Here is a 132,590-nt window from a genome sequence, read left to right as displayed (position 1 = left end):
TGGTTTCCAACCATGTTCAAGTAAAAGAGAGGATTCACCATGAATTTCCAGGCCCTGAGAGAATTTAAGTGTTTCAAATCAATGATACAGCTCAAACGTTTTGAGGAATGGATGTTGGGACAGTCCCTGTCCAAAAAGTGTCCCTGTACATAGGCTTCAGATGGAGCCTATGAAGCAGGTTATAAGCAGAAAAGTGACCAAAGCTCCATTTATTTCAATGGTCTTACAACAGCTTGATTGGCAGAGAATACTGTGTCTTCTCAAGGACTACAAAAAGCACCCCAGTGTCACTCATGTAAAAAAAACCTGAAAGAGGTTTCTATTGTCCTGATTGTTCATATTGCAGAGCCAGAGCATAAACGGGAAGCTTGGGTTTATGATTCCACAGATATGAATGAACATGTTCTGGAACAAGATGGATTTACTTTAAAAACCAGCTATTAAAGCTCATAAAATACAAACATTGAGTATACATGGAAATATACTTTAAAAGTCCGTGCATTTTCTGCTGCAACCACAGGAAAGTTTTGAGATTGTGACAAAGACAACTTGGTAGGACAACAGGCAATCCATAGCTTATGATTTACAGAAGTCTCACATAAAGCTTATTAAAAAAAAATACACACTTGATCATTTCTCAGCAACTACCAACTGACCTCAGTAACAGATTCAGTCTGAAGAAAGACAGGACAGTCTGGTGAAACCTAGTGCCTTGTTCTGCTAACACGAGGCAACCAACACAGAGAGCTTGTAACAGAAGCATCTCTGACAGTTAAATTTCATTTACAAAAGAAAGAGTATGCACAGTGAGATAAACCAGAACATATTAATTAACTCTTCCAATAGCTCACTTTCCCTCCTTTTTGACTAAGACATCTATGGCTAAGTCTTAACCTCTCCAGAAGACAGAGCTGCTTAGAGTTTCCAACTTTCTGGCTAAACAGAGGCTTTGAAAAAAGTCTGAAATAAGGGTGAAAAAAAAACCTTACAGGTGAGAAAGCAAAAGCTTACTTCACAAAAGTTATTTTGCAACAGTTGCCCCCAGCAGAGCCTACAGAAGTGACTGCATAACTTGCTTCTGCACTCAGAAAATCAGGAAGACCAGCACAATAATTACATCTGCCGGTCGCATGGGCAGCGGTAATAAAAACTTCAGTATCAGTGCCTGCTTAGCTGTAACTTACTGCCAAGTTCCTGTCAAGAAAGTTGAAATGGAATGATTAACACATCCTGAGCCCTCATTATAGAGCATTCAATTATCCCAGGATACTCTGTGGCAAACAGATCATTTTCAGTACAACACTGCACCACACGCTCTGCACGGCACATCCTGTAAAAGCTTGGCCCTTGCTTTTCTGCACCTGATCCTGGGGTGTTGTTTGATTTTCTTGTCTTCAAACTCACCTGGAAGGGAATTTTAGTACAGGCAGTGCTATAATACACATTTTTTTATTTTTTAAACTGATCTAGAACAATTATTTTAAGGTGATATTTAGGTTTCAGTCTTTATCAGGGCAGAAAGCAGGCAAGCCAAACATTCCCAGCCAGGAAGGGTGAGAATTGTGATGGGAGCTTGACTTTTTCACCTTTGCCAGGTAAGATGAGCTGAGCTCCCAAAAGTGGGTTCCCAACACCTCTAGCAGAGACTAGCAGAAAACCAAAGAATTAAAAGACAGCTTTGTAAATCACACCTAACAGCCAGGCTAACACTTTTCTAGAAAGCTGCTCCCTGCTGTTCATGTTGCCAGAGTCAGGCATTTGGCCTCCAGGCATCAAATTCTGCTTAACCCAAATCAATCTGTAACCCTATTTCTAAAGCTGGATTTTTAAAAATAAATTAAATCAAAGTGATTTATGGTGTGAATTTCTAACCTAGGCAAAACCATCTATGAACAGACCAAAGGTCCAAAAAGCTGACAGACTGAAGCACATAGCCAGGGAATAAACTGCCACATGAGGGTCTCTGCAGCAAAGACTAGACAAAAATATTAATATTGTGAAATAAAAATTCAATTAGGCCCTTAACAAAAGAAATCAAGTCCCACAAAGGGTACAGCACAGAACCCAAAAGTTAACACAGCCACGTAGCACCTGAAGAGTACCAACTCCTGCAAAGCAGAGAGCAGAGTTTCAGTCACCAGTTCAACTGAACAGATAGAAGCAACCATTTATAGAACTCCAGGAGAAAAAAAAGGTTGTGGAGACACTTGAGAACTGGATCACTCTTAATCTGTTCACCCTGAGCCAGGGTGAGCAAGCACGGACATAGAAAAACTACAAATATTACAAGTAACAACCTGCCCCTAACCCACTTGATTTTTGGTATTCCAATCATCTTGGGGATCTAAGTAGTAGAGTAACTCGAAAATCCTTGGTACAGCTTGCAAGGGATTGTCAACATAACTCAGTTTAGCTAGAGGAGGTTTTCCACTTGAAAATTAATTGTGGTAAAGGCAACTGCAAGCAGGTTGATGGGCTCTGTAAATTGTGCAGGCTGTTCTCTAGTTGACAGCCCACAGCAGACAGCCAAAATAAATCTGGCCTCTCTCTGCAAGTGTTCTTCCTCAAATACCTTCCTGTGGAGTAATCTTTTATTTTAAGCAAAATACATAAACAAAAGAAAATATTGTATTTTACTATTGTACAGATGAATCCAAAATACCTGCTATAATCACTACCAAAATAAGTTATTGTACCTGTTTGAAATGCTGGGAAACTTCAGTTTTCCTTTTGTTCAAAGAGGTTTATAATAAGACATTCCTCTGGAACACTACACATTTTCATGGATTCAGACAGAAGTTATCATATATCTTTTCATTTCAAGGGTACATACATTAAATGTAACACTGTGGGAAACAAAAAGAATCTGATGAGAATCTTAAATGATCAATTTTATGCAAGAGAAATGAACAATGTCATTTCAAAGGGCTCTTGCAAGAGCCTCTTTAAAACAACAGATTTCCAAAAACTCCTGAAAACAAAATAGCAGGTACTCATGCAAAGAATCTGTTTTCATATTTGAATGACCATAGGCTGAGTAACTCTGTGCAGCATTTTTTCAGTAAGCAGTTTACAGCTGAACTGTAAGAAGACAGAGAGCCCAGCTAAAAAACACTCTTCTGTCCCCCTTTTTCCTCCTTTTCTTTTCTTTAAAACCACAGAGCAAAGAAAAAGAAGTTTTGTTTAACAGACTGGAGTGATCTGAAAAATCAGAGCTCAGGTTGCAGACATGTCAGCTTTTCCATCGCTGACACCGTTTCTTTCAGCTATTCTGTATTTATTTTTAAAAGGTCATTAAGCAAGATACAAAAGGTGAAGTGCAATGTTACAGATTTATAACCTGCCTGAGCACTCCTTAGACAAAGGGTCAATGCTGCCTTGAACACAAAAGCCTACCTAAAGGCATCTGCTTTCTACCCTGCAACATCAAAACCCAGCAAAGGAAGCAAGACCAAACCCAGCTAGAGAGTGAAATACATTAGGAGGGGTTATTCACATCTGTGCTCTATCCCCTACTTTCCTCTAATTAATTCTTATTTATTTAAACTCTAACCTTCTTCACACTCAACCTGTCTTCTGCTATAGTAAGCTGCCTGCCTCTCACATCAATGTGAAGGGAACTTCAAAACACAGCCAGCATTTTTGTCCCATGTAAATCAAAAGGGTTGAACAACTGTCCAAGCTTCTTAGCCCTACAGATTTTGTAGTAAAAGCTAATTATTTTTCAGATCACTCTTAAATCTTACTACTTTGATCCGCTGCTAGTTTGCCTTGTGTCTCATTAAGCAATCAAATCCCTGAGTTATGCTAAAAGCAAAATTTAGTGACTTCTTTAATTGAGTCAGTATTTGAAAATATCATCTACACTGAAGGCAATCATATTCTTGCTTGTATTTCATTCATAACCATTTAAATAACTGTCATTAGAGGGAAGGGTAAGAAGTTTAAACACCCAGTGTGACATTTTTGTTCACATCTCCTGGCCAAACTGGTCCTCTGATATGCTGCCAGGTTTTTATCAAAAAGTCCCCACTAAAATTCTCTTTGTTACAAGTTAAGTACTGGGGCTGCCTGTGCTCAAAGAGATCGTGGGCCCAACGATTTATTCCCTTGTGTATGCCTTTTAAACAGGAACATTTTTATAATCAAAACTGAAGATAAAAAGGCAAGACCACATGGCCAGCAAATATTTACAATTCACTTGCTCGTGAGCAAGGTCATAAACAGGAGCGTGTGCTGACGGCCAACGCGCATCGTTTGGGTCTTCCTGTGTGGAATCCTTTCCTGCCCCTTGAAGAAGCAGGCTGATACCATGGGAATGGTTTTGATTGAAAACTATCCAAAGGGGGTTTATTCCATATCAAAAAAAACCCAAAGCTAAGCTAACTTTATGTTCTGATTGCTGGTAAATCACAGAAGAAAGCACCCGGCATCTAGATCAGCACTGAGCCACGATTTGAGTTGCTATGTGAACACCTGAGCTTAAAAATTCAGCCAGTTCTACCCTTGTAAGTTGGAATCCTAGTTGAGATACTAAGAGGATGCAGCCTGGAACAGCCCTCAGAGGTCTCTAGCCTGGTGTCCTGCTCAGAGGAGGGGTCAGTGTGCAGTTTGACCAGGCAGATGAGGGTTTTATCCAGAGACAGGAATTCACAGCTGCCATGCCAGCCTCTCCTGTTGCTGCTCTGCCCTACATGGGGAGCAAACTCTCCTTGTATCAGGCCAGGACCACTCTCAAATTTATGTCTGTGGTCTCTATCCTCCTGCCTTGTGCTAGCAGTATCTTTGTAACTATCTCCTTGTCTTTCTTGCCTTGAAGGAGGCTGGGGGAAGCACTGGCTATATTCTAGCTGTGTCCTGCTGAGTGCTGAGCAGGAGGGAAAATCACTTCCCTCAGTCTCCTGCTAACAAGGCTCTGGGTGCCCTTCACCTTCCTGGCTGGCAGGACATGCTGCTGACTCCTACCAACCTTGCTGTCCTCACCAGGAGTTTACTCTGAGGCTGAAGGTTCATCCCATCCCCAGTGCTGAGCTCTTCCTCCCCAGCTGGGGGGAAAGCCTTCACACACAAATCCTCTAGGCTTTGTTCTCCCCATGGGATGCTCCCGAGTGGCACATGGGGACAATCATCAAAATGTCAATGGAGTGGCCTGGAGGAGGGTTGTGCCTAACAATGGAAGGGCCAGGGCTCTGTAATCACATTGTTCCTTGCATTGTCCTGGTACTCCAAACATCGAAATACAAACATCATTTGTAAGGCTTTCTTAATTTGTCACTGGTGGTGTTGGATCCTGTTTCTGGCTCTGAGGCAGCAGCTGTCCTTTGTTGTTATCCAGTTTTTAACTAATGGGCACTCACCAGTTTTCCTGCAGCTTCTCATTGGGAGGCCAAGGTTTATTTAAAAGAAATATAAATATTTTCTCCATCAAAATGCTAAGTGAAGGGACAATTTGCAAACCATCTCAGCCACGCCATGCTAAATATAAAGAAATGATATTATAGATGAATATTGTGCTTTCTGTATCATATTGCAGCAATTTTAAATAAAAGTATCCATGTAGCCAGAGCTACTGAAATCCTGGCCAAACGTTTTGCAGATTGAATTAGGCCTCTTGCCTCAAACTATTTCTTAGCCTCCAAACATAGCCAGCACATAATCCACCACCTTTCCAATTTATTTGTTAGGCTTAGTTTCTTTTCTTCTACCTCAGTTTGACCAAAGAATCCTCAAATGGATGGTGGAAAGACAATACAGGTTGCCTGATAATTTGAGGAAATAAAAAGCCACAGAAGAGTAAGAAGATAAATATCTGACTGAAAGCTCTGAAAGCCTAAATAAGATGACCTGTTATAGAATACTGACAAACCAAAGTGAAAAGAATGCATTTCAGTAAAGAAAATATTTTAATTTAACTTTTACATTATTTTAAATGTTATTTTGTTAGAACTAACTGTACCTGCAAGCACTGGGGCATACCCAATCCATGACAGCAGCGATTTGTGCAGGAGGCTGAACTGGATCAGCTCTTGAAGTTCCTTCCAATTGGAATTACTTTGGGATCGAACAGCTCTATGCAAAATGAAACACCATGCTTCTATTTAATTTATATTAATTTTGTGTTAACACTCTCAAAAAGGCAGATGGTATAAAACAAGTCTTCTGTTTGAACAAAAGGAAAATGCATCTGGTTCTCTCTTGAGAGAACAAGGACTCCACCTTGGTAAGGCCCCCAAGAGCTCCCCCTGCTTCACACTTTCTGGAAAAGGGAGAAGCACATTATTTTACACAGAAACAAGAGCAGTGTGAATATACTATTTCCAAAATCCAGAAAGCAGAGTCACACACAAGAGCAGTCTGAGCTAATTTGTACTTTACAGCCAATAAAAAACCTAATGCTGAAAAAAAATGTCATTGGTACTTAAGATAAATAATATTGCTTCACCGAGTACAAGGAGTCCTGTATTTTCAGAGCTCAGACAAACACTTGAGCAAAGGCTGTGAAGCATCTGCTGCTGTATTTATTTTTTTTGCAGGGGATGGAACTACATGAACTCTGATAAACAAAAGCAGCATGCGACCCACCTAGGGACATCTGCTTGCTCTGTAGTCATGATTTTTAAATAGTGTTCAAAGTTAGAAGGCAAGGATGAGCAAGTCAGGTAATGTGGGGCAGGTTCAGCTGCCAGCTTTTTATTGACAGTGATGCTGGAACAAACCCTGGGGTGATGTCTTACAGCTAACAACTAAGGAGAACATCAGACTCTGAGAGTTTTAAGAGATGCTGATTGGTATCAGCTACTAACCAGAAAAAAACCACACACCTCTCCTTGAAACCTTGTGATCCCTTCGTCTGGCCCCAAATGCTGACAGGAAAGTCAGTAATGACTTCATCTGGAGCCCACGTGGTGGTGAGCAGGCTGGAAACAGTGCAGAAGGATGCAGTTCCACCATCATCCAAAGGAAGCACTGAGAGATCTGTCTGGAATGATCCTAAATAAAAATGAAAGTGGGATTTCACCATTATTTTTCCTTGTTCATTTTCTATGCAGAGAGCACCTGCTAGGTGTGCATCTGTACAAATGGATGTTATTTTCACACTTAGCTTTTTTTAATCTTGAGTACCCATTCATGCTTTTGTTGTTCTGTCACTTCTCACAGGCTTGAGTCAGCACAGGAAAGCACCTTGGGTTGTGTTCAGCCCTGATGCCTGTTTTGGGGGCACCACAAGATACAAATGCTGCCAGCAGTTCCATAAAAGACTTGATTTTCCAGTATCTTCCAACTATGCCTTTAGATGAGCAATTACTTGAGCATACAAGATGTTCTAGGGACTTCCTGAGGTCCTGCTCACATAAGTTTAACATAAGTTTAACCAGACAAAAGGACTAAATTGCAACACCTAGGAAAGGTGATGTAGTCTGTCTCAATCATAAGTGTTATTTAATCCTCAAACTACTCGAGTTTGTCTGGCTATATGATAAAATAACCAGGGCATCACCCCTCTTAGTTTTTGTGAACAACCAAGACTCATGAGAAACCCACCAGTGAGGGCAGCATTTCTAGATTCTACAGATTTTATAGGTTCTTAGAAAATTTTGGTTTCTATTAAATCCAGGAGCATCCTTAGCATAACCACTGTAATTTCTAGTTTGTGCCTGATTTTGCTAAAGAAACCTTATCAAACATTGCTTTTAATTTTCACAAACAGGAAATCTTCTACACATGAAGAAGGAAGCTGGAGGCTTGTCCCAAACAAAAGGCACAATCTTCCAAGCTTCTGTCACCTTTTTATTTTCCTGAAACGATAAATCAGCAAGCATGGGTGACTGCATCTTACTAACTTCTTGCTTCAATTTACTGGAGCTAAGGGAAAAAAGTGTAACAAAAGCTGAAATTAATACACATGCTGATCCTCTGGGCCCTCAGCCAGCCAGGGCAGCTCTGCCTGCAGTCCCTGTGCTTTCTCAGGATACTTAATGGCCCTGATCTGTAGATAATGGATAAATCCATGATACAGAGAAAAGCAGGGCCATCAGCTTCTCTGGCACCAGCCTTAGTGATAGGGATGCATGCTACTCCTTGGTTAAATAGCCATTTAATACCTTCAAAGGCCATAAAATAGGAACAATAGTTGATTTCCAGCTAACCATCACCACACTGGTTCTGGAAACATTAAAAAAAACAAACAACCCCAAGTGATACGTGGCTCCTGATAGATCAGCAGCTTGGACTTCGGTCCAGTTGCCAACTTAACCAGATTTATTTCCTTTCTGGAGAAAAGCATGATTCTAATTGCAGTAAGTCTCTCATGGTCAGTGTCTGATCTGAGGAAATGTCTCACCACCTTATACAATGGGAAGAAAATACGTGAGCACTCAGAGATGTCCAAGTGGCAGCAGGAACAAACCATTACACTGAGACTGCACATCAAGTACCTCCAGGTCCTTGTTTCAAAGGCACTCCTTCCAAGAGCAAAATCTTCGTGTACATAAGGGACCATTTCACTCACTGTTGAAATGGATTGCTACCTAAGAATACTTGTCATTATTATTATCAACAGCACTACTGAACAAGGGATTCAACTGAGAAAATATGAAACTTACCTTTTGTGAACAATAGAAGAGTTTCAGATGAAAACACAGTTCAGGTACAGTCCTCTTATCAGTTACTGAAGTCAGAAAATCCATGAACTGGATTCACCTTCTCAAGTTTTATTTTACTTCTTGCCTGCAATCCATTTGCAAGTGCACACATGAAAGCAATAGCACCATCAGTTTTGATCTCTTACTCCTGTATGTTTCTCTCAGAGCTGTTACTCCTCCAGAGATTCTTGCCTTTGACTTTCCACCTCATTAGCATTATGTCTTGCACCAACTAACACCTAGCAGAAGGATACATCTAAAATACACTGGCATACATTAGTATCAACATCTTGAATGGAAAACATTCTAGAAGAAATATATTAAACTTTGAGTAAAATGCCCAAATACATTCTCAAATTGCATATTTTCTTTCTTCTGTCCTTTTCAAACCCCAATGTTAAGATGTGATACATGCAGGGAGTGCTTCCTCTAGCAGCAACATACCCAACGTGCCAGATCTCCAGTAGAATTTACCCTGTCTACCACACTCAGTCTGTGTCCTGTGCCAAATTCTCCCAAGGCCTCTTTGCCATGAGCATGAACCTCACACTTCATCATGAATCAAAATAATTGGATCTTCTTAAAAAGCCACTCTTAATCTCCCTTCACATAAAACCCCATTTCATTTCTGCAGGTAGTACCTAAAAATGGGATTTATGATGGCTTCAGGTTTTTCTCCCTGCTTAAATAAATGGCTTGGAAAAGAAAGGAATCTAGAGGGGGGGTTTCTTTAGAAAAATAATGTTTAACTGAACACATCACCCTCTGTATTAAGCAGCCACAATGCAGGGAACTGTTACAATATGTGAACACAGGCGTCCTTTCAACAGTTAGATGGAGCTGATGACCTCCTTTTTTCCAGCCCATTTGGTGATTTTACAGACTTAACAGGTTGCAAAACAACATCAGAGGAAATGATGACTGCCTGTGCTCCAGCGCGTGACTCTTCCTTTAGCTACAGGACAGAATTTCCTCTGCTGGCCCATGGAGCAGTTTCATTCTCCACTTATGCAGGCTGCTCTCTGGAGACAACCAGCCAGCAACCCTGAAGCCATGCAGACACCTTCTGTCTTGGCCTCTTCTTAAGACCTACAGTTATTTTTTTAATTTGCATTTTGCCTTTTGCTTCTGTGTCTTTATGAATCATCTATGTTGAGTTTAAGAGGTTTTAACTCATGAGAACACAGATTCTGCTTGACTTAAAATGCCTGTTGAATTACACAAGCACAATTAAATGCTCACATGCAGAACTACTCAATGCCATTCCCTCCATATTCTACCAGAATATGAAAAATCTGGACTTCAGAAATTGTTCCCCTGTGAAGCCAACCCCTGTGCTAATAAGCAGTCATCAGAAGATGCCCACTGCAGTTCAACTTTGTTGTATTTTCTCATTCTGACAGGTTTAAAGGAAGTTTTTTTCCATGAGTGCATTATGAAAGGGGAACTGGGGCTCCTGCTGGCAGAGTGGAGGAGGGCAGCAGCGCTGCCGTGTGGTTGCTGAGAGCAAGAATCCAACACATGCCAGTAAAAGATTTGCCTCCTGGCTTCCCAGCAAGCCCCTCAGTGGCAGAAATCACTGCACGTTCTTTATAATCCCATTCTTTACAGAAAATTCTGAAGCAAAACTTTCCTTTACTTACTTTTCTGTTAAACTCAACCTTAAACTAAACGAAGCTAAACCTTATTTACCACACAAATGGAATAAAATTAAAATTCCAATTTTAATTCTGCAAGTATACATGAAAAAAATGAAGCAATTAAAGTATTTCAAAAGACATTTCTTTTTCTTACTTTAATAACCTGCAGAAGGACTCTCAAGGGTGGGTAAGCAGGGATCTCATGTGCAGCCACACTCTGCTTCTAAGTCATCACTGATCTTGCTTCAGATCTATTAAAATTACAGCACAGAAAAATGTGAGAAAGGCTGAATTGATGCTGCTCAGTGCACTTCAGATTTACTTGTAAGGTCTCACTCTCACTCATGTATACAGGCACACGTTTTAAATAGGGACAAATGGACTAATTGTGGAAAACAGAACATCATGTTCTAAAAAGGAAAACTAAAATAACTTAAAAATAAAACTTGGACAAGCTGAAATATTTTGGTATTTAGAACTAAGTGCTATGCTGGATAAACTGCAATGAACTGCTCTGTGCTTACTCACACATTCCAATAGTACAGACTGACAAACTGATTTAAGCTCAGTGAACACAGTGCAGAAACTTGAAACAGGAAAATCCCTGCTAAAAATCATCTGACAAGAAGTGACACTTTATCTGCATCCACAGTATTTAATTTGTTTGAATAATATAGTTACAGATAAACAGGTTCACTCCATATACAATTACTGATACCTTTTTTTAATACAGCTCATATTCCAGTACATCAACACTATTTTATTTACAAGGTATTTATGTACATTAACATCTTTCTAAAGTCAGTGCATTGTCAATAAGTTTTATACAATAATTTACAAAGTGAATGTAGTTAATAGTTAACTTAATAAATTTACTACTAGGTCATGAATTAATTTAATTTAAAAAAAAAATTAATTACAACCAACATAACAAACACAGAAGATCAAATAACATTAGTAGATTGTGCTACCTGCTTAAATAAAACATTTTAAAGTAAATCAGTCGAAAATCGTTCACTTTTCATGGAGTTTGTGCAGGGAGGAGTAGACAAATAGGTATTGAAAAAAGCCTCTAACCTAGAAATTCACAAGCCATGTTTGCTTTTCTTCAGTCTCAATGTTTAGACCACTTTAAAGATAGCAGACCATATAGGATAGGGAGCAACACTTCACAAGTAAGACAATACTTATTTTGGAACCAATTTGCTGTCCTCAAGGGGCACGACCTCCAGCAAAGCCAGGGAGGTTTTTGCCTGAGTCAAGACAGCAAGACCAGCTGATGTCATTTCTTCAATGGATACAACTCAGATTTTCCTGGAAATTATCAAGTTATGGTAGGTTTGGCATTTTTGTAAAAGACATTAAAATGAATCCAAACATTTCTTTCGGAGATCAACTGTGTAAGTATTGATTTTGTCAGTGAAGATACAAAATCTAAAGAATCTGGAAGATGACACATGACAAAATCAGTAAGCTCCTTAGACTCAGCTGAAGAACAAAAGGCCAAGAGTGAAACTTTCATCTTCATTCAGATATGCAAACAATTTAACACTGAAAATCTTTAAAGAAATGCCTGCTCAAAAATAACCATCTGTTTTCCAGTCTCTCCTAAGACTCAGTCATGCTTTCCTTCATTCAATAAGCCCCTTGACTTCAAGAGAGAATGTTGCAAGGGCATGGAAAGCAATTCTGGTTTAATTGAAAGTATATGCATTATCTCTTGCAAAAAAAGGAAAATTCCAAAGGCAACCAAATTTTGAAAAACAAACTCCAATAAATTATGAAACCAGTAAAAAAAAACAACCCAATCCATCCATGAATGCTACGACAGTTACCCAACAGCACAGCTTCCTATTTGTTTGAAATACACAGTGGATAATTCACAACCACTCACTCCAGAGCCCTTAAAACAACAAAAACAAAGTATGTTTTTGAATTGAATTATACGAATTTTTCAAAGTGCAAATTTAAAAGCAACACCAGTCATGAAACATAAGCTCAAGCATCTTTCCTTCCAAAAGCTGGGAACAACTTGTGCAATGTGCACGTTTTAAGACACCGTGCGTGTAATCACATCTACTCTCTTCAGCCTGAAGCTTCTTCTGGAGGCATCTCCTAAGTTTGAGACAGCACTCTTCAGGCAGAAAAGCCATTCCTGAAACACACTGATGAGCACAGCCAACACGTGGAGAAAACACAATTATAATAAACCATTCAAGTGTAGAAATTAATCTCTTCTCAGATTATGGTTTGGTTGTGCTCCAAACATACAGAAAGAAAGCAACTGACACACACTAGTGGTGGCAAAACTGGAAGCATCTCTTACTCTTGATGTTCATCCTTTCAATTTGTGCACTTTTCATTCTCTTGCTTTCCCTGTTTTGCCAATAAAATGCAATAAAACTGCAGGAAAAAGGAGGTAGCAATATCATGCTGTCCAGAGACAACACTACATTTTTTTTTTCCCCGTTATCTTAAACTTAAAGAGAGCCTTAGGGGTTTGTCAGAACAGTTGGTAAACTCTCCACTACTTTGTTTAGCTCTTATTTGGACTGTTTAATTTAGCTCTTATTTGGTCCTAGTTGGCTTTTCTCAAACCATTTTATTTAAAGGCCAATGGCAGTCTCAGCCTGATGTCTTAACATCAGAAATGTTTAGAGCATGTAGTGAGATAACAGAACAAAACAATACTATCTTTACATTAACTGCTATTTAATTAGGGTTTTCTTTTTGTGCTTTCAGGTCACAGGGTACCACAACTACGCTCAGGTTATCTGTTTCAATACCATTTTTGCCCAATTTAAATTCCAGGATGTTATCCCTCACATGCACTCAGAACAGCCCACAGCAGATCACCCGTTTACTGTAAAACACAGTATTTCTTATAATCTGACTCAAAATCTTCATCCATGCTGCTTGTGTCTGCCATCTTTTTGCCATCTATCTTTGGCAGAAATTGTGCATAGTCTACCCCCTGCTGCTCATAGAACAGAATGTAGGCAGAGTCGGTGTCGATCTCATCGGGATGAAGCTCCTGCAAAACAAGAAACAAAGTCTGAAATGTGCCATGGGACGATGGTTACTGTTGCTGAACTTAAAATACACACCATCACCCTAGAAACAGTATTTTTAACTGGCTATTTACAACAAGAATCCCATTTTCTGCCCCCCTCATAGCTATCAGGCTCCATTATTTATTTGAAAAGTATGAGAAGTTTATAGTGGTAGATGCAAATACTTGGAAATGTTGGAACCTAATTATTCAGTAATTGAAATCTGAAGTGCTACCATCATGAAAAAATATTTTTGGACTTCCATTTTTAGTAAGTTTTCCATCCTTGCACAAAATAAGCATCTTCCCTTAACTGAGGCAGCAGCTGACAAACAGATGTGAGCTTGAAAAACCCTCAAGTACAATTTCAATTGATTTTAATATTTATCTGATGCAATTTTGAGATGCTCATGATTTCAAGTTAATAGTTCTCACCAAACGTTTTTTCTTTGTCTCTAGGTAAGCAAGGTGAAAATTAATAGCTACAGAAATAACTTATTTACCTTACAGCTACTGTCATTGTAGCAGTACCACTTGTTGTTCGGGTTTTTGGCATAAGTGACATAATGACCCCCTCCCATAATTCCTGAATGGCACTGAAGAAAATAAAGAAGAAAATAAAGTCTGGATCAAAGATCAAAACTCACAATTCACAGAATGAATGGTTCACAAATTCATGGTATTTGGTTTGTGACAATGTATGCATCTGGAGCTGGCTAAGACCACATCCTCAGGCAGAAACAACATCATGCAGAGATACATTTTTCAGTTTTACTCAGTTTATGTCAAATTTATTTTCCTGACACTGTCTCTACTTTGTCTTCTTCTTAATGGATCCTTCCTTTTTACAATGAAAACAATAGTGTAAATGCACTTAGTCAATACAATGCCACATAAAGACAGTTTACTTGCATTAAAAAGTCAACTTACCGAGATTGCATATAGATTGTAAATAGGGTTAACACATACTTCTTCTCTTTGGTCATCTGTAATGTCATCCTCACTGTGGTTATCAATTTGACCATTGATACTGCCATTACTATATGCACTCTGCTCACAGATGTATCCATTGGCCAGGGTCATCTCATTGTCCTGAGCAGCATAGAGTTCATTCTGGCTCCCACCCAAAATCTGCCCTCTAGTGAGAGCATCACCTTGATCAGAAGTAAATCTCTGTTCCTGGTCAGTACCGTTCTCTTTACTTGCATCCAAATTTTCTTTGCTACTTGAGAGTTTGTTTTTACCCAGCTGTGGGAGTCGCAGGCGCCCTTTACCTCTTCCTAAAGTCCTTGGGCTACTATTTGGGCTACTGTTTTTGCTTGAAGGGCAGCTGGTTCCACTTTTCCTTCCCATAGATGGAGATGCTGAAACAGGAATTACATGGACTACTAAGACAAGTAAAGGCACACTCAAGGTACATGTACAAACTGAAATCTAGCTCTCTAATGCAGGAGCATATTCCTCACTCTCAATAAAGCCTGCTTAGACAAGCTGACAGTATCAGTATCTGTTGTTACAGAGCCATGTTTTTTCTTTTTTCCTTTTTTTATGGTAAAAACTCACTAACCGTGCCAGGGCAGACAACAACAGAAATGAGTTTCAAAATAAGTGCAGTGCTTTCACCAAAGAAACAGTAAAATATTCTTCCTTATATAAATTATTGCCTCCAAATATCAATATTAAATGTAATTTTGCCTAATTATTACCTACCTTTGATATTATTCAGGACAGTAGTGTTGAGGGAGGATGGACTTCTGTTCAGTGTATCTCCTTCCCCAGGTGTGCAAGTCATCTGCTGATCTGTTTTTCTGGACTCTCCTTGGAAAGTTCGTGGTTCAGGAAGGTTGTCAAGTGTCAGCTGCTTTCTTTGAAAATGACATGGATCCCTTTGTACCAAAAAGGCACTTGGGTCAAAATTTTCTCTAGGAAATTTAACTATTTTCTGTGATTTTATCCATCGGCCATTTACAAATTGAAATCTTTTGAGGTGGATGATCTAAGGAGAAATGTGTTAGAGGAAAATTAAAAGAGGAGAATTACATTACAGTGAGTAATTGCTTAAAAATAACTTTGCCTGAAACGTTTTATCATATGCCAATATAATAGAGTAACAATGCTGTAATGCAACAGTTTGGATTTTGGGATAGAGATGGTAAAATATGGAACTAGTATTTTCATGGGGAAGTGATTGCAAAGGTTGCTTCAGGTCAGTGATCAGCCCTGTGTGTTCTGAATAATGAACCAACTTTGAAAAGTGACAAATGCAGGTGTTGCACAAGCAGACAAAAGATCAAGTTACCAGAAAGTCTGCCTAAGAGTGAATTCTGTGTCAGAACAGATGACACTGAATGCAAAACACCATCATTTCCTACAATGCATAATGAAAAAGATTCAAAAGGATCTGAGGTTTCTTTTATTTGCCTGCACTACAGAAGTGCACGAAGCAAACAAAGTCAATGCCCCTCGTGAGACTGTGAGCAAATCCTGTTATTCAGGACATACCTAGCAATCCCAATTTGTGATAAATGTACTATGGTTTTGTTGCTGTAGAGGAAAACCACACAAGATCATACCAATATAGGGGGAAGTCTCCATAGATCCAGTTTTTTGGTGGCCAAACAATGGGTCTTGCATTTGGAGCAGTAGTACATCTCATCCTCCCCCAGCTCCTCCTCACTGGTGAAGGCTCTAAGACAGCTATCCAGGTTGATGGGCTCTGCTTGAGCTCGTCGACTTTGCTCAACACTTTCATGTTCTTCTACAATCTAAAGTGAAATAAAACTGTATCTGACTTGGAAACACATACAAACTGCTCAGAGGAAGGCTCTAGTCACAGCATCATATAAATAGCACGTATAGTTATTTAGGATTAAGGATGAAACTAGATGCAGTAAGCATTGGCAGAAATAAAATTTCTGTTATGAAAAGGTGGGAATGCAAATAACACACTCTCCCTGTGCTTGAGTTACCCTTACAAAATTATCCATAAAGCACAAATATACAGATTCAAGTCAAGGTTGAATACTTGTTCTAGATTAACTCAGCTATAGCCTTACCTGTAGATATGCTTTGTTGACACAATGAGGAAGTATGTTTACTCACATGCATAGCACTGGAATGCTTAGAAAATGTATTAGATTGAAATACTTTGTAATGTTTTTGAGTAATGTAATGCAATATTTTGAGGCTAGATCAAAAGAAGCCCTCAAGAGACAGCAAATTCACTGCTGTGGTTTCTTAAAATCATCCCTTCCACATTATGGTCATAACATTAAGACAAATGTATCCAGAATCTACTGCACAATTATTACTGACTTGAGTTTAACAGAAAATGGAGAAAAGCAGCATCAATTGCCAAAAGACAATGAAAACTGGTGGAAGGAGTTGTGCTTCAGCAGGACTAAGAAGCAGGAGAGGATTTGCAGAGGAGTTTTACCCGTTCCTGTGAGGTCTGGTAGCGCAGATGCAGGGCTGTTGGGTCCCAGTCCACAGCAATGTAAGCATTCCCAACACAAGCTCTGTCCTCACTGCACTCAATTTTACAGCCACGACAAAACCTACACCAAGAAGTCAAATGTGGTTAAGTACATTGTCCAAAATTTTGCATGACTTCACACTCCCCAAAGTGTCCCCAGAGATGCACTCCCAAAGTTTCCGGCCCTGCCTTCAAGAGAGACTTTTTTATAAAATGAGCAGTTTGCTATTTTACTATGAAATTTTAACATCTAACAGCTCAAACATCAACCCTGCAGAGAACTCTGACCATCTACCTATGACCCCAAAAAGCAATGCCATAAATCATCTAAATATGTACACATATGTGCCTGTATATATGTATGTATACACTCATGCACAAAGAATACTGTCAGGGGTTAAATGGTTTTTGATACGTTTCTTTCCTAATTTAAAGTTTCTGTGTCAGCAGAGCTTTCAGGTCTCCAAGGCATAAAAGCTATTCCACAGTGAAAGTCTGTCATCTGAAGGTTTTGGTTAAATTAGATTCCAGACTCTTATTGTTTGATATTACCTCTGAAGCCTGAAACGTATCAAAAAAGCATTACCATAAATTACATTTCTGCTGGAGAGATTCCCTTCCTTAAATCTAAAAAGGCCAATTTACCTGTACCATGGACACCAAGCACAAGAATTTCCATCCTTCTGAACAACCCTTAGGGTGAATGGATACTGGTATCCCATGCTATCATCACTGAAACAGAAGAGGATACAACATAAAACATGAGCACTCATTCAGACTGCCAACTGCCTTCCTTCACTGTGCTTTCTATGCTTAAAAAAAAAAGAAACCAAAACACCATAAAAAAAATCCCCCTCAAAAATTGTAATTTTGATTAATTTAATGAAGCTATTAGACAAGATCTGTCTTTACCTCATCTACATTTGTCAGTTACAATGAGTAATCAACTACTGGATGAGAACAAATTAACCAATTTATGTAAAGCCAACCCTGAAACACAGCTAGAAGGTATAGCCACATTTAGCTGTATTAAAATGGATTAAAAGTTATTTTTAATTGTTGCCATTATTAAAATGTAGGACCCTAAAATGATTTCTTACAAAAATAAACCACTAACTGGAATCTGGAGGCAGAAAGCACTTGGGGTAAAAGCACAGATGACTGTTCCAAACATTGCTGACATTAAAGCTTAATTATACACATGTTCATTCAACAGAGGCATTATAAGAAATCAAAGCAGATAAAGATGAAGGATGTATAATAAAAATGAAGGATGTATATATGTTTTAATCTTGTCAGCATGTCTATGCCACTGTCTTAGGTAATTCAAGCCAAGGACTGAGATGCCAAACTCACCAGTCTTGTGCATGATTACTGGCTTCCTGAGGGGGGAGAGGGCTAGCAAGCCTGGAAACCTGGATCCACACTGCATCATAAAGGTCTTTTTTCCGTGTGTGAACTGTACAAGGAACAATCAGTGGCATTCCAAAGAGACTGGGACGATTCTTCTGAGATGAAAGGAAATACAATTCTGTTCGCATCTGCATATGTGAAGTAAAAGAAAGACTCAGGTGTCAGCATGCAGGAACTCAGGTTATCATCACTACTAGGATGCTGACCTTCTTTCAGGCTTTACCAATTAAAATAAACATTAGCTCTATTAAAAGTATTAAATTTTAGCCATTTTTTCCCAACACTAAACACTGTAAATGTTGATCATGGACATGAAATTGCTTGAAAGCAGTTTTGTATTTTATGATATTATGGAATGTTGGTTGTCCCTGTTTTCTGTTTTAGCATCTAGTTCAGTGGACACTACTTGAGAGAATAAGCAAAAAAAGGTTCAGTGACCCCTGGCCCACATCCACTAGGCTTGAAACATCAGCTCTGAAGTCTGGACCCAGCACACACAGAACATGAGGCTATTTGAGGTGTTCAGTCACCCAGGTTTGACATTTAGAGCCCAACCTAACTGCAGATGTTTTTACAAAGAGGAGCTCATGCTAAGAGTACTACCCAGGAATGTACTGTGTATCTTCACTCTGTTTCTCTATATGAAATAAGGCTTTTCCACCTAACAGCAAAGAAATGCATTTCTAATAGCTCCTCTACTTAGAATTTGTTCTGTTCAGAGGTCTGGAATGTTTAATCAGGGTGTTAGCAAATGCCCAGCTATGCATCTCAGCATTAAAGAACTGGGAAGCATGCCAGTACTCAGAAAAGAAAACTACACCAGCATTAGACATCACCATTCATGTGTTTCTGTAGAACTTAGCACTCCCACAAGAGGGAAATGCATTCATTCTCCCTCTTCTTCAGGAATACAGAATAATTCATCTAAAGACATTACAAAAATCCTCCCTGACTTCCTCTCAAGGTGTCTTATGTGAACACTTTATATCCACTAACCATTTTCCTGTGGACTGCAATGATATAGCCCGTGCAGGGGCTCTCAGCAAGCAGGGGCACGTGGCCATTGAGGGTGCAGTTGGCAAGGCCACGCTCTGTTCCACATGGCACCACAGTATTTGGCATCCCATTTGGAATGAGGGGTGGTTTAGGAAGGTCCCCATTCATCATGATGTTGGGTGCTCCATTTGCTGATGGCCCAGTTGAGACATCTGTAAAGAGATGATTACATTCTCAGTTATCTACAGTAACCAAAACTCAGCCTAAGGGTTGGACTAGATGATCTCTGAGGTCCCTTCCAACCCGGCTAATTCTATGATTCTATGATTTTTATCCTTTCCATTCTGTGAAATCCCTTTCATTAAGTATCTCCTATTCACCAAAAGACCAACATTTTATTTCCCTCAGCTTTGCAGAATCAGAGCCTGCAAGAGCAAAGAACAACAGAGGTGTTTACAGCCCACACATGAAACCACAAAGAGCTGATCCACAAGTAATAAAACACTTTGCTGGTGTCTTTTATCTTTAACTAAAATAAGTATTTAGGAATCTTTAGACTGCTGTCCTGCACATGATCCTAGAACGGACCATGGACCATCCCAGTAGATACTGAGACTGCCCACAGCTCCTTTGTGGATCAGTATTTTTCTTTTCTTTATTCCTCTCTATTTACTTATTAGCAAGAAGTAACATTTTCTCCTGAATTTCCCCAGTACCTAAGCAGTGTGCACTTTAAATGAACTGGAAAATAAGTATGTGTCCTTTTACCTGTCTGCACAGGACTTGATGCTGATGTAGGGGATCCTGGGATTGGTATTTCAAAAGCACACAAAAACCCACTGACCGATAACCGAACCTTCTGGTTGTCTTGAGGGAAGTTCTGAAGTAAAAAGGGGAAATTAGTCAGACACACCCAATGCTTCTGGGACTCAAAAACATTTCATTCTTTTGAAAACAGTCTATCACCTCAGTTCTTCTCTCCCTTCTGCTTTCCTACACCTTTCTAGATGGTAAAAATGGAGCCAACAAGCACAGCACTTTGCAGATCTCTGTGACAAGAACTGAGTGAGTTATGAATGGCTCTGAACAAACTGAGAGCTCCCAGTCTCAAGCAATTTTAATCCTATTCAGTAACAGAAAATAAATTATCTATAAATAATAAATTATCTGTACACACTACACACTATCCATATTTATAGATAATAAATTATCTATACACACTACAGAGAATTAAGCTAAGCATTAATTCTGTTGCAGCAATGATTATTTTTTTTTTCTTCTTACCTTTATATTGGAGCTATGCACTTCTGCAAGTAGAATCTGTTCTGGTTTTAGCCCACAGAGTTCACTTAACTGTTTTTTTAAACCTGTGTACTTCTCATCCATGTTCAGCCTCAGGCCGTATCGAACAGGAGTAGTACCATCCAATTTAATTACTTTAAAAGGGAAAAGAAGCACACTGGTCAGCAAACCAGGGAAGTTTTGATGAGAATAACACATTACAGCTACTTACTTCTTCTGAAGCATTTTTTTCCCACTTTAAGATATTATTTTTGACTTATCAGCCCATTTTCCAGGTCTGCAGACAAATGTCAGAAACCCCCTTGGTGTAGAGGCAGCAGAAAATGGTTTCAAAATTTGATTCATTTTTTATCATCTTTCCTTTTGCCACTTTCCCAACAATGCATGGGTTCTTCATAGTTTAGTTCATAACCTATCATGGTTTTTTTGTTTGTACACCCCCCAGCCTTTCTTTTTTTGTTCTAGGCAGATCTAGGACAACTCCACAACACAAGTTTTCAGTGAAGAGAAGGAAATACCTCAAAAATCTCAAGTTCACATGTTTCTGCAGTAAGTCCTTTAGTCAAGGCAGAAAATCCATGCTCTGTTTTTAAAGTTTTCATCTTAGTTTCATTGTATTCCAATTAAAATTCTTGTACTCACATTAAAATGTTCAACACTACTACTCACCTGTAATTTCTAGGTGCATGTAGCTATCCATTGGCAAAGGCAAGGATAAAAAATTAAAAGGATCAAATCTAACACTTATATGTCCACAAGTTTTACATTTTACTTGTGACTTCAGCTGCCCATGAAATAAATCTACAACAATGGATCTGTTTCTTCTCAGATGGTTTTCCCAGGCCTAAAATGAAGTACAAAAATACAATACCAAGTTAGAAACTGAAGACTATCTTGCTTGAACTACAGGATATGCTGGAAGGAGGATATGCTGGAAGATCTCCAAAGTTTCACTGGCCTGTGGAAGCCAAATTACTTCCACGTATATTGTTTACTGATTTCTAATAAATAGAAAGTATTTAGAATCATTTGAAGCACTTCTGAAAGGATCAAGTATCTTGAAAAATTCTGATACTCCATAATTCTGAGTTGTTCAAAATTATTGTGAAGTATCATCTTTATTCTAACACTTAGAACTCATTTTCACTTTCAAGGTGAAGCTGACTCCTTAAATCACAGATGTGAAATTGGAAAAGACAGCAGAGTCCTGAAAGAATATTGCCACAGAGAGATTCATGAACAACTGAGCAGCTTAGTACTATAAGAAAAAGACCCCAAAACAACCCAACAAACAAACCCCAAGCCCAAACAATTTAACCCATACCTCTGCTGCTACTTCCCAGTCTGGACGACCATCACTGTCTTTCAATTCAACATATGGCTTATCATGAACTCTGTTCAAATCCTCATGAAGACCATCCAGAAGAAAAGCCAGAAGCTCCTGTGAGTCTTGCTGTTGAAAGCCATTAAACCTTGGAGCATACTTTGCTATTGTCCACTGTTAAAAAACAACAACATGCATTTATTTAATATCATGCACCAGGCCTGATGTACCCTGGCCTCCTCCAGATGTGCATCCTGCCCCCGCACAGCCCCTTCCTGAACACCTCCCCTTGCAGTCCTTACAGCAAGAAAACAAAAGCTGTCAGCAGTTCAGAGCAATATAATGTCTGACTGCCCAGGATACAGTCATTGGCTTCACAGCCAGCTCCTAACATATAAAATATTTGCTCAGGTTTCCTTCCCTTTCTCTGGGGGAGATACTGATTCCAGTCCCATTATGATAGAGGTAACATAAGAAAGAAGTGTATTCCAAGATTTCTGCTATCCAAAGAAATGACTGCTTTCTACCTTTAAATAACACCTACCACAGACTTACCCGAAGTTTTAATGGTGCTATGTTCTTCTGAGTTCCACTCCACAACTCCTGAACCAAATCCCCATAGCACTTGGCCATGTGTCCTTTCATTCCTATTGGATTTGTCCTAGAAATCATTAAGTAATTAAAATCAGACTGAAATTTAAAGAATGTTCAAGCCCCAAGATAAGCAATGAAATGCAAAGCTTTCTTCCTGAACTCTTAGCTCTCTCAGAAACAGAAGATGTTCTTATTTCAAGCATTTAATCTAGTCTCTGCTGTGTAGCTGATATATGCTGATAACACTTAACTTAAAAGGATTTATTCATACTTCTGAAAGCTGAAACTCAATTTTCAGGAGATGTTACAGCATCTGAAATGGCAGTGGTCTCAAAGAAGAAAATTACCTGTTAAGTTCATAAAGATGTCTTCCTGAGATGAAATACCGTGTCAGGGGCTGTGTGTTACTGACACACTGGATGCTGGAGTTCATGAAGCATGTGTTACCCAGATTGCTTAACCCAGTAGCACCCTTTTCTGTAGGAACTGAGAAAAAGAAATCATAATTATACCAGCTGTGCAGATGTAAAAAAATTCAGAACACTGCATCAGTAAAGTTACCAACACGACCTTTTCACAGTAACCAGTTTTATTTAAGCTGCTCCTAATTACAAGATTACAGCTAGCACAGAGGACCTGCCTGTTCAAAATATCTGCTAATTAACTCTCCTTAAGTTAACAGAAACTGTGGTATTTTGTAGAATCTGACACACCAAAGACATCACTAAAATCCATCCAAATATTTTCAGGTGAATCATCACAGTACTTTTATTTCTGGATTAATTTACAAAAATATTTGCTATTCCTCACCTTAAAAAAAAAAAAACCCCAAAATAATAAACATAGAATTAAAAAATTTGCCATGTACCATTTGCTACTGCTGCAACTGAACATCTACAAATTATTTATCTATAAATCCACCCCCTTCACATTTCCAGCATCTATGTTAATAGAAAGAACAAGCAAAGCAGCACAGGCATAAAAGAGCTCTTCGATGTTAAGAGTACTTATATTGTTTCAACATAATACAGATTCTTGGATGTTTCTTCTCATCATAATTTGACTACTATGCTGAAACACTTACCTTTATGTCTGTCTATTTTACTGCTGTTTGCTATAAAAGACATCTCTTCTGGCCAGCTCATGTCTTTGTTTCGAACTAGAAAGAGAAATGGGATAAGGATTTTTAAATGTCTTTTTGTTACTTACTCCAGAGAGTTTATACAGCTTAAAAGGTTTAATTGAAATATTCCAGTATTTTAGATTAGAAATTTGTGGGGGTTTTGTCATTATTTTTGCTACTTTTCATTTCAATGTTTCCAATCATTACTGGAAATTATTCTAATACTGGCAACATTCCAACCATGCCAGCATCATCTTTAGAAAGCAGCCTTGAGATTTCTTTCCTGCTGGATGACAAATTTTTCAGTCTTTGTTTTAATACTTAATAAGGATCCCCCAGATTCAAACACTTCGTGAGTGTTAACTCTTTTTTTTGTTGTTATTACTATGAACCAACAAAAGGTTCAAGTGTATTTCAAAACGGGGATAAATTACATCTGTTTCAAGACAAAGTGGGTTCTATTTCACCTGACACAGCAAGGTGCAGTCCCTCTCTCCATAGAAATTCCCATTTCTTCTCTTGTGTCTAGTGATGAATGCAGATGCACAATGAACTGCATCAGCCACTCTGCCAATTTTAAATTGATTAAATATGAGCTGAGCCAAGAAGAAAAAGGATGAGCCCATCTAGCACACCAACCTGAGGTGTAATATCAAACTAAGATGAGTGAAACTTGGACGCAAACAACGCAGTCCCCAGATTTCTATCCAGGCTCTGTGATGTAAGGACAACAGTAGAGTGGATTAAATATGTGCACTTCTGTTTCTATTATCAAAAAAGAAGCCAAAAAGGTCAAACTAGTTGAAAACTCAGTGGAGTTGTGCACTCTGATGCCTCCAACAAGGGATTAATGTACTTGTGACTGATAGGGCTGCCTAGTGCAGTAGTGCATTGCAGAAGGATGAGACACAAGGGACACAAAATGGAAACAAGAAAGGTTCAAATTGTTTCTGCTGTCTTTCCACCACAAGGAGAGCCACTCACATCCAAACATGTCAGGTTCTCTCCAGACATGAAAACGAAGCAGCTTGTAATGAAAAAAACTTAGAAATTAACCTGCCCTGGACTGAAGCAGGCAGCTTTCTTCACCTTTTGCTCTGTAAGAATGCGTTCCTGCAAAAATCACAACCTGAACTCTTGTAAAATTAGTGAAAGTAAATCAGGTAATAAAAAGGCCTCATATGCCTCACACTGCTTTGGTTACATCTGGTATTTTAGTTAGTTATAGCTGTAGGGGAAGTTATACTCTTCCTGTATTTCTCTTTCAGTACATACATATATAAAGATTTCTATTTACACACACTCTGCATTCTCAAAACATTTCTAAAAAAGAAAATCTTAGGGCAGCAGCCCTATATTTGTGTAGTTTGGGCAATTAAAGAGGTGGGTACTGCATAGAATCTATTAATCAAACATATAAAGATACACACTGATATAAACTGTTTGGTTTTAGTGTGTAAACCAATTGTAAACCCTTTTTATACCTTCTATTACTAAGTGCTGCTCGTCTTGGATTTTAAGATACTCCAGTCTGTGATCTTCATCATCCAGCAAAGTAAGATAGTTCTGCAGGAGAAAAAAATACTCCATGGTCATTACTTCTAGATTTTAAAATCTCTGAAGGTATTTTATTCTTGAAGCAATGAAATTAAAGCAGGCCTAACAATGTCTTCACAAAAAAGCATACACTAGTTTCTTATCTAGGTTAATTAAAGACTTCTCTCCAGAATCATTTATTCAATGCTTTAATGGGATGTGCTGCTTCTTTAAACTGAAAGAATTACATGCACTTAATGATTTGGGGGAACACATTCTGCATGTTCATTGTTTACATACACATTGGAAAAAGATCCTTCTGTACCAACAGAAGCCTCCAGCCTCAAGTGCATCAAGGAAAAAAACATTTTTATTTCCATTTAAAACCATTTCTGTGAAACAAAACAGTTTCTGTGAAACTTCGTATCAAGCCTTTTAATAGGCCAACTGACACTTCTAAAACACATCCCAGGATAATTACATGCTTATCAGTTAGACTACTAGGAAAATAAAAGATAAGTCTTCAGAGTCATTAACACCAAAAATTAAATTTCACGGCTTGGAGTGAGCACACAAGAAACTCCAGAGAACAAGTGGCAAGAGTTTTACAACCAGGCAGTTAATAGGCCCACTACTTTTTGCTATTTTTCCTCTGCATGTGTATTCAATAGTTTCTAGAAAAGCTTAAGATACAGAATATCTGACAGATGAGGAAAGCAGCACAGGTCTGACATTACCTCACTGTTGTACAACCAGAGACGCATATCTTCTTCTTTTATCCGGAGCCTCTGGGAGAGATACTCATGGATCTCTTTAATTGTTTGCATCCGACTGAAGCAGCCAGTGTAAGCCAAGACCCTCTTTAAAGGAGCATTTGGTGAAGGTACATTCCCTGAATTCACAAGAAAAGGTAAGGAGATCATGTATATACCCACAGGCCAGTTGCAATCAGATCAGTAACACCCTACACACGGCAGAGGCTCTAAGTACTTCTTGGGAGAAAGAAGTGTGCAGTTCTACTCCTTTTGTTTATGGATAAAATAATGAGTTGGATGGAAAAGTAGTTGTTACCAACCCTTTGGGACAACACACTTGTATCCCAAAGCAGATAAATTTACATCCCTTATCAAATACCTACTATAAAACTGCTCCCCTAAGATTTTCGTAAGAAATAATTTAAAAGGAGTTTTAAAGGACTGGATTACTCTGTTTCTTTATCTTAAAGACAGAGTACCAGAGACAATGCTAATTTTCAAAATAAGGGACTTTAGAATTCCATGAGAGTTTTCTTTTTAAGAGAATACTAAGAACAAAATAAGGGAAAAAACCCAGTCTGATTATTTTTGGAAGTAGCATGACTTTGCTTTAGCTCATCTATGGAGATGAATGCTGATCTGTGAAGATGAAATCAGCCTGGCAGTTTCACAATACAAGCATTCTTAAGAACTAAAATCCTCACAACATATTCTCTGAACACATACATGATTTTCACCAGAATGTCTCAAGAATCCCATGTATAAAACAGAAATTCATTCCATCAGTTGAGACTGTTGCTCCTTTCTATAGTTTGATCTCATCCTTAAATAAAACATTTGCTCAAGAGATCAGACAAACTTTGCATGCCTTATTTTTTTAAGGCTTCTTTTGTTTAAACTTCCAAAGTTCCCTGCTCCTCACAGAGACAGTTCTGTAAAATATCCATGGAAAGCTTTTATTACACAGCCAAGCCCAGCTGGGCAACTGCATTACTCAAGTAACCAGAGAAGTGACATTATTCTACTTTCAGTGTCAAAAGATTAAAATAAAACAAATAGGACCGTAATGAAAAGATGCAATATTACATGCAATTTGACAAGAGAGTAAAATTATATATTATGATCAACTCACAAGTCAGCAAAGCATCAGTTTTGCTTCAGTATACCAAGCAAAGTACTCTTTTTTCTTTTTTTTTTGTAAAGATAACAATAAAGCATTTTCTGGGATTAGGAATCAGAGGATTAGTTGTAAGATTACAGCAAGAAAGCATATTCAAAAACTCATAAAGATTAATAACTGATTGGACAAATAAATTAGTGCAGAGCAAAATAATTTCAAATCAAGATCAAATTTGGCACATCAGAAGATTTTATTTGAATTTGGGCATGTCAGGACATCTGAACAAAGCAGTGCCAATTTTATTAGGTCAAGTAGGGAAAATGAATTTGGGCAGCAGGCAGTTTCTGTAGAGGAACTTGATCAAGCAGGCAGCCACTATCTGTGTGGTAAGTTTGAGATTCTACCAAAGCAGTGAAAAACTGAGCATCTGCATGAGATTTTTAAACACAGGCTAACACCAGTAAGGGTTTTGTTTTCAGGAGTCAGGTGAACCCAGTTCTGACCATACGTTGCAGGTGTGTATCTGTGTTTCCCTTGCCTGTGTGTGCATCCCAATGCACGTGCATCTGAGCATCAGGAATTCCTTCAACCTTTGTGCAAGGCAAGCATGGAGCTGTGGATGTAGCCTGGGCACTGCAACCAAACCCTGCAACACTTTTGAGCTGAAATGTGAAGCTGCAGTCTAAAGGTTATTCTTACAGTCCATTACTTGTACAGTCTTTTGGTGAGCATTACCACCACAATGATGGCACTTAGAGTTTAGTTGGATGTTTATATTTTCTATTCAATTGTCCTTAGGAACTGCAAATAAAAACTTTCATATTCCATTAATTCAATGACTTTCTGGAGAGCATTAGGTAATTTGGGGCATTAAAGCCGAGCTTTCAAGTAACTCAAGTAACTCAGCAGCAGCTGGCTGAATGATGTTTTAATTTATTGTACCACTGTCCTATTGGGTACACACACACACACCCAAATGCACAGATGCATCATCCTATGGCTACAAAATTAACTACCAACAGGATTAATCAGACCCACCCTTCTCTGCAGTCTATGCAGTGCTCATTTCTCACTTCCATCTCACCCAGCTACTTGCAGTAATTATGCGACTTGACTGACTTCACTGAAAATGCCTCTTCCTTTCAAGAGAGGAGAGGAGGAAAGCCTTGAAATCTTTACCAAATGCTGATTTGTGCCTTGCAGTTGATTAGCTGGTGTGCAAGCACAGTGGCAGCAAGCTCCTACAGCTGGGGGCTGGCTCGCTCCGAAACTGCGCGCTTGGGTTCTTGCTGCATTCTTAAGTTACCTCTAGGTAAATGCTGAGGAAACATTCTCAGGCTCATCATACCCATATTCACCCAGATGTTGGACTGCTGAGTTCTGGTGGCAGGCTGCTGTCTCAGGAAGAGCAGGTAACGAGGAAATAACTCCAGCTCAGGCACGTTTGTTTTGCTGTTCTTGATCACCTAGGAAAGAGATGAAAAGGAAATTTCAGAGACTGCTGGTTCCAAACCTGGAGGGATCCCCAAGAGGAAGTAATGATTAAAGGAGATGGTGAAAAACCACCCCAAACTGGTTTGCTAAGAGATGAGAAATCCTCCAGACTTACGAGGTCTTCAGCAAATATCCACAGGAATAACAATTTACTGATTTCTAAGCTTATTAGATTGTCAAAAGCAAACACCTTCTTTAGTGGAGCCCAGTCTTATGTACAACACCACGTAAAGCACATTTTTCTAACTCCTGGTAGTGATGTCATTTTCTTGAAAAAAATAACACAACAGTCCCTGCTGTGGGGTGGGAGACTGGGACTGTAGTAGTGCAAATAATACATGGCTGCAAGTAAACAAATGGCTATCAAGAATTCCAGTGTTCTGATAACTAGGTGTCAAAATACTCTTGAATTATGGACTGAAAAGCTTCCATTTATATATATATCTTATTTATATTTTTTTGCAGACAGGATACCCAAACTGAAAGTCTCACATTCTGAATACATGTGTCTTTTCTAATGACCCTACTGCAAAAATCTCTAGCACATTAGTTGCTGTAGAAAGAGATGTGGCCTTTTCTGGATCATGGAAGGTGTTTGTTTCCATGGAGAAGGTGTGGGAGGAGGCTAACAGAAGCCAGTGATTCTGCACTGTAAAATAACTACCAGTACTACAGCTAAGAGACCAAATCCTCAAAAATCATACAGCTAATTCTCTCCCATTAGGGATACCAACCACCTCTACTGCTATCATCAAAAAAAAATCCCCTCACATCCTTTTTTGAAGTGCAGCTCCTGCAAGAGATTACCTGACAGAAAAAAACAACCACTTTGTGGAATAAATATACTCAACAGAAACTGAAGAAAGTTTCCAATGAACAGACCAAATACTTCAATTTTTCTTACTTCTAACAACAGGCTACTTTTTTGTAAACTCAGCATCAACAGTTCAGTGCATGCCAGCTTTAATTCCAAATTATTATGACCTGTTAATCATCTTGCAATATTATACAGAAGAGCAGAGAGATAGCTCAATAAATTGTGGGCAAATTGTATGATTCAACAATGTCTATTGCTATATAATTAACTGCATCTCTTTCTTTAACTGTAACAAAGAAAAAAAAATCTAATTGTGATAACACACCTTCCACCCACTCAATGAAATCATAAGAGAGAAGAAATGCATTTTCCAAGCTGCTACCTTGGTGATTATGGCAAATAAAGTCTGTTTTCACAACTTACCGGCCTGGGCAAGGACAGATTTGCTCCATACCAGTGGTAAAGTGCTCTCCAAACTGGTTCTGGTACCATGACATAGTCCTTTCCTTCAACCAATTGTGGAGATCGTTTTAATCTCCCCCCCTCCATGGTTAACGATGCAGCCTTTAAACAAAAAGGGACTTTGTTGAAAAACTAGCATAGAGTTACAATGATTTCAGTTCAAGAACACTGAACACTTTTTAATTATTAAAAAAACTTCTAAGTAGCAATTAGCAACTGCTCTTCAGTGGTATTTAAATACCAGGGAAAGATGGTATTCAAATGTAACAGTAATTAGAGCTCAAGTTTCACTACACACTGTTTCCCTACAAGGCTGCCTAGGGTAAAATTCACAATGTGTTTCTCTCTTGTGTCACCTACTCCAATGACTCAGAAACTGCACAGAGAAACCCAGTCCATGCCCACCTCTGAAGGTGCTGCTCTGCACTTTACATCTGGATTCCATGAGTACTGGAAAAACTGTGAGTTTTGTTTTACTGTCCATGTAATGTTTTCCTGGTTTTATGCAACTCCAATAAACATTTAAGTTTAGATTGAAAACACTTTAGTGTTTAATTATTAAAATATTTTATATTTAATGCTTAAAGCTGTGTTTTCATAAATGCCTTTTTCATTTTTAGGAGCAGTTTGAATGTTTATCTTCTCACAGAACACTCAGTATCCTCAGAAGCAGAACATAACTTTTTCCTCTGAAAATAAGCAGTGTAAGAAACTGAAATTGTGTTACACAACAAAGCAGTGTTAATTAAGAATTAAGAAGAATTAAGGAGAATTAAGCCACGAGCTGAAAAAAAAAAACACACACAAAGCTGTGATAAAGAAGCTATAAGAAATTTTTCCTTTGTTCACAAGACTCAGATGCATTTACCTTCACTGGTTCTTGTGTTACTAGAGGTTGGTTATCAATAGCTCCTGGTTTCTGAGGATTAAGCTGGAGTAAGGGATTCCCATTTGTTCCAAGGAAACACTGGTTATTATTGTCTGAAGAATTATGCTGCCTAGCAAAACATACATCAGTCCCTGGTGTGCCAGGGTAAAGAGTATCTGTAACAGGATACAAGGAAAAAAAAAACCTGTTTCAGTTCATGAGTCACTAAGATAAGTAAGTCAGTTAAATGTTGTAGCTTTTTCTGTTTTGTTTTTAAAAAGGACTGCTGAAGAATTTCCTGTCCTCTATGTATATCCAGATGCAACATTCAGCTCTCTTGTAATGAAATAAACATAATCCCAAATTCTCACAAGAATTGACTGAAAATCACTATTAAAATCTCTTCTTCTTTCACAAGGATGGCTCCTAGGATCTGCACAACCTCACCTAAATCATGCACCTTGTAAAACTAAGTTCATTCTTCCTAATTTTTTTTCTACTTCTTTCCTGTTTGTAGTATGAGGTCAACCCATTGCAAGACATTGTACAACTACATATGAGCTAGAAACAACTTCATATGAAGGAAGGGAATTAAAAATGCACTCAGTGAATAAATAATGGACAATAAAATCTTCTTGAAAACAATTCTGAAGCCTTATCATAGCATAAAAGATGAAGTGCTATTTAAAAAGGACTGCCTCCTGTCTAGCCTCCACAGACTAAAAAAAAATCCTAGCAATTCCCTGCCATTCACACATAGGCCACTTCTGCAATCTAAACTGTGTTATCTTTCTGCCTGGAGGAAGCCATGCAGTATCCAGTTTCCTCACAACCTGTTCTACATTAAACCTCCAAGGAAATAAGATGTTATGCTTACTGCTGCTAGTGGTCTCTGAGGCTTCTGATGCAGTAGAAATATTATCTGAAAACTTTTCTTCTGTTGCACTGAAGTGATTAAGACCTCCCATTTTGTCTTCTCCCTGTTCTGAAGTATTGGCTGCAGCAGCTATCAGTGAATTCTTACCTCCACTCAAGACAGATGAAGGCTCTATCACAACAGGGTTTGCATCCTAAAATTAGTAGGCAAGTAGAAAAGTTAATTATAAAGAGAATATCAAAACCACTATCAGTCAAATCAGTCACCAACATTCCCAGCTGTGGGACCAACTTCTGCACACCACAACGAGCTTAACAGCTTAAATACAAAAATTGTGAAATAAAAGCATTATTTCCCCTATCTAAATATTGGCCTCTGTGTTTTATGTTGTCCCCTACTTATCAGCTGCCTAACAATCTTGTCCAATAACAAAACTGTGCAGTTAGAAGGTTAAAAATAAGTGAAAATAATATTATACTTACATATTTGACATACTCCTTCCACTGGTGCCACCATGGCATTGCAATAAGGAACCAGTTGTGTCCTGGCTGAAGGCCATACCTGCTTTCCCTTTCTAACCAGCCTCTGCATATAAAGGATGAACAACATGAAGTAGCAGTTGAAAGAAGGAAACTCCAGTCCTTCTTTTGAAAATATTAAAAGGTGATTCTGACACCCAATTAAGATTCTGAGAAAAACACACACCTAATAATCTGTCCTTCCTCTTCTGGAGTGGCAGGTCGTAGCCCTAAAACTATATGACACACCTGTAAAAAAAAAAGTAAATCTTAATAAGAAGTGCAGCACTATGAAACAAGCATTAGGTAAAAGAAAGAAAACAACTCTAACCAGACTTCAATAAATTGTTCTTAACTGTGGGGCAAGATTACCATAAACTGAACAATTCACTAAAAAAATAGGTATGTGATTCAGAACCTGTTCCAACTACTAAGAAAAAATGCTGAGAATGTCAAATGCCTCAAGACTAATTAAGGTGAAGAGAAAATGAATTTTCATTCTTTTCATACCTGAAGCACAAGTTATTGGTTGCTCCTCATACCATGATTTATACCCTTTTCCTTATGTCTCTTTGGAGACTATCAACTTGCATCTCAGCTGGACATTTCTAATGACTGGTGACACATCTCATTTAAATGTCTATTACAGTGTCAGAGGCCATTTCACATTCTGACTAAAACAAAGGCCCTCAGCTGCTGGGAAGCAACAGATTTTTCCAGCACACAACTCAGCTGGTTCTGCTGTTTCTTTTTAAACTCATGTAACACTATGCTAGTATGTGATCCCTCATATAACCTAAGCCATCTGCAAACAAACCAATTTGTTGACAAGTTTTCCAAGGTGCTCCACTTAAGACTGCTTAGCTCTTTTGTCTGCAGATGAGACACACAAGCTCATGACAGTTCAAATATGAGCTCAGACAAAATCAATGGCAGGCTGCCCTGTGTGAGCACAATGTTGAGCCTGCAGCATGAGATGAGGGTGCCTCATTTGGTAAAGTCATCAAAGCAAACAAAAATAAAAATCTAAAATGAAAGTGTAGCAACTCTGCCAGGAGAAAAAAAACCAAACTGTAAATGAGATCTCCAATGAGCAATGTGTGACAACTGTGATTTATAATCATTATTAAGACAAACTTATTCAATGTTCATTCATTCTTCCTTAAAAGATAAAAGAATAACTGCTTAAGAACCTGGCCTTATGGAAAATAGAACTGCTGATACACTTGAAATTTCTTTTCATTTTATAAACTATGTTGGCTATAAAAAACTATGCTTTAGGTATCTTCATACACTGAAGAGAATAAATCAAACAGAGAATCATTTTGTCAGAGTCATGCACAACTGCAAAAACACGTAACTCACTGCAAAAGACAAAGCTGAAACCATGATGGCACAAACACTGATGCTGCTCTTCATGGCCACACAAAAAGCTCAGGAGTTAATTACCACAATTTTTAAGTTTAAATTTCCTCTAAACATACCTGAAAAAGTAGATTTAAAAATTCATTGGCAAGTGCACTCTTCACACTCCATATCTGATAGTCTTCCAGAGTGAGGTGTCCAAGCTTAGTTCAAGGGAAAAGGGAAGGAAAAATCATCAAACCATTAACTTTAGTTCTATTTAACCATTCCTTTAAACTTTCTGTTAAAAAAAACTGCTAAATCCTTGCTTATAAACTACCCTTTAAAAAAAACCCAAAAACCTCACAGGATGAAAAGAAATGCTCACTGAATCCATATTTTCTACTGCTTTGGTAATGAAAGAATTATAATAAAATATTTGCCCAGCACTTTGTTAGAGTAAAAGCAGGCAAGATAACCATTCAAACAAGTAATTAAGCATTTCTAGACATTCTTTATAGTTTTTCATAATTATTTATAGCTTTCATTCTTCCTAATTAGTGAGGTATAAACTAATAAGATTTTTTACTGTGTGTCATGACAGATGCCTCCACAGTTTTACAGATACTTAGCTCTAAAAAAATTATCAATCCACATAGCTCACTGGTTGTACATAATATTATTGCAAAGGAGTTTGGTAATGATAATGCCCAAGTTGCTATTGAATTAATACAATTCTGTTCCAGTACAGGAGGATAATGTGTCTTTACAAAGCATAAAATACAACATAGAACTAATGCACTACCCCTTTTTTCATAGGATGATTTTTAACAGGAAACAGCAGTTTCTCCAGGAAAATAAAGCATCAAATTTAAAATTGGTATTAATTACACACAGCAAAACCTTGTCAAACAGTAAATGCTTAAAATTATTTTCATCTGGCTATGTATTTTTGGTTTAGATTCATACAGAAAAATGGCTGATACAATTCAAACATGCTCTGTCTCTCACAGAGCAATGTGGAAAATTTTAATGCTCAACTGACATCTCTTAGAAAAGATAATTTTATTGACAAATCTCTGCCTTCAAGAAAGCACAGGATTTTACTTTCTTCCTTACGAATAAACTGAAGATACTGAGGTATAAAAATGACAAGGAAAGAACCCACTAATTCCTACCTTTGTGTTATCATGCATATGCAGAATGTTTTCTACAATTTCAGATAAATCCATGTCCAACTCCTAAGCAAACAAAAGGATTAGAAAACAGAGTTAAATTCTCACAGCACCCTCCAGAGCTGCAGGTGTTCAGAAGAGAAATATAACAAAGAAATATTGATGATTCACAACTGAGTGCTTCCAGACAGTTGAACTTTTGTACCCAAGGGTTTTTTTTTTCCTATGAAACAGCAGCTATTAGACCCAAATCATTCAGCTTGGGTTAATGACAGGCCCAAGTTTTGCAAGGTAAGTTCCATCCAGGTGTCAGTACTCAGTAAAGGGAGTTCAAGGACTACGTTTCACTGAAACAACAATCACATTCCTGCTTTTGAAGGATGACTTTTAATAAACAGAAGCAAATGAATGAAAAAACAAGCCAGCTATGAAACTTACAGGTAATTTATCAGTACGGTTATCTTTCCAGACCTCTAAAAGTGCAACCACCATCTCTTTGAGTTCAGTGCGAGACAAAACACCATCCCGGTCAATGTCAAAAACCTTGAAGCAAACTGAGAAAAAAGGAAATTATTTCTTTATGTGAGAACTACTCAACAACTTTCTTTTTTTCTTTTTTTTTTTTCTTTTTTTCTCCCCTTGCAGAATCACAAGAACATGATTTAGTGCTGACAGTTTTGATGAGGCAGGATGCATGTGTGGTAGTGAGGAAATGGAGCAGCTGTGTTTAATAAACTGAAATCAAGATTCCTGCAGTTCTGTGCTGTGTTTTCTGATGTGACATAGCAGGGAACATATGTGCATCCAAAAATTTCCAGTGAATGATAGCTTTTAAGTTGCAGCAATCTGGCTTTGGAAAAAATATGGAACAAAGGTATTTCAAAAAAGTATGGAATAAAGGTATTTCAAAACACAAGTATTTTACAGGGAACCAGCTGAAACTGGACAGTAAACAAGCCAGAACATGCTTTTAACAAAACTCAGTCAAATAGGAAATTCAGTTTATATTCCATAATGAATAGATAAGTGTTTGCACTTTCTATATTGAGACCCACACTCAGCATCAGATTGCAGAACACTGCAAACTACTTCTGAAATGTATTTTGTTCCCCCAAACAAGCTGATAATTTATGTGAAGCTCAGGATTAAGTTAAAAATACACAGAATTAGGTTTGATTATCCTTCATCAAAGAGAACCTTGGTATTTAAACTATTCAAAATTGCTTTATTTTTAAGTTCTAACGTCTCTCATCTTTCATAGGCACACACTTGTTCAGTAGAAAAAAGAATCCTGAAAGGTGGAAACAACAAAACTTCATTGCTCAACCTGCAAAACTCCTCTAGTATCAATAGTTAACATTTTGCATACTTACACTTCTGTCTTTCTGCCAAGGGTCCCCTGCAACATGCTGAGAGCCCACAGGAAATTTCTTTAAAATCTATGTGATTGTCTCTGTTTTCATCAAAAGCATTAAACAAACCTGCAAACCACAAAAGCATCTGGCTGAAGCAGCTGGCCATCACATTGAGCATTTACATGAAGGGTTCCTGGTTAACATTTGCAGGGAGAATTACACACACTTATGGTTATAACTGGTTTTTACTAAGTGTAATAAAGATAATTAAGCACTGTTAAGACCATTTTAAAGGTGAATTCTTTAATTCACGTATGGTTAGACAAAGCCAGGGGTGAGGAAAGAATTTTCAAGGGTAGCCCTGTTCTCATGCCTTCCTTGTATTGACTGATTTATGAAAAAACAGCTTGGTTATTAACAGGTCTGCAATGCAACATCCAAACCTCCTGACCAAGCCTCCTGAACAGAACCTTCCTTCAGTGACTCTCTCATTGAATGCATGATCCAACTTCTGACTTATGGCCATTTAACAGACAAAACTCACACTTGTCAGTTTAAAAATGGTTTTGTTTCATCTCATTCAGGGCCAGCTGTGTATTCTGTAATCACAAAAGCTTAAGGAACTCAATGAAAAATCCTAAACTGCAGTGTAAATCAGACAAAGAGAAATACTGACATATTTCCTGACAACTAATATGCAAGCAGCACACAGAAGCATCACTCCCTTCATCATGCCAGATTTCCCAACTGAGAGATTTCTCAGGCATCTTTTCTAATTTTCAAACACTTAGATAACTCAGTGGAATTAATTTGTTATTTACACTTAAAATACATTGTAAAAAAGGCCCACTTTTAAACCATAACGTGTATGTCAGCAAACCATCAGGTATTCATTAAAGTTTGATTAAAGTTCCATACCTTCACTCAGAGATGGATGAATAGGAGGTGAAACTAAGGGGGCAAATGTTTCTAAATCAAAACGTCCAGTTCTTGATTGAGCTTTGAGCAGCCAGTAGCGTTTCTCCAGATCAATGATGTCAGATTCTTCCACTGTATAATCAACAAAAATAATTTTTTGGTAATACCTAGACCATGTCAGAATGTCAGCAGCTAAGAAAAATGCAGTATATTTTGTCACAGAGAGAAACTGTTTGTTTTCCATCTGCAGAATCATCTTACCCATTCACCATTGAGTTCAGCTTCAGTAGCACATGGCCACGAGTGTGAGAAATACAGAAATAAACTTTCCCACTGCTAAAAGCTTCTGCAGGCTCTTCATTTTCACATATTTCTTCACAGTGAACTGAGCAGATTGATTATATGTGCAATATATTCTTTTTCTCAAACTACCCAGTATTTAAACCCTCTAGAAGGACGTGAAGAAGTACTTTTAAAAAAATCCCAGAATATTTATGAGGAAAAAAATAATTTAGTACATGTTCTTGGAAACTTTCTCTGTGAAATTTTTAGCTTCCTTCTACAGTAAAATAAGGCTAAATTTTAGTGTGACATTTCAGCACTGTACCTCAGCATTAATTTTTTCCAAGTATAAAATAGTTTCACTTTATTATATATATATATTACAGTTGCACTTAGACACCCAGTCAATGTAGGGAAATGATTACACAAACCTAGAAGAGGTTTTTATATGGAGGAATTTACAAGCTCATTCAAAGGAGGGGGGAAAAACCCCAAAACCAATGCATAAAACAAGATATTAGGCAAAAGTAAATAAAAATAACCAGAGGAAGAACTTGTGTTTTCTTTCAAAACATCATATAAAAATGCCACCCTTGTAATGTTTTATCCTTGAAATTAAATATATGTGCATAAACATATTAAGTTTCTGCTCAACAATAGTTTTAGCCTTTTTACATATGCAAGTGTGTCACAGCACTGCTTTAGGTCAGTGCAAATTAATTGGTTCTCAAATAGATATTTAATGACAAAGCTGTCTATATTAAGAACCACTATGTGTGATCTCATTCCCAGATGGTTCTGAGTCTTTAAATCCATGCCAGCTTTCTAATAGGTTTAACTTGAGCTATTTGGCCTGGTTTAGTCTACAGAAACAATAATAATCCTGTAAGGCTGAAGAACAGAAGAGATACCAAAAAAAGTTATGTGTCAAATTGAAATTTTATTGATTTCCTACTTCTGTCATTAGGAGCAGTAATTTAATCAGAACAGTAATTTAAGTAACCTACAATAAGCATAAACTAATTGTAACTCCCAGCAGGCACATCATAAAATGCAGTGACACCTACACAATACCTCAACTCATCAGCAGAAATTTTAACAAAAACATTAATATCTCAAGTAGAGTTGGAGGAGTGGAGGGGGGGGTTCCATCTTCCTGTAAAATATTTTTAGACAAAGTAACTATAAAAGTAACACCAGTGAAAATATTTCCTCCTTCTCCTCTGTCAGTACAATCCCCAGACAGAGCCCCCACAGCAGAGCTGCAGCTCTGGGGTCACCCTAAGCAGGCAGAGGAAGTTTCACCTTCCCCTGAGCACTGCTGCAGCATCCTCACATCCATCATTATCAGCTCTTGGGCATTTATGTAGTGGGTGAGATAAAAGAAGTGATCCAGAAGAAAAACTAAACTCATTTCCTTTCTCCTTTCCCCCTCTTTCTTAGGTAGAGAGATTTCCTGAGCTGGTTTACCAGCTCCTGGCTCTTGGTTGTGTCATCTTCACATGCTCAGAGTCCTGTCCAACATGACCTGGAGTATTTCCAGGGATGGGGCACCTACCACTTCTCTGGGCAGCCTGGACCAGTGTTTCACCACCCTCATAACAACAAATTTCTTCTTTACATCTAGTCTGAATCTACTCTCCCTTAGTTTAAAACCATCACCCCTTGTCCTCTCACTAAAAAGTCTGTGCACAATACACAAGGAAGCAATCATCTAAGCATAAGAAGGAATGTTATTCTACTACAAAACAAGAATGAGAAGTAAGAGTTGTTATTTCTTGGAACATTGACATCTAGAAAAGCCACAGGTGCTTAGGATGTCAGCAGTTTCATGAGGGATGTTTGGATGGTTTAACAACAGCCTATCAGTGAGTGGGAGGAAATCTACTCAAGAAACTGCACTTTCCATCTTGTTACTTCTATAGATATCAAGGAGCTACAGTACCAATAAGAAAGAGCTCACAGGACATAACATTAGGACCAGAGTAACAATATCCTGTAGGAAATACAGAATAAAGCATATTTGTGGAGCTTCAAGAACAGAAATAAACCAAAAGTGTATCAGCAAATGAAAGATAAAAGCCACTTTATGAGACAGAACCTTAAGTAGATGAAGGCAATCCTGGCATTACTGTACCACCTAAACAACTGCACATAAAGGGCACGTTTGTACTGTCACTTAGCAGAAGTGCTCAGACACATTATTGTTCTCATTAGCAAACACAAAAGCATTCTGCTATCTCTGCTGAGCATGAGCATGTAAATCACTGTTTCCTTCTCATTTGCCTTTGTGACTGAAGGATCACACCCATGCCAGCTGCACACTTCATTCCTGGAATGATGCAACACTAAGAATATCTGAAACACACAGAGAAGCTCACATTGTCTTTCCTGAAGAGCAAACCTGCAGAAACCTGCTTGCTCAGACAGCTGTATTTTATTTTTTAAATTGTACTTCATGGATTGTTGCTGCAGTGCTAACTTTATTGCTTTATTATTTGAAACTCAGGAAATAAAAGTTATCAGAAAGCATTTGGTCTGCATTTCAGTGCACTGGTGGCTGAAACTGCACGGTCATTTAAAAGACAATTTTTAAATAATCATCTTGAAAAGAAGAGCTGATAAGCATTAGCATGAGGACTCCATTGATACTACAGCCAAGGAAGATCAAGGGTATCAACTTTCCACAGAAGAGCCAAATATTTTAGTAAGTAAACCTGACAAAATAGTAAATAACATTCTCTGTACTAATTAGTCTGGGACACCTCGGGCTGAATAACACCTAAAAATGTGACAAAATATTTTTCATTCATAGTAACAACGAATTGTAACCCACTGCAATAGTTTCACTTACTAAAAATACAGAAAGATTTATGGGATTACATCACACGTGAAAGTTTAACCCTGAGTTGAGAAGCCAGCTGTTACATAATTTGATTTCTCCAGAATGGTTTTTTTGCACAAAATCCTACAATTTGGTCTCGGGATAAGTAACACACCATCTATTCCTCCATAAATGTAAATTGAAAGAAGACTCTTGCAATTTCTGATCTATACATGTAATCATTTTTGTTATTGAAGTTTAAATTAAGCATGAAAAAGGCTGATGGCACTTATTATCCAAGCATACTAACGTGTATGGAAAAAAGCCACATTCTAAAGAGGGCTCATACAAAGGAAGAATTTTACCTTTTTAGAATAGAAAATATTTGTCCTTATGCCTGTTCAAATCACAACAGGAATTGTTAAATGGCCTTTCATTGAGTAGCTCAAGTTTATATAAATTATTTTATATATACACAACATAGCCCAAAACATCCAAAACATTTTATATATATACAACATAGTCCAAAACAGTGGCTTTCTTGGCCAATATTCATTTTTGTCAATTAAATACATGATAAAATTATTTGGTGTCATGAGGAGACATCATGCACCTGTGCAATTTAACCACTTACTACCAGTTTACTACCACATGGTATTTTATGTATTGCTTGTCCACTAAAAATATGAAAAACTTTCTGATCTCTGATAATTATTTATGGTGTTATTTAACTCAGTTCTAGAAGAATTAAGCTAAGGATGATCAGAAGAATGATAATGTCAAGTAGACCTTAAGCTATAGTATCCATATTGTAATAGAAGAACAAGTAAACATTTTCAGCAAAAATACATATCTGAGAAACTCTAAACCTATTAAAAATGAGTTAATTTAAAATCAGCTGCTAACTGGCAGTCAGGTTGCACAGCAGTGATAAAAACTAAAAAGAAGCACCCTTCAGCTTAATGCCCCTTCCATGAAATGCTCCTTATTACACAGGTAGCAAGCCAAGAACAATTCTCCATCTTATAAAATGAATTTTTAAGCACAATTTTCACTCTGAGCACTATTTATTGCTATTTTTATACGACCAGAATTAACTAAGTATTTCAATATATTTTAAAGCTTTCATTTTTTACCCACCTACTGGTACAATCCTCTCTGGTTCACAACAGCAGAAGCATACCATATTCCCAACATTTTAACTGCAACTTGGTTGGTTTCAGTGTTTACCATGATATCCTCCAGGCAAAACCCAGTGGCAGAGAGAACTCTTCATCATGCACCAGCTGAGCCAGAACCAGAGACCAAATGCCTCAAGCCCAGCCACTGGTTCTGACTAAAACAGCCTTGTTTGATGCTTTCAAACCACTCCACAGAAGATTCTGGGACCTGGGCAGAGAGAGCTGCTTTGCAAGACATAAAATAGCCTGGGAACTAAGAGGATAACAAAGTGGGAAGATGCAGATTAAGTGACACTGAGGCTTTTCCTCACTGGCCTCCTCTGCTGCAATACTGCCAGCTTCTCTTTTTTTTTTTTTTCTTTTAATTTCCCTAATTGAAAGCCAGACACTCAGAGAAGTGAATATTAAAACTTGAGCTGAGATCTTTGTGTGTCAGGCACAACTATCCAGGCACTGGTCCAGCAGAACACAGATTCTCAGAGCCTGAGGATGGGAACACATCCCCAAGAGGTACTGAAGACTACAGGGCCCTCCCCACACACTCAGAAAATAACACAGATGGAAATTTGCTTTTAAAGGCACCTTTAATAAAACAAATAGCTTCAGATTTTTTTTCTAGTGGCTTTCCATACATCATTAAGAGGGGTTGTTTCAAACCCAAGTGGGCAAGCCACAGAGCATGTATTTCACACACAGCCAGCCTCTTCATGTGAGCAGATCTCAATTCACTTCCCTTTCACAGACTCACAACCTCATCTCACCAGAAAGCCCTACAGGTTTATAAACCCAGCTCTGCCAGAAGCTGTTACTTCCACAACATTTGGTTTTCATTTTATGCTGTTTCAAAAACTTACTCTTCCATTTCAGCCCTGCTTGTCTGGATATCCAGGACTTCTCTCATCTATTATGTTAAATTAGAGATTACTGTATGTTCTGAAATGTAATTATTATACTGATTACACACTGTCTTACTGCATCTCAGTATCTAAGAGCTGTCAGAAAAAGCAGGAGCATTTGGATGATTTTTCCTAATGACAGAAGAAAGCCTCTTCAATTCTAGGGAAAATCAGGATGCTACTTAATAAGGATTTAGTGGAACAAGAACTGGATAGCAGAGAAGTACAAATTACATGGCCTATCAGTTTGGAACCAGTAAACCCTCTGAGAGATGGAAGTATTCTCCTCATGGAAAAGGATTGAAAACCTGAGTATATAAGCCCATCACATGACACTGGGACACAACAAAATAACACTCATAAAATAAGGCAACAACCACCTAGATTGCAGCAGGAAATATATTTCCAGCCAAAAGAAGCCAACTAGCCAGACCAGGCAACCAAATTACATCCTCCAGTGGCCAAGCAGTGCTGTATTATTATACTACTGCATTTAGACCTTGAGCACCAGAGAAGAAGAGCTGTTTAACTTGTAATTATTAAGGATGTAAAATGATTTAGGGGAACAATCCCTTACAGAAAATGTTAGTTTTACTAGTAGTCTGATAGGATTTAGTTCTGCTTCTCTATTGTGTGCTATTCAAGAAAAAAACATATTTAGAAGAAAAATAATTAAAAAATCATACTAAGAAACTGAGAAAATCCAAACTACTGCTAGTTGGTCTGTGCTTAGGTACCCCTGACACTGGTTTTTGGATCAAAGGGCTAAGAGAAACTTATTTTGGTAGCTTTCTAATGAAATTGTTCATATTTATGACTTAAGTGAAATGGAACAAAATTTTATTAAAAGCAGCAAGTGTGTGCAACTTCATGCAACTTATCAAATTTCTTTTCTAATTATGTATTGAGAAAACCAATTAAAGCCATCTGCATACCAAAATAAATGTTATTTACAAATGGAAAAATAGAATTCCTTTGTTCCCCTGATAGCCTGGCTCATTAAGCAAATTTAAAAGGAGTCACTGAGGCTTTGCAATAAAATGTTGGCTGTCAGTTTCTAAATCAATGTTGATAACTTGCACTTTTTTTTATCACTGCCTTTTTTCATGTCTCTGATGTCTTACACAGGATGTTTCATGGGAAGCACACTGTGAGGAGGTGAGGTTTGGTAGCAGGGCCTGAAGCTTGAGCCAGGAGAGGGCGTGCTCAGAGGGAAGGAACTGTCAGAACAGACACTCAGCTGGGATTAAACACTTCTGTAATAAATTGTTTCTTCTTTAGGTTCACCTGATAGACTGCAATCACCAAACTTAAAAAACCAAAACAGCAAGGCCCCAAGTATTCATGGGTCACTGCAATTACTTCCAAGTGCTCAAGAAGAAAATCTGTGAGAGTACAAACCTCAACCAGGTTGCTCACATCACTGACTAAAGCAAACACCCTTCTAGTGATACCAAACTCCTTTAGTTGCCTTACTGTAATGTATGCTTGCATTACACTTGCCCTTTAAATATAATTTATTAGCCTTTTGCTTTCACATTTAATTTAAAAAACAGCTACACCTTCTTATATATTCGTATAGACAAAAGGAAGCATTTGTTCTTTGGAGATTATTCCTAGATGCAAACCCTGAGGAGGCTTCTCTTCAGTTAACTTGGTTCACTGATATATCACATGCCAGCAACACCACTTATTTTACTGCAGAAAGCAAATTAAAAGGCAATACTTGTTTTTGAAATGAGCATTATTTTCAGAACTGTCTCTTTAGTTTTACAATCCACTAATTAAGACTGACCAAATACAAAACAAGTAATAATCTCCAATAGATTTGTCAAAGAGAAGATATTTTCCTTTTTATTTTTTTTTCAATTTGCTTGGTAGCAAACCTCCCACAAGAAGTGTTGTACTCTCAGTATTTTTATCTCCTAAAAATAATGACCCCTGGTGTCCTTGTACTTCACAATGTTCTACAGGTCACAGCAAAAAAAGCAGAGAACAAATCAGCACAGAGAAGAAACTTAATCTCACTGAACAAAACTGCATCTCATCAGAGTAGTGAGATGTAATGAGCAACTATGTCAAGGCAACAGTTTCATGTGTGAACTCTGAAACAGGTTTTTGAAATGTGCATAATAAAACATTGTTTACTTACAGTGTGTGACTCCAGCCAGGGTTTGATAGAAGGTGGGGGTATCACTGTCATCAGTGAGTGTCACATACACACCTCCAGAGAGCAGCCAACGGGAGAAGGTGAAAGCATCTTTGTTGTGCAGTAGCCAAACCCTGAACTTCTCATAGTTGACCTTTTCACCCTGCAAGAAAAACATGAAAAATTGAGCTTTCCTCAATTTTCCTCTGCTTTCTCAGTCCCAGTAAACAGGAACCCATCCAGCTCTATGGACATGAATTGCAACAATCACCTATGAAAATAAGTACTAAACTGATTTTTTTTTTCTCTGGTGCTTCGCCTGTTTTTCCATTTCATTCTGAAATACAGCACTGGGATGGAAATTAGACTCCTCTGCTCTCTCTGCATTTCAGCCACCCACTCAATGTGGCCCTTGGAAAGTCATTTACTCTGAACCTCAGGTTAAAAAGATTAGAAAAAAAAATTATTACTTAGAGCTCAAAGTAACAGAGGTTATTTCTATGAATTTAAAGTTATTATGATAGATAAAAGCTCTTATGTGCCAAATAACAGGTGCCATAAAATCACAAACATCCTGTTTGATCTGCACAAGTACATAAACACCTAAAACAGAAAAATTAGATTTGTGAATAACTAAGGGTATGATTAATTGCTACCAGTTTTTTGCCTCTGTTGACCAAAACCCACTTTGGACCATACATGTAAATGTGGCACCCACTCAGCCTCTCCTACTGGATGCTGCATGTATCTGCCTGCTCAGGAATACATAAAAACTAAAGATTCAGAGTTTAAATGCTGGAGAGGCTGTTTAAACCATTTAGTTGAATGGTTTCCAAGATGTGGCCATGAAAGCATAGGAATCAGCAGACTGATTTCTACACGACCTACAAAACTAACTGAAATAAAACCAAACCCATTATCAGCAGACAAACTCATCATATGGAAAACCTCATCTCCATGGGAAATAAAGAGGGGCCTGCAAAGTGAAAGGGATTTCGAGTCATTGACTACCTAAATTCCCCTAATATCACAGATCATTAAACTTCACTGAATTACACCTCTGCAGATCCCAACAATTTGCATTTGGCCATGGACTACCTGCAACAGCCAACTGCAGAAAATTGAAAACCTACTGCTTCCTTTGCCAGCTTGCTCCAAGGGTTCATCACCATCACTGCTGAAACATTTGCTCCTTATTCCAATCCTAACAGATTATTTCAGGTTCCAGATGCTCCTCCTGTTTATGCCTTTTTTTTCCTAGACTAGAGTGTCACATTTTTCTCTAGCAAATACATGCAGAAATATCCCAATACCCTGAGCTGCTATCACAGACAGCTGCATGGGTATAATTCAAGGAAGCCAAGATGCTACACTGCTATTTCATCATCAGTTTAATCTGTCTATACCCACACCACTGCCTGACAGCATGGTCCTAACTCTCCTCTCACCAGCCCTGCTTCTGATCCTTCATCCCTTCTCTTTTGTTACTGCAATCACATTAGTGCAGTCATGTGGCAAACAGATCTAGCTGAAAAATAACCTACAGGATTAAGAGCTGCAGAAAAAGGGCTTACTTCTCAGCCAGAGCACTCTCCCAATCCAGTGCATCAAGGCATCATATAAACACCTGAGCCAGCACAAAGGTAGAATGAATGACAGTCAGAGAGTAACTGAACAATGTGAACTTTGCAGGGTTTAACCCATTATGGAACCACTTGCTTAAGCAAAAGAAACAAAAAACAACAAAAAAACCCCCTCTCCTGTCATGTTAACAGAGAAGGAAAAAGCAACCCACTAGTATTATTTTTTTTTATTTCTCTAACAGTTTGGACCAGAGGCAACATCATTTTCTTACCACCTGTTCCACTCCACTTTCCCTCTAGTTTTTGCAGTGCCCTTTCTAAATGCAGCAAGAGTTGTGCCACGTTTCACTAAGACTGCATTGTTACAGGAAAAGTTTGGACAGGGGGAAAAAAAAGCAGTTGAAGCAAGTAATGTTTACAGCTGAGCCATGATGGAACTTGAGCAACTAAAGCACTACAGGTATCACTGAATTTGTTTCCTGTACTTCACAAACAAGAGTGAAGGAAACTCAAGTATATATTTAAAGCTTGTACTTTTAGATGAGTACATGCAATAATTCTGAAGAACAGACCTATAAACATCATCCTTGAAAGCAGAAACTCATCTGCCACAGGGCAGGAAGGAAGGCCCACAGCAGGAGCACTAAACTTTCTCACTCTGCAGCAATGACCCAGTGTGACTTACAGGCCAGTAAATCCTGCTGAGTGGGTTATTACACTATTTTCATTTTAAAAGAAAAATCAATACACAGCATTTTCTTGAACGGGAAAATGGTCTGAAGCCAGATTGATACTTCTTTTCCTGCAAGTCTTCATAAAATATTTCTGGATTTCTTCGACAGTGTGCAATTAACTTTTAGGGTGTAATTCATCAGGCCATATTGATGGGCAATCACAAAGAAGAAATACTGAAGTTTGTCAGCTCCAGAAACTGGACTGCAGTACACATATGATTTATGATTCCAGCCAAGAATGAAGAATGCAATCACTGCCTGCAAAGCCAACATGATACCACTGCCAGATTAAATGAGTCTGCCTCAGCCAACGCCCATAACCCAACTTATCTTCAACACAATAAAATGTAAGGTAATTAAGTAATCTGATATCCACAAATAGAGCTTCTAATCAACCAGTTTTTCAGTGGAATGTATAATGATTGCTAGATTTTGCTGATTATATCCACTGATAACAAATGAAGCAACCAAAACATTTACACACTAAGCTGCTATCCACATGCAATACAAACTACATATAATAACATAAAACTCTAAGATTTTACCCAACCTAAACAAGGTCAACCTGTTCCCATACATGCATGACCATGGATATGTCAGAGAAAAGCAAACTACCCAATGTCATTTTCACCTGTTTTTGTAAATGCAATAGGATAAAAGTTGGATGAAATACCTCAGAGAAACATTTCTTGAGTGACTCTGGGATTTTCCCATCAACCACAAGCAGCATCTTCTCCATCTCTTCACGGACAACATAACTCCCAGATTCATTAGAAAAGAGACTGAAAATATCTGAGGAAGCAGAGATATGTTTAAGTAACTATGGGAGATACAGTTTTTCAACTGTTAAGTTTACAGCTAGCTGAGAATGTCAAAGGCTATGCATCAACTGGGACTAAAAGGACTAAAAACTAAGCTGATTCCATATCAATATAGCTCATCAAGGTTTAAGTCAAGAAAGTCTCTTTTACCATTGTCTGCTAATCAAAAGGAACATAAATACTATCAAGGCAGATTGAGAAAAAAGACAAAACAACAGAAGTCAGTAGGGAAATGCTTTAATTTGTTTTGAAAAATATCAGTGCCACCCTCCTTCCTCTGCCCACATAGAGTGCTCAACAATCTTTCTGTAGGATCCTAACATTTACATTCATGATGACTTAAATGTTTCATGTTGGTGAGTACAGAAAACAAAAATGCACTGAATTTCAAAATACACAGCTAAAAGTGTCTAAAAAATTACTGGTTTTATTGGCAAATGTATGCCCTGGTAACATACCAAAATAGCATATTTTACACTCTCTATCCACCACCCTGCTGTTACTGTTGTTAAGTTCCATACTTACATTTTGCTTTCTCTTCCTCTCTTCCTCTTGTAAGTAGAACTAATCCAACTATCAAGTTATTGAAGTGCAGCCCTTTGGATATTCCTCCAAATGAACAGTAGATAACCTGGAAGAATAAAAGAGAGAAGTTAACAAGTTAATAGGGACAACAGAGATGCCAGAACTAAAAGAAACAACTTACACCAAGGATCCTCAGGAGCTTTTTAGTCTCATCACCTCACATTCAGCTAAACATACTTCTACTATTTTCTTACACTTTTGTAGCTCTTCCAGTAAATATAAAATGGCATCTCTGGGGTCTTTTATTTTATGAAACACAGGGATATTCCAAGAACAGTAATATTTTAAAAAAGGTTATAATCCAATGAATACAGCTTCTTGCTTGCTCACTCAGTTCTCCAGACAGCCCAATGTTACAATGCAGTGAAATAAGGAGGAAACCAATCCTCAGCACTCTGAAAGCCCTTCTGGAGTGAGGCTTTGAACCTGTAGTTTTCCCTATTAAAAATAAATAAATAAATTCCCAAAGAATGCATTTTGTGGCTGCTGACTTGCATATCTGCAGTGGCTGCCATATGGCTCCTTTCAGTCTCTCATGGATATGATGCAGAGCTCAAAACTGAGCCTCAGAACCATCTAATGACAAAGCTCAGACCTGTTTCCTCAGGATCCTCAGCCTGAATGAGCTGGGATTCTACAAAAGGTGCAACAAGGTTAAGTGGAACAAGAAGGAAGTTACTGGAACCAAAAGCCCTCTGGCTGCCACTTCCTTCCCCAGTAATAACAGCAGTCACAAAGCTGCAGCCAGAATCCTCAAGCAAAGGAAGGGGTGGAAGAGGAGGGTTGAACACCCTGCATGTGACTGAGTCACTCCTGTACCTCAGGTGGAGTTTCCACCTCAAGGAAAAATTCAGCCAGGACTGGGAGTGACCAAACAAAACCAGCCATGGGCCTGTCAAGGGAACTGGGTAGATCTAAGTGACACAGGGCTGAAGTAACAGAATTTTTTAAAAAATCTAAAGACAGACAAGCTACATCAGATTTACTACTTCAACTGCCTTTAAGTTTTGTCTATGAAAATGTGGAAAAACTCCTACTTGTTGCCTGCCCAGCAACAGGACACACTAGAATTCATTTGCAGAATGTATTCTAAACAACTGTACAAGTCTTGGGCAACAAAGTTCTCAAATCCTTTCACCTGTGTATCACAGTTTCACCAGACACAATGCTGAAGCAGACACTCTTCTTGGTATGGTTCTGTGTTACCTCCAATAAATCCTCCCCTTGTCCACCCATCAAGCTATGAATTCTCATTGCTATCCACTAAGGACTATTAAAAAATGACTGAAGGCAAGAACATAAAAATGAGGCTGATAATACAGAAGGATCTAATTCTACAGAAAACATTATATAGGATCCACAGCTTCGTTCTGCTCTAAGACACAGCACTACCCAAATACTACCCACAGGGTGCTCACATCATCCTCTTCAATTACTGAAGTTCAATCCATTTGCAAATGCTAGAAGGGCTGAATTATTAAAAATAAATTTGTGCTTTATGTGGACACAATGACTGTATAAGCTTCACAGACAATGTCACAGCAGAGATTTGAATTCCACACTTCTAATCATTCTGATTTCACAAGATGCCTTCCAGGCTACACTGCCCATGTAAGCAAATCACCTTTATATTACATTCAAATAATGACTTCTTAAAAATAGCTCTGGTGAACACTGCAGTTTAAGTCTTAGTATAGCTATTTTTATTTTAAAAAATTAACAAAACACAAAGAGCCCAAAACAGAATACTTATATTTCATGCTAACAGGACTTCCAAGATAAAATATATATATATATAAATAAATGAGAAAACACTGCTTTTCTTTCACAGATTTTAATAAATTAGATATGGATTACCTCAGCAACTTTTGGAGGGACTCCATCACCAAGAACTTCCCTGATGAAGCACTGTTGAGTCATATAATATGAGAGTCCACAAGTTCTCTTGAAAGCATCTTTCAGTCGCTTCAGCTCTATGTCTGTAACTGGTGAGTGAGACAGGAGAAAAAAGTTTTGGTCAATAAAGATGCCACAGAGATGTAATTCCTTAAAGACTCTCAAAAATCCTATACACCTTACTTTTGCTTTTACAGTAAGAAGACAGGACAAAATTAAATGCATTACTGCACCTAAATACTGCACTTTCTCCAAAAAAGTGAAGCATCCCTACAGTCAACATCAATGATTACAACAGTTCACTGACTATGACAGTATATTATCATTTGTTCTAAATTAACCACCATTACTGCCACACAAAAGGAAAATAAGCTGGCTTAATGATCACTTTTACATTATATATAAGCCAGATAAATGATCTGTAACCAAGAGTGGAGAATATTATTAAAAGCAGCTCCAACAGAATGCTTCAAGCATTTTCATCTAGCAACCACTCTACTTTTCTGTATTAAAAGAAAAAAAACAAAACAAACACAAACCAATCACAAGTTACATGCTTAAACACAGTACAGTGAAGCATGAATTAAATACTATAATTAAACTTTGGACGAAATGCAATCCCTCACCTAGGATTTCCTTGCACAGCCAGGATCTGATTGCCAGCTAAAATCTGTTTGAACTTGCTCCCAACTAAATGTTAAAAGTTTTATGACATCCCATTGTACTTGCTTATGAGGTTCCTGAAAAGCAGTCCTTGCTTTCAGATTTTACAAGCATAAAGCAAATTTTAAAGCAAGTGTTTGAGAAGTGCAGTATCTGACTGAAAATAAACAACTCCTTTGTCAAAAATCAAGTTGCAGAGAACAACACATTCTGACCTGGATCACACAGAAGTTACCCTTAGTACAGAAAGAGATATTTATCATCTAGGAGCCAAAAGAACTGATGCTGTAGGTGATAGCAATCTCACTGTATTTATAGTAAGGCATTTGCCTTCTCCTGATATAACAAAAGCCAGACAGAAACAACCCTGACATGGCTAAAAGCTTGTCAAGCTTTTTGTCAGTCAAAAGAAAACAGAACACTTGAGGGCTTCATCCAAGCTTCTACACATTTCAATTAATTCAGTCATCAAATAAAAAATCACTCCTTAAATCACACTGAAACATTCCTTCCTAATTTTAATCCTAGTCAACACTGAAACAGATTAGTGACTTCATTTAACTGGTGTGTGCAAAGCCAGAAATTGGGTTTTAGAATTTTATTAGGGTACATTTGACCAGAAAAACAAAAAAAAAATCAGTGTAACTAAGAGATAAACCTAAAATGTGAACAAAAGAGCAATGGTGCTATCAGTTTACATGGATCTGACAAAGACCTCCTCGAGTTCCCACCATCACATCTTGTTCTAGTGAAACAAGCATATTTTATATGGCAGAAGAATATTGGTGTAATATAACCTGGCTTCTATGGTGTTTCAGTTTCACTATTTCATACTGACATCTGTCAGTGGAATCACTTTCTCAGTGTCTTCACATGTGATGCTTTTTTTCTTAGGCAAACCAATTAAGTTTTCTTCCAAGATTTTCCCCAGCTAACTGGAAACAGACTTTTTGATACAATATTTACAACCTGAAGCGATGTTTTCCACATTCCCCAGCTCTTCTGAATTAGGGAAACAGGAAGCAAAATGAAGATGCTGCAAAGAGAGTGACCCTTGGGTCACAGCCTTCCCTCCAAACATGTGCAAGAAATTACCAGGAGTGCTGGAAATCAGAAGGATGCTTCACCTCCTCTCCCTCCACACTTCTCATGCACAGTGTAGTGACAGCAAAGTCTCAGCCAACAGGAACAACTCCCTGCCATATGTTTAATGAGTAAAAGCTTGGGATTGCTATAGGACATAAAAAATGGGAGATATTGGCTTCAATATTTTGGCAAGGCAAAGCAAACAACCTAGACCCTAGACAAAATCTAGCAACCATTCTTTGAGGAAAATAATTTATTGTATTTCTTTTATCTGCATGAGCACACACACACTTAACAAAACAGACTCCATTCTGGTTTTTCTCCCCCTCCATTAATTTCTTTGAACTCCTCACCTGTTAATCCAATCTGCTCTGTGGTCATTTGGCACAAATTTTATTTACAAACGAAGCATTAACTAACCAGATGCTTACAGCTTTACAGATATTACAATGGACTTTCAAATCAAACATTTTCAGGAGACAACTGCCAACAACCACCTAAGAAAAGACCATTCCCAAGCTGCTGTCATTAGACAGGCACTACACTACCAGATGCCACTGTTGCTGTGTTCATAACCTGACAGTGAAAAATACAACATGTAAGACTTCCTAAAATGCATTTGTGGCAGCCAGCACAGCAAAAATCATCTCTGTGTTGCTCCTACCAATAACTGGTAGCACAACCCCCATTTTATGGCAGAGAAAGCAATTTGATTGGAACTGCACACCCAACCTTTACCTCTCAAAACTACAGCAGCTAACTTCTTACTCTGAGGTTCTTCTTGAAAAATAATCAAGCAATTTTCAGTAGTCAGATACTGTGTTCTAATTCTTAAAATTGTATTCACCTGCTTCCAAAACCCACCACTGAAACAAGTGGGGTTTTTCCACAAAAGGAAAATGACTGTCACTCTGTGTAGGCAACTTTCAAGAGCACAAAGCTCCTGTCTGCTACCTTGGCTGGATGGTTTCCAATAAAGTTCAAGAGAGTTTAACAGAAGATTAGTGCTGCTTCCAGCTCTCCAGGGAATATTCAAGCTCCAATTTGTTTAATAAAGTTTAAATGAAACCATGCAACCTCAGCTAAAAATGTCACTGCAACTTACAGTAATTGTAACAAACCCTCAGCTCACTCAACTGCTGAGGATATTTTTAGTTTAACAGTGTTACTTAAACTTAAGGCTGTTTATATGGGTTTAAGACTCTGCTATGTTTTTAAGCTCACATCTATCCAGGCAATGATTTGTGTGAGGCCTTTTAAAACAATCCCATGCTGGAAACCACTGCTTTCATTCCATGTATTTATTGCCAACTCATCGTGGAGTTTTTAGAATAAAACTGTGTTTGAAGCTCAAACTATGCAAACCTGAATGCCCAGCTCCAGGCTTCATTTTGCCATCCACATAACCAACTTCTCTCCCCACCTTCCAGCATGTGGCTGCTCTCCAATGTCCTTGCAGAGAAGTCTAAAGATTTACAGACTCACTGAAGAGAAGCAACACCAAAATTTATGGGCAAACATTGGTGCTTAAGACACAACAGTTCACACCTGAATGTTGAGCCTTACAAGAAACAATATTCATTGTAAAGGGGGTTTGTCTACAGGTTAAAAGAAGTGGTTTGTCAGGATTAATGGATTTCTCACAGCTTACATAACATCATTACTATATACCTTCCCTATGACATGTGCAACACCAGTGAGTAAATGCATTTTAAACTCCTATTTCTCAGGAAAGTCAGGCAAACCACAAAAAATACCTTCCTTTATAACGCTGCTTCCCCTACTCTTCAAAATCCAAGCAGGCATACATAAAAATGCAGTGGTCGTACAGATGAGATACAAAATGCAGCTTTCAAAAGGATACAATAAGTACAAAAGCAGAGCATTTGAACTCTTAATACTGCCTGAAATATTCAGGCAAGAGATACTTAACCTCCCCATGTCTTAGTGTCTCAACACTACCATACTACTACACTACCATACTCCAGGGAATACAAATTCTAGTCTACACCAGACAGATGCTGGATAAAGATCTAAGATACTACATGCTACTACCAAGGAGCTGCTTTAACCAGAGCGAGAACCCCAATATTGAACTGAGGGGAGGTGGGGTTAATCTGCAGTATCTGCTGTGAACTAACAGCCACAAGCACCATCTATAAGAAACCAGACACAGAAGCAAGGCACAAATCTGTTTTCTTTCTCTGGAAAGAGGAGAGGAAAGCAGTGCCTGCTGAAAACAAATCACTGGTTTGGTAACCTCCATCTATACCAGATTCACAGAAGTAACACACACATCATCACTTCCATTAGTATGGGCAGCAGGAACAGCATGAAAAACACGACAGAATCTTTGTCTCAAAAGCTTAAATTACTTCATTCATGTGGCTACATGAAACAAAATTATCCATTCTAGTTTACAGCCCCCTCAAAAAAAGGCAAATATAAGTAACAGACCATAATGTAAAGAATGCTGAAAATCACAGCAGTAGACAAATTATTGAACTAGCAGGAAGAAAAAATAAGAGAGGATAAAAAGTTCAGTTAAGGTGAAGGGTCAAGAAACTTCGAGCTCATCTGACTGAAGTATTTTTAAATGTATCAAGTAGTTGGTACTTTTCCCTATAACTGGAAGCATCAGAATGCCCACAGTACTCTATGAAAACACACACAAAATCTGAATTTCCAACATCACTAGTGGATGCAAAACAGTTTGCTATGCCAGTGCTCCAAGAAGAACACCAAAAAAGCCCTGCAGATCTCAAGCATACACAGCAATTTGCAACCATCAGCAAAACATCACATTTATTCTTTACTAAAAATACCCAAACCTGAATTTTAATAAAACAGACAACTTGATCATCCTTCAGAAAGCAAACAAAATTCACCTAACTCAAGCCCCTTCTGACTTCCAGCTCAGGTTTTAATAATTCTAATATTTTGATTTTAAAGGGACAATTTTACAGGTTCAATATCAACCTCACAGAGCATACAATTCTCTAACCAGACAATTATCTTCCCTGTAATCACTTGCTCAATATTTCCCACAGGAATCTTCATCCTAGTTATACATGGAAATTTTATTACTTTTTTCATTAGTCTTTATTTTGACTTAATGGCTGCGGTTATGAAGTTGTCAAGAACCAAAGCAATTACTAAAAAGCTTCAAAGAGGTAAAAATTGCAAGTGAAGAGAAAACATGTTTGGGAAGAACCCCAGATAGAAAGAACACACTGCAGAATACAATTGAGACAAATGAACCAGCTATGACTCAAAAGCCAACCTCCACACCCACTCACCCCTGCCAGAAAGGAATCCACTGGAGAATATTTTGGGGGAAAACAGACAAAAAAATTAATCCACTCTCAGGGCATCTTTCCTAACTAGAGTATCAAAAATGGCACTACTCAAATTATAGAGTGGATCTCACTAATGGTTAAACTTCTGATGACATTTACCAATATTTACGGGTACCAGCAACACAGTTTCGATATTAAAAAAAATAACAATCAAACTATTCAATCCAGTTGCATTTTTTTGCTCCTATTTATTCTTTGCTTTTTGGTAGCAATAGCTCATCCTGGTTCATAAAGCTCTCCCTGGTTCTATTAGACCAAACCATAATGCATATCAAAGGTTTAACATCTTGTGTGCAGAGAGTGGAAGATTTTGTTATTACAATAGGATTTGCCAATTTTCTGTAACATGAATACTTAGCATTTATGTGATGCTTTTAATCTTCAAAGAGCTTACTATCTCCCCATTACCACCCTCAAAAAGAATGCCATTAAGTATTATTAGCCTGTTTTATCCATCTGTAAAGTATCTCCACCAGGGCACACTCACTGTCACACTGCTGTTAGGATGATGTTTGCTTCAAGCAAAGCTCATCAGGACAGGTTCTGTGACAACCCTCCCCATCGGAGCAGTGTGGGGAGGAATTACTACATAATAGCCCCAGCAGTGAAATAATCCTTCCACCACCTGAGTACTCAAATCTTACTGGCTGTATTTTATATCCTCAGGAATTAAAGGAGCCTGCTTTTATATGTTTACCAATCCAATCCTGTAAGCCAGGGAAGACACCTGAAAAAAGCTGAAAAATCAGAAAACTCTGCAGTTGGTTAAAGTAACTTCTACCATGCTTACAGCTGCAAATTGAAGTAAAATGGGCTGCAGTAGTAGGGACAGAAGTAATTGGTGTTATCAATTAAAGAACTGATCACTTCATCCTCAGAGACTGAACCAAACCACTTCTAGCCCTGATCAACCACAGGGCACACAGCCCCTTGCCAGAGCACTCATCCTTTCTTCCAAGATGAGGTGTTGCTACCCTTCTAGAGGCTCTGAGTAAATAAATAGTGAGGCTGGAGAAGGGAAAACACACTGAGCTAGCTGATCAGCACAGCTTGAGTATGTATGTTAGGGTTCCTGTACATATATTTATGGCCCCTTCCTCCTTTAGCCTATCTACAGTGCCTACTCCTTGTGTAAAGAACAGGATGAGTTTACACAACACATTTGCACAACTATTCCTTCAGCAAGGTGATTAGAAGTCAACCCTGAAGTGCAGGTAACACACAAAAAAATGGGGAATTTGTTAGTGACAAAAAGATTGATTATACTTCTTTAGGAAAAGGGACGTTGTTAGCAGCCAGATTAGAAAACAGGGATCAAAAAGTTCTTAGATTGCTTTTCCACTGATAACCATCTTCATTAACATCCTCACAAAGTACACAGCAAACCATAAAGCTGCTTCTGAAAGCAATGCTGCCTCAGCTACACCAAGTGCAAATCCACCTTTGTAATGATTTCACTGAAATTCAGGCTTTAACCATATGACAATGTCAGGGAAAACATGGCAAAAATCATCTTGACAACACTAGGAAATTTCCAGTGCAGGATAAGATTTTGTTTCTGGATTACACCGAACAACTAGAAAGATGGATGGAAAGGAAGTGCTTCTTCAGCCCAGAATAGATTAATGATGCCATATTCAAGTTCATTTTTAGAACTAATTTAATCTGCAAAACTGAAGTTCTCATAATTACTGTCCCAATACTTTCAGTTCTTTTTCTCTGCATCTACAGAATTATTAAATCTGGCACTTCATGTTCTGCTTAGGTTTCTTCCACATTTTTTTCATTCAAGGTTTCAGAATTTTAAAAGTAAAATTTTCCCAAGTAATACAGTAAAATTGCTCACTTAAAACAGCTGTCAAAAAAACTCCAAGTAAACAGCTAAATCAGTCTTATGATCATCTACACAGTTCCACTGAGACAGTAGAATAAACCTGTTCAAGTACTTCTGTTCAAGAGTTGCTGCCAAAGTAGTCTGCCACAGGACAAAACCTGAGCAATTCCATAAACTGAGATAAGGAAGATCAACTCAAAACACAAAAGAAGCATAGGCATACATTCCCTATTAAATACTTAACATGAATTAAACTGTATGAGTGGATGACAAGTGGAAGACTAGCTTGAAAAAGGCAGATACAGTGTGAATAAAAAACATAGCTTGTGAGGAAGAATTCCAAAGGGCTTGTAGTAGGTTTTATTTTTAAAGGATGGAGAATACATCTCTATGCAGAATGCCAATTATCTCTTATTTTGGGCTGCTGACATCACCTCTCAGAACTTCCAGGTCCAATTGAGACTCTAAACTAAGCAAAGAAAGTTTCAAGGTGTTAAAAATCATTACGTAGAAGAGAAATGCTAAGTATTGTTACACAGCTAAGCTGACAACACTGAAGCTATATAGGCACAGTCACCACTAACAAAATACCACATCCCTGAAGAGATCACAAAAGAGGACCTGCATTAGGATTTTGCCACTTTTTAGGCAAGCAGAGTATTTTTATTCCAGTAAGTGCTAGCAATAAGGTAGTATCCAAAGGTTTGTGGATTGGGCTCATTCAAACTCTTCGGAAGAATCTACCTTAATGGATTCTTCTGTCACATTCATCTTTGCCCAAAGGCTTCATTGTCTCATTATGTAAATGACCTTTTCATATGAAAATTAAATGTTAAAAGATGTTTTCTGTAGTCCTTCAATACTTCAAATATCAAATGGATACTCACAGTAATTCAGATTAAGTATAATTTAAAGAAAAGGCAACTGCTTCAAGCAATGTAACAAATGAAATAACTTGTTTTAAAAATACTTCAAAATTTAAAGTCTTATTTAGAATTAGCCTCCAGATCTTTCTTTCCTATAGAGAAACTTACACTAGGAAATCACCTTACCCTGTAAGGCTCCACCAAAACATCTCCTGGTGCACTCCCAGTCCCTCCCAGTCAGCAATGCTGCAGCTCTCAACCCAAGCACCCAACCTGCCCCAGTCACACTCAGCTGGATGCACAGCTCCCTGCTGAGCAGATCTTGAAAATTAATAACTACTGTTAAATAACTCAACTAAGTACCTCTGATTTAAGCAGTCCTTGAAATAATGTCAGTGAATAGAAACAATTCTGGTGTTTGAAAACGTAACACTTGTTCTGCCCCTCCTCCATTTCTTTTACTGTATGCTCACTGTATTTTTAATTTCTTTTTGGATGAAAAAAGAGCAGGATCGTTTTGAAAATAATTAGTAGCTAAGTCATACAGATGCCATGACAAGAGCTCAAGGACATACAACTCATTAGACATACCTGGAAGTCCCCATATACCAAATTACATGGAACGAACGAATGAATTCACAACCTAACCAAAAATATGCTTGATTTTCAGAAGATACTCTGACATTTTCTAAATGACAGATATTAGCAACACGTTTTCTTCAAATACAGAAAAATCATAATCAGTCCTATCACACAGAAGCAGCTGTACAATAATCTTTATTTCTAGAATTAAACAGACATATCATGCCTCACCTAATCACCTCACTTGCTAATGCTGTGGTTTTTTGTCACTAAGCTTGTCATCCCTCCACAGGCTCATTTTTTTAATGTGATTTCATTTTTCTGAGTACTGGAGAACTGAATGCCTTATTTTATAAAATCAGATAACAGGCTGGCTTCCCTTTAAGCAGAAGAAAGGGGATGAGGGCTGCTTTACTTATTTCTCCCTCAGTGCCAGGAGCCAGAAAGCCTGATAGTGTTACAGGTCAAGTACAACAGGACTGAAGTAGCCCCCTCTTGAGTTTGTTTTTTTTTCTTTCCTTTCACATTTCATTAGAGATGCTTCACATAATTTTGAAAAGCTTCCCAGTTTCTATTTTTGTCTTGTTTTATTTTCTCTGTAGGACACTGACAAGCAGACTCAGGACCCTGACGTTGTATTTCACAAAAACAAAGCTTTCCAAAATTGAAGATGAACAGCAATATTTCATAGAATCTATCAGGTTGGGAAGTATTTCAGGTCACCTGGTTTAACCTTGCACTTGAAACTGGGTCAGCACTCAAGACAAGACTGCAGAAGGCAAGGTCCAGGAAGGTCTTGAACATCTCTAAGTTGGAAAGTTTAACAACTTTCTCTGAGTATGTGTATTTAAAAAGTTTTTTAAAAGAAGAAAAAAAAAAAGCCTGCTATTACAGGCATAAAAATTACAAACTTATTAGAGAGAGGTTACCACAACCATAGCTGATTCCATTGATTAAAATACATGGAATAAAGCAGAACAAGAAGAGAGTTACATGAGCTTTGAGATATACAGGCATATAATCTATAAAACGAGTAAGTATTTCGAGTATTCAGTTTTAGTCTACATCAATATAAGAAAATACATTCAGTACCTAATAGCCTCATAGCATAGTGCTAGCTTATATCCAGATATTTAGCCAAGTGAGGATTTGTTCAGCTTATCCTTTAACTTCAAGCCACCATGGCTGGAATGATATTATCTATTTACTCTTATTTGGCAGCTTTCCTGACCATTTTCATTTCACTCTCTACTACCATGCTGACAGGACAAAAATACATCATATATTGAGAGGCTACTTTTATTTAGAGACACAATTCACCTGTCAAAAGTGAAAAAGCCAGAAGGACTCCCAACATTTACTGAATTTCAAGGTTTTGACGGCATTTTGCTTTAAGATGTTCAACTGCTTCTTGTTTATGAAACACCTTTGTTCTTAAATCCTCTTCTATCAGATTTGCACTCTGTGCACATCCAACATTTTCACACTTACTCACCACGTTACTGCAATGCTTGGTACAGCTGGACCTAAAAATTACTAAAAAGCCACTAAAGAATACACGTCCAGCTCCCTCAGAACCACAGCACTCACAGAAGCCTAAGCAGCAATGTTTTCCTCTAAACTCTAGGTTTTCAATTGGTATTTTATAAAGAACTTCTAAAGGCCACAAAAGGCACCTCAGGAAAGGAAACTTACTGTCTGTTGACTTTAGTTCACTACACAAATGTTCCTCATTTCCAGTAGAAAATAACTTGGGCAGTTATAAGGAAGAAGAGGTTGAAAACCACCGACTCCACTTCTCTAAACTTGGAAACTGAAGTAAAAGAAGAGAAAGTGGTCACTGCAGCTCAGCAGGTGAAGAATTAGAGAGGTAACCTCTCTTCTAACAGGAGCCTCTTCATCAATCAGTCTGTGGAAGCTTCAGTAGAATTCCCCAAGTCACTTGTGCAGTGTAGTACATGTTCAGCAGAGACTACTGAGGTATCCTCCCAAAACAAGCACCAGAACTGAATGCCAAAATTGTGAAATAATTACTGCTCTGTGAATTTGAGCAGCAACTTGCAGCTCTACAGATATATAAACAGGAAGTGTGAAGCTATGCATTCATACCTGCTTTAATCATATGACAGAGCCCTAGAGCCATCAAATACTGGCTGACATCACAAGTCTTGCTGTATAATCTAGACTGCCTCAACAGTGGATGCTATTCATTCTGATAGCTAAAAAAAAAAAAAAAAGAAAAAAAAGGCATCTAAGCATTCTCATCACATGCATCTGAAAACTCCAAGCTCCTTAAGCAGAAGGAAAAGCCCTAGAAAACAAGATATCCTGAAGAACTTCCACCTATGGTGTCCTAGCTCTGTCTGTCAAGTATGAGAGAAAGGGAAGTAGAACAATTGCCTTTGAGGCACATGGAGAGAAAAGAATAAACCACTAAAATGGTTCCCTGATCATTTTTTCCTAAAAACACATCTGGGATTTAAAATGTTCATGGTCTAGAATACTAAAAAGGCAGTTTTTTATGGGCTCGAGGGCAAAGCCCATGGTTTTTTTCACCAGGCTGAGATGAAGACAACCTCAAACAGAACACCAGGTATTCACACAAGTTTTCCATCATCCCTTTGTCAGATTTATTACATCTGCACGCTCGAGGATGTTAATGATCAGACACCAGCTATATATGCCTTGATTTAAATAAAACAAATGTAGCTATTTTTCAAATTCAATAAAGACACAAAAGGTCATTAGCAAGATTTATCCTCTGCCCATCACATACCATCAGTCATTACTGCAAAGCATACTAACCAACCTTTTTGTGAATTAAAGCAGGTTTTCCTGGCTTTGACAGGCTTGTTATTCTCCAACGGGTAGCACCTCTGAGATACACAAACAGGGAAGAAAACCATCTTCAAAAATTACTATTTCATGACCTCCCCAGAGGGAAATACTGTGAAATTGATACACCTGCAAGTTTTGCCTCAGTATTAGCTGGCGTTTTGATTTCATGCACAATTTTGACTGGCAGCACTATTTTTATTTCCTTTCTGCTCTTTTTACTCAGAAATCTCTGTGTGCAAAACAAAGCACAATGAAATGGGTCTATCAGCAGCACTCATTTCTCCACACAGCACACTCACTGACCACACTGACATTTGGCACTTCCCTTTTCTTCCATCCCAGCATATAAGCAACTAAAATTTTACCTTGCTTTAAGCAGAAAGAAAACCCCACCTTCCCCTCTGGCACAAATTTGACAGATTTGATTATTCACTGACACTTCTTTTGTTTCAGTGGTTACCTGACTGAATATTTAACATACATAAACTGAAAATGGCCTGAGCATGACCTGCTCTAAGCAGCATTCACAGAAACTTTGACTATAGATTGTATAATTTCAGATTTCAAGTACCTGCATAAATTTATCCTCAGTCTGCAATTATATTTTAAAAGTTACATAAAACAAGGATGTTAACAGTCACTGGAAAACAGTCCCTCAGAATGGGAAATAAATTGGCCACCAATACCATGTAGCTCTCTATTTCCTGGGGAATCTTAATTAAAATATTCTGTACACAAAACAGCACAGTGCAGGAGCTGCTGTGCTGGGGTTAAGATAACAGTAATAGAAAGTTCTTTATTAAAAATTTTATTGGCCCAAACCCAGCCCTTTTAGGAACTGGGTGTCAAGGCTGCCAGCAGAACAAGCAAAAGATAAGGCAGGCTTTAGAGTGCTGGCTCCTTGGCATGAGGCAAGGTTTAACACTGGGCAATCCTCAGGAAGAACAAGCAGCCTGACTGCCTGATGAAGAGGAGGGTAGCAGAGGAGTCAGGAATCCCAGGCACACGTTGGGACACCAAAACACAGAGGGAGACTGAGCTAAGGGAGCCTGCCTGACTTTTGGCACTGCCCTAGGAAGAAAATTACTGCTCTTGGAGCTTAAGGCTAAGGAAAAAAAAACAAAAAAAAAACAAAACCCAAAAGAATTTAAGAGCAACATTATCATTTTATGCCATAACAATCTCAGTTTGATAAAATAACCAATAAGCTCATGGAATGAAGCACATGTTTTACTTCACTTACAATGACCTTTCCTATAATGTCCATGAATTTCACCTCCTCACAGAGAAGTCATCCTCAGGAGGTCTGCGTGGTGAGGAAGAGCTCTCACCAGAACCCATCCCTTTTCCACAGCAAGAGGCAAAGTAGTGCCTCTGGCTACTATAAATAAGATAACCATAATGTGGCAATATTCATAACAACAGAAGAGAGAGAGGCCTGAAATAGCATCCCTTGCTTTTCACTCCCAAACTACACAACCAGACTGGATTTTACAGGGCCAGGAGGATAAAAGGGAGAGCAACAAGGCACAGAAGAGTGGACACAAAACAACTTCATCGTGTCCATCCACATGGCCACATCATCCACAGTGCAGCCTGTGCCAGTGAGCATAAAAAAATTAAACTGCAGTACTATCTCATGTCCAAGGGTGAAAAAGGCCATTAACACTGGACTGCTCTCACATTTTCACCCCTCTGAACAGAAGTTACATTTTAGCTACAGCTATTTATATTGTGAGCCTTTAACCACAAAAACTCTCCTCACCCTCACAACCTTTGCTTACTCCCAAAATGAAATTGCAGTAAATAAAATCACAGCCATTCACAGCTGAAAAGCCAGCCCTATTTTGCTGAAGCTTACAGAACCAGCAGCACCCATTGCATTTCTCCAGATATTCTGAGCTGACATTGAAATTAGTGCCTCAAAAATATGATCACAACACTCTGAATGATTACTACTTCTACATTAATAGTTAACTACTTACTACTGACTGTAACCACTCCATAGAAAGAACTGACAGCTTAAGAACTTGTACAGTATAAAACTTGATTGTAATTTACTGACCAGGACACAATGTCAGAGAAAGCAAAACTAATTGAGCATAAATATACTTTGCTTTCTCTTTTTAATGTTTATCCATTAGTGCTGCTTGCATCCACAGAAAAGCCACAAGGACCAGCACAGTTCTGTGCAAGTAAGAATGGCCTAACAAACAGTGTTTTGACAACTATCCTGTTTTATACATACAATGGTTCACTGGCTAAGTAAACAACATAGTTATTTAGCAAAACACCAATTTATAGTAGAGAGCTTAAAACAACCTTTCTGTTCTCCCACAGAAAAACAGTGTTAAATGCCTCATGCAGATAAAATAACATCAAAGAAAAATATTATTTACTGTACAAGAAATAATTTTAAATAACTTCTAAAAAATCAAACTTATTTCTCTGTCACGTAAGCTTCAAATTATGAAACATCCAAATCAACTTCCTGGTTCTGAAGCAGTATATGAGTTTAAATCTAAATTTAAAATGCAAAACAGTTGGTTTTTCCTATTTATGAACTTCAGAATATACATCTTGACCAAATGAACATATTTTTCACCAAGAAGCTAATTTCAAAGGCTTCTTGTTATACTCAAATTCAAACTTCTACCAAGCTACATTTGACTCTAGCTCCTCTAAAAACACATACACCGCTTTCACTAAAAGCAGAATTCTTCAAGGCTCTTAGGTTTAAAATTAGTAATGAAAGTGAGTTTGTTTGAAACATATTTGTTCCTTCTGCTTGACAGTATGTTGCTCCATCTCCTATGTGACATCTCATCTTTCAGTGACTCCACTGTAGAAAAAAAAATTCAGCAGAGATCCCATTGCACATAAATTTGTTTCTCCTTCAATTAACACTCAATGCCTCCTCACAGTTTCCCCTTACCAGTCATTACAAGCTTCTCAGGTGTAAGCAGAAATAAAAAAGGCAGCCACGTATTGGTTGGAGCTTATGAATCTCATCCATGCTTCAAGGGTCAAACAGGTGAACTGCTTGAACTATCTCTACTACAACACATGAATCCACAATTATGAAAAACTATCTCCCCTGCAAACCATTTACAGTCGAAAATTACTGTCCCTCTTTGTCCTTGGACTTGGATATCAGGTCCAGAGCAAGGTAGCTGACAGGGTGCAGCTTGCCTGTCGCCTTGGAGCCCTGCAGCTGCAAGCATTTTCGCTTGTTTATGTTTTGCCTTGGCTAGTTCCTCTTTAAATTCTCCACGAGAAATCTAGAAACGGGCTAAAGCAGCGACACAGACACATTAAACCAAGGAAGCTACGTTCCTCTTCCATCCTAGCGATGGAGATGCTTGTTCCCTATCACAAGCAAACATGAGGAGCCGGCGGGGACGGGAGAGCCGGGAGCTGCGGGGCAGCGCGGGGCGAGGAGCGGGGTCCTGTCACAGCAGCATCTTCCCAACGCTGTTTTCCAGGAGAACCGGCAAAGGAGCGAGAAGGCAAAGGCGAGGCCGAGGGCCGGGAGGGTCTGGCGGTACCACCAGCCCTGCGGCTGCCCCTGGCCCGGGCTGAGCGGCGGGACGGCCCCGCTGAGGGCTACCGGCCCCCGGTGCCATGGGGGGGGAGGCGGCGGGGAGAGGAGATGCCCCCCGCAGGCCCCATTATTGAGGGAGGGGAGAGAAATAAATCAATAAACACGGGAAGGAGGGGAGAAGGGGGGAGGAAGAAGAGGAAGGGGGCGGGGAAGGAGCCTGAGGTAGAGAAACGGCGCAAGTGCCTCCGCGCCGGGGTCTGTCATGGTGGTGCGCGGAGCCGCCAGACACCGCCCGTTGACAGGAGCAGCGCGGGGGCCTCCCCTCCCGCCTCACACCCCCACCCCGCCCCGCAGGCCCTCGGCGCTCCGCTCCCCACCCCCCCCCACCCACACCTTCCCTTCCTTCCCTTCCACCACCACCCCACACACACACACACACACACAACTCCACCCTTTTACCTCTTCGCAGGGCCTCGTCGTAGCTGAGGAAGCCGATGCGGGACTCCTTAGCGCCCATGATGCCGCTCAGTCCATGGCCTCCCCCGCCGGCCGGCTGGGCGCCGCGGAGCCCGGGCTGTGCCTGTGGCGACTGCGGGGGAGCAGCAGAGGGCGGGAGGGGGGGGCTGGGGGTGGGGGGGGGGCGGGGCGGGCAGCGCCGGACGGGGGGAGGAGGCGGCCGCGCGCCCTCCCCGCCGCCGCCTCCATGGCGGGGTCACGTGAAGCGGCCCGCCCAGCCCGCCACGTCACGTGATACGGGGGAGGGGGGAGGAAAAGAGGGAAGGAGGGGCTGTTCCCCTGGTGCGCGCTCCCCCCCCCCCCCCCCTCGGCTCCTCCCTCCTTAACGGAGTCGGGGGGGCTTTGGGGGGGTGTGGGAAGGTTGGGGGAAGAGCGCCCCGCGTCACGTGACGCCACCTCACCCCTCCTCCTCCTTTCCCGCCCAGCTGCCCGCGCGCGCAGCTCGGTCGCTTCTCCCCTCAGGAGGAGCCCGGGATGAGGGGGGGGGGGGGGAAGCGGCTGACGGGATCCCCCCAGGATCCTGCCTCTCCCTGGGGAAAAGGGACAACGGCAATGCCCCAGAGAGGCGTCTCGGGGTGCCCCCCCGGTCTCCCCCGAGGTTAGAGCTCTGCCCTCAGCGCTTCGCAGTCTGGGAGTTGAGAACTGTCAGCGCTTTCCCCTCAGGTGGGCACGGGAGAGGTGAGAACGGGAGAAATGGCCTCTACCCCCCCTCCGGCAGCCCGCTGCGTCTGTAGGCTCTGCCTGAGCCTCTCAACCCCCCTCATACCTCCCAGAGGATCGGGGCTTTCCTCAGAAAGTCCTCTAAGGAGAAGTACGGAGTGACAGGAGGAAGTTCCGGTGCCATTAAAATGTCCTTTCGGTGCCTGGAACAGAAACACGGACTGAATGGTAAAAGGGTCAGAAATACCTCTGGCCTTTGCTGTTTCTTTAGCATGTTTGCTTTTAGTATTCAGCCCAATGCTTATAGACAAAGGGGAGGATTTCCCAAATGGCTTTGTTACAACATTAAGCCTGGTAACATAGCCTGAGTCACTCCCGAGCAGAAAATAGGGAGTTTGAAAGAAAACATTGATTTCCAGCAGCAGCTCGTTCCAGGGATTGTTTCTGCACAGAAACAAGGCCTGTGAAAACAGCAAGTCCCAAGTCACTGCCCTCAGTTACGGTGCTGTACAGAATAATCCTACCACATCAGAGCCAGAGAAAGGTCAAGCTGAAGTTACTCTCACGCTGATGTAAGTTCATGATTAGGTATTTTTATAGCAAACATTCCAAACAAATTTCATATCTGATATGCAAAGCCAGGAATGCTGCTTACAGAGAAGCTGCTAGCTTGAAGGCCAAATTTCTCCTCATGTAACACCACTGAAGTGCAAAGACACTACAGATTAATTAAGCTTTTTAAATCCTCCTTATATTTTTTGTTCTACCATCATCTGAATTTTATTCACAGAGGACCTCTTGCCTCTCTGGAATATAGACTATAGGGGTGAGGATGGAGCTTAATTGCTTTTTAAAAGCACAAATGAAATTGTTGGGCACATACTTGACCCACCAGCCACTTGTTAGACACATTTTAAAGAGGATATAAACTCCCTTATATAATCTTAATCCTATGCTACGCTTAGATAGCTCTCCTCTAATACAGCCCCTCACCCAAGCAGCTTTCAACTTAGGTATAGTATAAACTCTTTAAAATATTTGAGAGACAAATTCAACAAACATGGCAACGTGTCAATCAAAAGCTTAAGTTGCCAATATTGGAAACAGCTGGAGAAGTTGGTTTTATCTTGTGACTAAATGAAGTATTCCAGCCCCTAAGGATGTCATTCCTTGTGTCACGCTCTGTTTGTGGCCAATTGGTTTTTTAAAGTATTAATTCATAGCTGAGGAAACATGGTTTAATTCCTGGCTTTGCTGTGGTATTCCAGTGTGACCTCCTGTCTAGTAATAACCTTTTCATGTTTTGGTTGCTCCTCTGAATTACCAAGATAAAGATACAGAGAGTCCCGTTTCATTTGGAACAAGCTGCACTGGCAGAAAGCCAGACCCAAACTGGCAGAGCCCTTACAGACAGCAATTAGAGCAGGAAGCAACTACAATGGTGTTGTGAGACAGCTCCACACCATTTTCTTCTAGTTTTCACCCCAATTTCACCATGGCTATTTATCCTCACCTCACCTTTTGCATCTACTCAAGTTCCACACAGCAACGTGGATGAATTACTGCCCTCCTTTTCTGTGTATTTACAGAAGCCCATCTATCTCTTTTTCAGCTTTCAAAACAACTTGACAAATTAAGCTGTTCTAGTTGCCCCTCTCTCAAGAACATAATTCCAACAACTCTTAGCAGACTCCATCCATGCCAGCTTCAGGTCACTTCTTCAAGTAAAGATAACCATTAAATTTTCAGCTGAGGCCTCAAAAGCATTTTGTAAACCCATTCCATTTTTACCTGCTACCTCTTGACAGAACCTAAATTGTTGCATGCACAAACCCTGCTCTCAGGCAGCAGAGCTTATTAGTCTCTATTGGATTATTATTGACAAGTGGCTTACCTGCACAGTCATAAAAAATGTATAAAAATTATAATAATAGATCAGATCCTGCCACCATCCTAGCTTAAGGTACAGTCACAAACAGATAACTTGGTACTTGATGCCAATGAGGAAGCAGAAACCTCTAGTGAGGAGTCCCTTTCTCTGGAGGAAGGAAAATAAATTGGAATTATGGTTAATAATGATAGTTAACAATTCATATTTTTAAAAATCCTCATCCCAAAAATGGTTTAAAATATGAATTACATTAAAGCTCGCTGCTTGTCACAGCTAGCCAAGTTTTTAGGCTTCTGCTGCTTTTTTTTGTGTGACATTTAAAAAAAATTCAAACTGAAGTAACATCTCTTTTACGTCCCAGAAATTCAAATGATATCTGAAAAAAAAGCAGTTGAGTTCTTCTGGAAGAGTATTTTAAAATAATTTGCTTGATCCATCGTACATATCATGGCTTGCACCAAATTTAATAACAAAGATACTCTAGATTGGAAAATCAGAGTGGAGGCTTCTGATGGCAGTGACTTTGTTCAGATTAAATTAAACGTGTTCTCTAAGGCATTGAAATAGGGACCTAGAGATAGGACACTGTATGCTAACCAGGGATCAGACCTGGCAGTGAGTTTTTAATGAAACCTTGTTGGGAAGCATAAGATTATAGATGTTGCTCCTATTTAAAATGTTATGTCAAAGGTAAATCAATTTAAGATACAGTGAATTTAGACTTGTATTTGATGAACTGAGCTCCACTCTTCTGGTGGAAGTGTTCTGTAAGTGCAGAGGTAACTGGCCACGTGTCCTGATCACTGTCATTTAATTATTTGCTAATCAGAAAGTAATTCACAAGCACTTAGCAAATATCTTTAAGTGTCTTTGCATCATTGTCAAGTGTCTGTGGAAAAAACAGACATTTACTGCTGCAGAGAAGCTGCAGGAGGTTTGCAGCAACCTTGCCTTCTTGGCAGAGCAGGGATCAGTCACCAGGAGGGTGGCTGGCAGTCCACATGGCCACCAGGGAAAGGGAAGAAATCACACAGGTTATTTGCTAAGTAAAAGGTGGAAGGAGTTGCATAGAAAAGGCCTGAAGTCAGCAGAGATAAACCCAGTAATTGTGAAACCATTGCAGTGAATCAGAAGCAATTCTGAGAAGAGCAGTGCAAATCCTTGGGATTTCCTGAGTGAAAATTCACTAAAAACAGGAACCAACAATACAGTTTCTAGGCCCAGTGTATAGAAACCGATGGCCCAACAGATAAAAACACAGTATCAGGAGGGTATGAGAATTTGACAGGTTAATAGGAAACCTCATGTCAAAGGCCAAGATCAGACAGAGCAGAAGATCTCAAATCTCCGTAGGCAGGAAGGGGAAGTCCACCCCAGGCATTTAAACTTGAAAGAACATGGGAGTTTTTCTGGGTTGTTTTTGGGTTTTTTTTTTTAAGGAAAAAGCCAAACCTAAAGAAAATCACAGTCAGTGTAGAAATCTTTTCTCAGATGCCCACAGAGAAGGAACACAAGGATTTGTGGTTAGTGGATGCTGGTCAGACAAGTCCTACTCATTGTAGTTGGATTTACTCTTCCAAGACATTTATGTGCTTTTGAAGTGTAGATCCCAATTCTCCAGCACAGGCACAGCTAACAGAATTATCCTCACTTCACAGTCTGGAAAGAAACTGGGTAAAGGACTGCAGGAGCTGATTAGCATCTGTAATTTACATTTATTGCCACCAGTGAGCCCTGAGACACACTGTACCAGGCACTCCACAAACATGAGACAACTTTCACCCCTTGCTGCTCCACAGCCAGTGCTGAGCAGAGAGCAGTGAAGCACATCTCAAATATTTGAAAAGAGCAGAAGGTGGGAGAGATATCAGGGCACAAGTTGGTTCACTGCAGGCCTGCAGTGTTCATAGCTAAATGGTTTCCTATCTTTCTGAGCATAATGAGCTGATGAATGAGAAAAACACCTCAAGTTGTTTTCTGCCAGTCTAATTCTGCTGTTATCAGAGGGAGAGGGGGAAATACAAAAGACTTCCTCAAAGAACAACAGAACTACATATGCAAATAGCAACTTTTATCACATCCCACATTTTCTAGGAAACAAGTGGTTCAGTATAGTAGTCAGAGGATGACATTCACTAGAGTTATATGAACCAGGGGAAAAAAAAATCCAACATATTCTTACCAGGTCCCTCCTATGTCACATTGTTACCATATAAACTGTACTCCCACAGTGCTGTCAGCATGAACTTTGTAGCAGAACGTTGCAGGGGAAAAGGCAATGGCTTTTTTGGTCAAAGCTGAATTGAAAAAATAAAAAAAAAAAGAAAAGAAAAGAAATTATAAAATAGTGTTACATTTACAGAATTCTGTTTTAATAAATTAATTGTAGATAGCAGCAGCAGATAAAAAGTGAGTCCTAACATTATCTTTCCCAGGAAGCCCCACCCTATCTTTAATAAATGCTGTGTTTCTTTTTTAACCACAAATATTCAATCAGGATTTCTGCAAACCCAGTAATCACCCCTCTTGTTGAAGAAACCTATTAATGAGCAAAGTGCTCACCAGGGCTGCAGTGTGGTGTAAGCCAGGGGACTCTCAGCCAATTTGGATTTTCAAGCAGTTGCCCTTCCCCACCCACCCTGAAACCTCTGCTGTGACAGCCAGGCTTTCTGTGACACCCGTGGCTGGCAATTGTCCCCTGCTACTTCCCAGCAGCAGACACTTCAAACCTTCCTCTTTCCTGATGAGCCAACCCCATGGTAAGCAGGGTGGGGAGACAGGAGAGAACAATGTGTCCCTCTGCCCCATCAGGGAGGTGACAGCTACTGCTACACAGGCAACAGTGACAGGAGAGCTACAGTGCAGTCCCCCACACAGCAAGCAGTGTACCTGTAGATCAGGTTGTAGCAGATCTGGGAAGAGGTGTTAGGACAGCAGTTCCCAGTCCTCTGCAGCAAAAGACAGCAAGGGAAGTGGAAGCATCCCACAGGCTTTATTTGGGCTGTGGGTTACCTCTGTTTAATTATGTCACCCCTTTATAAGAGAATTAATTAACATTTTTGCTGAGCCACTTCCCTGTGGATTTTTTTTGTTCAGGGAGTTTGTGACAGCTTTAAAGCCACTCAGGGTTGCTGCTCATATTACTGCTCAATACATAATTTCAGCTCTGTTATTAATAGCATGATCTACACAACCAGAGAAAATGAGGTGCATCACCCGCAGTCTCAGCTATTTTAAGATTTGTAAGTGATCCCCCAACTTTTACTGCAGTTGCCTTTGAAACACACAGCAGAAAACACCATAAAGCACCCTCCACTCCTGGTGTCCTCTTCCGTCTGCATGGAAGGGTGACACAGTCACACTCGAGGCCCACAAAGAACAGTAAAAATCCATTTTTTCCTGGTGTAGTTTGCTGACATTTTTCCAAGCCAGAAGTAACAAGGTGCAACAACCAATGAAAGTCACAAGGTAGCTGTAATCCAGTAGGAATTTTTTAAAATATCACATCCTTCCTGATTTTCTATCAACCTGTTTGATAGAAAGCGTGATAGAATTAATCAGCCTGCTGGAGTGAATGCTAAAGGAACAGATGAGCTTTGGCAAGGCTGTTGCTAGCACTGAAAAAAAAAAAAGAACTGTGTAAAAAAAAAAAATACAGAACTAAATCCAGAAGCATGTCATTCAATAAGACAGACATGCTATGATTTATCAGCATAACAATGATTGATGGGAATGCAGATCTCCCATCCCAAAGTGTTGTCACTGTGTAAATTAAGAGTAGTATCTGTCATCAAGAAACAATGGAAAAAGAAATGTGTTTGATAAAAGCAACTCTGTACTCTCTCATGTAGACAGAAACCACTGTGTCGTTGGAATGGAAGCAAAGGATTCCTCTGCAGTTCCATCCTCAGCAGCAAAGAAAAAAAAATGTTGTGACAAGAGGAAGTGCAAATAATTAATAACAGCAGATCAAAAGAAAGGAGTGTCTTTGCAAGAAGTGACTAATGATTACTCAGTTTCAGACAAGTCCAAATTGCATTGTAGCAAGAGGACACTTGGATTGCCCCCAGAGTGCAACAGCAAACCCGAGGCTCAGCAGGCAGCAGCTTACCACTGTGGCACAACAGGGCAGCTTTCCCTTTCAAAGAGAGAGCTGCTTTCTTCTCAGCTCAACAGCTGCTCCACACAGGGTCTCCAACATCTTTGCTGTTTGATTGTTGTATATAGAAAAAGCAAGAGCAAAGCATAAAACATGTAAGGACTCCATGGAACATTTTGCCAGCAGCTGACACAATGGAAAGCACATCTCAGAGCAGCAGGACAGCAGAGGAAAACAAAAACTATGAAGCCAGCACCATCGTGTCATTTGGCACATCCTTGCACTTCCCTTGATTCTGTTTCAGATCTTGGAAGGGAAAGCCAAAGCATCTTATTTGCTTAATTAAGGCTTCACATGTTTCAAACACTGAACAAAGGACATCCCCAAATAGAGGAACCTGCCAGCCTTCCTGGCACTGCCAAGAGACTGATGTCTCAGTTCAACACTTTGACAACACAGATAGTGAAAGAACTCTGGACAATTACACACACAGATGTGTATGCACAAACTGATGGTGATCCAGAAGTTACACCTCCCTGCTTCAGGACACTCCAGACTCCCTACAGAGATTAAAAAAAAGACATGAAAATAACAGACCTGTATTTTATGCTGTGAAACAGCTAATGATAGTAATTAAAGATTTCAAAGTTCTTTTCCAAGCAGCATTATCTAAGTATCATGCCTGTAATCTGTCCAGAGACTCAATGAAGAACTGCTGATCAAGCCACCAAAACAACAAAAAAGGTCCAGTGGCTTGCCATCTGCTCCAACCACTACCTCACACCTCATTCCCCTGTATGCAGCAGTAAGCCACAACAGGATGCTGATGACCAGATTGTCTACCTGTCATTTCAGCTCAACACTCAGTGGCTGTTGATGTCAGCTCTCCAAACTAAACATGACAGATCACTGCTGGACAAATGGCTCCTTCAACTTTAGGGCTTGCCATTTTTGTGGATCAATTCTATCCATGCAGCCAGGTAAAGCCTTAAAAATTAACCCAAAATTTGCCCACTTACTACTATATTAAGTATTTGCATGTATTTTTAGTATACAAAACATACTGTCAAAGGATCCATAAAAGCCTTTGGCACTTGTTCTCCTTTTGGTTAGAAGCCCAGCAACTCCTAGAAGAGCATTTGGCCTGGCAGTTCCTTTCAGCTATTATAATAAAAATTAGGCTTGGAATATTGAGTGGGTTCTTGAGCATATTCTTAGCAATAGAAGATGAGTTCAGAGTAGCTGGAGGTTGCCAAATTGTTGCAGCTTTAAAAAGAAAATTGATATATTCAAGGAAGGGAGCAATTTAAAGTTGTTTCAAAGCACTTGGGCACCACACTGATGGGCAAGAGTTTCTCATTTCTCCTTCTCTTATCACTTCCCAGCTGTTTCTTCCACTTTCAGGTGTTTTCAATTTATCCTTCCCTTTTTACCCACACATTACCTAACAGCCATCTAGTTGAGTCTGCTGGTTTTAGTGAGGAGGTACCAGCTGTGCATCCCTGCAAGCTGGTGCACGTATGACCTTGAAATTTGCCATGTCACCAATCAGAAAATGCCTTTAAATGATGCTTCCTATCTCCCAGAATCTGCCAATTTTTAGCATTAGGTATATATAACTTTATAACATCCAAAGCCTTCTGCAAACAGTAGCCAGCTAATACCAATAAAAATCACTCTTCTCCCAGCCCATACCCTGATAATTGTAACAGTTCCTCCATTTACTGAAGCCAGCCTGGAGAGTTCTTTTTGCTTGCTCCTCTGCAGGATTATTAAATCAGAAGAATGAAGGTAGCTGTTATGTCACAGCTAGGAAACTGAAGGTCTGCAGATCACACGTTTCTCCCCAGTCTTCTAATTGCAAAATTGCATTTGAAGATTTAACACAACTCTCTCACCTCCCTGTTTTCAAGCTAGTAGCATAAAGAAATCAGACAAACCCCTGTTTTTTGCTAATCTACACAGCCTGCACAGTGCTTTAATTTCAAATAGGTGAAATACTGCTAATTACAAGCATATTCTCCCAGTCCTTGCAATCTTAGAGAGAGCTGTGTCAAACTAAACCAAATTATAGGTCAGAATGTTCCAATCTTTTCATCATTATCACTAATTCCCTTTGTGGTTTATGTGTGTGTCCCCCAACATGTGTCTTTCCAGATTCTTGGAGCCTCTGACTAGCACTGCTCAGCCACTCCATAATTATTCACCACACCAGATCCAACAAGAAGACATTTCACAGCATGCTTGTCTCACATGTTCTATAAACATTAGATACAATAGCAGCTAATGGAAAATTAAGATTTTTGAGGCAAGAATTTGGGTGGAATCAGATGACTAACAATTATTGCTCAAAGAAGAAAGAGGAGGGGTAAAAAAGGGACTCTTGAGAAGGACACGATGCCTTTTCTGAATGAGCACTAATCTAGAGCCTTGCTTGAATACTCCCACTTCTAGCTATGATGTAATTTCATATCAAATCTCAATTAAAATAGTGGGAATATTCCCAAAATAAGTTCCTCTTCCAGACCCCACACTTTTTGCCTTTGCCATCAGACCTATAAAAACTCAGCAGCACTTTGACCAGTGGTCTCCTGAGGTCCTAGCCTGGCACCTCAAGTCATTTGTGTCCTCACCATTCCCTGTGGTGATCCAAGACCTCTTTCCCTGCAGTTAGATTCCACCTTCTTAAGGCCAAGATGGCTTTGGAGCACCCAGCACAACAGGACTTCATCATCTAGAGCTGTGGCAGTGAATTATACAAGCAGTAAATAACAAAAAATACGATTTTCTTTTTCCTCTGCAGAATAACATTATGTAACTTATGCCTGCCATAAAGTAAACAGCATAAAATGCACCTCTTTGCATTCCAGTGAGTTGTGGAAGATCATAAAAGCACTTAATATATTATTTAAGCTAGTTAAGCTGGATAGCACAACTGCAGTAATTAGCAACAATTCTCCAAATCCCCATATGCCAGACAAAGGATCATGTTTAGCATTTTCAGGCTGGTAGGAGGGAATCAGAACATTGCAGAAATGAAATGGCACACACTCCTTTTTTTTTCCTTCTTTCTGCCTATCTCAGCAGAGCCTGTGTTTCATTACAGCTACCTCACTGGACTATCAATACAAGAGACTGAAACCCATTATGTAAAGAGGGCGGTTCATCTTTGGGTTGGTTATTTTAAGTATAACAGAGTGTTTTAAGAAAGGGAAAGGAAGCCATTTCTCTTGCCAGCTGCATTCTGTAGGCTGGAAGGGAATTTACCTTTTTAATAAAACAAACAAAAAATTATATATACCCCAAAAGTTGAAAAACTGGCAAATCCATTAACTCAAGTAAATGTTAAGTGTACATTTAAAAAATACTCCAAGCAGGAGCCACCCTTCTTGCAGAGAGGGTTGGGCAGAAGGCAGTGTGATGCAGGACACGGGTGTGGGGCTGGGAGAGAGGCAGGAAATGCAAGTGGAGATGTGCACAGCAAGGGCACCTCTGACAACAGAGGGATGAGACATCAATACCACCAGCAGACTGAACTTCATTACCCCTTGCAAGCCTGGCACACACCACTTGCCCAGAAGACAGCAGGCAGCCAGCCCAGTGGCACTACTGCACTGGGAACTGTGGCCAGCCTGGCACCCCTGTACAGAGACAAGTACCAGAGGCAGAGAGCAAAATCTTCTAAAGGAGAAAGGGAAAGCAGATACAAGTTTCAGGGAGCCTCTGCCATAAAGGCAGGCTTTGAAACTGAGGGTGCTGTGACTCAGAGAGGGGAGAGACCTGATGCAGACAGCCTCCTGGCTCTGAGCCTCCATTGCTCTGACCAGTTGTTATTTTCCATCCTCTTCGTAGGCACAGATACAAAAGGGCAGAAGTTTTTCCCTATTGAGCTGTCCAGAGAAAAGTCTGGGAGAACCCTTTCTTGTGACATCTTATTTCTTTATTGCAAAGAGAGGAAAATCCCTTTTTATTCCTCTACAGTTTTTTATTATTTCATGACTTTATTTTATTCTTCTCTATTGCAAAGAGAAAAAAAACCCTCACAGGAGAGGAGCTGTTTGCTGAGGAGGGCTTGCAGCATGCCCAGGGCAGAGCTGGGAACTTAGGGTACAGGGTGAACACAGAAGGAGATGTACATGCTCCTTGTTTTGTCTCACCAGCACAAAGCTGTGTGCAAGGGGGCTGGCACTTGTTCTCTGAAACACCAGGGGTTTTCCCAGGAGTTAATTTTCTTTATATCTAACTGAAAAAAAGCATCAGGTTCTGTACAGCCTCCCTGAAGGCATCCTGGTCTTGATGGGCATTTCTTTACCAGGTTGTCTCCCTCAGGCTGTTTTCTTCCATTTGGAGACTAGTTCTTAGTTGTCCTACCTCTCCCTTTTTTAATGTATTTTTTCTCCCTGCCTTTTCATGGTGGCTCCTGTTTGGCTTATACGTTCAGTGCCTCTCTCTGCACATCTTGCTAATCCCATGCAAGCCCTGCCACATTCCCCACTGCTGACCTTTTGACACAGGTCTACCAGTTTCATACTTTTCCAGGCTTTCTCTACTTGTTACTAAGATGGTGGGCAAATTCACTGGGGGGAGGGAAGTGAACAAGACATATCACTTATCACAGTTTGCATTACACCAAAATGAGTGAAATTATTTTCAACAGTAATTGATATCCAACTTGTTACAGATTTTATTTTATAAGAAGCAGCAGAGGGTTGGGCTTATTAACATCCCACTAACAATCCCCGTTTTAATTCACAGAGAGACCTAAAAACTTAATAAGATGGAAAGCTCTTAACTCTCCTGTTTCTCACAGGCTGCAAGATGCAAAGTATGGAGGAGGCTGATAATGTTCCTTCAGTTCCTGAGTGCTTCAGGCAGCTTAAAAGATATGACATGAGCAAACACCATTAAAAACATGAAGAGAAACATCTGCAGAACTGTTGGAATGTAAAATGATGTAGGAACACCTGAAGATCTGTCTGTTGACAGAGGGGCATCCAGCACAGGAGGTCAGTCACCAGGAGGTTTGGGCACTGTGGAAGGTTTGGCTAGAGGTGTCTGCCAGCTTCAGAGTACCTGGAACATCCCTGATTTGTAAGATGTGGATAAAAGAGATGCAGATGTATTTATGGCTTCTGCACACCTCTGGTCACAGATAATGTTTGGGTTCTTTAGCACATGAGTTCAACAAGTGATTAAATGAGCAACTCCAAACACCCAACAGGGACTCCAGTGGGGTATTAAGATGTCTCTAATAATGCCACATAGAAACAGTAACCAGGCTCGAATTCCCTTTCAGACCTCTTCCCTTGCCACAAGACTTATTAACTTAACCTGTCTTTATTGGCATCCAGCTGCAGGGAGAAGACAGGTTTCTAGTTGGCTATGAAAGTTTTCATCATCCTTAAGCACCAGGAAAGGAATTTCCAGATCCAATTAGCAAAGCCTCCACCCCTACAGTCTGAGCAGTTGCACTGAGCATCATTAATCACACCATCAAATGAAGCCTTCACCACCCTCCTGGTAGGAACAAGTTACTGAAAAACATTCTTCATCACAATTCCTATTTAGTTTGATAATGATGTTTGGTTTTTTTGTTTAACTAAACCACTTGCCCGTGCAGTTGGTTTAAGTACAATGTAAAATACCTGTGTATTTATCTGCATTTATCAGCTCTCCTTCCCTGTGACCTGCCAGTAAATAAATATTGCATCAGATGCTTGTGCATATTATAAGCAACCTGACTCATCACATCCCACGTGGTATTCATGCTAAATCTGCCTGAAACAGCAAATAAAGAGCAGCATAAACAGAGCATCTTCACAACTGTTTCCTTTTTGGCAAGATGCCTACTCTTGCACTGAAAGAGCTGCTGTACTAGGGAAGTTTGTTAATGTTTGCACTTGCACAGCTCCTGGAAGACTAAGATACTCAAATAGCAGAAAAATTAATATTCAGAAAAGAGCTGTCAAGGGAAAAGGCAAAGTTTTCCCTTAAGCTGCACTGCTGGAGTACAGTGTGTGTGACTGGCACTCAGGCTCCCTTGCCTTCATGGGGAGAAATAGGAGATGCATAATCTGTTTGTACTCCTGACTTTTCCCCATCCAATTACAACCTTGTTTCAAAGGATTCCTGCTCTTAAGCAGGCAATACCATCCCATAGATTCACACAGATGTGGGCTGGGTTACACCATCTTCCAACATGATAGGCTTCAAAGCAGAAAGTTGTCTGCCAAAGGCACAAGGGGAAGGGATAGAGAGGGTTCTGAGGGCTCAAAGGCATGTCTCCTTGCAGGAGCAGATTCATCCACAAGCCCTTATGTGCTGAACAAAATTAGCTGAAATCTCACTTGGTGCTACCAAAAAATTCAAGTTTATAGCCTCAGTGGTCACAGCACAGCTCTGAGCATTATTCTACAGTTCAACAGTGAAAAAATGCATCTTGCAGCCTCAGCTGTCTCCACTCCTGCTCTGTCACTGTACTGAGTAACACCACAGAAGACCACTGAGATCTCTGCTCTGCTGCTGATTCATAGACAGCTCTAAATTAAGCGAGGTCCCCAGATGAAGGCAGAACAGGGAACTCCCTCTATACCTCCTGCTTGCATATTCATGGCTTTAGCCAAGCTCTGCGTGCAGTCTACACAGAAAGGTAGAAGAACAGAGGATTTTCAAGGGGAACTCAAGGCCTTCTCCATCCTCTGAAACACTGAAGTGTACACATAAGCCAAGGGAGCCTCTCATGTGGTAGTCACATGCTCTGTGGAAGCAGTAATCTCACAGGGACACAGATATGGCCGTGCAAATATGGGTTATGCCTATGTTAACAACAGTCATATATCCTTAGAGCTCCCCAAATGCTTTTAATTCCAGCTGCTATTGTGCTGAATCAGTCTCCTTCCTGTTGTGCTCCTGTTAGCCAGGAACAAGCTACCCTTCCACAGCCTGATCTGAGGGGTGAGAACATAACCTGGCACCTCCTTGGTTTCAGCCCTTGGAAGTGAAAAGAAGAGGAGGTGTCCCATGCACTGGGGACAGATGTCATGATTGCAGGCAGCAAACACAGCAGGAAGGCATCTGGCAACAGGCATTGAGAAACCAGCTGCATCTACAACATCCCCTTCAACCAAACCAGCTCTAACAGAGTCCTCGCAACAGCCAGGATGAAGCAGCATAACCTACACTTGGCACCTCTGCCATCACCTCTGCATCTGCCAGACCTTGTATTCATATACAGCATACCATACATTCCTAGTGTATGCTAAACAAGCTGTAACACACCTCAGATGGCCAAAGCAAACCTAAGTGTGAAGCATTAGGAGGTAATTGTGCATCTGCTCAGCACCAGGCTGTGCAAGGCTCCTGCATCAGGGAGCTGACAGCAACATTTCAGAGGTGGGGGAGGAAGCAAGCAGGCACAGGAGGGGAAAATGCAGCAAACATCTTAAGGAGAGAGCTTGTCCTAATGGATTTGTCATTACTGAATTCAATTACAGACAAACTTTCTTAAGACAGCCTGAAAATAAGAACCTGTCTCTGTTTCAAAACCCATTGTTTGGTTCCTTCCCTACTCCCTGCACTGGGCATTTGGCTCCAGGGGGTGCTCAGGGATACACTTGGCCAAAAGCATCCAAACTTTGGTCAAGAGCAGTGCTGCTCCCTCCACCCAGCCATGCCCAGGGGCCCACAGAGAGAGGGCCTTTGTACCACCCTGCAGAGAGTCCTGGTGCCAGAAGCAACCTGGCACAGGAGCCTGACTGCATCCCAGCTGCAGCAATTACACTAATTGTCCAAGAGACAGAACAATTGCACTTGTCTGACTGGTCAGGGCATGATGAGAGCCCCACACATTTTTCTCTGTGAAAGAATTTCGCCTTCAAGTCAATTTCCAAAACAAAGTCCCTTTAACTCCAAGCATTTCCAGGCTTCTTCCTGGCAAGTGCTGTTTATTCTTTCTCAAAAGGAGACCTTTAGAAGAGATGTCACCCAGGAGAGCACGATCTTGCTGTGCTTGGCTTTCACCACCAGCTGTGAAGGAGGCAACCCTGAATTTCCCTTACAATGTGATAGGAATGAAAAGCTTTACTCCACCCAGCTCCTTCAGAAACACCTAGGGTGCACCCCAAGGTCTCTTCTCCTGGTTGGAACCTCTGTTTCTTATCAGACAGGGCTTCTGACAGCTTCTGTTCCAGAGATTGTCCCCAGCATCATGGGAGCCAGGCTCTTGCCTCTGTCTTGGGGCTGGTACTTCCCCACAGCACAGCTCAGCAGTTGCAGTGGGAGAGCTGGAGAAAGGTTTGTCTTGAACTTGCTGGTGCAAAATCCATAGAAGAAAACTGTGATTGCTCTTGCCAGGAGCTGCACCCACACTTGCAGACAGCTAACACAGCACACACAGCCACGTGCATGACTCAAAGAGCTGCCCTTTGCACCACCTTCAGAGGCCAAAATAACCTGGGCTGATGCAGTTACAGGTGCTGAACTTGCTTGCAGCACCAACCAAGAGCCCCAGAGTCTCCACCAAGCTCCCACAGGTACAAACAAAGCAAAAGACCTTTCCCTCCCATAGCTCAGAGGAACCCTTGACAGAACTGAACATCCTGACCACAACAGCAAGGGGAAAAGTTTCTTTAGGACCACAAATCAGTGCCAGAACTGATGGCCAGAGGTGGCCCTGCCCCAGAGGGCCTGAGGAACCTAGCAGTCTCCATGGCTGGTGGAACTTGGAACTGGTGTCCATGGTTGGTGGAATTCCTGAGTGTGTGGTTGGACCTGTGTCCAGACACCCTGGTCCAAGCACAGTTCTGTGGCAGTTTTTCCTTCACATCTGGTGTGAGGAAGATCTCAGAGGTCTGTGTCCCATGGAGGAGATGAGCTCTGAGGATAAAATGGATGGAGCTGAGGCAAAGGATGGCACTGACAGCCAGGTGAGCACAGGCAGGGGAAGTGGCACATGGCAAGAACAGGAGTCCAGCTTCAGTTTGACCTCTGAAATGGCAGTGGTTTTGGAGAGAAGTAATCTTCCAAGGGAGCAGAACATGTCAGAGAGGAAAAGACTTCTCTTCCAACACACTTCTGTGTGGTTTACAAGGCAACATAAGTTTGTGTTTAAGCCAGTTATGTGTTACTTTCCAAAAGATGAGTGGAGGAGTCACCTACACAAATGTTAACACAGGGAAAACAGCCACTGCCCTTTGCAAGAAAGAATATCCCCTCTCCCTGGACCAGGGAGGATGCAAGTGCAGTGGCTGAGGATTTTGATTTCTTTTTCCTCTGTCTTTGGTCAGCCCTGGTACCTTTGCCATCAATAAAAGCTGCAGTTAGAGCAGTGTGGCCTTATAATGAGCTCATTGTAACCACTTATTTCCATTTCACAAGTGACTGCCAGCCCAGATTTGATTAATGCCATTAGGAACCAGTCACCATTGTTTACCTTGTAATGTATTACAGGTAGGACTTCCAAAAGGGACTTTTAGTAGGCACCTAATTCTTATGGGCCTTTAATTATAATTGATTTCCCCAGCTTCATTAACCACCTCTGAAAATCCAGTCTGAAACGATGTGGCAGGAAAGGAGATGCTTCTGAGCCTTAGGACAGGGTTTGTTCTTGGCAGTTTTTTTAAAAGAGAGAGTGAAAGATCTGCACAAGCTGGAAGACTAACCTGTAGCTTTGATAATTTTTAGACCACAAAGAAGGATGTGGATGGCACAGCAAAGGAAGCAGCCTTTGTGATGGGCAGCAGGAGTGCTCCACCATGCAAGACCCCACTCATCTGCTGTGCAGACGGCCTTGATCAGGACACCTTTAAAATTGTGAGAAACTGAGTAGAATTTAGCAGTAGAAAAAGTCAGTAGCATCTCAGATTCTCAAGAGAGAGCAAATAAAATCCAGGAGTCTGGCAAAAGGAGCAAAAAAGCAGGACAAGGCCCTTCTTCCTGGAGCTTTCTTCCATGTCTGAAAGATTTTAGCTCAGCAACGTTTCCCAGTCACCTAGGTATCACACTTTTAGTTTCTTAAAAAAACAAACAAAACCACCAAAAACCCCCAAACCATTAACCACAAAGCAATCCTATTTCACATACACTCTTCAGTTTCTGCAAAACAAGTGCTGCCACATTAGCATTGCACATGATGCTCTGTGCTCCCTGGCTACAGATGTTGGGTTCCTCTGCATCACTTACACCACAGCCACAAAGCTCCACCTCATACCACCCTCTTCCACTGGGATGTGACCTCCTCATTCCTGGTGCATCCTGGCATAACCACACCCAGCCCCAGTCATGGCCCAGTGTACATCTCAGACAAAAAAAAAGGCAGGTGAAAGGGAGGGCACCCAGGCACAGCCATTGCTCCTGTGTCACGTGCAAACGTTTGCAACACATCCCAGGTTGGGCCACAGGAAGAAGTGTAGAAAAGAAAAAAGCAGTAAAACAGTTCCCTTTCCCTTCCCTGCAGTAAGGCAGCTGTTTTGTAGCCCCAAATCTGTACCTTTGCCCTACACTGTTAAAAAGGAATTTCCAGTCTTGGAAAACAACTCCCTTTTCATGTCACCTGCAACACCCAAGGTGTCACCAACCTTAGGATGTACAGGAGTGACTCCTACAGAGCTCTGGGAGCACCTGTCAGAAATCCTGCTGAAGACCATGTCAGCTCTCCCAGGTCCACATGGAGACACCAAAACAAAATGCTGCTTCAGTGCTTTCCCAGCCAGCTCTTTAATCAGCTTATTTAGTGAAAAGGAATGCCTGAGACCTGGATTTAAAGTGCTGAACCCTTTCCCAACACCTTTTCTTTCCAGTGCAAGGAGCTTTTCAGACCCTTTAAGAAGTCCCTTCGACAACTGCATTTGCCCCAGCACCTCCTCAGAAAGAAAAAACTGAAGTACCTGGTGGGAAGTTTGACCACAGTTGGAGGACGCATTGATCTCTTTGTCCAGAAGTACTGCAGAGCCTCAGAAGTCCAGCACTGGCAGCAGTAAGGGTCTCCTCTCACCTAGCACTGCACTGCTGCTGCTCCCAGAGGGCATTTAGACTCCTGGTTTGCTCCTACATTTCCAGGCTTTAGGAATAAGATTGGGTGTTCACAGGAGACTTGAATAGTTCCTTGTAACTGCTGAACACTCACAGGTTGTGCAGGTTGTTTCAGCAGAGGCCACAGGGCACTTACAATTTTGATGTGCTGCTCCTCAGCAGCATCCCTTGGCAAGTAAAAAGGCTCCTGTGGGGCCATGGATAATCCTTCCCATGCTTAGGGAAAAGAAATTCTTTTAAAGTTTATAAGTTTGGGGACAGAAAAAAAAAAAAAAGGGCGTGAGAAAAAGAGAAGAAAAAAAGCTGTGCAAAGAGTATGTCAGGGGTTACACTCACCATGCAAGACCTTGGGAGCAGAATGAGCAGGAGTTTGTACTCACATGCACAACCCATGTGTCTTTCTTTTCCCAAGGATGCTCTGGCAGTTTGTCTCCCTCTTCTCAGAGATGGATGCAGAGCAGCTGCAGAAGCTGTATGAGCACATCAAGAACAACCAAATGGATAAATTTCTGGTGAGCAAACAGGACAGTTCATACCCCACAAAACATTTCTGCTGTGCCAGCTTTAAGGAGGTAACTAAACCATGCACAGGTTGATCCATATCAAAGGAGAAGTTTGTTTACCAAAGAGCACCCAGTCCTATAGGTACTGCCCATTCCTGCCACACCACCAGCAAACTTCCCTGGATAGCTCTGGGAAGCTGAGCTGGTGTCCCCATCACTCTGGGTTCCAATTTTTGGAACTGTTTGCTGATCCCTTGTTAGAGACCAAATTTAATCCACAGTTTTATCTGATGAGGTAAGACTTAAACTTTGAAGCAAATAACTGGTTCAGGTAAAACCTGTGTTTGCCAGAGCTGATTTCTGTGCCAGAGCATCAGCTATGCAAGGAAACTGCACTGAACAGGTTCCCAAGAGCAGTGACTTCTAAGGGTTAACCCATTTAAGCACACTCATAGCCAACCATAAACATATCTCCTGAGCAAAGGCTGAGTACACCAGGAAGCTCAAAGGTCCACAAGAAACACATAACTTAAAAAGCTTCTTGAAAAAATTAAATACAGGCCTACAATTCAAAAGAGAAAAAGCCAACTAGGAAATTGTTTTGAGTCAATTAAAAAGCAGCAGCAGCAGCAGAGACCTTGTTGGGTTAGTTACTGGGTTAGTTACTGGAGCTCTGCTTGCTTCAGGTTAAAAAGGGAGCTGTGGTCATCTGATAGCTGGCAGCAATAAAACCATAAATAAGTTTGGGGCTGCAGGTAAACAGCTCTCTCCTTTCCAGTGAGAGAGATAGGAGGCAGCTGCCCATGCAGGTTTTTTTCTCTTCATTTTAGTTTATGGTGAAGCAAAACCATTTATTTATTTTTAAGGCTCTAATAAAAAGACATTCCAACAATGAGGAAAACAAACCTGTTGTGAAGGAAAAAACCCAAAACCCACAAAACCCAACCAACCAACAAACCACAAATTCCTGTAGCTAGTGTGAGGTGCTCAAAACTCACTGGGAGATATTAAAAAAAGCAACTGGCAGCCCCGGGAGGCAGGTGGAGACACAGGGTCCTGCTCCCGAGGGGGAATGGAACTCCCTTTCCAGCACAACCCTTCTCAGGAGGTTTATCCCAGCTCAGGACCTTGGCTGAGGACAAACCCAACTGATCCCCCCGTGTGGGTGGCAGGGGGCAGCTCCTCACTGCCACCTGGCAACAGGTATGGGAAAGCAACCCCCCCAACAAACACCTTCCCATCCTCTTGCTCCCCTAAATAAACACAACCACCGGAACACACAATTGCATATCTTCCTTTGTAAGGAAAGGAATAAAAAAAGAAAAAGGGGAAAAAAAAGACAACCCCAAATGGTGGATGACAAGCATCAGTCACACTGCACCGTGTGCTGCCGGGACACCAACCTGCCGGCTGTGGCTGTGCTGGGGACGAGGCAGCCTCCAAAATGCAGAAGAAATGACAAATCCTGCCGTTATGTAAGGGTTGACAAATGCCTTTTGTTATGCAAGACAAGTGGGAGAAAAAGAAAGTATCTTTTGCCCTTTGTGGGAAGGGAACAGCAGCCGGCTCCCTGCTAGAGCATAAACAACAGGCTGCGGATCCAGAGGGGACCGGCGCGTTCCACACGGCAGAAATAGATTATCTGGAAACGCCTCGTTGTTTAGATGAGTGAGCATAAAAATACAGAATCGATATGTAATTCGTAAGAGGCTGAGGCTGTCAGCATGGTGATGTGATAATTTGCCTTGAGTTTTGTTAAAGCAGAGAGGCTGGCAAGAAGCTCTCCACTACCCTTGCTCACCTGTCATCTTAGAATCAGGGATCTGTGGCCACGTGCCTCACAGTTGGGCTTTCAGGCTTTTGTAAAAATTATTATTAAAAAACACACAGCCAGACTTGAATTTAAGCAGTAGTCCCAACTCTGTTTTGGAGCTTCTTGAAAATACCAGACCCACTTCTCAGCTTGGCACAAGAAGAGCATCATTTTCCTTTGCAGTCTGGTGGCTCCCCATACACTGCTGAAAATCTGGAGAAATCAGCCTTACAGTCTGAGAGCAAAGCAATAACTCTTCTGGGCTGACACTCTGGAAGTTGTTTGTTTGGGTTTGGTTTTTTTAAATGAAAAAACCAAAGTCAAACAGCATGACCACCAGCATCACGCAAGTAATTTTTCCCTGGGATGGTCTAGCAGGATGCACAGTGTGGGCAGCTGCTCTCCATCTAGCTCCTTGGGACCATCCCACCCCGCTTCGGGTGCTCAGCACGGGCACCCATCGCCACCCGAGCTGTCCTCCCGGGGCTCAGAGTGCCACAAAGCGACAGTGACATCCAGTGGCAGCACATGCCCCTCCACAGCGCCCGTGTCCCGCTCGGAACCGATCAGCCGTGGTTCAGAGCCACCAAACGGCGTCCTCAGCTCCTGACCCCCTCCCTGAGGCACCTGAACAACAAGTTCTCTCTCTAGAGAAAGGTTCTTGCTTTCAAACAGAACTTTTAGGTGCTGGGGTGAGCTGGGCTGTGCATCACTGCAGGGGAACAGAGCCCAGAGAAGGTGACTTTGCTGAGGCCACCAGGAACTGAGTGGGATGGAGCCTCCGAGCTCAGCTGCAGGGAACAAACACGTCACAGGGGGAGGATTTGTGCAGACACCACAGTCATTTCTCACCTCCCTGCTGCTGCCACCCGACAGGACCATGGTTAAGCAAGAGTTATTGCCCAAGCATGAGTCAGTGTGGGATGTTTGCTCATAGCAATATCCTCAAAAGTGTTCTTTTGTTCTTTTTTTAAAAGGAATTACGCTTTCCTTCAGAAAAATCTCATTTGGTTCCAAGACTCAAAGAAGAGAAACTGGAGCAACTTTATGCCAGCTGGGGTCTCAGCAGAGGAACAAGTGACCTGCAGAAACACTTAGGTAAGAGAAACAGTCAACACCAACACCCAGCAGGAAGAATGACAGGAGAGGTACTTGCATAACCAGTGCCACATGGGTGCTGAGCAGGAAAAGCTTTTTCCTGCTCAAGCAGAGCCAGCTGTGCTTGGTGTTTTTTGCAAAAGGATCAGAAGGTGAAGATGTGAAGAGTGGTGGGGCTGGAGGAGTCAGACAGGTTGCACTGCTGTCTCACAGAAGAGACACGGAGTAGGGAAAACACCAGCAAGAGAAGCTACGACAGCATAAGGAGGTAGTAAGGGAGAGGACATCCCTTTGTTGGCCTGTGTCAGTTGGCACTAATTAGTGTCTCTTTACATAGCAATCTGGATGCTCAAAACATAGTTGTGGTTTGCCTTTGGGCCCACCCTAGCCAAGCCACACAGCTTGTCTTCTGGAGCAAAAATGCAGCCCAACCTGTAGCAGGGATGTTTGCTAGCCAAGTCACTGGCAGCCTGTTTACTCCAGCCAGAACTCCAGCATATGCAAACTCTGAAGGAGGAATGAAAAAGGGACATGAGAAGCAACTGCTGATGAGATTGGCTTCACCACAAACAGGTGCCACAGTCTGCCTACAGAAGGAGGCTCTGTCCCACATAAGCCTATTTCCAAGCTGCCAAAATGCAATATCACATGTCCTGTGGGAGTTCTCATGTACTCATAACCATATTGCCTTTCTTCTCTTTTTCCCCAGTCTATTTACCTCTAAAAAAGTCCAACCTAGTATGTGATGTCTCCAAGGGAGCACTTAAAAAAACAAATTGACAAACTAAAAGTCAAAAATACCCAACCAAGAGCTAGCCAGACAGTGTGATCTGGGAAGCTGAGTCCCAGGCTAACCTGCTGGCTGTGCAGCTCCAGGCAATCCTCCTCCAGTTGTCTGCTCCCCTGCAAGAGAGGAGAATTACCATCCAACCAGTTCTGACACAGAGAAATGCACCAGAGACACAAAGTGCATGAAACACTAAAAATCAGCACCATTGAAATGTAATGAATTCACAGCACCCAGGCTTTGGGATTAGTGGTTGCTTGGGAACCTGGGTAGTGACTCCTCACCAGCAGCCTAAGGTTCCTTCTGTATATTCCTGGTGACAATGTACTTGTGACATGGAGCCACATGCAGAATTGACACAGTAAAGCCCCCAGAGGACAGCTTGGGGATGCCAGCATCACCTCCTCTAGCAAATACTTAGCAGGAACTTAGAGATTCCTTCCAGTATTTACTTTGTGGTTTGTCATTTTGTTTGTTTTTAAGGTTTCCAGACAACTTCAGAGGTCATTGAAAAGTCAGAAATCAATTAAAAGTCTCAACAAAAAGTAGGCAATAAAGACAGTCTCCAGGTTTTCCCAAAAGACTGAAATATTTGCAGCGTTATAGCAACAAGCATCGACCCCAGCAAAAAGAAAATGATCTTTAAAACCAAAGTTCATTTTTATCCTGGAGTTCCCTAACAGCTGTGCACCAGCATGAGACTTGATTAAGGACGTGTAAGTACCAGACCTACCCTTACCACCTCATTCATATCAACCCCAATAATGGGAAAACAGCATTTGTAAGGAAGCAGCTGCTGCTTCTGTCCTTGCTATGCAGAACCCTCCTCTGATAGGAGCAGGAGCAGCTCCCTGCTCATTTCTACTCCAACATACCCACACATCAACCCTCCACATGGTCACCAGCCATGTCAACCAGGAAGGGAAGAGACCAGTGTATGAAAAATATTCTGGTTTTAAAAGTTTCATAACTTTCACACAACCCTTGCCAATTTCTAACTGTTTTAGGCAAATAATGGCCAGGTGCCCACACACACACACCATGGCTCTTGGCAGCTGCCAGCCAGTGATCCAGACTGAGATGGCTGTAGCCCTGTGCCACTGCTGCAGGGAGGGACTCAGTTGACAGCTGATCAGCATCAGGATAGGAGTCAAGAAGACAAAACAGCAACAAAACTGACTGGTTTGTGCCTCAGGGTTGGCTAGATTTGCTTTACAGGGGAATCCTGATTCTAAGGAAATCAGAAACCTCAATAGCATGGAAATGTTTTAGTGTGACCAGTTAAAAACCCCAAATATCCTTCCCCTCAAGGTCAGATGGTTGGTTGAGGGTTTAGTTACTGTCTTCAGCTCTGAACCCAAGCAAGAAAACTCCCTCCTAGATCCCCTTGGAAGGGCACATAACAGAGGCCATTTTTAGAATCAAGACAGATTCCCTTTTTAAATGTCCTCTTGGATCCCATCCACAGCCCTTGGCAGGAGCCCCAGGGCCCTGCTGCCAAGGGGACACAGAGAGGTGGAGAAGGAGGGCAACTGATTCAGCTTCTTGCCTTGGGTTTCATTGTCTATAAGAGCAGAGACTTTTGTGAGGCAGAGCTGGTTCAGCAGCAGAACAGGAGGAATTTCCTCAGAATAATGGAATATTTCTTTCAGATGAAGATTCTGAACTTTCTCCGCAGCACAGACTCTTTAAACAAAATGTAGAAGCACATAACTGCATCAGAAAACTACTGTGTGCCCTCAAAGTGTCACTCTTGTTTAAGACAGAACTGAGCAAGATTAAAGCCTGCTCAAGACTTGGATTATTCTACATTTTTTTCCAGTAGGATTTGAGGTGACTTAGAAGTGACAGGAAAGCTCTCAAGGAAAGCTGAGCTCTGCTGGAAATAACCTCAGTTTCCTGACCAAATGCCATGGGCTAAGTAAAGAAGTATCACCTTTGGAGGTCCCTGCTCTAAATGGACAATGAGAAAAAAAACTTTGGTATAAACTAAAGGATGCACCAGTGCCACTCCTGCAGTATTCCAGGGTTTCCTTTTTCCTGCTGCTACTTCTTGGCAGGCAGCAGACTTGCACAACTGCCAGGCTTCTAGCACCTCAATGCACATTTCCTAACTTGGGCTGTTTGCTCTTTTCCATTTAAATGGAGCATCAGGGAATTCATGGGAGTGTTGCACAAACTTTGGCTCTGGCTCTTAAGGAAAGCAAGATTTTAATGTAATTTATGAAGTGCCAACGTGCAATGGAGCCAAAGCACTGTGGGACAGACACCCCCAAGGGCAGGAGCCATCCCTGCCAGAGATGCACTCAGCACCCTGCCAACCAGAAAGAGTCCCTCTGCTTCAGAAATCCAGAGCAATGTTTCTCTTCATGCTCAGAAAACCTCAAGCCACCCACAAACCAACCACCACCCCAGTCCCCCAGCAGCTCACCTGAGGCCAGGTGAAGAGGAGTTATTTTGTCAGCATGAGGATGAGTGGGATCTTGGCTGATGTCAAGGGTTTGGACTGGGCTCAGCCTAACCAGAAGAAAGTCATTACTGGGAGGCAGCTTTCATCCTGCTTGAGGATTTAACTCCTCAAAAATCAGCAGTACAGCCTCATTTTTAACATCAGGTTACCTTAACCTGGGCAGGGACTGTTCTGGGGTCATTGATAATTCTTCCTTCTCTGAAGCTAACAGATTTTTTTTTTAAAGTCTCTTGCTATTGGGTTTGTGCTTGGCAGTTTGGCTTCAGCACTCCCAAAACGTCACTGTTTCCTTGGAGAAAAGGGAAAGAATTGAGAAAGTTGCAGGAACACAATCAGATGCCCAGGGACTTGCATCTTTCACCCATTTAATTTGCATCTTTCACCCATTTAAACTTTTACAGATACGAGGTTCCAGGCTACACAGGCACTGCCACAGTCCTGAGGACTTTGGCCTCACCACCTCCAGAGTCATCTTTGTTTTACAAAAGGTGAATCTGGCACAGAGATCTTACCTGGGGCTCCTCAGGGTGTAGCACCTTTCAGTTTGGCCTCCTAACAGCTGGACCAGTGTTTGAAGGTGTTTGTCCTTTGAAAACAAACTGTGAGAGGAGGAGATGCCACTGCTGGAGCCCAGTGCACAAACGGAGAGCCATAGGTCACTGACAGGCAAATTGAAGACAACTCCAGTGACTCAAACCTGATGGTTTCAAAAGAAAAGCTCCTAGGAACAGTTTCCAACCTTCCCTGTGCTCAGGCAGCCACACCAGACACCCGTGTGCTGTCCCTGCACACAGCACCAGAGACCCTGTGTTCCCACAGATACTTTTGGGGAAAAAAAAGGACCAAGAAGCAGGGAAGGATCCACACCTGACAGCTAACCAGGGCTCCACCCTCCCCTGGCTCCCACTTCTGCACCCATGAGAGCAGCCAAGTACCTGAGCCTCCCAGAAGCCACGTTGGGATCAGCTCTGTCCCACTGATCAGCAGATCCAGCCCAGCACCCACGTTTTTACACCTCAGGGTAAGCAGGGTTTGAGGGGGAGCAAGAAAGTTTCACCCCAATTCAATGCAGATGACTTCAGGATGCAGGAACACTATATTTATTAGGTCAATATTTCATTTTAGCAATACAGTTACAGAATATCACAATGCTGGTTACAAACATAGTATGGTTTGATGGTTACAAATAATGTTGGGCACTGCAGTCCGTGAGAAGTAGGATAGGAAACTATCTTGACACAAGTAGGGTGGGTCTTCAAAGTCTAGTAATGCTCAAGATACTCTCATAGAAACAAACGTGGCACTACAGGTAGTGATTCAGGTTTAGAGGTGGGGTTTGTGTGAGTAGTTTGATTTATACAGTTACACAGTTCAAGCAACATTTGTTTGTTTGTTTTAAATGCTATTAAATTAAAATCCCCTGTAGTTCAATAAAGTATAAAAATAGTACTGAACCTTGGTAATATTCAATAAAATGTAGAGTTCATTCACATCATTAAGTAGTAAAGAAATTGTAAAGTTGTAGTTACCATGGCAACATTGCTTCCCATAAAGAAATATACATGAAAGAAAAACCCTTACACATATGGTACCTGCGACACTTATTTAGCGATCCAACACTGAACTTGTGCACCACAAACCAAGTTTCTAAATATCTCTATATATTTATATAGTATATATCTTTTTTCATCTTAAAATTTACTTTTGAGGAGAAAAAAAGAAAAAAAAAAAAAAAAGAAAATGTGCACTTCAACAAACTCACTAAGGCCACTCATGCTATAGATACCTAGGATTGCAATGAAATATTGTTAAACAAGACCCTAGAGCACGCACCTTTGTATCACTGAAGGGAAACCTGTTTCACTGCCTAAAACATTCCTGAGATTTAGGGACAAAAGCATTTACCAGTGCTGCCAATTTTTCCTCCAAAGTTTAGTTTTTGTTTCTAGGTAAAGGAAATATCTTCCCCCCATTCTGACAGAAACCTCACCAAGCCAAGAAACATGAGGTACAACAGGCCAGTCGTGTCAAACGTGGGAAAAACCACAACCAAGAGTCAGGCTTGCAGCTGACATTTGGCCAGTGGTTTTCTTATGATAAAACATAAGGAAAAAAAAAAAGAAGGGAAACAATGACATTTAAATAAAATAAGGTTTCTGTCCAGGCAGCCAAGGGAAAGATTTCTGTTTAAAGACTGACAACAGTAAAATCTCCTCACACTATTTGCTGCAAGCCTGCCAAGTCAAACCTGATCCTTGTAAATTAAGTAAAGTTCAACCATGTTTTAGGCACGGTGCATTTTCCTTTTTGTACTCTACCAACACGTAGGACTATAAAAAGGAAATCAAGTTAAACGTGCATTTTTTTTGTACCATGAAAAGCAGCACAATGGCACTTTGAGCAAATCTCAGACTGCAGCACAGTTAAAGAATAACTTCATTTTTAAAGTTACAAAACAACATTGTTGTCCTAGTAAGTTAGAATTCAACAACTCAACCCCTTCAAAATTATTTAACAAAAATGGTCTGCAAAGAAAAAAAACCAAACATCTTAAACAATAGGTATGGACAGAGTGCACATGAGGACTGGGACACCAAGGCAAACCCTTACTGGTTGTAATTATCATCCTATAAATGAGACCAAAAAACTGTTTGGGGCCAAACAGACACTGGTTGGTTTACTTCAAGTAGCCGAGGGATACATTTACCTTCAAAAACATTTTTTTGCTATTTTCCCCTTCCTGTTTGTCAGCTGTTAAAATCTTTGTGTACTCTTCCCTTCCTATACCAAGTCATCCCCAACAGCCCCAGTCCCAAGTGAAGAATCCTGACCTCACCTTCCACCCTCTTCATGAGCTGCAGCATTCACACAGAACAGGACACACAAATCACTGACACAAGCTGGAAATAAAATATTAAGGGTTTCTTTAAAACAAGACTTAAGAGTCCTTTTCCTGAGGGTGGCAGCTGTCCTCACCACTTGCACCCAATTGCTCTGGTGTGATTCAATGACTTACCTTCCAGAAAAACTCAGATTTCACTCCATTCCCACTCCCTGTAACGCCAGCACCAACAGCACCTGCTCGGGGGATGCATTGTGCATCTAGAAAATGCCAATAATTCATTAACTTTGATCTCCTGCTTCACAGCTGGCTGCTCGAGTCCCCTCAGTGTGCCAGGCTAAGGTACAGACCCCCCATCCCCAATACTTACATCCAGGTGTGTATGGAAAACCTGCTCAGGGAAGGGCAGGAGGGAATCCCTAAGCTCTGCCCCTCGGGGCAGGGGTCGTGCTGGCAAGTTCTGCACTGGAAAAGAGCCCAGCCTGGGGCTGACACCTCTGCTCCTTCAGCTCTGCCTGGGGCAAGAGGCATGAAAACAGCAAAGCTGTGCTACCAGAGCTGTTCCAACCACACTGGCACGGAGCAACAAAGAATTTACCTTCCTCTGAAGTCATCAGTGGGACTCCTGCTTTCTCAGAAACATCAAACAATGAACTGTAACAGCAGAGACAGCCACAGCAATTAACAGCTAACACCACAATAGCCTCCAGATGCCAACACAGACATCTTCCAGGAACACAGTTTAGGATACTGAACCAAAAACTAGCAAAGGTTTTGTTATCACACAGAGAACAAGCACTACACCTGCAGCAAGGGCAGCGTTAGGTGAAGGGTGCAAGCTATGGCGTGCAGAGCAGGCAACAGAGTCTTGTAGGCAGCTGCAAAGTTGTTGTACAAACCTCCTGTGCTTTAACAACTTTAAGCCATCAGCCACAGCTCCTTTTCTCCAGAATTTACATGCCTTGGCATGACTGGCCTGGTGGAGATGCTACAAGGCAAAGCTCAACCCATGAGTCAAGTTTAGGTTTGAGTCAGTCCTATAAAAAGCAATACCAGGAGTCCTGCAAGGAGCAGTGCAGCCACTCTTGGCCAGGCCACATTTTTTGGCCAAAGTCCTTTAGAAAAAACAATTCTGGGTGGTTTTTAGGACCTTTGTTCCTTCCAGACAAGCCAATGCTGACAATATGCTGGTGGAACAGCTTTAGAAGAAAGAAGCAGAGTGTCCAGTCAGCAAGAGCTGAGAATAAAGCTTCTGATTAACCAAAGTGAACCAATGCTCTTGGTTCTAAGAGGTGTGACACCTCCCTAGCCCACCCGTGGTGGAAGTTCTCCTCCTTGCCCTGACTTGGAGGCAAACCATGAAACCCACAAAAACCAGAGCTGAAATGACAGCAGTGGGTCATCTGGAACGCTTTCACCAGCATCAGGCAAACCATGCTCCTCATCCCAAACATAAAACCATCAAGGTCTTTGAGATTCCTTCATCAAAAGCTGGAAATGGAGACCCAAGACTGGAAACCCTGAGCAAATAAAAGGTGTCCAGACCATCTGTAAACCCATGTACCCAGTTTGAAGCTTTTACACACTTCTGCAGTGCAGAAATTACACAGCTTCTTTAGGACAACTTGAAGCACCCCTTCCTTGCCCGACTTCTGGCACTACATTGCATACTTTATTTAATATTAAATAGTTTTGATAGGACTTATGGATTTGTAAGAACTTTTTTACTCATCCTGTCCTGCTGTATGGGATAAAAATGTTTTGCCTTGTAGACAGCTGAATGTTTCTTGTACATAAAAGCAATAAAACAAAAATCTGCAAGAAATAAACTGGATTTTAAAGCCATGCATAACTTTATGTTGGCTTTTCACCGAGCAGCCACTGAGGATATTCCACAGCCTAAGTCTTCATACCACAGGTTTTATGCAACACTTTTCACATCAGTGAAGATATTCCACATAAGCAATCATCAAATCAGCACTCACCAATTACAGAACTGCATTTTTAAGTTGCTATTATTCAGTCTTTCCCCCCACAATATCCTTGAAGGCACCAGTACATGGAACTGAAGGCCTGCAAAATTTCAGTTCTTAAAAGAGCCATTAAGCTCTAAAGTCTTGTCTGAAATTCCCATCTCTTTCTTGAAGACCAACAAGCAGCTTTCCCTGTCCCAGACTCCATAAACAAATTAAGATCAGACCCTAAACAACCCATCCAGTCCAAGCCCTGGAGGAACTGGGCTTTGAGCCTCAGCTTGGACTGACCTCCCATGGCCAAGTTCAACCCCTGAAAATAGGGGGGTGAAGGGAGAAAACCCAAACCTGACAGAACCCTTAACTACAGGAGCACTGCTTGTGCTGCTGTAAGAACTGAGGTAACAGCAGTGAGTTGTTCCTAGTTTGCTATGTTACACAGACTTTCAAATGAGGATTATTTTAACATTAAAAAGAAAAACAAATTCACAACCAAAAGCACACAACCCAAATTAATAACAACACACAACCAAGCAGCCCCTGCAACAGAAGAAAAATTAAGACAAGCTAGTGAGATAGGCATTATTAAACAATCTTTACAGCTGACTTCTGTTTTTTTAAATTAACATAAAGGAATCAGTTTCTGGTTGTACTGTTGTTTAATGTAGAAATGAAGCATCACAAAAAAAAAAAAAAGAAAAAGACCTGTTGTGCTTTTTTTGGCATTTTTCCACTGACCCCTGCAAACTGTACAAGAAGTTGTGTTCTCCAGAAACATAAAATGGAACTGGATTGTAATACAAAACTATTGACTGGTATAAACAAGTTACTGCCTCAGTTATCAGAGTAAGCCCATTCCAAAAGGAAAAGAAGATGGCTGCAGCAAAGAGAGTTAAGCACTTCTAGTTTTTGCTTGTGGCACTGCCATCAACATTTCTCTAAGCTCACTAGGTACAGACATGCCATAGCAACCACTACAGAACGTTCACTTCCTAGTTTTGTATCTATTACATGAATATAATTTTGCACTGATCATACATCTAAATGAAAGACTCCTACTGTAAAAGTGAATGCAGGGGCAGAAATATTAAATTAAAGCCACTGGTCCAAAAACTGTTTCTAGTAGGCTGGTCCACTTTTGATTTTCCTGGTCCTGTTCAGAAGATAAGCACTCTTGGATGGTGCCAAAGGAAACTAAGATTGCTGGTCTACTGGATCTTCTCTCACAGATGAACACTGGTCCAGTTCAGGATATCAGGAACAGCACATGGTGGTGACTTGCTTAACAACCTATGGTGGTTTAAGAGGAGGATGGTGCTCTCCAAAGTGGTTACTTGCCACTCCACTTCGTAAGGCAGCAGCCAAGGCTAAGGGCATTCCCCCTTTTCTTGATCTTTATGATTAACTTTGCTACAATGCACACAGCAGAAACATCTTTCTCGTGTCACTTCTTACAGTTCAGCATTTATTCTCTCTATGCATCAGAAGCAAGCTCTTGATGACACCTTCCACTCATAACAAGAATGCAACTCTTTTGAACTCAAACAGTTTTATTTAAGGTTTTCTTGCAGACTTTCTGCAAAGTAGCTCCTTTTGAAAAAGAGAAAGAAGGGGTTTTTCACGAATACCAAGTTAAAAATGTGAGCTGAGCTAAACATGCCATACACATGCTGAGAAGGATTTCACACACATTCATCCGGATGGGCACTCTTCAGCAGACTGGACCAGTGTTTCAATGCAAATTCCAGCCCCCAGAGAACTACATGGTTTAGAGATTTCACAGTATGACTTTTCCCCCTGGAACCTGGGAGGGGGGGAAAAAAAAAAAACCTTAACTGGTTAATTGACTGAGTTCTTAGCTACTCTGTCCATCAAGGTTCTGAGACATCAGAAAAGACTGCACCACTTCTTCAGTGGACTGAGGGCTGGTGCTTACGTCCTCCAGAGCATCCGTGACTGAGAACTGCCGGTCCCGCAACCGGTTCCAGTTGGCCAAAATATTGTGGTATTCAAAAACTTTCTCATAATTGCCAATGGAATTGTACAGTTTAATGAGACCTCTGTAATCGTATTCAAGTCCACTGTATCCTTCACCAAAAAGCTTCTTTCCTAAAGCAATCCAAAAGAAAACAAGATTTAAAAAGTCACCCACACGCGTTCCCATCTTATTGCTGACAGTGGTTTTAACCAAAACTTGATTTTGCTACAGGAAACCAGGAACACAAACACACAAGCTTCCTGGATGATGCTTTGACTTCTACCTACCTTCTCCTTTAAAAGTACTGACAGACTCTACAATCATTTTTTGCATTAATTGCACCACAACTTAATATGCACAAAAATCTACCAGTCACACAAACAAGGCAGTCAGTTTGTGTCCCAGTTTCACTCTGAATTCCATTTAAACAAGAAAAGTTGTTCTTCAGTTTTCTGCCTCAAAATCTTAAAGGTTTTTTAATAACACTCTGTACATCTTATGAAGTCAGATTGCCTGTCTCAAAACTGAGTTACAGCATGGCCCAAAGGTGCTTTGATTTGGAATTAATTTCACTGTAAACGATAACAAGCAAGAAAACTATTTAATGAGGGTTTAGTTAGGCTGATGGGCACAAAAGTTTTCCATTTCTTTCTGAATTTAACTACATTCCACCTTTTAGTTCAAGCCACAACCCCAGAACACAGCCTAAGCTTGTAATTAGTCCATTTCCAGATGCTTACAGGTGTGAATTCTACCAAAGCACTGTAAATAATCCAAACTCCAGAATTCCACAAACCCCTCAACATTCAGATTAAAACCACAAAATAAATGCCTTGCACTTCATGAAGTCCTCTACAAAGGAAGTCCCCACATTGTAAGGATCACCTACCAATTGCTATGGATCTCAAATAAAGCTTTTCAGCATTTTCATACTGATTCATATCATAGTTATAGAGGGAGGCGAGATGACCCACGGACAGGGCAACTTCGTAATCTTCCTGACCCAGAAGCTGCTCCTTAATCTGAATTGCCTTGATGTGCATTTCTTCTGCTTCCTACAAGGATCAAATGCAGAGGTCAGACACCACCCACCACAGCACAAGAAGAAGAAGGAAAGGAAGATTAAACTATGTAGTTGCCTGAATAATCTGTAGTGCTTTATAAAAGGCAAAAAGTAAGAATGCCAAAGCCAGAGTTCTCCAAATTCTTATCTAAGTGCACTTTCTGTTAGCAAAATCTGTCACCTTGTCTTGTGCAACTTAATGAATTAAATTTGCACAAAGCCTTGGAGAGACAAATTACAGAGTTTTCCACACATAAGATTACAAACAGAGCTGTGGACACTAAAAAACACCACTTATTGTGACAGATTACAGACCCCTTGCAGATCTTAAGACAATTTACCTCGAGAGAATCTTACCTTAAACTTCCTCATGGACTGATACAGTCTGCCAAGGTTGCCATAGTGCTTTGCTGTTTGTACATTAAACTCCCCAAAGGCTTTTTTAGCTAACTGGAGTGAGGACAGATGCAAGTCATGAGCTTCTTGAAGTAACCTCTGCTCAGTTTCCTTGTTGTGACAGTCTATGGCGATCTCCTCCAGGATAAGTGCTGAGTACAGGAGAGAACAACACAATTTTACTGTGTTCCCAACACACAGAGGTGTGAACTGGTGGCAGCAGAAAGCCACTTACCCAGGACACCCCTGGAGACATCTCCTCAGGCTTTGTGTTTACTACAAATTGCTTTCAAACAGGTATGACCAGATATCAAGTTCCCAAGATGTTTTTATATTCTGTATTTTTACTTTCCACCCAAAGTCTTCCACTTAAGTTTGTTTGAATTTTTTGGGGCACTTTGTAAGTGTGCTGCCAGACAACACTGAGGACTACATATATTCTACAAAGATTCTACAAATATTCAACCTCCATTTGGGAAGAAAAACCCCAGAAAACTCAAGTTACGGTGCTCCTGTTAGGGAACAGGATAAAGATATCAGCAGGACTGATATCAAACAGTACTGCAACAAAGGGAACTACCTTTAACTCTCTTTGAAGATGCCAGGAGAAGATGGTCTTCTGGGAGAATGTGAGTTATAATGCCAATAGCACGTTCAGCATGGAATCTGGAAGAGTTTCAATTAAAAAAAATTCAAGACACATACATAAATATAAAATAATACATGATAAAATAATAGAAACATTAATGCAATAAGCAGGTGCATTTAAATTCTAATTGGAAAAAGTCTGTGTTGTTTAAGGCCATTTTATCTCCAGCACTAAACTTGCTGCCAGTGCCTCAGAACAATTAATTGTACTCACAGTGCATTGTCAAATTTCCCAGAGCTGTACTGGTGAACGTATGAGGAGTAAGCCAAGTCCTCATGAGCTGTAGCTACATGAATGTTTTTACCTCCAAATACTGACTGCCGGATATCAAGAGCTGTCTGAAAGGGTTACAAAAATATCATTTCAGCAGTTAATACAGAAAAAAACCCCACAATTTAATCTCTCTCTTTGCTAAAAAAGGGGACATGGGGGAAATCGACTGTCTGAAATTCTGTAGGCTGTAGCTACACACACACAGCTATTACCTGGCTTTACTAATTAACTGTAGGTCATTTTAAGTAAAAATATTTGGGAATATCAAGAGAAGTTGAGGGCAGACATTTAATGCTGCTGCATACCTGATAGATTGCAACAGATTGGCATATATTGTCTACGTTGAGCAAGTAAAATCCATAATCTAGTAACGTATCAGAGTATTTGGGGTGCTTGGCTCCAAAATGCTCCCTGTGGAAACACACATATTACACACTGAGGCAAGTTAAGCATCACTTTTACAGGCTATTTTTTCTTATTTAATGCCACTTACCGGGCAAGGTAAACTGCATGTTTTATCAGCTGCTCAGCCTTCTTAAATTCACGTTTTACAACACAAGCCTAAAGAGGTTGAAATGAAGCCAGTGAAAAGGTGCACGCTCATTTCTCATCTCCAGACATCAGTACAAATGCTTATTACTATTTTTAATTCAAATTAATTTCAAATTTCAATTAGTTTCAAAACAGAATCATGGGTACTACAGCAATTTTCAATTATTTAAGAAAAGGGTCACAGATAACATTAATAAACTTACATTTAGTTCTGGTGTAAATTCCTAGCTGAAGGGCAACTGAGCTTCAGAAAGGAAGAGAAAACCCAAAACCCCCACAGGTCTGAGAATGAGGTGGACCAAGTGACCACAAAAACCAAACTGTAATGCTCATGAAATGAACCTGGTTACCTCAGGACTCTGGAGGTCCCACTTATCCTCACCCACTCTTGAGAGCAGTTTAGTTACAAAAGAAACATGGAAGATTTAAAACTCACCTTTGAAGCTTGTCGTAAAACATCCACTACTACTTTTACAGGCAGCCCAACTGTGATCTCCTTCATAGCTTCTATACACCATTTGTAAGCCTGTTGAGCAGAGTTACCAAGAAAATCAAGCTGGAACTTCACCAGGTTGCAACATCAAGAAAAAGAATAATTGGCTCTGAAAAGCATACTGGCTGTTTACAAAACAATCTTAAAAATACAATTTTAATGGTTTATATGTAATGAAACTTGTCAGCTATGTCTTAAAAGAGTTAAAAAGTACTGTTCACATTAAATGTGTAAGTATTTGGTACTAGCCTACAGTATTATGACTCTCTCCAACTCCCTGAAAGGAGGTTGGAGCCAGGGGGGGGTTGGGCTCTTTTCCCAGGCAACTCTCAGCAAGACAAGAGGGCAGGGTCTCAAGTTGTGCCAGGGGAGGTTTAGGTTGGAGATGAGAAAGAATTTCTTTCTGGAGAGGGTGATCAGGCATTGGAATGGGCTGCCCAGGGAAGTAGTGGATTCTCCGTGTCTGGAGATCTTTCCAAAGAGCCTGGATGTGGCACTGAGTGCCATGGGCTGGGAACCACGGGGGGAGTGGATCAAGGGTTGGACTTGATGATCTCTGAGGTCCCTTCCAACCCAGCCAATTCTATGATTCTGTGATTCTATGACTTTTACAGAGAAGCTTTAAATAATCCCCACAATTCCTATTGTGAAGCACAACTTGGGGCTCAGTGTACTTCAGAGCTAAAGGAAAAACTCAGTTTATCCATCAGTTCCACTTGAGATGCAGTTTTTATACAACAGGTGCAAAGTACCTGTGTTCTGCTATTAATTTTACCTTTTAAAAAATCAGCTTTTTCTCCTATTTCCTTTAGCAGTGACACAGTGTGAATCTATCACCCATCACTTCCCACTCAAAGCACCATTAGGAGCTTGCAGACAAACTCAAAACACCACTTAGAAAAAAATTAATCAAGTTTGGTGCTGCCACATGTATCAAAAAGTATCAGGAACTCCAGCTAGAAAGACACCCTGCCTAATGAGCCACTCATGGAACATCCCAGACTTCATAAGTGGGTTTTTTTGAGGAGAAACCAACCCCAAATCCCCCTCACCTCATCATAGTGGCTCTTGGCAAAGAGCAGTGCACACAGCTCCCCGTAGAGTGCAGCTTTGTTTGCCTGCTGCCCGTGTTTTGCCAGTTTGTCCATGTAAGACTGAGCCAGCTTGAAAGTTTCCTCTCCCAAGTGGTATTTACAGTTCCCATTTCGGACGTGCAGCAACCTTAGGAAGATGGAAAAAGAGCTGAAAAGCAGTGGCTGAAGAAACCATTTCAGGGCACAGCAAGGACCACGGGTCTCCAGTTTGGCATTAGAGTGAAACTGGGCTGACATCCCAACAAAACTGCCTGAAGTCAGGAACAGAAAACTATTTAGTGTTGTTTCAGTACCCCATGCTTTGTCTCCTGCATGGCAACAATTTCTATAGTTGGATTTGTCAAACTATTTCATATTTTGATACAATTTTACACATCCAATGCTTTCATCACTTTGGTGTGGTGGCTTTGGGTTTAATTTCTCATAAAATCCACTCTTCTCACTGTCTGAATTTTATTTAATTCAATATATTCAATCTCAATTCAATATTATAATTTTATTTCCTGTAATATACAGTGTCAAATCCCTTCTACCTCCTTTCCAAAGCATAATAAACAAAGTACAGACACAGATAGTTTGCATACAGGTCTGTACTTTTTCCTCACTGAAAAGTAGCACAGGGCTTCTCAAATGCACTTTTTTCCCTTTTTTTTAGGGTGTGGAAAAGGGAGGTGTCTTCACAAGAAATGCAACCGTGCCCATTGGATGCATCCAACGCTCACTCAGCACCAGCAAAGGAAACTTTGTTGACCCAGTTCACAACTCCAAACCAAACACTCTTCCCTGGCCTTGCCCCATCTCCTGACCTTTCCAGCTGAAGGATTAACAGAAGCTTGGTGAAAACTGAATAAAATAAGCACTACTGAAACATCACTCCTTTGCCTAGAGAAATAAGAATTTCAGCATCTATTTAAGATAAAAGTAAAGAAGTTTTTTGGAAGGGTAAGCTGATGCTTATTTACTTTAAGGGAGCCATTAGCAATGTCTGTTATCTCATTCCAAGCATAAAGCACAGAACTGTGCTCCCACCCATGGCAAACTGAGAGGAGACAGCTGTTCCTTCTCCACTGCAAATGCCTGAAATGTTGATAAATTAATGAAATTTTGATAAATTAATCTCCCTTGTCCTTCCTGGAAAGCTGTTATTAGACAATGAGTAATAGAGACTGAAAACTATCAGGCAAGCCTCTGCAAATCAGGAGGACAAGATAAACACATCCAAAGGGAAGGGAAGGAGAATGTAAGGCTGAGGCAGAGGCTGAAACTCTGACATGAGCCAAGGTAGAGAATTTTCTACCTTCTATGACAGGTAAAGGTCATCTGATAAAACTGGTGAGGGGGTAGGAAGGAACAGTGAGGGTTTTGATCATGTTTCTCTACTCTAAACCTGAGTGGATTTGTGAGCTGTTGTAGCCATGCCTCCTGCAATAGCAAAGCAATACATTGAATTTTGCCCTAAAAATTCAGCCTGCCTGCAGCACAGCCTCCTCTTCTACTTTCCTGTTGAGATGCATCATGAAACTCAAACACCAATAATAAAGGAAACAAAAGTTCAGACTTTGACAGGGGAGTGGCAGGCTGGTGCTGAGCAGGTGGTATTGGCCCCTCAGAGAGAAAAATCAAAAGACCTTTAAAAAAAAAAACCCTGAAGCAAGCTACATAAACATCAGATTTCCACAGCAACACTGCTCAAAGTCAGAGAGACAAAATCAACAGCCACATTTTTCCTTCAATAAGGTCTGAGAACACTGTGTAGGAGCACATTGTGTTCTTGGTCACAGGCAGCATTAAAAACATTCAAGCTGGAGAGGAATTGTAAAGAAACCAGAGACAAAACTGAAGCAATTACAGTTTCCCTAAAGAGAGAAATGGTTTTCCCCTACACCATTCCATCCAGAGCTGCTTTGCAACAGGGAAACTGGAGAGCCCAAATCCTACATAAGGGGCTAAGCCAGCAGGGACAGTGCTGCAGTTCAGATAAGTGCCTGGGAATGATGATATCCAGAATCTGGATGCTTCAGTGATAGTGTCTAAAAACAAATGAATTGACAAAAACCAAGATAAACCTAAGCCAGTCCTCTAGGATAAGCAGTTTATGTGATCCAGTTTTGAGTAACAAAAAAATCCTTTATTAATCCAAAGGAATTTCAGAAGATTAAGCCAAGAGGAAGAAAAAAAAAAAAAGCCCTAGGACATTTATGCTAATAGCTATGAATCTTCTTTGATGTCTGCAATAACAGCTCTTGGGGAACTGCTTGCTCCCTGCCAAAAAAATAATTCTCTGAGAGCACCCAAACATAGCAAACAGTGTTACACAGCAGTTGAGGAAGTCTGAGAACATCAGAAAAAAAGCCCAAGAATCAGCAAAAATGTGAAACAATGAAGTGAGAGAACCACCTATTTGTGTTATGAGTCTGTCATAAGCAGAGAAAGCAAAGCACAAGGAGCACAACACACACAGAAAATCAGTACACAAACCTAGAGAAAGCTCAAAGCTTCACAGTTTTTATTTTATTTACAAACACACCCCCAATTCCATCTATATAGCAAAACTTTACCATTTTCAACTGCACTCTATGAACAATGCAATAAATTCCCAGAGCTCAGACTTCCCACACCTGGGCTGGACACTGCTCTGTGACACAGAGTTACCCTTTTCTCCTGTCTTTACCTTCTTTGCTTTTTTCCCCCTAAGTGGAGAAAGGGAGGGAGTTCATTTTCCAAGCAACTCCTCCAGCTTGCCAAATAGCCCAGTGGAACCAGGAAACTTTTTAAAGATTAATTAGAAGGCAAAGGACCAAACACTAACTGTGGTCCTATATCCATTGTTCCCAGTTCCAGGGAGGTGTTGCCAGTCCTCCTGGCATCAGGGATCTCTGGAAGGAAAGCCCATGGAACAGAGCAGCAGCTGTTGCCATGGCCCTCTGCTTGGCACAGAAAATGAGCAGCTACTGGCAAAGCCTCTTTACTCTTAATATCTGTCCAATCATAAACAAGACACAGGGGTTTTTCTGGACCAGTTTTCCAAAACAAGCTTCCCCCTTTCCTCAGATAAATACACTGCATACTTTGCTGTTCATCAGAGCAGTTAAAAAAAATAAAGTCTTATTTCAACCATGCTCACTGCCACACAGGTATTCAGGCGTGCACAGAAGAGTCAATCGTGGTGCTACCAACAAAAACCAGATAATTTTTGAGGCCTCTCTGAGTGGTATTTGAGGCCTTGAGAAACCAGGTGGGTACAAAACCCAACAATCTCCTAAAAGCAAAAATACTTTCCCCAATGTTTAAGCTCTGGCTGCAGGGGTCCACAAGAACTGGACATATTCATCTAATCACAGAGGTCAGTAGCTCAGCATGGAGCAAGAGAACTCACTGATGGGGAATCAGGAAAGATCTGTTTGCCTTTTATTTCTGCCCAGCTGTGTTTCTATCACTTGTGTTTGGATTTGGCTAATTCTCTTAATTTCAGGAAACACCAAATATTGGTTCCCATGCAAAAAAAACCATCAGACAATCACAGTTCTGGAGCACACTGACTGCCCAGCACCTCCATCTCTGAGGGATCAGGCAGAAAGGGGAAATGCTGGGTTTGTCCCCACTGAGCTCTGCTGCCAGCCTCCAAGTTGGAAACTCAGGAGTGGTGTAAAACAAACACCACCCAATCTCAGCTCCAGCCAGGAAAGGATTTTGGTGCAGCAAAACATCACAGGGAGCATCTGAAGCTTGACTGCTCCAAGGCAATACATGTATTAATACACATTAATGTGCAACACACACATTAACACCCATTTTAATGTGCAATCCACACATTAATGTGCATTTCACAGCACAACATCCAGGAGCTCACCTTACACAACATTCTACAGCACGAAACCAGTGCAGGATTTCATCATGAAGGGTGCATAACTGAAGGCAGGAAAGAAACACCTTCTCTGCATCACTGTACCAGCCTGCATCTGAGAGGAAACCCCCTGGAAAAAAAAAACAAAACCAAACCCAAAATATTTAAAAAATCAAGAACAAAAACATTTCAACACCAAAAAAAAACCTTTTTAAGAGGAAAAAGGGTTTGGCCCAAGTCTTTAAAGGTGACTACTTAGTTCACATCACTGCATACTAAATGCAGGAGCCTGTTAAGGTTAAGCCCTGCAGTACTGAATTCAAAAGGATGAAATCCAAGAGTAGAGAATGGCTTTTTGTTATTACATCATTTTCCTACAGCTTTCTGTCAAGAAATACTCACCAGTACTAAAATTATGCAGTCTTAATGTTAAGCATCACATCTGCAAACAAGTTGGAAATTGCAAAGAGAAGCCTACATGTTTTTAGACACTAGAAGTCAATAGATTGTGCTTGAGACACCAAGCAGTTTTCTAAAAATTCCTTTCCAAAATGTTCTTTAAAAAGAAAGGAGACATTAACATGACACTGAAATTAGCATTAGCTTAACTGAAGCTTGCATGAATAAAAGTATCATACTTTAAAGAGCCTCTCATCACCAGTTACCTAAAACAAACCCAATCTGGATTGCTTTTTCTTTTACAGCAGAATCTGACTCTGCTATGTAGGAGCACCGTCTGCTGAAAGAATAAGCCAGGACAGAAGCAACTTTTACTCCATGGTCCATCAAAGCCTGGAAACAGTGATGAAGCAGATGTCTGAAACAAAAGAAAACCAAAATTTGGTTACACAGGAAGTTTTTAGAACACTGCAGTCAGGTGGCTCTTGAGTGCCATGAATGGCAATGAGCAGTGATTCAGAGAAATGGCTCCAGCTCTCTCAGACCCCAACCAGAGGAGCACCACTGTCTCCAGGCTAACTCATCACAGTTGTTGGAATATCCAACAAATAAAATGAGTTTACACAGAGTTCTTTGCAAGGGCACCCTCCTGTGTCAGCAAAACCAAGCTGCCCACACAATATTACAACTGGAAAATAACATTTTCAGCTCAAACTTGGAGGGAGGGAACCACAAATCCACCTTCACCCAACTGCCACAGAACTGGCAGGGAAATGAGCAGTGAGAAATCCACTGACATCACACACAAACAGCAGGAGGAATGGGGGGGCTGCAGACTCAAAGCTGATTCTGGTTACAAAGAATCTGACCACAGCACCAAAAACTGGAATATTTAATGACAGGAAAACTCCAAGGTTTTTTAGAGTCTTTAGGGGTGAGTGAGGGGCTGTGTGGCACTTTTCTGCCTGCTGGGGTGACACCACACTGAGTGCACAGCAGTAAGAAAGCACTTGGGGAACCCAGTACCAGGGATTATTTGATACCTTTACACAGATTGTTTTATTTCCTGAGACAGAAATACACATTGTAACTTAAAAGCTAAGAAGACATTCTCATGGTTATGAGATAGGCTTGAAAGACCAAGAAAAGGAGAGAAATCTTCTAAACTTCCTAGATCTTGAGGTAAGAGCTGAAGTGACAATTGTTGGCACATGAAGATACTGACCTTTTATCTAAAGCTCGTAGCACCTTGGCAAAAACTTCTAGTTCACAAAATTCACTACCCAGCTGGCATAAGCGGCCCTGCTGGTACAGCTGGAAGAAAAACAGGAAGAAACGGTAAAATTCCAGAGCAAGTTCTTCTGGGAAATGCAGCTGAAGAGTAAGGATAACTTATAATGAAATCTAGACTTCAAAATCTTAAAATGCAGGGGGCTAAGAAGAAATAGTTGTTATCCCCAGAAAGAAGGACAACTTTGTGATTAAAAACTAAACACACAAGTTACAAGAGCTCCATGGTTGGTTTCCAGTTTTGTTCTTTTTGTTTTTAACCTTTCAATGTATTTTCAAGTGTCAGTGTCCACCTGCATCATCAAACACTGCAACACCCAACCTAGAAAGCCAAAACAATACTAGGAAACCCCATAAAGTCAGAAAAAAATACCAGCAGTAGCTTCTTTGGTACCAAATGCTTTGAACACAGGACCTGGCATACAGCAGTGCAAATAGATTTTTTTAAGATAATATATAAATATATTTGAGCCCCAAATCCACAAATTCTGCTCAGGATGACTCAAATTCCAGAGCTAGAGAGAGGCCTGAGCCCATCAATACCCAAATGAGTCCTGTAAATAAGTGAGAAAAGTAAAAAGACTCTGCTCACACATTTATTAAAAGCCCAGGCCAGCTTTATGCCCACACTGCTTTGTGTCTGCAGGTAGGCAAACAGATCAGTTGACTTCTTCATCAACAACAGACCCTGGAAATAGTTCTTGAAGCAGATTCAGACCAAAGTGTGCCAGTCAGAAATTTAGTTTCAGTCAACACTTCTTATAAAAGCACAAGACACTGATTCTGCAGCACAGAAATCTTACTTTAACAACAGAACCTACAAGAAAACTTCAAAAATACTTTGACCTAATAATGTCAATTGCCAGAAATCAATGTTTTCTTTTTAGTCATTTATTTGGCTGGGAGAAAAAAAATAATTATTTCTTAAAAACTGTACAAGTTTGCATGCAAAGGTACTCCTGAGATAAACCAGTGCCATGTCCCCATATTTCAAAGAGCTCTCCATTTCTTCTGAAGCTATTTTCTCTGTAAGGGAAAGAACACCCAGCCTGATCTATTTAAAAACTACAGTCACAGTTAAATGTTCTCATTTTCTTCATCACTTATTATCGAGTCCAATAACTGCTCCATGAAACCTAAAATATATTTTCGACAACTAAAAAAAGATGATTAATTCTTGCCTTGTATTCCATGCCCAAAACTGAAGGTTGGACATCTCATCAATACCAGGAGATAATTTCTGAAAGAAACTAAGACACATGCCCAAGCTATCTGAAAAGAATTGAAGACAATCAAAAGCACTATCAACAATTAGGTTTCCAATCAAACCTAATTGATCAGAGCCTCTGATCACCCTCCAGCACTAACTAAAAATCCCAGACAATTCTGATACTAGTTTACCAAATACCAGAAATATTTCTAGTAGGGCTTCTTTAAATTGATGAGTTTTTATACATGTTTTGTGATGTGATTCTTAAATTGCTAATGAATAAATGCCCTGGCTGGGTGGGAGGGAAGGGGAAGGTCCCAAATTACCCTGAGTTTTCATACACTAATTGTTTCAGGCACACGTAATATTTGGTTTAGGGCCCAAAGGTCCAAGCCTGTTATCTCCACATCTCTTATCCCAGTTCCAAGGTAAACACTTGCACCACTCTGGCACACACACACATAAAAAAAAACCAACCCAAAAAAATCAACCTATTTTTTAATGGTATTACAAGAAATTTGGTATCCTTGGGACATTTACCACACTATTCACCCCTTCCCTCGACATCCTGGCAAACATTTTTAAGGAACTAACTCAGCTCCAAGTCTCTTGAAACAGTTGTGGCTGTTCCAGGAGTATTTTCAAACAAAATTTGATATGGAAATAGTGACCCTACGTCAAACTGTGGAGCAATTCCTGGAGATTCAGTAAGACTCATTTGTTCATTGAGAAGCAGTTGCAAGCAGTGAAGAAATGGTTCTGTTGTTAAAGCTCCAGAGAGACAGAATTCCTGACCACAAGCCTTGCTACATAGCACACAAAAAAACCCAAAACAAAATAGTGATTCAAGAAACATGCCCTGACAAGAATGGCAGAGGCTTGGACTGCCAAGGAACTATTCTTTTCTTAAGAAACAAATGTCTTTTAGGCACAAACCTAACCTATTTGAAGCTTAACAGATTTTTCTTCAACTATAGAAAAAAAAAAAAGAGTAAAAGCCAATTTCATCAGCTCCCACATTAACTCTGGCACTGTATTCAGGAACCAAGGCTGAGGTTTAATATATAGGTGTAGGATTACACACAGGCACACTCACACTGTATTTTTAAAGGCAGAAGGAATTCTGGGGATGTCCAGGAATATTTAGCAATGTCTAATAATGTATTGTGGAATACCATGCCAAATTTGGGAAGGTCTGTACATTTCTTCAACAAACACCATGATTTGGGAAAAAAGTTGTCTGCAACCACAACCTTCCTTCCCTACTGAACAAGGAAGAAAAAAGTTTCTTGAGAGTTAACAGTGCACTGAAGGAACTGCATTTGTTGACAAATGACTCAGTATAGAGAAGGCAGAGGGAGAAGAGCCTTAGAAAACAATCAGTTTGAAATTTAGGTGCATTTAATTCTTTTAGATCAATTTCAAAGCCATCCACAGAGCCTCTGGACAAGTGCAGGTTCTACTGGATGCTATTTAGGTCATCTAAAAAAAAAGCAAACTTTGGCAGTATCTTTTCAAAGCTGTAATGATGCAGCTGATCTTTATGAATCTCAAGCAAATAAATAATCAAGAAAAACACCCAGAAGAATGGGAAGAAAAGGCAAGAACTTTCAAACCAGCCCAGACATAACAAGGAAAGATGGCTCAGTTCTAACCTACAAACAAAGCACAATTCAAGAACTGGAAAAAACCTCTTGAAGTGTTTATTCTCCTTCACCTGAGTGAAAAAGGTGATGCAAGGATTTGATCTGAGCAGCATTCAGTGAGCTCCTACTGCACAGACTGCTCTGGAACCTAAGCAGATGATCTGATGGCTGTACATGTGTGTGCACACATGCTGAAACCATCAGCATTTCCCACATACACTTCTGACCTCCAAACCCACACCACCACCAAAGTAATTAAGTGTTTGTGAAGTCACACTGATGGGTCACAGCAGAAGTCCTACAAAAAAAAAACAGCCTATTCACTCTGGGATTTTATTGCCTCCTTTACACATTGCTTGTTTGTGACCTTGTTTGTCTTCCTCTGGTCAGAAAACTAAAGCAGCTCAGCCACACTTCATTTCATGTAGTTCATCCTCTTCGTTCTCAAACACTCAGGAGACTGAAGCCTTGGGACAACAAGCTAATTTTATTGTAATCTTCCCAAAATCATGTTTATAATAATTCTTCACCAGCAGAAACAATCTCTACTGCAATGCAGAGAATGGGTGTTCTATTACTTGTTGTGAACAGTCAGCAAATTCCAATTTATTCATTTTGTTTGGTTCAAAGAATATCTCAATGTGATGATACAAGAGCTTATTAGCCAGGGTTGTTCTTTTTTGGATTAGCAGAACACAGGGAGGAGACAGAATCCTGCAGCTACACTCATCATTATAGAAGTTGGTGCTATCAAGATCTAAACTCACAATCTGTTATTTTGATTCACATCAAGATAGCATCACTTCAGCAGTTTCATCCACCACTTCAAAGAGAATTAACAATTATAACCTTTTGGATTTTGCATTAAAAAAACCTTAATGCAAAACAAATTAGCATAGTGCAATTATTAAAGGTTACAGGTCTGCACTGACAAAGCCAAATCTGTCATCTCCAATGGTTCCTGTGATTAATCATCTCATCAGAAAATATTCAGAGAACATTGCACCCAAATTATCCTCAAGAAAAAGCAATGTAGAAAAACACACAATCCAGAAAAGACATTTCAAAGGGACAATAAACACTGGATGAAAATCCTTGTTAGTCAACTCAGGTTCCAAGCTCAGCCCACCAGGGTATAACTGAAACGAATACCTGTGACAGACTCTGCTAAAACTGATGTAGCAGAATCTCTTCAAAAGTACCCTGAGAACCAAAGAAAATAATTACACACAACAGAATAGAAAGCTGAGGCACATGGAGAGAACTGAATCCTATGTAAGACACCAACCCAACAGTCATCAGACTAAATAATTTCTTATTCCTGTCTACAGAAACTACATCTTTACATTAACTCCTTCCCTCAAAACACACACAAATTGTTTCCCTCTTTTATTTTTTAGGGGGGACTTTGAGTTTACTCCAGTTGTCAACCACTTTTTACTACAGAATTTTGGCATTTGCAAATGCTGCCTACCTGCCTGGTATGCCTTATTTTTACCTGAGATCCTGTTTCTTTCTTTCTTTGGCTTCTAAAATCTGGACACTCTCCTCCCACCAACCACTTCCTCTCCCCACCCCATGAGAAAGCAAGAAAATCTAACTAGTTTTAGAGCAATCAACCAAATTAAACCTGTCAAAGAAAACAAAACACCCTTGCACTTTTATTTTTTTACCCCAGATGCAGGTGCTACCTGTAACAATATAGTAATTAAGCTCTTCAAAATACAGCTGTGATTAATAAGACATTTAAATATTTTTTAGCACAAATGGAAAATTTCCAGGATATCCTTAGCAGTATTCTGCTCTACCTCTAGTATTTTTCTAGCAGTTGCAAGAGTGAGTCAAACACCCCTTGAAAAATCAATAAAATTTAAAAATATCCAGTAACACCCTGCTGGACCAGTCCAGCTTTGCTGTTCTACTACAACCATGATTATTTGATATTGCCCTTTTGAGCTTTAGTCATTGTTTAAGAATGTTACAGGAGAAATAAGCTCAGTATTAGGAACCTGCCTACTGCTGTCTCCTTGCAGCAGAACCCAATTCTCAGCAAGTCCACAACAAAGAATATTCTGCAATTATCCCAGGTTTGATTCCTCACTGTTAGTTGGGAAAGCACATCCAAGTGGTTAACACTTCTGCAATATGTAGCATGAAAAGTAATTGGATTTGTTAGGGAATGGGAAATAAAGACAATATATTATGGCAACAGAGCCAAACAGTAGAGTATTGAGGGTACCCTAGGGAAAAAAGCAAAGACCAAGACACTGCATTTTCCTCCCTTTTAATCACCAGACCACCTCAGCTGCTGTGCTGTTCCTGCAGCCTGCCCATGGCCTCCTCATCAATCTGAGCAGGCTGGCAAACTGGGAGGCTGGCAGATGTTCAGTTCAAGTGTTCATAACCACTGAATATCATCAACACAGCTTTGTGTGGCCACAGCCAGTTAACATCTGTGAGTCAAATAAGATCAGACTGATACCACCTTTTAGTTTTTTGCCAAATCAGTGGCAGTTTTTCCAATATCACAAACCGTAATTAACACCTGGGTAACAAACTACCTCTTACAAGTTAGACATCAGTATCTGGAAACACTTTTAGTGCTTAATAATCACAGAAAGTGATTCTGTCTTTTTGAAGGGCTGCATGCAAAAACAGTCGTGCAACTCCTCACTTACACACCATTCTTCCTCAGCTGTGTTTAAAGAATAAGCAGTTCCACAGGACACAAATAACTAAGTGACACCTCCTCAGCACAGCAGCAACCACCACCAGGTGGTCAGAACAGTGATTAAAGTCTTCTGGTTTGTCTTAAAAAACTGTTAGTAAATTCTACTTCTCCTTTGAAGAACTTGATGGCTTTTACTGCACATAGCAACCTGAAGTGGGACTTAATATCCAGGATTTTGAAAATAACTGTGCTGAACCAACACAGCAGAACAAACACAACCTGAAGGGACTGTCCCAAGGTGTGTGACCCTATCCTCATCCTAACCAAACTCAGCTCTGTCACACTGGGATTGCTGCAGCCACCCAAACACAGAAATGAAGAACCAGTTACTCGGGGTTGTACAGGTGCATAAAAAAAAAAAAAAGCAAACAAAAGACTTGTAATCTGGGCTAGGCTTGGAGGCACCACTCATTGTTGGCAGACAGCTCTGCATGGGGAGCACCAGTTAGAGAGGACTGAGGGATCCTTCCAGCATCCCATCCAAGGTTGATTTGTGCATGAGCTGATTTGAATGTGACTATTAAAGGTGCCAGCTTCTCCTACACAGGAAAGATATAAAAAAACCCTCCCAACCAGTGAAGACACAGCAGGCCAACCTACCACTGCCAGAAAGGGGGAAACACTCATGCAGCACATCCTCCTTTTATTCCTTCTGTATGTGGACATCTCCCAGATGCAGATTTATAAAAGGGATAGAGCTGCATCAGAGACATCATCAGAAAATAATAGGAAATGCAATGAAAATTCCTGCCACTGACAAGGTTCTACTGGTTAGTGATCAGTACAGAAGTATTATTTTGAGGATGTGTACTGAGCATGTTTATTGTCTGCTCAACAATACCACATACCAATGTACACAGGCAGAACAAACAGAACAGAAACTCTGTCTGCAAGTCAGATATACTGCTGGTTCTTCTTCATTATGGAGCAACTCCACATGAATCTGATCCAGTGCAGTCACTGAAGAGGACTAATAAAATGATAACAGATTAGTAATCTAAGTTCACAGACAGGTTTTTTAAACAATCTGGGAATAATACACACTTGGATCTTTCTATCATTAGAAGGAGCTTCTGGTTTTTTTCTTCTAAAAGCCACAGAGTGCCATCCTTTCATCTGACTGAACACCAGGACAGGCAATGCCAAGAAAGTTTATCAATGGTCGTACCTACTAACAGGTAAAAGCAACCCCCAATATATTCTTCCACATTGTCAGTTCCATATCTTTAGTCTTTATCTGACAATTGCCATGTGTCAACCACTTCACTATCTGTGAGCATGCTCCTAAGTGGCAGAAAAGGGCTTCCATATTCTCCAACACATAAGACAAACAAATAACAGCCAGCACTCAGAAAATGTGTGCCCATTTCAATGCCAGAAACCATTTCCCTCTCTCTAGTGAAGATTGGCCTTATAAATACTAGTACTGCTCTCTATATAAGTGACGAACCAATATCGCTCATTAATTATTCTGTTATCCCCCATCTTGGGTTGTTTTTTCCTTTATAAATACATTGTTTCTGTCCTGAGTAATGCTCATCTCCAGCTGTTCTTGTACATGGATGAAACGCCTTTAGTGGACAAGAGAAATTAATGAACCATTTCAGTGTACCTCTTACTCTAGCTCTGGATATTTTAGAGGCAGCTGAATGAGAAACAGCCCTTCCATGAAAGGATGATTTAAGCCTGATAAACTACACCATTAAACGAGTCTCAATTCTTCTCATCTGGCTCCTACCAGATCATTACAGAAGGTACATGCAAACTGCTTCTTCTAGCGCTGACATCACCTTCTCCAATACATTAAAAAAAAAAAAAAAAAAAAAAAGAAAGAAAGAAAAAGAAAACCCCATCCCAACACAACCAGCTTGGTCTCCTCCTGTCCCTTCGCAGGCTCCAAAGGCAGGGGGAGGGAGGGAGCCTCTTCCCCCTCCCCGGGGCCTCACCCCACAGCCCCCGAGTTCAGGCCCCTTTTCCACGGCCCCTCCACAGGGCTCCCCCGCCGCCCCCCGGGTGTTTCGCGGGGCCCAGGCGCCCACCAAGGGAGGAGGAAAAAGACCTCAGTCCCCCAGCCAGGCCCTCGCTCCCCCTCGGAGCCTCCCCTCCTCCTTCAGCCGCAGCCCAGGCGGCCCCGGCCCCACTCAGGCCCTCACTCCCCCCGCCCGCTCTCCGGGCCCTACCCCGCACCGCCGCCCGAGCCAGGCCAGCGGAGAACCACGGCCCTGCCGCCTCCTCACCTCCGAGCCCCCCGGGATGAGACACAGAACAGCCCAGGAGCGGACCGACCTTCCCTCCCTCCTCATCCTCCTCCTCCTCCTCCTTCCCCGGCCCACCTCTCCTTCCATCTCCCTAAGGCCCAGCCGGGCCCGGCCTAACTCCGTTCCCCGCCGCTTCCCCGTACCTTATAGTAAACGTCGAACTGGATATTCTCGGGGAGCGAGCGGATATCCCGGCGCCGGGCTCGCCCGTAACTATCAACCACCGCCGAGATCGCCGTGTTATAGAGCGTCTCGGGCACCCACTCCAGCTCCACCGCCGCCATCTTGGGTGTGCGGAGCCGCCTTCCCCCCACCCACCTCCCCCCCTTCCTCCGCCGGCTCAGCCCGGCCCGGCCGCTCCACCTCCCGCGCCTCACGCCCCGGGACTCCCGCAGCCCTGTCCGGGAAGGGAGAGGCGGCAACGGCTGGAGAGAACGGAGAACGTGGAGATGATAGCGGTGAAAAAAAAAGAGAAAGAGGGAGGAAGCCATCCGCCTGCGCGGAGAGGCGAGGAGAATGAACGTGAGGCTGAGGGGAAAAACTCGGGGCAGCGAAGAGCTGTGGGGTTTAAAAGGTTCTATTGAGAGGGAGTGAGGAAATATGGGGGAATAAAGAAAGGGGGAGCCCTGTGAGGAGCAACAGGGAGCGAGGGGTGAGGTGGTACGGAGGGGAGTTTTGGCGGGAGCGCGGCTCTCCCCTCAGGTGAGCGCCATGGCGGGGCACAGCCTCTTCCCAACACCAGCCTGGGGTCAGCCCGGGTTTGGCGTCTCCAAAAGGGTAATTTCTTCAGGGAGTTTATCCTTCATGTGTGGAGAGAGAGGAGACTGAGCTCCCCCAGCACCAGCCTCAAGGAGGGCCTGGAGCATCCGCCACGGACGCAGCTCCAGAGCCCCTCAGGCAGCACCCTTCCTGTGAGTGGAAATGTTGATATTTACAGGGTCACCTGTGGTAATATCCTGCTAATTCTGGGCATTTTGTGGCTTTCAGCTGTGCTGGCAGCTCCAGGTGTGAATTATTTGGGAAACTGGGGTTTGGTAACCTACCTGGAGTGCCCCTTCCTCCTCTGATGTTCCTGCTGGGCTGCCCTGTGGTATCAACACCCTTTTCCAGCCATAAATGATCTATCTCCCTCACCCCTGGTGGAAATGGCACCATATTTTGTCAATATCTCATTATCAAGCTGTTTGCGACCCGTTTTTCTTCCTAATTTGCTTTCCATGTGGGGCTTGCACACACCACTAGGAACATATTGGGTAGTTCTTGGACACAGATGGTAGATTTTTAGTCAGAGGCAAATTAAGATCACTTGGTCTAAAACAGACTTGGACTGTGTGGAGCCAGCGACTTAGACACCCCAGTGCAACACAGCCAAAAACTCAGAGATTACTACTAGGTGTAAATTTTGGTGCTGCAGTAAGTTAGTATCACTGAAGACTGACTGCTCTTACATGGTCTTGAACAAAACTTTTAATAAAACCTAAATATTTGCTTTCTCCTAACATTTTTATTGTGCACATGGGTAGAAAAAACCCAAGTCCTAGATGCACTAAGTACACTCTAAATGTCTCTCTTGTAAAGTCTTATTTTGGTTTTCTTAGCTCACGTAGCACTACTACTGTACTTTCTTGTTTGTTCTTTTTTATTTTAAAAATTATATAATGGTTCATTATTTCACTTTGGGAGCTCTTTCTAATAATCCTAATTATGTTATTGCTCCCCAGGTTTTGTAAGAGGATGTTATTCTTTTTCCATAACATGCAGAAAAAAAATGTTATGGGGTGGCAAGAAAGGAATATGACATAAACCATGGAATAATTGCTTTATCCTCTTTTCCTTTTGCATTTGCCTATTGCTGGCTCCATGTTTTTATTTTATTTTCTGGGATGTTGTGGGGTTTTTTTTTTTCATTTGAGGAAAACCAGCTGGTTTCCATTGGCAATTATCTCCCCCAGAGGCAGGGGCTATTTAACTCAGTTACTTTCCCAAGAGTTTGTTTGGCAAGGTTGGAGTTGGAGGCCTGTGGGGAGAGGAGACATGAGGCAGCTTTCTAGTGTGTGCAGGAAAAAGTATGGGTGACAGGTGGAAAAGGGTAATTCTGGAAGTTATAATATTCTTTAGGTTGCTTTAAAATGAAGTATTTAAAGAAATTCCTGAAAACAGTGGCTGAGGTAAATGTACTTTTTAAGACACTGCTGTAGCAGTGGTTCTCATCTTCCTGAGAAGTTGCTCTGTTTTGAGAAATTTGCTAGGCTCCACCTTTTACTTATAGTTTTTTATGGACAAGACCATAGCACATATTCAAGGAGAAGAGATAAAGATGTCTATGAAAGAAGGGCATGATATAAATCTTTTTGTGGGGGTATTGTTTTGTATTGTCTGTAATTCGTTTTGGTAGAGTCTGAGGAATAATCTTTATGGCTAAAGTGATTTAATCTCGAGGTTGAAATAAAATTTAGTCATAATAGCATTTGTTATTTATTAGTACTGTAGGGCTTGATGTGTTTTTCTGGTGATCTTTTATTGTAGATACAGTCTTTGACCAAGTCCTAATTTCAGGGTTTATGTGACATAGTAGGTAACTATTCAAAGTAACACAGTAGCAAAACAGACTTAGAAAAATCTTTGTTAAGTAACTGGTTAGTTCTCTGAATACTTTGAAACTTAAGAGATACCCTGCTGGCTGAATGGTTTTGTGTTGCCTCTTTTTTTTTTCTTCCTTTTAAGCTGTATTAGGAAGTTATTAGCAAGATGTCTCTCTTCAATGCAGTGCTTTTCACATCAGTGAATTATTTTAAAGCAATTCCTCATTAAGCCATGCAGATGTTAGAAAGTCTTTCTGACTCCAGCACTGGTTGGCAGAGGTTCTGATGGATATTCTTATCTTTGTTGGTATCTTTCCTTTTGTCTTTTTTTTTTTTTTTTTTTTTCCATAGAGAGAAACATTTAAAGGACATTTACAAATACTGCCTGTGCCTGGAAGCAAAATGGTAATGCATGTTGTTTGGGCCAGAGCATTCAGCCAGGCTGTCTGCTGTAATCTGAGCTTTTGAAGATGCAGCTGGGTATCTGAACAGCTCACATGTAAAACGTATGGAGTGCAGTGGCTCTGTACATCTGGGGATCATTGGGGTGGATGGGGATGCAGACAAGCCTCCTAATGGGTAAATTTATAAAGAAAATCTAATCATAGCCTTCTACTATAAAACCTGCCCCTAGAGATCAAACAACCTCTTGCTTGTCAAAACTCCTGTTGAAGTTCAGATAGAAGAGATTTTACAGCTGGAAAGAAAGATGGTTGTGCAATTTCAATAGAATGTGGTCAGAGCCTGTTGTTCTGCACCACAGAAAACCTCCTCACAAGCCTTACAAAACAATCCCAACCTGATATTGGTGTCAAGTTACTATTTCTGAACAACTGTGAATTGCTGAAGTTCACCTGTGCTAGAGGAGGTTGTCCACGTGAGAGGTTCCAGCCCTGCATCTGGGGTTTCATAACCAAGAAGTCAATTTGGGCTGCACATTTCTGCACAAAGTAGCAGTGTTGTCACTGTTTCACAAGTTTGGGCCCTGTGGCTGACCTGCAAACTGCAAAAGGGTTTTGTTGGTGCTTTCAGTTGTGTGCAGATTTTTATTTCAGCCAAATTAGGAACTGTACATTTGTTAGAATTTGCACACAAGCAGCAGGGTTGCCTCTTTTTCTGCTGCATTTTTCTCACCTGTGTGTTCTTGAGTCAGGCTGGCTTAGAGCTGCAGTTTCACCTGACTCATTTCTAGCTGAAATTGATTAGAATTGGTGAATAGGTGGGGATGCTGATTTTTGTCAGGTGATGATCAGTGCTTCTGAGCCCTTTCTTTGTGAGAAACTGAGCCTAGTGAGAACTGAGATGGGGTGTTTGTCTGCAGATCCTCTGCCTTCTATAAGCCTATCACAAATAATATTGTAAATATGATGTGGTACTGTAACTACTGCAACTATTTCTGAGCCAAAAGAATTAACAGTGCTAAGTAGTTTGAGATGTAGAAAAGTACTGACTAAATACTTGTGTCTGTTTTGCAGGACCAGCACTCTACAAAGTATGGATGAAAAGGATGGAATCTGTTTCATATGCTGCCAGTGCAAGGCTGTTTGCATGTTTTCATTAGAGGTAAGGTACTGTCAAAGAGCAAAAATGGGTGTGTGGAACTGCTGTGTTCTCCCAGATGAAGTTCAGTGTGGATGTAGTTGAGGATCCAAGCTGAATCATCAGTGGAAAATTTAGGTTTAGGTCATAATCTGTCATAGCTGTAGCTTTTCACATCAGACCAGCAGTTTTCATTTTGTCATGGTTTAAATGTGAGCTTACATATGTGAAGAACTTTATTTTTTTAATTACTCTAGTTGGATGTACTTAGTGGGAAAAAAGGGTTCTAAGAAAACAATAAAAAACCTGCTGAATTTTCCTGCAATGTGCTTATTGAAGTGGGAAGGAAGTGAACTGACATGGATAACATATGAACCTCCTGTATCTCCTTCATGTGGATATTAAAGGAACCTTGAAAATAGTTTATGGGGAAGTTGTTGAAGGCTTCTAATTTTAAATTCTGAGCAGGAAATCATTAAACTGTAGAGGAGCCAACACAACAGACTGTTGCTCTAAAACAAGAGCTAAATGCAGAGCATTTCACATGAACTTATCAGATCTTTTTTAGTGCTAGTATTTTTTTTTTCATGTTTACTGCAACCCAGATAGTTACATTTTCATCTTTGTTTTTCATATGCATCTGTTTGGTAGACTCATTCTGAGTGAAATGTTAAAGCAGTTCCCTTATGGTCATACTTCAGGGAATGTGGAGGAACTGAGGATGTGCTCCATCAGGTCTGAAGGCTGTTAAGTCCTTGTGTGGTCAGGTCCTTCACTCTTTCAGTGACTGAAGTAAAGCCTTTAAAAAGTGGATAGCCACCAGATTTATTTTCTGCTTTTATGTGAGATTTCAGTGCTCTGAGATCATCAACACATTTCACAAAGGCTATGCAAGAGTTATAAGAGATTTAGTAACTTTTGGTGACTATCAGCTTGCCTTGTTGAAGCTTACTCAGGGGCTAGAGTGAGCAGAAAGATGATGAGGTGGCTGTGAGCACCAAGACATGAAGGTTTGTCCCCACAGCCACCTGAGGTGCTTTACAAATGAAGGCTTTCGGAACCCAGGTTTGCCAAAGCCAGGAGGGGCTGTGATTAAAAAGTTTGTGCCAAGGTTATGAGATTTTTATGTACCTGAGCTATTGGACAAACCTGTGTCTTTCATCTGCTAGACAAAATGAACCCTGGTTTTTACCTAATATAACTTTGTGTAAATTTAAAGTGTGCTATTAGAAAGGAGAGGGCAGGTTGTGTGATGCATTAGCAGCTCAGGTCACTTTTATTCTGATGTCAGCTAACCCCACAGTTAAATCTGTGTTTAAAGTACAGCTGCTTAATGTTTTTTGGCTGAAGATGGTATCTCTTTTTCTTTTTTTCTTAATGTAACTAATTTAATTTAGTTTGAGCCTATTATGAATTTTTTAAACTACAGTTAAAAACTAAACACATTCCACTTAAAGTAAATGGTGGCCTTTAGTTTTGAGAAATTATTTTAATTAGTTGAACCAGATCAAGCAATAATCATGCCTGTACAGCCCTTCTGAAATAGATTTGTTTCAATAACTGTTAGCCAAAATGAGGATAAGCCATCATCAAGGTCAGGTAAATATCTGGTGGTGTTTGGTTTAGGAACCTTTTACACTAAATTATTGTTACTCTTATTACATTAAAAAAAGCTTTCAATTTTGAGCACTAACTGGGGGACCATGGTCAGTTTCTGCTTAGCTTTTGGTTCTTGAAGTATGAAAACAAGAAAAGCACTCCCTGTTTTCATACATGACCAAGAAGTGGGTGAAGAAATGCTGAGCTGCTCTTCAGTTGTTGTCTATCACTTAGGTAGTGGGTGTGGAAACTGCAGTTTCCATCAAACTTCATCTTTATTAAAAGCTTTTTCTCCTGAGTTTTCCACTTATATGTAAGTTTTTATTTCTAAGTGTGTGGTTTAGTTGACTTGAGGTTTCCTGTGGAGGAGAAAATTAGAGAATATGGGTTAGTTTCTGGAGGTTGTGCTGGCTGTGTGTCCTGTAAATCATGAAGCACTTTTGGTTTCCAGTGTCAGCTTTGAGCATGCAGTTGTTGCACACAAAAACATCTTCACTGTATTGTAATTTAATTAAATTTATCAGAGCAGGTATGATTTCTGTATAGTGGCATTGTTCTGGCTGTCAAAGTATTGACAGAAATGAGACACTTTATTCCACTTGAAAAGGCAAAAGCAATACTTGGACATAAATGAAGAGGCAAAAATACCTTGGAGTTTGAACAAGGCATGATTTGATTGCAACTAATTATTTTTTTTCCTTCTTTATAAATACCAAAGTACATAGACTATGCTTATATAAAGCCATAGGGGTAGGAGTCAATCTGGTTCTGTTCCTGGAGCAGCCTATGATTTTCCAGTCTGAATCGTTCAGGAAAGCATTACCTGTCTGGAATGGTGTGAGTGCTTCCAGAACATCATCTCTGGCTACACATATTCAGCTGTAAAATAGGGATATTGTGTATTTCAACATCTTTGTGGCAGGTGTACTTCTATAAAACACTTTATTGTGAAACTTTAGAAGCAATTCTGTTTGGCTGGTGATCTGATGATTGATCTGATAGTATAAACACCTGGAAAGCAGGAAGAGGTAGTTACCTAATGGGATTAGTAGGAATTAATAACTATAACAGGTTTTCAAATCTCAGGCACTCTCCAGTTCCCAACTTTTGATGCGTTTCTTGTTTTTTCAATGTTCTTCATTTTAACGTGGTTAATGGAAGGAACCCCAAGGCCCTGGCAGCACATAACCCATTTTACTGACTCTGGAGGGATCTTTGCAAAATTCAGCGATGCTTTATCTACACGAAGCTTCCAGCAGGAAGGGGGCTTCGGGCGGTGAACAACCCCCCTCACCGCAACTCCAGCCGGAAAAACGAAACTCGGAGGAAGCGCTAAGCCCAAACCCCGCACCACCGCGTCCCGCAGCTCGCCCATTCCAAGCGAGTCGCCCGTGGAAACCATTGTTGTGCGGGTTGCGAGCCCCGCACCGCATCCGCGCCGCTCTCCCCGCACTCCGCGCAGCGCGGTCCGGCAGGCGGCGCCATGGTGGCGGCCGGGGCGCTGCGGGGCGCGGTGCGGGCGGCGGGGCGGCAGAGGGCGCTGCGGCGCGGGGCGGCTCCCGGGCCCTGGGCTCGGCGGGGATCGCCGGGGGCGGGCGGGCGGTGCGGCCCTGCCCGAGCGGCGCCGCCGACACCAACAATAGCGCTCGGCGGCCGGCGGGGAAGCAGCGCGGGCGGGGAGCGGCGGGCGTCGTCGTCGCGCCGAGCCTCTCCCCACCCCCCCATGGAGGGGTTGTACTCGCTGGGGGTGAGCGTGTACTCCGACCAAGGCGGCAGGAAATACATGGAGGACGTGACCCAGATCGTGGTGGAGCCCGAGCCGCCGCCGCCGGCCGAACCGGAGCGCGGCCCCGCGCACAAAGGCGGAGCGGCGCCCGCAGGCCCGCGCCTCGCCGAGCCCCTCCTGGCCGAGAGCGGGCGGAGGCGGGGAGGGAGCCCGCGGACGGCCGAGGAGGACGCGCTGCCGCCCGGCTCCGGCCGTCGCCCCCGCCGCTCCGTGGCCTTCTTCGCCGTTTGCGACGGGCACGGCGGGCGGGAGGCGGCCCAGTTCGCCCGGGAGAACCTGTGGGGCTTTATCAAGAAGCAGAAGGGTTTCGGCTCGGCGGAGCCGGCCGAGGTGTGCGCGGCCCTGCGCAAGGGCTTCATCGCCTGCCACCGGGCCATGTGGAAAAAACTGCGTAAGTTCCAGGGGAGCGACGCTTTCCAGCCGCGTCCCGTCCCCTCCCGCTCGGTCCCCGCCGGGGGAGCGCTGCCGGCCCGCGGCCTTTCCGCCCGGCCGTGCCTCTCCCTTGGGTTCCTCCTTTCCGCAGGGCCCTGGGATGAGAACGAAGGGTACAGCAAATCCCTCTGCCCACCCAACCCCGAGCCGCCCGTCGCTCCCTTTCCCCCTGTGCTCCTTTTCCCTGAGCGTGGGACGTTGTGAGCCGCCTCTTTCTCCCCCCCTCTGCTCTCCCCCTGGTACTATTGTGAGTTGTGTGCTTGAAAGGCTCCATCGCTGCTGGGGGCACCGTCTGTGAGCTGGGAATAGGGAGGGGGAAAAGCGGGATGCGATTTAGGGTGTTGAATGAAGTAATTCGGTAAAACAAGAAAAACCGGAGAGTAAATTGTGGGAGAAAAGGCAGAAGCAAAGGGTGAGGACAAATTGCAGGCTGGCTGTGGTGTGTGGCTGAAGGTGGTGTGATTACAGAGCTGCAGTTTGTTTTCAGGGTGTTGCAAGTCAGACCTTCGAATAAGATTTATTGGGAGGTCTTCATCGTGTTGCCTTGAGCAGCTGCATGGAACCCCCTCCCTTAGATTGCCCTTGTCCAGAGCGTCATGAGAAGGAGAAAGAAAATAACTTCAGCAACCTTTAATTTTTTTTTTCCCCCCTGTGTCTTAATTCCAAGTGTTTCTATACAGTCCTAAAGGAAGGGTTAAAATGTGTCTGTTTCATAAAGGGTAATCATTCACTCATTTTATCATTTGAGTAGCAGGGAATGTGCAGAGTATCTGGCAAAACAGAAAACACAATGTCCTGAAGATTATATAGATTGGTTGCCTAACTGCTGTAGGGTTAGAAGTTGGAATCCTAAATAGGTAAGGGTAATGGGGAGTGAGCAGAGAGGTGACAGTATCCATGCTTGTGTTTTTGCTTCTCCATGAGGTCTAGTGAGACTGCAGAACTGAGTTTCTGGAGGGGATCTTGGCTGGTTGTTTGTTTTCTTTTTCTTGGTAAGGTGAAGGTTATGGCTTAGAATATAGTTCTTTAATGCATACTCCGTGTTGTATATTTATATATTTATTTATGTTATATTTATGTATTCAAAAAGCCCCGAAAAGGGAAAAATACTGGAGCAGTGCACAGGGTAAGAAGACAGACAGACTGGCAGGAGGGCAACGCAGTGAAATTGGATACAAACCCCAGACAGTCACTCTGACACTTGGGCTTGGGAGGCAGACAGAAAAAGCAAGGATTGCATTTAGAGCACCCTGAGGTCTCAACGAAGTGACTGGTGTGTGTGGGAGGTTGTAGTGTCAGAACAGTTTCGTTTTCTTTTTCCTTTTTCTTGAATAGCAAAATAGAGAAGTTGTACAAATACCAGGTAGTTGAGAATATACAGGGGAAGGAATAGCAAGGTTGAGGGCTCACTGATACTGGACAGAAGGGAAGTGAGTTTTAGAAGGACCAGAACTTGACCACAACCTTGGAGAAGGATGGAGTGGCACATGAGCATGGTTAAGAGAAAGATGTGTGAATGGGGAAAAGATGGTATGGGGGAAAAAGATAAGGAGTTTAGTTGTCTAGTAGCATGCCTGATCTGTTATTTATCACTCTTATGTGTGAATGCAAAATGGAGAGAGGTGGTGTGAAGTGACAGAATGCAGGAAATACTATTTTAGCAATGAGTGTTTAGCAAATAGTACTTGGGTTGTGAAACCAATTTAAATTGTTGTGAGAAACAACATAGCTCTGGCTGTGAGCATTTGATGACAGGTTTAGGTAGGCTATATAGTAAACTTCTCTCCATAGCATGTTTGCTCTTACTAATTTCTGCTGCATGTGCTTAACACTTAGAATTGCCTGGGACAAACCCATGACTATATCTAGTTCATAACTTCTGTGTTATGGTATCCCAGTGTATATTTTACTCATGGTAAATAATTTCCCATGTCATCATATGCAGAGCAGATCTTTGTGTGTTGGTGACACCATGGAAATGAAAAGGAGCTGAGTGTTTTGGTATGTTGTACCAGGGTGGTTTGGGTTTTTTGGTGGAGTCTTGCTTTGGCTGGAGTCTTGCTTCTAGTTGATGGCCATGGGAAGAGAAGCTCCTACTCAGCTGCTCTGTTCTTGGAAGCTGTGGGGTTGTCCCAGTGGGTGCCTCCTGTGATGGAAAGGAAAAATGTTGATGAGGGGAGCAGCAGAAAAATTAAGCAAAATGCCCTCTTGTCATCATTAATAATTTTTATGTTAATTCTCTAGTAATAAAATTATCTGTATGCTAAAGAGATCCTGGAGTAGAAGCTCTTACTTGAAGCCTGTTTCTAAGACTGGCAGTGATAGGGAAGGTGTTCACTAGAAGCATACCCAGGGAATCCCAGATTTTGGTGTGCCTGTACTGAGGATTGAATCGTTTGATGTTTCTTTGGCAATTAATTATTTGTGTAGCCAAGAGCTCGTTTTTAAGTGTTATATTTAGCTTGATACTATTAAAAATAATTTTCAGCATTACTAGTTACAGTTTAGAAAGGGTTGCATGCTTCTGCTCTGGTCATAACTTCCCATTAAATTTAATTGAAGCAATAAAAGTCAAATAATATTTTCATCTCTTGTGTTAACAAGGTTTTCAGTAATTTTCATTGAGAAGTTGTAATTTCAGGATTATTTTTAGAAATGCTTAAGAGTTTATGGATTTATTCTTACCCAAAAAGGACCTAAAGCACTGGAAGAGTTGCAGATTTTCAGGATGATGTAAAACTTCTTGTGGTCTGTTGCTGGATTAAAACTTTACATAACATTTAATTTTTTGAAGTTCAATAAGAGTTTTAGAATCCAACCAGTTAGTATTGTAGTTCAACTTTGTGTAAAAACAGTGAAATAAAAATGAAATACATTCTTTAGCAATTTTTGATTCCAAGAATAATGAATCATTATGAATTCCAGTGAATAATGAATTGAATCATGATCAAAAATAAACAGGAGTAGAGCATTCCCCCCCCCCAAGAAAAAACCAAACAAAAATGCTTTGGAGCAGTTGCAGATCACACATGAACCCTCATAAGTGAATTTGCTCTCTAGACTATGCCAGAGAATTTGGTTTTGTGTGACAGATGTGGTGTCTAGGTGTAGGCTGCATATTGTCCTGTAACAGATACTCTGTTCTGAGTGGGGTATTTGTTTTTAACCATTTTCTACACTTTTCTCTCCAGTCACTCCACCAGAAAAAGGGTGAAAAAAAGAAAGAAGTTATGTGAAGTTGTGTAGAACTTGGAGTCCTGGAAAGCTCCATGGATTTGTCTTGTGAAAGTGTCAAGTGTTGTGAGGGACAACTAGATTATAAATAGCTAACTTCAGATATCATGAGCACTGTGTGGCTTTTTTTCTTGGAAGGGTGGGAAGTGCATCTGTGAAACTGGAAAATGTCCTCTTTTGTGGGCAGGTATTGTGAGAGCCTGCAATGGTGCCAGTACCCTGTGAGACACAGATGTGGATTTACCTCCTCCATCTGCAGCAGCTGGGGCACTGGGCACCACTCTGTTTCACAAATGATGTGATTTTTCAGATCTCTTAATTAATCAGATTGGTGTGGTATGAAGAATGGGCAATAATTTGCTGTGAACCTATTGATGTGATGTTATAAACTCAAAAGTGGATGGCATTGAATTGTGTTATTAATGCCAGTTGTGTGCTTAAGAGAAAGCTTATGTTTTTATTGGAGTTGGTGGCTGGCCAGGTAGGAAAAAAGTGTTATATGGGTATTTAAATAAGAGTGGCAACCAGAGCTGATGTTTCTACCAGAGGAAGAGTTCAAAGTACTGTTGCTCTTAACTGTTAATCAATATATATGCTCAGTTAATTCTTCAGGAAAAATGCCTTTTGCTCATACCTGATTGTTTAGACTATTGTGGTATCTTAGAAATATAGACTTTAAAGAAAAAGTCAATATTTGTCTTTTGTTTTGCATCTAAACACAAGAAAAAGAACAAAGTAGCAAGAAGATTCTTTAAAGTTGCATTTGGTGATTTTTTTTCTTTTTTTTTTTCTGGATCATGGTAATATTGGGGAAGGGAGAAAGCTTTCTTCATGGCAGTGTCCTCTATATATAGTTTTGTTTTAGGGGTTCCATCTGGTTTACTATAAATGGTTGTTTGTTTGTTTGTTTTTCCAACTGAATAAAGGGAGAAAAGATGCAACCACGTCAAATTTCATGGAGCAAAACACTTCATAGTTCCTCTCCTAGGCAGCAGGTGACATTTTCAATTTTCTGGCTGACGTGCCAGCTGCAGAAGCAGCTGAGTTCACAAGCTCCAAGTTGCAGAAGTGAGCGAAGGGGGGTGCTTTGCGGGTGGAGGGAAAATTGCTTCAGAAAGATGTCATATTGCTTACAAGATTGATAAAAACATGCTCCTGATATGTGGGGGAGTTGGGTGCTTTTAATACTTGAGCTCAGGAGTTGTGATGATTTTGTTAGTGTCTGATGAGATAGAATCTCTAGAGAGAAATATGCTGTGCCATATAGAATATTTATCTCTAAACAGGAGCAAGCCATAAACTGAAATCCCTAGATATAGGCAGATCTAATTTCTGTTTCTGTTGAAGCCTAAAATTTGAGGCTGCTGTATCATTCTTTTTCTCACAAGTGGGTGATTTCACACTCTGTGCTCTTCATTCCCATAAAGACTGATTTGACTCTCTAATATATTTTATTGCTATTGAGAGGTTGTTACACTGACAGAAACTCATTAGTTGCAGCTTGTTTTCTGTTGAGTGTGTGGTTGAAGTCCTCATTACCACTTGGCTTCCTCCCTCATTTGCAATGTGTTAGATGTAATATCCACAGACAAAATACTTGCAATAAGCTGATTGAATGTTTGTGTTCTTCAAATAAAGCTACTCCTAGGGAGAAAGTGTATTTTAGTATTCAGAACACAAATTCCATTTTAGAACTTAAATGTTGAAATTCTGATGCAGGTTTTATCACCAGACTGTCTCAATAACTCTGCTTCTCCTTCAGCACATCTTCCATGTCCTCTCTTTTCTTACCTTGGGCATATGAACATAGTTCAGTGGCACTAGAACTTAGGAAGTCCCCAATTTTTGGTTTGTGCTTAAGAATGGAGAAGTTAGAAATATGTTTTCACAGTGAGGAAAGCCTGATGGTGTTTGGTTTGGTTTTGCTTTCAGTTTTTTCTCTTCTGTGTTTGTTGTGCCCTTGGAAAATAAATAACAGTGCTTTGGCAGTCTGGCTTGGGTATTTCCTGCAACCAGGACGGGTACCAGAGGGGAATTTTTCTGCTGTACTGTGCAAGTGTGACTTGTGAAGTGCAGAAGATAGAAAGTGACAGGGAGATGATTCTCCCTTCCTAGTTTGTCTGAAGATATGAGTGGGTGCAGTGAAGAAGAAACATGAGGTTGTTCTTGACAGTTGAAATCAAGTGATAACTGGCAAATTGAATGGTGTTTTCTGAGGGTACTGAACTAGGCAGGAGGACTGGTGTGGCTCACCTTTCCTCATCAAGGTGTTGTTTCAATAACTTGTGGAGTTTTGGAAGAAGAAAATTTGTGGAAGAGCAATTTGGAGAGTACTGTAAGAGGAAATGACCCTAAGTGATTTGAGGGCAAAGCAGTTGAGAAAGGACATTTCCCATGCATGGTTCACAGTGAAGTATTTTATTGTCCCAAATTCAAGGGATACCTTCTGGAGGAGGTGTGATTGTTGGGTTATGGACAGCATACTTAGGTAGTCTGCATTAGGAGGAAAGGGGAATAAAACAGCTGAGATGTTAATTCAACTTAAAATGTGTTTCAGCATATAGAAGAATAGTAGTTCCTTTCTGAGGGGATTAGGAATGCTCAAAAAACCTCATTACCAGTGAAATGCCTGGGCAAAATGACTTAATTTATAATGTTTCTACCTCTTCAGGCAGGGAAGTGAACAGTGGATCTTAACACCACTTGATGGATCCTCTCCAGCACCCAAGGAGCACACCTTTCCCCATATTCTAGTGATGCCTGCAGTATTACACTGGAGTAGATGGTTTCTTGAGTCCAATTTCAGTGCTTTGATAGTGGTTTTATATAAAAATTGAGTGATGTTATGAAAGCAGGAGGGCCTGAGTGGTTTGCCATCCTATAGCTAAGCACACACTGTGCTGTGACATGACACAAACCTCTGGAATTCACTTTTCACCTTGAGCTTCAGAACAGTACCAGTTTCACAGAACTGAAAACAAAGGTATTTTTATTTGCTTTATTTTTCTTTTTGTCATTGCAGCAGAGTGGCCAAAGACCATGACAGGGCTGCCAAGCACCTCGGGAACTACTGCCAGTGTGGTCATTATCCGTGGCTCAAAGATGTACGTGGCTCATGTTGGTGATTCAGGAGTGGTGCTTGGAGTCCAGGATGACCCCAAAGATGACTTCGTGAGAGCTGTGGAGGTGACACAGGACCACAAGCCAGAACTTCCCAAAGAAAGGGAGAGAATTGAAAGGCTTGGGGGAAGGTAAATGCTTTTTAATTCAGATTTGATCTCTGAGTGCTGTTTGGGTCTCTCTGGCTGAACTAGGCATAAGCTTCCTGGTTTTTCAGGAGGCAAGCAAGCTGGTGAATCTTCTAGTCTGTTTGTATTCCTTCTCTGTCTATGCTCTGTTTTCTTTCTAGCTTGTTGGTGAATAAATTAAGTGATCCATGGTTACAGAGTTGTGCTTTTTACTCGTGGTTTATGGTATAAACAGAATTTTAATTTCGTGGTGGATTCCCATGCAGCTGAGGTGTGGTTACAGTTCTAAATGTTCACTAGAAACTTTGTAAATTAAGATATTTCACCTATTTTTCATTAAATTCTTAAGAGGAGAAAACTTGCCTTTTTGTATAGATCAAGGTACCAGCTCTGGAATACCTGTTTTGTCAGTTGGTGGAAACACAGCAGCTTTGACAAAACACCCTGTAATTTCTCCTGCATTCTGCATTATTCCTGAGGTGAAAATGGCAGCTGTTCTGTTTAAGGAAAATAAATCTTAGATTTGAAACAAGATAACTTATTTGCTGTGTTTAAATAAGTGCTTACTGCATTCATACATATACATTAGTGATTTCTTTGCAGTCATGAACTGGGAGCTGTTAGAACATCTCTGTGCTTGATGTGTGTTCCCTGGGACCAAGGAGGAAAGCAGGCAGGGCACTAATGTTTGGGGACAAACCTCAGAGTTAGTGTTTGGCATGGCTTCACCAGAGCTCTCAGGTCTTGGTGGGCATGGTTTCCTTCTCTTAGCAGCTCAGAGGCAGCAGTTGGTGAAGGTTTTCCTGTTGACATCATTGCTGTGAGAAACCTGTCATTAACCTGCAGATATTTGTGTTGCTAGCAGGTGGGAGCTGATCACTTTGCTGTCTGAAAACCCTTGTTTTCAGAAGGGTTAACTTGCTGTACTGCTAGGTTAGCACTTGTAAACCTAGAGATATCCAACTTGTGTGTCTCAGAGATGGAAAGTCTCTGAAGCTTCACAGAAGTGTTCCCTGGAACTTAGTATCAGCAGAAGTGGTTAAAAAAAAAAGTCTTTGAAAAAGAAATTTTTCCTTTGAAAAAGAAGTTTTAATTTGCTTCTGTTATTCCCAAGCTGGCTTTTGCAGGCTGTTGTGAGGTGGAACTATGTAGCTGTGCTTATTAATGTCTTCTTTTTCATGAGAGAGAATGGGGGAAAGTTAATGAGAAAGCATGATTGAATCTTCTGTTAAAAATGATGCTTTCCTCAGAGCAGTCTCTGAGTGTGGGATGAGGTTGTCTTTTAGCTGAAGTTAGCTTTGTGTGGTCATTAGTTGTACAAATGGATGAGATTGATCTCTGGGATGTGGTCTTTGTGACTCTGGCACTGTGCATGCCAGAGGATGGAGCTAAACATGCCCTTGTTGTTAAGGCCTTTGAAGTCTCAGGAAGTGCATCTTGAATAGCTTCAGTATGAGGAATCTTGAGGCTGTTCCAGAGCTTCTCAGTTTCTAATTACCAATGACTGTTCCTTGGATAAAAGCTAGCTTTTAAGTATCTACTTCTTAACTTGTTGGGACCAAGGTTTGCTGGTTCCTTGTTCCATTTCCTTTGCTTTCTTGATGGCTCATACCCTCACTGTTCTTCTTGCCTCCCTGCCTCCCCTGTCTGGTAACAGCTGCCCCATTTACTTGCTCAGTAGCTTCTCTTTTGATCCTTTTAATGCCACCTGTAAGAACCAAACCCAATGCCTTGGAGCAGGTGTTAACATTCAAATACAGAGCTGTTCCCTCCCATCTTCTGCTTTCAGCAGATAAAAACTATGAACAATTCCTCTTTTATTTCTGCCTGGTGCTGTTGCACCGCTAAGGAAATCCCTACAGAAGGCTGCTCCCTTCTCTTGTTTTTCCAACTGTACTGTGCTGCTCTTCACTGCCAAACTTTGGCAGATGGAGAACACTGAGGGAGGAACTCCATGGTATTTGCACCCAAGTGAGTTGATGTTGATTGTCCTCATCTGAGGAAAGCAAATTCAGTTTTGCTTTTTTTCTGACAGATAAAAAAGATACCCTTACATCTGGTTGTTGCAGCCAGCCAGAATTTCTTCCAGGTCTTAATTCCCCTGCTTTTTCTTCTGCCCTTCATGTCTCAGTTTTCTCTTTGGCTTCATATGAAATGAAACTAAGTGATACCGTGTGTGTTTGGAGAGATTTAATTGCGCTGCGGACTTCCCGGAGGGTGCTGCTGTTATTGACTCCACATTGACATCCCTCCATTTGCATAACTGAATTTCATGCTGTTGTTTCCAGTCCTTTTTAACCCTTGCCTCTTTTCTTGATGCTTTTAGTGTGATCAACAAGTCTGGTGTCAATCGTGTTGTGTGGAAGAGACCTCGTGTGACTCACAACGGCCCCGTGCGCCGCAGCACCGTCATTGACCAGATCCCCTTCCTGGCAGTTGCCAGAGCACTGGGTGAGTCCTGCCCCTTTTGGAAAGTGAGACACCACTGCAGACAGGCTACCAGAACTGAGCTAGATACTGGTTTGTCCAAACATAGTTTAGAGGGATTTACTTGCTTGCCTTGATTACAAGGCCTTTGGAAAGTTTGGGCCTTTTAGAAACATTTTTTCAATACAATTTGGATTTCATTTTTCAAATCAAGCTGTAAAAGATGTCCTTGAGTGAAGGAATCACCCTGTAACATGCAGGATTTTCAACATTGGTCTTACAAGGGTGGTACTTCACTTCTGTTGCAAATAAAAATGTACAAAGCAGTATGTACCTCCCAGATGGAGAGCACCTCTGTCTTTTTATTACTAAAATAGTGAGACTAATTTTTGACTGGGTGGTAGAGTAAGTTCTGCTGCATAGCACATGAATTTACTTTGTCCTTCTGTTTGTGGTGGATCTCTTTCTTATCACAGAATGAACAAAGGGATGAAAATCAAGTCTGTTTTTTCTGTAGCTTGCCTGTGCAAGAGTATTAGTAATGAGAAACTATCTTTGAGGAACACTTCATTTAGAGGACAAAAAAAGGCATGTCACAGTACCTAGCAGACTTGATATGAGTGGTTTTCGGGAAGGACTTTATAAATCATCTTTGGCTATGTCTTGCTTGTGAGTATTAGTGTTTTCTGGCCAGGTTTTTTCCTTAAATTTCATTGCAGAATTGAGATCTTCTGTAGTTAATTTTATTTTCCCTTTGCTCCAGCGAAGATTTTTTTTTAATGATGATATACCCAGTGTATGTTTGATTTTATGGGAATGCAGTATCCTTAGTTTTCACCTGTGAAAACTGCCCTGTGACTTGATTCCCTCTTGGCAAGCTTGGACAGTTACGTGATAGTGTTGTCACTGTTCCTAGATCAGCTGGCAGTGTGTCATGAGGACAGTCTGTTCCTGGGTCTGTGGTTGTCTTGATAATTTTATAGCATTGCTGTGTCTTATTTTAAAGGCAGTGTTATCTGTTCCACATGGATTTGTCCAGTGCTGTTATGAATCTTGCAGTGATAACATTGGAAAAGATATCTGTCTGTCAAGGAAGGAGGCAGAAGTGGTTAGGTGGCTGAATGGTTATCTTTTAATACAAAATAAACTTTAATTTTATGAGCGTTCTTCTCTATATCTTACAAGTCTTTATTATGTGTCATAGTTTAGGCAAGAGGGATGCTTCTGAGTCAGTAAAACTGACAGAGTTTGGGAAATCCCTCAGAGTTAATAAATAACAAGCAAACGGACATCTTCATCCACTGAGCAGCATACCCCTCTTTTCCTCTTCTCTGCAGAAGGGTGTGTGTGTTCATAACAGATTACAATAATCCTATGCTTAATTTTGGTGAATCTTTCACTCCTGTTATTATGAATTTATTGTTTGTCTTAATAGCTCAATGACTTGTGATCTGATTGCTCTCAGCAAGTTAAACAAAAGGCTTCAGATGGGTTGTGTGTGCAGATGGGGGTCCAAGGAATGATGGATCTCAGACCTCTGTTACGTTTTTTTTTTTTCCCCATTACATTGATGAAGAGGGTTACTGGAGAGTTTCAGGTCCAAGGACTGAGAACACCCTTCTTTTAAACAATTTTTTGTTTCAAAAGTTAGCAGACTTGAAAGT

At 40.8% G+C, this 132,590-nt stretch overlaps 4 protein-coding genes and 1 long non-coding RNA gene across 8 annotated transcripts in view; 3 read left to right on the top strand and 2 right to left on the bottom strand.

The window, feature by feature from the left end:
• Positions 1-10,911: 10,911 nt before the first annotated feature.
• On the bottom strand, positions 10,912-65,136 carry USP32 (ubiquitin specific peptidase 32). Of its 4 annotated transcripts, none has more exons than XM_030462240.1 (34): positions 64,983-65,136; positions 49,713-49,840; positions 47,796-47,901; positions 47,123-47,241; positions 44,136-44,295; positions 36,801-36,932; positions 35,901-36,008; positions 34,966-35,081; positions 34,531-34,593; positions 33,493-33,576; positions 32,196-32,257; positions 31,973-32,075; positions 31,491-31,683; positions 30,614-30,789; positions 29,707-29,847; positions 28,279-28,438; positions 25,835-25,989; positions 25,046-25,127; positions 23,523-23,597; positions 22,786-22,924; positions 22,400-22,505; positions 21,845-22,018; positions 21,190-21,364; positions 20,503-20,654; positions 19,987-20,098; positions 19,219-19,430; positions 18,166-18,350; positions 17,455-17,541; positions 16,771-16,891; positions 15,908-16,099; positions 15,045-15,330; positions 14,265-14,698; positions 13,838-13,930; positions 10,912-13,316 (listed from the first exon to the last, which is right to left on the bottom strand). In XM_030462240.1, exons 1-34 carry the CDS (start codon positions 65,038-65,040, stop codon positions 13,143-13,145), a joined length of 4,863 nt encoding a protein of 1,620 aa, XP_030318100.1. In that variant the 5' UTR covers positions 65,041-65,136; the 3' UTR covers positions 10,912-13,142. The 4 variants fall into 4 exon arrangements, with proteins under 4 accessions (XP_030318100.1, XP_030318101.1, XP_030318103.1 ...); XM_030462241.1 differs by having other exon boundaries at positions 28,321-28,438; XM_030462243.1 differs by having other exon boundaries at positions 31,638-31,683.
• A 257-nt stretch (positions 65,137-65,393) lies between these two features.
• LOC115599369 lies at positions 65,394-76,689 on the top strand. The gene is made up of 3 exons (XR_003988356.1): positions 65,394-65,927; positions 71,442-72,669; positions 76,500-76,689. It is a non-coding gene; the product is annotated as an uncharacterized LOC115599369 (long non-coding RNA).
• A 3,858-nt stretch (positions 76,690-80,547) lies between these two features.
• Positions 80,548-86,193, top strand: C19H17orf64 (chromosome 19 C17orf64 homolog). Its single transcript, XM_030462694.1, has 5 exons — positions 80,548-80,613; positions 81,371-81,499; positions 82,486-82,661; positions 83,130-83,229; positions 86,011-86,193. Exons 1-5 carry the CDS (start codon positions 80,548-80,550, stop codon positions 86,191-86,193), a joined length of 654 nt encoding a protein of 217 aa, XP_030318554.1.
• A 4,279-nt stretch (positions 86,194-90,472) lies between these two features.
• Positions 90,473-114,384, bottom strand: APPBP2 (amyloid beta precursor protein binding protein 2). The gene is made up of 13 exons (XM_030462344.1): positions 114,223-114,384; positions 106,170-106,258; positions 105,211-105,362; positions 104,552-104,675; positions 100,660-100,828; positions 99,551-99,640; positions 99,056-99,123; positions 98,868-98,973; positions 98,503-98,627; positions 98,221-98,306; positions 97,602-97,792; positions 97,071-97,236; positions 90,473-96,312 (listed from the first exon to the last, which is right to left on the bottom strand). Exons 1-13 carry the CDS (start codon positions 114,361-114,363, stop codon positions 96,059-96,061), a joined length of 1,761 nt encoding a protein of 586 aa, XP_030318204.1. The 5' UTR covers positions 114,364-114,384; the 3' UTR covers positions 90,473-96,058.
• A 7,050-nt stretch (positions 114,385-121,434) lies between these two features.
• PPM1D (protein phosphatase, Mg2+/Mn2+ dependent 1D) overlaps positions 121,435-132,590 on the top strand; it is a 22,727-nt gene continuing 11,571 nt past the window's right edge. The window contains exons 1-3 of the mRNA XM_030462437.1: positions 121,435-121,976; positions 128,274-128,502; positions 130,826-130,950. Of these exons, the coding sequence (XP_030318297.1) occupies positions 121,523-121,976; positions 128,274-128,502; positions 130,826-130,950 (808 nt within the window). The 5' untranslated portion in view covers positions 121,435-121,522. The remainder of the gene's footprint in view (positions 121,977-128,273; positions 128,503-130,825; positions 130,951-132,590) is intronic.

The sequence above is a fragment of the Calypte anna genome, chromosome 19 (assembly GCF_003957555.1).
Source record: "Calypte anna isolate BGI_N300 chromosome 19, bCalAnn1_v1.p, whole genome shotgun sequence".
Lineage (NCBI taxonomy): Eukaryota > Metazoa > Chordata > Aves > Apodiformes > Trochilidae > Calypte > Calypte anna.
The sequence above is the reverse complement of the archived record's forward strand: the minus strand, read 5'-3'. Positions and strand labels throughout refer to the sequence as shown.

Excerpts from the sequence above, each read along its gene's own strand:
- USP32 (XM_030462240.1), bottom strand. The coding sequence starts at position 65,040 with ATGGGCGCTAAGGAGTCCCGCATCGGCTTCCTCAGCTACGACGAGGCC. Across the intron at positions 21,365-21,844 it reads ACTGGGAAGTAGCAGCAGAG|GCCTGGGAAAACCATCTGAG; the intron begins GTATGGGTTAAA and ends ACTTCATTTTAG. Across the intron at positions 14,699-15,044 it reads TGTCCTGAATAATATCAAAG|CATCTCCATCTATGGGAAGG; the intron begins GTAGGTAATAAT and ends TTCCTGTTTCAG.
- APPBP2 (XM_030462344.1), bottom strand. The coding sequence starts at position 114,363 with ATGGCGGCGGTGGAGCTGGAGTGGGTGCCCGAGACGCTCTATAACACG. Across the intron at positions 99,641-100,659 it reads CCAAGAGCCACTATGATGAG|GCTTACAAATGGTGTATAGA; the intron begins GTGAGGGGGATT and ends TCTGCTCAACAG. Across the intron at positions 98,628-98,867 it reads AATCTGTTGCAATCTATCAG|ACAGCTCTTGATATCCGGCA; the intron begins GTATGCAGCAGC and ends TAACCCTTTCAG.
- C19H17orf64 (XM_030462694.1), top strand. The coding sequence starts at position 80,548 with ATGGAGGAGATGAGCTCTGAGGATAAAATGGATGGAGCTGAGGCAAAG. Across the intron at positions 81,500-82,485 it reads ATCAGGACACCTTTAAAATT|TGCAAGGAGCTTTTCAGACC; the intron begins GTGAGAAACTGA and ends TTTTCTTTCCAG. Across the intron at positions 83,230-86,010 it reads ACCAAATGGATAAATTTCTG|GAATTACGCTTTCCTTCAGA; the intron begins GTGAGCAAACAG and ends TTTTTTTAAAAG.